Here is a 144,179-nt window from a genome sequence, read left to right on the forward strand (position 1 = left end):
CAAGTGGCCTCCACGTGTGCTTGCTGTAGGACCTGTGCGTTCAATGTTCATTCCCCATTGTTACAATTAACGCCTATTTTCAAGTGGCATCCACTTGTGCGTGCTGTAGGACCTGTGCGTTCAATGTTCATTCCCCATTGTTACAATTAACGCCTATTTTCAAGTGGCCTCCACTTGTGCTTGCTGTAGGACCTGTGCGTTCAATGTTCATTCCGCATTGTTACAATTAACGCCTATTTTCAAGTGGCCTCCACTTGTGCTTGCTGTAGGACCTGTGCGTTCAATGTTCATTCCGCATTGTTACAATTAACGCCTATTTTCAAGTGGCATCCACTTGTGCTTGCTGTAGGACCTGTGCGTTCAATGTTCATTCCCCATTGTTACAATTAACGCCTACTTTCAAGTGGCCTCCACTTGTGCTTGCTGTAGGACCTGTGCGTTCAATGTTCATTCCCCATTGTTACAATTAACGCCTATTTTCAAGTGGCCTCCACTTGTGCGTGCTGTAGGACCTGTGCGTTCAATGTTCATTCCGCATTGTTACAATTAACGCCTATTTTCAAGTGGCCTCCACTTGTGCGTGCTGTAGGACCTGTGCGTTCAATGTTCATTCCGCATTGTTACAATTAACGCCTATTTTCAAGTGGCCTCCACTTGTGCGTGCTGTAGGACCTGTGCGTTCAATGTTCATTCCGCATTGTTACAATTAACGCCTATTTTCAAGTGGCCTCCACTTGTGCGTGCTGTAGGACCTGTGCGTTCAATGTTCATTCCCCATTGTTACAATTAACGCCTATTTTCAAGTGGCCTCCACATGTGCTTGCTGTAGGACCTGTGCGTTCAATGTTCATTCCGCATTGTTACAGTTAACGCCTATTTTCAAGTGGCCTCCACTTGTGCGTGCTGTAGGACCTGTGCGTTCAATGTTCATTCCGCATTGTTACAATTAACGCCTATTTTCAAGTGGCCTCCACTTGTGCTTGCTGTAGGACCTGTGCGTTCAATGTTCATACCGCATTGTTACAATTAACGCCTATTTTCAAGTGGCCTCCACTTGTGCGTGCTGTAGGACCTGTGCGTTCAATGTTCATTCCGCATTGTTACAATTAACACCGTATTTTCAAGCGGCATCCACTTGTGCTTGCTGTAGGACCTGTGCGTTCAATGTTCATTCCGCATTGTTACAATTAACGCCTATTTTCAAGTGGCCTCCACTTGTGCGTGCTGTAGGACCTGTGCGTTCAATGTTCATTCCGCATTGTTACAATTAACGCCTATTTTCAGGTGGCCTCCACTTGTGCTTGCTGTAGGACCTGTGCGTTCAATGTTCATTCCGCATTGTTACAATTAACGCCTATTTTCAAGTGGCCTCCACTTGTGCGTGCTGTAGGTCCTGTGCGTTCAATGGTCATTCCGCATTAATACAATTATCACCGTATTTTCAAGCGGCATCCACTTGTGCTTGCTGTAGGACCTGTGCGTTCAATGTTCATTCCGCATTGTTACAATTAACGCCTATTTTCAAGCGGCCTCTACTTGTGCGTGCTGTAGGACCTGTGCGTTCAATGTTCATTCCGCATTGTTACAGTTAACACCGTATTTTCAAGTGGCCTCCACTTGTGCTTGCTGTAAAACCTGTGCGTTCAATGTTCATTCCGCATTGTTACAATTAACGCCTATTTTCAAGCGGCCTCCACTTGTGCGTGCTGTAGGACCTGTGCGTTCAATGTTCATTCCGCATTGTTACAATTAACGCCTATTTTCAAGCGGCATCCACTTGTGCTTGCTGTAGGACCTGTGCGTTCAATGTTCATTCCGCATTGTTACAATTAACGCCTATTTTCAAGCGGCCTCCACTTGTGCGTGCTGTAGAACCTGTGCGTTCAATGTTCATTCCGCATTGTTACCATTAACACCGTATTTTCAAGCGGCATCCACTTGTGCTTGCTGTAGGACCTGTGCGTTCAATGTTCATTCCGCATTGTTACAATTAACGCCTATTTTCAAGTGGCCTCCACTTGTGCGTGCTGTAGGACCTGTGCGTTCAATGTTCATTCCCCATTGTTACCATTAACACCGTATTTTCAAGCGGCATCCACTTGTGCTTGCTGTAGGACCTGTGCGTTCAATGTTCATTCCGCATTGTTACAATTAACGCCTATTTTCAAGTGGCCTCCACTTGTGCGTGCTGTAGGACCTGTGCGTTCAATGTTCATTCCCCATTGTTACCATTAACACCGTATTTTCAAGCGGCATCCACTTGTGCTTGCTGTAGGACCTGTGCGTTCAATGTTCATTCCCCATTGTTACAATTAACGCCTATTTTCAAGTGGCATCCACTTGTGCGTGCTGTAGGACCTGTGCGTTCAATGTTCATTCCGCATTGTTACCATTAACACCGTATTTTCAAGCGGCATCCACTTGTGCTTGCTGTAGGACCTGTGCGTTCAATGTTCATTCCGCATTGTTACCATTAACACCGTATTTTCAAGCGGCATCCACTTGTGCTTGCTGTATGACCTGTGCGTTCAATGTTCATTCCGCATTGTTACAATTAACGCCTATTTTCAAGCGGCCTCCACTTGTGCGTGCTGTAGAACCTGTGCGTTCAATGTTCTTTCCGCATTGTTACAATTAACGCCTATTTTCAAGTGGCCTCCACTTGTGCGTGCTGTAGGACCTGTGCGTTCAATGTTCATTCCGCATTGTTACAATTAACGCCTATTTTCAAGTGGCATCCACTTGTGCTTGCTGTAGGACCTGTGCGTTCAATGTTCATTCCGCATTGTTACAATTAACGCCTATTTTCAGGTGGCCTCCACTTGTGCTTGCTGTAGAACCTGTGCGTTCAATGTTCATTCCGCATTGTTACAATTAACGCCTATTTTCAGGTGGCCTCCACTTGTGCTTGCTGTAGGACCTGTGCGTTCAATGTTCATTCCGCATTGTTACAATTAACGCCTATTTTCAGGTGGCCTCCACTTGTGCTTGTTGTAGGACCTGTGCGTTCAATGTTCATTCCGCATTGTTACAATTAACGCCTATTTTCAAGTGGCCTCCACTTGTGCTTGCTGTAGGACCTGTGCGTTCAATGTTCATTCCGCATTGTTACAATTAACGCCTATTTTCAAGTGGCCTCCACTTGTGCTTGCTGTAGGACCTGTGCGTTCAATGTTCATTCCGCATTGTTACAATTAACGCCTATTTTCAAGTGGCCTCCACTTGTGCGTGCTGTAGGACCTGTGCGTTCAATGTTCATACCGCATTGTTACAGTTAACGCCTATTTTCAAGTGGCCTCCACTTGTGCGTGCTGTAGGACCTGTGCGTTCAATGTTCATTCCGCATTGTTACAATTAACACCTATTTTCAAGTGGCCTCCACGTGTGCTTGCTGTAGGACCTGTGCGTTCAATGTTCATTCCCCATTGTTACAATTAATGCCTATTTTCAAGTGGCATCCACTTGTGCGTGCTGTAGGACCTGCGCGTTCAATGTTCATTCCCCATTGTTACAATTAACGCCTATTTTCAAGTGGCCTCCACTTGTGCTTGCTGTAGGACCTGTGCGTTCAATGTTCATTCCCCATTGTTACAATTAATGCCTATTTTCAAGTGGCATCCACTTGTGCGTGCTGTAGGACCTGTGCGTTCAATGTTCATTCCCCATTGTTACAATTAATGCCTATTTTCAAGTGGCCTCCACTTGTGAGTGCTGTAGGACCTGTGCGTTCAATGTTCATTCCGCATTGTTACAATTAATGCCTATTTTCAAGTGGCCTCCACTTGTGCGTGCTGTAGGACCTGTGCGTTCAATGTTCATTCCCCATTGTTACAATTAATGCCTATTTTCAAGTGGCATCCACTTGTGCGTGCTGTAGGACCTGTGCGTTCAATGTTCATTCCCCATTGTTACAATTAATGCCTATTTTCAAGTGGCCTCCACTTGTGAGTGCTGTAGGACCTGTGCGTTCAATGTTCATTCCCCATTGTTACAATTAACGCCTATTTTCAAGTGGCCTCCACTTGTGCGTGCTGTAGAACCTGTGCGTTCAATGTTCATTCCGCATTGTTACAATTAACGCCTATTTTCAAGCGGCCTCCACTTGTGCGTGCTGTAGGACCTGTGCGTTCAATGTTCATTCCGCATTGTTACAATTAACGCCTATTTTCAAGTGGCCTCCACTTGTGCTTGCTGTAGGACCTGTGCGTTCAATGTTCATTCCCCATTGTTACAATTAACGCCTATTTTCAAGCGGCCTCCACTTGTGCGTTCTGTAGGACCTGTGCGTTCAATGTTCATTCCGCATTGTTACAATTAACGCCTATTTTCAAGTGGCCTCCACTTGTGCTTGCTGTAGGACCTGTGCGTTCAATGTTCATTCCCCATTGTTACAATTAACGCCTATTTTCAAGCGGCCTCCACTTGTGCGTGCTGTAGGACCTGTGCGTTCAATGTTCATTCCGCATTGTTACAATTAACGCCTATTTTCAAGTGGCCTCCACTTGTGCTTGCTGTAGGACCTGTGCGTTCAATGTTCATTCCCCATTGTTACAATTAACGCCTATTTTCAAGTGGCCTCCACTTGTGCGTGCTGTAGGACCTGTGCGTTCAATGTTCATTCCGCATTGTTACAATTAACGCCTATTTTCAAGTGGCCTCCACTTGTGCGTGCTGTAGGACCTGTGCGTTCAATGTTCATTCCGCATTGTTACAATTAACGCCTATTTTCAAGTGGCCTCCACTTGTGCGTGCTGTAGGACCTGTGCGTTCAATGTTCATTCCGCATTGTTACAATTAACACCTATTTTCAAGTGGCCTCCACTTGTGCGTGCTGTAGGACCTGTGCGTTCAATGTTCATTCCGCATTGTTACAATTAACGCCTATTTTCAAGTAGCCTCCACTTGTGCGTGCTGTAGGACCTGTGCGTTCAATGTTCATTCCGCATTGTTACAATTAACGCCTATTTTCAAGTGGCCTCCACTTGTGCGTGCTGTAGGACCTGTGCGTTCAATGTTCATTCCCCATTGTTACAATTAACGCCTATTTTCAAGTGGCCTCCACATGTGCTTGCTGTAGGACCTGTGCGTTCAATGTTCATTCCGCATTGTTACAGTTAACGCCTATTTTCAAGTGGCCTCCACTTGTGCGTGCTGTAGGACCTGTGCGTTCAATGTTCATTCCGCATTGTTACAATTAACGCCTATTTTCAAGTGGCCTCCACTTGTGCTTGCTGTAGGACCTGTGCGTTCAATGTTCATACCGCATTGTTACAATTAACGCCTATTTTCAAGTGGCCTCCACTTGTGCGTGCTGTAGGACCTGTGCGTTCAATGTTCATTCCGCATTGTTACAATTAACGCCTATTTTCAAGTGGCCTCCACTTGTGCGTGCTGTAGGACCTGTGCGTTCAATGTTCATTCCGCATTGTTACAATAAACGCCTATTTTCAGGTGGCCTCCACTTGTGCATGCTGTAGGACCTGTGCGTTCAATGTTCATTCCGCATTGTTACAATTAACGCCGTATTTTCAAGTTGCCTCCACTTGTGCGTGCTGTAGGACCTGTGCGTTCAATGTTCATTCCGATTTGTTACAATTAACGCCTATTTTCAAGTGGCCTCCACTTGTGCGTGCTGTAGGTCCTGTGCGTTCAATGTTCATTCCGCATTGTTACAATTAACGCCTATTTTCAAGTTGCCTCCACTTGTGCGTGCTGTAGGACCTGTGCGTTCAATGTTCATTCCGCATTGTTACAATTAACGCCTATTTTCAAGCGGCCTCTACTTGTGCGTGCTGTAGGACCTGTGCGTTCAATGTTCATTCCGCATTGTTACAGTTAACACCGTATTTTCAAGTGGCCTCCACTTGTGCTTGCTGTAGAACCTGTGCGTTCAATGTTCATTCCGCATTGTTACAATTAACGCCTATTTTCAAGCGGCCTCCACTTGTGCGTGCTGTAGGACCTGTGCGTTCAATGTTCATTCCGCATTGTTACAATTAACGCCTATTTTCAAGTGGCCTCCACGTGTGCTTGCTGTAGGACCTGTGCGTTCAATGTTCATTCCCCATTGTTACAATTAACGCCTATTTTCAAGTGGCATCCACTTGTGCGTGCTGTAGGACCTGTGCGTTCAATGTTCATTCCCCATTGTTACAATTAACGCCTATTTTCAAGTGGCCTCCACTTGTGCTTGCTGTAGGACCTGTGCGTTCAATGTTCATTCCGCATTGTTACAATTAACGCCTATTTTCAAGTGGCCTCCACTTGTGCTTGCTGTAGGACCTGTGCGTTCAATGTTCATTCCGCATTGTTACAATTAACGCCTATTTTCAAGTGGCATCCACTTGTGCTTGCTGTAGGACCTGTGCGTTCAATGTTCATTCCCCATTGTTACAATTAACGCCTACTTTCAAGTGGCCTCCACTTGTGCTTGCTGTAGGACCTGTGCGTTCAATGTTCATTCCCCATTGTTACAATTAACGCCTATTTTCAAGTGGCCTCCACTTGTGCGTGCTGTAGGACCTGTGCGTTCAATGTTCATTCCGCATTGTTACAATTAACGCCTATTTTCAAGTGGCCTCCACTTGTGCGTGCTGTAGGACCTGTGCGTTCAATGTTCATTCCGCATTGTTACAATTAACGCCTATTTTCAAGTGGCCTCCACTTGTGCGTGCTGTAGGACCTGTGCGTTCAATGTTCATTCCGCATTGTTACAATTAACGCCTATTTTCAAGTGGCCTCCACTTGTGCGTGCTGTAGGACCTGTGCGTTCAATGTTCATTCCCCATTGTTACAATTAACGCCTATTTTCAAGTGGCCTCCACATGTGCTTGCTGTAGGACCTGTGCGTTCAATGTTCATTCCGCATTGTTACAGTTAACGCCTATTTTCAAGTGGCCTCCACTTGTGCGTGCTGTAGGACCTGTGCGTTCAATGTTCATTCCGCATTGTTACAATTAACGCCTATTTTCAAGTGGCCTCCACTTGTGCTTGCTGTAGGACCTGTGCGTTCAATGTTCATACCGCATTGTTACAATTAACGCCTATTTTCAAGTGGCCTCCACTTGTGCGTGCTGTAGGACCTGTGCGTTCAATGTTCATTCCGCATTGTTACAATTAACACCGTATTTTCAAGCGGCATCCACTTGTGCTTGCTGTAGGACCTGTGCGTTCAATGTTCATTCCGCATTGTTACAATTAACGCCTATTTTCAAGTGGCCTCCACTTGTGCGTGCTGTAGGACCTGTGCGTTCAATGTTCATTCCGCATTGTTACAATTAACGCCTATTTTCAGGTGGCCTCCACTTGTGCTTGCTGTAGGACCTGTGCGTTCAATGTTCATTCCGCATTGTTACAATTAACGCCTATTTTCAAGTGGCCTCCACTTGTGCGTGCTGTAGGTCCTGTGCGTTCAATGGTCATTCCGCATTAATACAATTATCACCGTATTTTCAAGCGGCATCCACTTGTGCTTGCTGTAGGACCTGTGCGTTCAATGTTCATTCCGCATTGTTACAATTAACGCCTATTTTCAAGCGGCCTCTACTTGTGCGTGCTGTAGGACCTGTGCGTTCAATGTTCATTCCGCATTGTTACAGTTAACACCGTATTTTCAAGTGGCCTCCACTTGTGCTTGCTGTAAAACCTGTGCGTTCAATGTTCATTCCGCATTGTTACAATTAACGCCTATTTTCAAGCGGCCTCCACTTGTGCGTGCTGTAGGACCTGTGCGTTCAATGTTCATTCCGCATTGTTACAATTAACGCCTATTTTCAAGCGGCATCCACTTGTGCTTGCTGTAGGACCTGTGCGTTCAATGTTCATTCCGCATTGTTACAATTAACGCCTATTTTCAAGCGGCCTCCACTTGTGCGTGCTGTAGAACCTGTGCGTTCAATGTTCATTCCGCATTGTTACCATTAACACCGTATTTTCAAGCGGCATCCACTTGTGCTTGCTGTAGGACCTGTGCGTTCAATGTTCATTCCGCATTGTTACAATTAACGCCTATTTTCAAGTGGCCTCCACTTGTGCGTGCTGTAGGACCTGTGCGTTCAATGTTCATTCCCCATTGTTACCATTAACACCGTATTTTCAAGCGGCATCCACTTGTGCTTGCTGTAGGACCTGTGCGTTCAATGTTCATTCCGCATTGTTACAATTAACGCCTATTTTCAAGTGGCCTCCACTTGTGCGTGCTGTAGGACCTGTGCGTTCAATGTTCATTCCCCATTGTTACCATTAACACCGTATTTTCAAGCGGCATCCACTTGTGCTTGCTGTAGGACCTGTGCGTTCAATGTTCATTCCCCATTGTTACAATTAACGCCTATTTTCAAGTGGCATCCACTTGTGCGTGCTGTAGGACCTGTGCGTTCAATGTTCATTCCGCATTGTTACCATTAACACCGTATTTTCAAGCGGCATCCACTTGTGCTTGCTGTAGGACCTGTGCGTTCAATGTTCATTCCGCATTGTTACCATTAACACCGTATTTTCAAGCGGCATCCACTTGTGCTTGCTGTATGACCTGTGCGTTCAATGTTCATTCCGCATTGTTACAATTAACGCCTATTTTCAAGCGGCCTCCACTTGTGCGTGCTGTAGAACCTGTGCGTTCAATGTTCTTTCCGCATTGTTACAATTAACGCCTATTTTCAAGTGGCCTCCACTTGTGCGTGCTGTAGGACCTGTGCGTTCAATGTTCATTCCGCATTGTTACAATTAACGCCTATTTTCAAGTGGCATCCACTTGTGCTTGCTGTAGGACCTGTGCGTTCAATGTTCATTCCGCATTGTTACAATTAACGCCTATTTTCAGGTGGCCTCCACTTGTGCTTGCTGTAGAACCTGTGCGTTCAATGTTCATTCCGCATTGTTACAATTAACGCCTATTTTCAGGTGGCCTCCACTTGTGCTTGCTGTAGGACCTGTGCGTTCAATGTTCATTCCGCATTGTTACAATTAACGCCTATTTTCAGGTGGCCTCCACTTGTGCTTGTTGTAGGACCTGTGCGTTCAATGTTCATTCCGCATTGTTACAATTAACGCCTATTTTCAAGTGGCCTCCACTTGTGCTTGCTGTAGGACCTGTGCGTTCAATGTTCATTCCGCATTGTTACAATTAACGCCTATTTTCAAGTGGCCTCCACTTGTGCTTGCTGTAGGACCTGTGCGTTCAATGTTCATTCCGCATTGTTACAATTAACGCCTATTTTCAAGTGGCCTCCACTTGTGCGTGCTGTAGGACCTGTGCGTTCAATGTTCATACCGCATTGTTACAGTTAACGCCTATTTTCAAGTGGCCTCCACTTGTGCGTGCTGTAGGACCTGTGCGTTCAATGTTCATTCCGCATTGTTACAATTAACACCTATTTTCAAGTGGCCTCCACTTGTGCGTGCTGTAGGACCTGTGCGTTCAATGTTCATACCGCATTGTTACAGTTAACGCCTATTTTCAAGTGGCCTCCACTTGTGCGTGCTGTAGGACCTGTGCGTTCAATGTTCATTCCGCATTGTTACAATTAACGCATATTTTCAAGTGGCCTCCACTTGTGCGTGCTGTAGGACCTGTGCGTTCAATGTTCATTCCGCATTGTTACAATTAACGCCTATTTTCAAGTGGCCTTTACTTGTGCGGGCTGTAGGACCTGTGCGTTCAATGTTCATTCCGCATTGTTACAATTAACGCCTATTTTCAAGCGGCCTCCACGTTTGCGTTCTGTAGGACCTGTGCGTTCAATGTTCATTCCGCATTGTTACAATTAACGCCTATTTTCAAGTGGCCTCCACTTGTGCTTGCTGTAGGACCTGTGCGTTCAATGTTCATTCCGCATTGTTACAATTAACGCCTATTTTCAAGTGGCCTTTACTTGTGCGTGCTGTAGGACCTGTGCGTTCAATGTTCATTCCGCATTGTTACAATTAACGCCTATTTTCAAGTGGCCTCCACTTGTGCGTGCTGTAGGACCTGTGCGTTCAATGTTCATTCCGCATTGTTACAATTAACGCCTATTTTCAAGTGGCATCCACTTGTGCGTGCTGTAGGACCTGTGCGTTCAATGTTCATTCCGCATTGTTACAATTAACGCCTATTTTCAAGCGGCCTCAACTTGTGCGTGCTGTAGGACCTGTGCGTTCAATGTTCATTCCGCAGTGTTACAATTAACGCCTATTTTCAAGCGGCCTCCACTTGTGCGTGCTGTAGGACCTGTGCGTTCAATGTTCATTCCGCATTGTTACAATTAACGCCTATTTTCAAGCGGCCTCCACTTGTGCGTGCTGTAGGACCTTTGCGTTCAATGTTCATTCCCCATTGTTACAATTAACGCCTATTTTCAAGTGGCCTCCACTTGTGCGTGCTGTAGGACCTGTGCGTTCAATGTTCATTCCCCATTGTTACAATTAACGCCTATTTTCAAGTGGCCTCCACTTGTGCGTGCTGTAGGACCTTTGCGTTCAATGTTCATTCCGCATTGTTACAATTAACGCCTATTTTCAAGTGGCCTCCACGTGTGCGTGCTGTAGGACCTGTGCGTTCAATGTTCATACCGCATTGTTACAATTAACGCCTATTTTCAAGCGGCATCCACTTGTGCTTGCTGTAGGACCTTTGCGTTCAATGTTCATTCCGCATTGTTACAATTAACGCCTATTTTCAAGCGGCCTCCACTTGTGCTTGCTGTAGAACCTGTGCGTTCAATGTTCATTCCGCATTGTTACAATTAACGCCTATTTTCAAGCGGCCTCCACTTGTGCTTGCTGTAGAACCTTTGCGTTCAATGTTCATTCCGCATTGTTACAATTAACGCCTATTTTCAAGCGGCATCCACTTGTGCGTGCTGTAAGACCTGTGCGTTCAATGTTCATTCCGCATTGTTACAATTAACGCATATTTTCAAGTGGCCTCCACTTGTGCGTGCTGTAGTTCTGCATTGGTTCTCACAAGCGGCCTTCACATGTGCGTGTTGTAGGGCCTGTTTTTTAATCTTTGTTACGGGTTAAAACATTTAACACCGTCTTCACAAGTACATTCGTACACAAGCGACAACACTTTATCACATTGTGCATTTGTACTCCAAGGCCAAAACTTCATCTTGTTGTACATTGGTGTAGTACATTTGTACACCAACGACAACTATTCATCTTGTAGTACATTTGTACACCATCGACAACTATTCATCTTGTAGTACATTTGTACACCATCGACAACTATTCATCTTACAGTACATTTGTACACCATCGACAACTATTCATCTTGTAGTACATTTGTACACCATCGACAACTATTCATCTTGCAGTACATTTGTACACCATCGACAACTATTCATCTTGTAGTACATTTGTACACCATCGACAACTATTCATCTTGTAGTACATTTGTACACCATCGACAACTATTCATCTTGTAGTACATTTGTACACCATCGACAACTATTCATCTTGTAGTACATTTGTACACCATCGACAACTATTCATCTTGTAGTACATTTGTACACCAACCACAATACTTTATCTTGTATTTCATTGGTACACCATCGACAACTATTCATCTTGTAGTACATGTGTACACCAACGACAACTATTCATCTTGAAGTACATTTGTACACCAACGACCACATCTTACTACGAAGTATTTTCGCGCACCAACGACAACACTTCGTCTTGTAGTACATTTGTATACCAACGACAACACTTCATCTCGTAGTACATTCGTACACCAACGACAACACTTTATCTCGTAGTACATTCGTACACCAACGACAACACTTCATCTTGTAGTACATTCGTACACCAACGACAACACTTTATCTCGTAGTACATTCTTACACCATCGACAACACTTTATCTCGTAGTACATTCGTACACCAACGACAACACTTTATCTCGTAGTACATTCGTACACCAACGACAACACTTTATCTCGTAGTACATTCGTACATCATCGACAACACTTTATCTCGTAGTACATTCGTACGCCAACGACAACAATTTATCTCGTAGTACATTCGTACACCAACGACAACACTCCTCTGTTTTTACACACCTTCTTGAGTTGTGTAAGTAAGCTTTGTTATGCTTAACCGATTGTTTGCATACCGGGGATAAAATTTGGTCAAGTTTGCCTAAGTGTTTGGCAAGGTCCTGGTGCAACTGCCTACTTTTAAATCACACAATAATTAACTTTGCTATAAAAATGCATTTTTAATATGTGTATACGAAATATTTACTTAAATTTGATTCGTGTATTTTTAAATATATTTGCTATACCCTCAGCAATTTCCTGTTTAGCGTTGCTTATTCCATCATCGGCTTTGTAGGAAAAACCCAACGTTGTGGCTTTTTGATCGAAACAGCAGTTTGCTTTGATTCCCTTATAGAAATCGTTTGACCAGATTATGGCATCCACTAACGTTTCGGCGTCCCCTAAAATCGTCCAAGTTAACTTCTTATTTCGAAGTAGGAAAAATAGTTATAATATACGCATAAAATGCACCATTTCGGACGAGAAATTCTTAAAAAAATACTACATACTCTTTAAACCAAATATGATTCGGTTCTGAGGGAGGGGCGTACTAAGTCAAAAGATAACGCCCCTAAGTTACCCCCCCCCCCCCTCTAACCCCAAGTTCTAGAACCGCCCCTGGTATCTATTAATTTAAAGCATAATTTAGACAGTAAAATAAGGCCTAAAAAAAATATGTCCGTTTCGGGAAACCCAACCCTACCTATAAAAATGCGCCGACCCTTACTATTTTTTTCCGTTTCTGAGCAAAAAGAATATTCGTTAGCGAATAGAGAGTTACGAAGAGCGGATAAATGCAGATTATAAACAGAATTATTGTTAATATGATAAAACAAAGTCAGGCAATGACAGTAATGTAGGAAATACTGTCATGTGCAAGAAAACACTCTGAACTTACGACAGATTTTAAAAAATCAAAAATCCCTACCTACCCTACCTAGAAATTTTGGGAAGGTTACCCTAAACAAACAATTATTTTTGGGGGGCCTAAGCAATCAGTTTTAATTTACATACGGAATTAGATTTTTAATTACATAATATAATGTGACTGCAATGTCTAAACATATTTGCCGATAGTAAATCATGGTTTTAACATCATGCATAACGTAAACATAAAAAGTGTCTTAAATATTGAATCAACCAAATTCAGTCAAGGCTAAATGCACATATTGACGACCCTAATTTGGGAAAATAATATCCCGGTGTGATAGCTAGCGTGTTTTGTGTTTTTTCCATATTTGTCAATGTGCGTGCGAAAAATACTTGGGCTAGTTTCTAAGTATCATGCCATAACAATTGAGGTTGATTGTTTTTCATAATATATATAATATATTTCTATACCTACTCTATTGATACATGTATAACAAAACTTCAAAAAAGACATAACCCAGGTACATCAGACAGATGTATAGTAATACCACGTGATAAATTACGTCTCATATGCTGCGTCGGAAGGCAACATTTTGCTTAAAATGAAGATAACTTTTCTTCCATGCCGCTTAAAAAGCCCCAACTTCTATTATTACCGGAGTTTGATAAGTTTATTAGTTTCATCAAACTCTTCGACAAATCTGTTTCCAAAATAATGTTTTGAAATTTCTACATCAGACGGCCGTATTTGAAAATGGTTGACGAAGTGTTTTAAGAAAGTAACTTCCCAATCAAACTCTGGTAAAAAAAACGAAGAATTAGGGGATCCGTATGCTGCGTAGACTGTGCTATGATACATTAATCAAAGCGCTGATAGCGCTACATGAACAGGGTTTTATACGGGTTTTCATCAGTTTATGATTCACGATCATGTGTGTATTAATAAGGTGCTAATATGTAGCACATTGAATCTAAGAGTCCCCGTGTAAAACAACCACAGGGGCCGCCCCAGGTTTATTGAAGCATGATGGTAAATGACAAATTAATATTTAATTGACAATAAAGTTAATGTCGCTGTGTAAGCAGGCAAACCAGGATGGAGAATGTAAACAATCCCAGTAAAAGACTCCATCCTATGGTGTTACAATATGAGTTAGGCTTGCCAAGGATTTATTAACCAGAGAAATAAAATAGAAATTGGTTGATCATCCTGGGTGAATTTATAAGATACACTAAAACCGTTTCCGGTTGGTAATTAGATGTTGGCATAAACATAAAGACTATACCAAAATTATTAAATTGAAAACGATCCTTTTCAGGGCCACTTTTAAATTTTTAAATAGTATTTTAAAATGATATATACATTATTTACATAAAAAATGGATTCTAACCCGGGAGGAACGATAAATAGATAATATGCGACGGATGGTGAATTATTGAAACAGCATAGAAACACACTCCACGAAGCCTTCCTCCCCGCACATGTGTGGGGTTTAATAATAGAAAATGAAAATATAAAAATGGGTGAATGTTTGTGCTATTCCCAACCAAGAAAATGAAATATATACTAATCAAACTTTACTCATTAGCAAGAGTTTGCTTATGTTTGCCTTGTTATTAAAAAAACAACAGATTAAAGAAAAATAGTTTCTTAATTAAATGATCAAAATTAAAATAATTGCTTTCAAACAATTGTAAATGAAACACACCTAGCTCGGTTATTGGAACCATAGCTTGCAATTTATATAGTCCGCACTTTCTCAAACTATATTTTTGGTGGTAAAGAGGCAGAAGACACTTGTAATTATTAATAGGCATTTAATGTTGTGAGTGTCGAGTTTGTGGCTACACTGAAAAGAGTTGAAAACAACCCTGTTCAAAAATGACGAAGAAACAGTGAAGTCATCTTTGTTTATTCTTTAAAGACTTCATTCGAAGCAAAATGTTCCGACGTAGCATTAGTGATGCAATTTATCACGTGGTATATACACACTGCTTTATAGTTAACCGTGCCGTACATCGAATTTCTTATTGTCGATTTGTATCTTCTTTCTCTTTAACACTCCAAGCTATTCACTGAGCTGAAACATCTTTCCGGTATTTCCTAGTTCTCAATGTCATTGGCCCACACATATGTGCGGACACCAAATATAAGGTATTGCCAATGTGTTTCCGATAAACTAAAATCATTCCAAGGATGCCACAACGACTGCTTGAATACCTAATTCAATTTGTGATAAATGAACTGTAATCGACTTGATCGTGGAAACTCAGACTTTAAAGCTGCACTCTCATAGATTGAACGTTTTGACATTTTTTTTAATTTTTGGCTTGAAACGAGCCAATTCTTACGAACATCCATGGAAAACAGTGATATAAGACTGCAGACAAAAAATCAGATCGCAGATATTTATATTTAGGTTCAAAAATTAATGTTTCATGTATTTTTTTCCATAAAACATTAATTTTCGAACGGAAATATGCAAATCTGTGATCTGATTTCTTGTCAGCAATCTTTTATCATTGGTTTGCAGATATCTACGCAAAAAAATGCTCTTTTTAAGACAAACAATAAAACAGTTGTAAAAATGGTATATCTGTGAGAGTCTAGCTTTGTAACGCCGCATAACACCATCGCCGCATAAACGAAATCGACCACGTTTATGCGGTGATTTTCAACGCATAAACAGTACTTTCTTATGTGGCAAAAAGGCACACTTTCGCCGCATAAAAAACACACAATTAAAACACATACCAGTATACTAGTGGTTGATCAAGTTTCATCAAGATCGGACTAAGGTTTTTGTGTCCACTTAACCAAGCTTTGAACTAGACTTTTTGAGACGTAAATTCTGACAGAGATTTAGTAAGATCGGTTTAAATGTGAACCAAACCAATTACTCTTTCTGTGAAAACGTTTGAAATGACGTTCGGTGCGACTAATGGCGACGATATATTTTACGACAACGCAAAACACCGTCAATTTCGACAATCAGAAAATTGAATCGTTGTATGATGTAACATAATTATATTCTCGCCTTTTTGTCAGACTGACGGGCATGTACCCTTGACAATGCGCACTTTTAACGTCATTTCAAACGTTTCTAGAAAAGTCAATTGTTAACGACGGACAAACAAAAGAAATCCAACAATCCTCACAGCTCAACATGTCCTCAGATGAGCTAAGAATTATTTCAATGTCAAGAACCACTGGTAATTGTGCGATTGTGAAATTTAATCACGTCTGGGTGATTAGCGTATATTTCTGGTTACCAGGGCAACAAAAGAAAAACTTTTGAAAATGATATTTTTTCCAAAATTTTCAACACAACATTAGTTTTGGGCACTTGAACAAGAGGACTCAGATGACTGATATAGGGTCATCATGGACGTCTTTCTTTCATTGATTGTGTTTTTATGCACTAGTCTTTTGTAACCAAGAAATTGTAGATTTGAATAATAATTTATTTCAACTTTCAATTTTGGCATAACTTTTAAAATATTACCTTAAATTTGACCATCGTTTTTGTTGAAATATTAGAACTCTATTTTTTAGCTTTATAATAAATGGTTTGAATGATGGTGGTGGTGGTTGCGATTGTGGAGATGATGGTGATGATTGAGATGATGTTGTTGAAAAGTTGTCATTTGGCCCCATGCGTTGAAAATCACCGCATAAACGAAAAACAACACGTTTATGCGGCGATACATAGCTTTAAACGTAGGAAAGTCAAATTCAAATATATTGCCACGACCAATTAAATCGGCAAAACATTCCAAAACTGAGTTAACTTACAGATTAAATGTCGCGAATATCGCCATCGTGATTTTGCAATAAGGTGATGAAAAGTTTGGCATACGTTTACAATGCTATTTGTAACACAAATATGAAAAGTTCGCGTGGTCGTACTTTTCGAAGATATTGGGGAAAATATATCGACGGACATATAATTGTTTTAGGTTCACGGACGCTAGCTTTTAATTTTCGATCAAAACGTGTATCTTATTCTGCCCACAATGGTTAATAAACAGTAAAAGTATATTCCTATTCTAGAATTCGGACGTGTCACCTTAAGCGTTTGGCGTATACTTTCTGACGTCTGGACGCGGAAGGCGTAGCGTCATCGTCACCATCAACGCTCTCCGCCTTCTGGACGAGGACCAAGACATAATCGTCGTTCCTCTCCGTCTGAACGTTTTATAATACATTAGGCCGTGTGACTAACTGGAATGAGCTGTGCCAAAGTACATGGATTTATAACAAAAGATTATTCTTAAAATTCTGTACTGAACATTGCAATTTCTATTGGTAAAACATTATTTACCTGAAGCAGCGCCCAAATGCCTCGTATGTCTTTAGCCGCATGAAGAAGGCCACAATCCTTCACCTGTAGCATGTTAGACATTAATGTCTGACAATTATTATACCTTAGTCTTAGTATCCATATCAGCGGCAAGCGTGCCACGGTCCTACAAGATACAACACATAGCGTTTGGTATTTGGAAAAACTGATTTGTTACCAGGAAAAGGTCAATGTCACAACAATATGAGCCTATCGTAGTACTGTAGTTTTCATAGAAGTTCGAATGTTGCGTTTACTTGTTTGCTGCGAGAAATGTGTTCAATTCGTCCGCACGTGCCGACCAGCGATTCTTTAACAGAGACCGGAGCCGCGTCCGCAACGCCATGCTTTCCTTGCAAGCGATTCTTGGAAGTTCAGCAGTAAGCGTCATTTTGATTGTGTAATAGTTTAGTAATAGTAATAGTAGTCGGAGCAATTTATTTTAGAGCATCAACTCAACATTACAAGGATACCAATTATTGTTGCAAACCATTAGGATTAAAATAAGCTTATCGGACTCGCTCATGTTTTGGCACCTTTTTTCCGGTAATACATCTGAAAACACTTAATATATTATAACTCTTTTATACCGATATTGCAGAAAAAATGCACTTAAATCATCATCATTATCATCATTACCACTGCCACGAAGACAAATACCCTAGCCCTTATTATAAAAGTGTTACGAAATTATACCGCCACTGCAAATACCTATCATCTCATTCTGAGTCTTATACGACGTGTATCAGATTCAAAGGTCAACATTTACTAAATTAACTTTTAATAAAGGGGCTGTCTCACGTATGATAAAATAAGAAAATTGTCGAAAACTGACATAGACTTGGCATCAATGTGTAAAATGCATTGAAACTTACTAACTGAAGTACCACATAGTTTACAATTTATTTAAGTTTAGAAGTTATTTCGTATTTTTCCATTTAAAAGAATTACTGGGTATGTCTACCAGGTAGAATTCATTCCTTATGCGTGATTGGCTAGTCGGTTTTATTACGTGATATTACCGAGGTAGGTGTATAGCTTAATTATGTCAAGACGCCGGACTTCAATTTTGGCGACGCGGGTTCGAACCCGGTCTCCGACACATTTTTTTTTACATTTTGGTACTTTTTAAAAAAATTATGATATCAAAGCGTAACACATTCTAATAGATAATTGTCCTGAGATTCGTTACAGAAAAAAACTTTTTTTGGTGGCAATCTGTGACACAGTCCCTTTAATACGTTCGTTGTGTTTGCTTGGAAAACGTTTGGAAGTTGCTCGATGACTCAGAGCAATGTTTTTGCTGATTTAAAATAGCATTGTCTCAACTAGTGCACCTATATCTGGCACCGTGCAGAAAACACACCATCGGTGATTCGGTAATGCTTCAGTCCTGAGCCAGCTGGGGTCATATTACAGAAGCATCTTAAGCTAAAGTTTTACCTTTTCCTTAAATTCAACAGTTTCCTTAACTGTTTTATTCCACAGGTAGAAAGTACTAATCTTAGTGTATATTAGGCATATAAAGTTTGGACACTCAAGTTTTTAGAAATGAAAACTCCATTTTAAAGATTTTTTTAAGAAATATAACAATTCCAAATTGTACACTTAAGTTAAAATATTTTATATATATATTAAGATGCTTCTGCAATACAGACCCTGGTACTTTGATATTTTGCCGTTTTCCACCACTGGGTCTCTGTCTATATGATGAAGTGTTTTGATGCTATTTATAGAAATGCATCCTGGCTTAATTAATATAATTGTGGTAATCAAAGCAAATTATTGAAAGTTATTCGAAATAAGTATTTATCAGAATGTTAAATCATGTTTAAAATCATAGTCATCATACTCAGGCGATTTTAGCTACGCTATTGGCTTACGCCAAGGGGAGGTAATGTCGCCGATATTATTTTCGTTAAATGTTGACCTAGACCTACTGGTTATGATGCATTAAACCAAGACAGTTTAGCAGATAAGGCATCTGAAGGCTTTAAATGAATTAATGAATAGAATATGATTTATAACCTCATATATTTTGCCAGTTGTCTGATGTCTTTGAACAGTCTATATTGAATTAAATGTGATTATACTAAATCAAATGAAATATTTAACGCTTTCATTAGAAATTTTGCAAGAGTATTACAAGTTGAGATTGCCACGCGTACTGCTAGTGTATATGGAGAACTTGGTAGATGTCTTTTATATATCCGAAGGTATGTAAGGATAATTAAATACAGGACCAGGTTGAAATTGGCATATACAAATAATATATATTGTTAAGAGCTGTATCATGTGTTGTATTTAGAAATACTAGCTGATAGTAATCAAGGATATTCTTACTGATAAAACTCTTGGTTTTCATAAATATGTATTTGACGATGTGCAGAATATATATATATATACATAATATGCAACAATTTTAAGACATAGCATATTATACGATAAATTCATTTGATTACCGTATGGTTTACTCAAATGAAAGACAAAGGTTTCTTAAAAAGATAATAAGAAGATGAACTGTAATTATTTTCAGGCATAGCAATCAAAAAACCGTTATCCGGGCGCATGCTGAAATAAACCTTATTCAGAAATCGAGGGGTCTCGGAATGCGAAAAGGTTCTAAGTGACATTGAATAAAGAAGAAGATGGAACCTTTTCGCTTTTACCCCTCGAAATGCACCTTGATGATACTGTAAATCAATATAATGCGCATCGTCCCATGACGTTGGCAACAGTTCGACCTTCGAAAGGTCATAGGTTCAATCCCCGGCCGTCTCTAGTCCAAATAATTGTACGTTGACGGATTTTTTTTACGATTTTTGATATGGCAAATCCTTCATTAGAAGAATCCCGTTTAACACGTCTATTATTTTAGACTACGACCGTCTCGTATTGATGTGTTTATATATATTTTTTCTTTTTCTTTTTAATTTTCATGATAAACAAATGAGTTTAATTTAAACATAAAATTAAACATTATTTATAATTTATTTCAACTACGGTACAGTGGGAGTAAACATTCCGTTTTCATAAATATGTTTCTTATAATCCCGGTGTAGCCAGAATCCGGACTCCGGTCAGTGAACTGTACTCTCATTTACGTTTTCCACACAAGGAATTTTTTTACCCCTCGGAGCGGAAAACAAATACAGAAAATAGGTATCTATATATTTCAATTAAGTCTTTTCCTCATTTGTCTTTGGTGATAACGGATTTAAATGTATGCAACACTTAAAGCAAGGCCGTTAGAACTGCAGACAGTCTAAAACGCTTCGTTTGACTGCGTGATTTGTAGTTGTTAGGGACGCCACTTTTTGGAATGGATGGCAGACTTGGCTAAATAAAAAAAAAAGCCGCTTTAAATTGTCACTTGGTATTCTGACATTCAAAGCAGGCCCATGATGTGTACTGTCATGATTTATGTGTGCAATCTGCATTTTTTTTTTTTTTTTTTTTTTTTAAGTAAACCTAGAAGGAAAAGTGTCTGGGATGTAATGAAGCACACTCCAAAAAATTGTACGTTGTGGACAGATGATTTTTTTATTTGGAAAATCCTTTATGTACAAATCTGAACACTTTTTGAGGTTTTTCACAATTATCTTGGAGAGTTTTTGTTGTAGCAAGTTAATATTGCGTATGAAACATCTTTGGTTAATGTGACAAAATCTGTTAAAGTACAAATTCACGATCTCATCAATTTTATGTCGAAAACCATTCATTTTATGGACACTTAATCACCCTTAAATTTATTCTATGAAGGGCACAGATACCGAACACTTGCAAAGCAAAAATATATGGTCATACAATTATAATTAATAAGTATGCTATATTAAATAATCACTAAGCTGCAAAGTTATTGATTGTTTCCGATGTTTTTCAAAACATGCAATTCAAATGATTTCTATTTATAAATATCTTTAATGTAGGTCAACATAACTGCAAAACCTTAAGATGCGCGTGGACATGGGAAATATGTGGTGATTGGTGGAGTATTGGAACAGACGGCATTTATTGTAAAGCGATGAAAAACTGAAGAAAATAGGACTATGATCTACTTTTCACCATTTTCCACCTTTTTTTCACCAAATGTCACCCAAACATGGCCGTTGTTGGATTACTGGAATGTTTTCCACAAATGCCATGTGGCAATCATTTACCCCAAATGGCACCCAAACATGGCAGTTGATGGAGTATTTGAATGTTTTTCACCAAATACACCGTGGCATTTGGTGGCATTTAATTTATCAAAATTGCACAAATATCTCTATTTACTCACTATTTAAAGTTCCACAAATGCTAGTAATTTTCGGTACAATACATTAACATATTTTGAGCAAATTTTCCAGTAGGGATCGAGATCATTCTGAGTTTAAATCAAATATTAATGGGATCCCTTCAACTTAAGGGAAATAGCAACAAAGCATGTACACAGAATGCTTCGTTTAACTCATAGTCATCATTGTCATCGTCATCATCTTCATCATCATCATCATAATCATCATCATCATCATCATCATGACATCATTGTTGTTATTGTTATCACCACCACCATCATTATCATCATCACCACCACCAACATCACCATCATTATCATTATCATCATTACCACCTCCATCACCACCACCAAATATCTTTTATTAAGAAGAGCTGGTTTGCTATGCTCACTCCGCCCCATTCTTAATCAACAAGATCTTACTTCATGTTGTCTAACTATTACATAGTGTTGCAAGTTAATTTTAATAGTAGTATATGAAATGATGCTGAAGCAACAGCATGAACTGCAACTGAATGCTTATTTAATTCCATGACGATTGTGCTGTTAATTAATGACGATTGTGCTGTTAATTAATGAGTTCCATCTTTTAGTACTCTTTTTTACAGTACATTCCTTTTAAAACTGAATTCATGTCAATTATTTTGGAAAAAATATAACCAGTGCTTTACAACACATGCATAAAGCTTATCTCTAAGACAAATGTTAAACAAATACAAAGAGCCTAATGTGTGTAAAAAAGATAAAAAAAATGATAAGTCACGAGTTTTTGGTTGTTTATATGATAAAAACAGTTACCTTTTAATCAATCCATTTAATTTATCAAAACTGCACAAAAATCTCTATTTACTCACTATTGTAAGTTCAACAAATCCTAGTTACTGTCAGAAGATTAAAATATTTTGAGCAAATTTTCAAGTAGATGATGATGACAATGAAATGGTAAATCAGTATCGTGAAATACATGTTCACTTGGATAAACTTCCCATACCGGTAATATTGTATGACTTGTCACCTAAGGTATTTAATGTTTTAGTATTCTGCTTGCTTTGCAAACTGTCATTGTATCAAGCTAAAAAACACTTCACACAATGACTATCAAAAGTCATATACTGGTAAATCAGTTGTTAAAGGGACTAGACACCAGATAATACAATTGCAAGAAAAAAGAACATTGTCAAAAACTTTCATGTCAGAAATTGACACCGTTGTGTTATTTATACATTGAATCTTACTTTAACATATACTAGTAAATCCGTTGTTAAAGGGACTAGACACCAGATAATACCATTGCAAGAAAAAACTTTCATGTCAGAAATTGACACCATTGTGTTATTTATACAACATATTGGATCTTACTTACTAATGTCTGTCACATCGCTTACGACACATGCATCTTTCCCAGTTAGTTTAAAAGTAGCATAGTATTTATTTGTACTCATAAACCAATATGATTTTAACTGGGAAACCAATATGGGCTATTTTTAAACAGGGAAACTCAGATGAGACAGCAACTTGAGAGTTGATTCTTTCAATCATGTAAAATGATGTATTTTTGGCCTCCTACTTGCCTGCATTGACAATGCTAGGCTTGTTTTTGGGAAATGATACTGTATTAGCAGATTTTTTAACCATCTGGTGTCTAGTCCCTTTAATCGTAGTATATATATTTTCCTTAATATGCAATATATTTGTATTCTTTTCAATTTTCCATCAGATGATCTAAACCTAAACCAACAGGTTGTTTCAAAACTATGTACCTTTTAAAGAAATAATGTATTTTTGAAAATGTGTATAACTTGCAAATCCATGATAATGTAGCCTTTCAAGAATTTGAGAATTTTTTTAACCTAGGTCTTATTAAATAGTTAACTATAAGTTGAGTCAAACATATATATTACTACATGTGCATGTCAATTTCAGACCTGAGTTTAAAACTTTTAGAATCTGTGAGTTGATCATAAAATTTGGCTAGAAATGCATTTTATCATTGACATGAAAAGTAATGGATTAGGATCTAAAGTATGTATACTTACAATTTTTTTATAAATAGTTTGATTGGACACCATTGCATAAACACTAAAGAACATGCTTACAATATTAAAGGATGTTTAAGTGCTCTACATTATATCATGTAAACTACAAACTAATGGGCCTGCCACTGTTTATTTCTACTGCTTCACTTTATTAAAATCATTAAATGATAACTGCTGATTAACTGAAATAAATGTATTGGAAGTTTTGAATCTGTCGTCTCATTGGCCAAAATATAGTGTTGAGCACTAACATTTATAATAACATGACCATTTACTGCTTATTTTTATCATTTGGGAGTTGTTGAGGCATTTTGCCTATTGTGTTTACAAAATTTGATCTACGGCATATGCCAGTATATGCATTTGTAGTTCAGACTATGTTGGACAAATTTTTATTGAAAGGGAAATCAATGCTGCTTGCCTTTTCATTTAGTTTGTAGGGTTTCTTTTTCTCTCCTCATTGGATATACTGTAAACAAATGTCCTATAAGACGAAAATGCCCTTATCGACATGTATGGGGTCTTTTTGTGGGTTTATTATTTTCGGATTCCTTTGACTTAATAAATTAAAAATGCTTACTTTATATCCAAGTTTTTAAGGAAATACAATTTGTTCGCATGAAAAGCATCACATTGGCGCCATCTTCTGAGATGATAGGAAATTGTGAAAAGAGAAGTCGTCATTTAATATTTATGATCCTTTACATGACTGATTATCAAATTTAATGCATTTTTAAGCAGTTTGCTGAATAAATAAAATTGATAAGAGAGCAGGGTTCTTTAAAAAGACAGGCGCCTTGGACACTAAATGTCTTACAGCGAGTGTTTCTGAATGAGAAGTAGAAAGCAGAATGATCTAGGGAAAGTTGTTATATAGATTGATCATTGGTAATTATTAAAAAGTATTTGTTCAATTATCTAGTGTTTTGCTCATGCTATTTTATTCACATATTGTGAATATAATTTTCTAGCGCACTGGATAATTAACGGGTCAGATTTTTCTGTCCGGAATGAAAAAGCATGACAGAAAAAGCATGACAGATATTATTAATCTGAGACCTTTGAAGTTGTTGAAAATCTCATGGATAATATGTCTTTGCATTGCAAGATGTGTTTCGTTGTACTGTGGTCACAAGCCCACAAGCCCTGCACTGGTATAATGCTTTCCTGGCTTGCTCAAATTCTGGATTTTATATAGCTGGGCTATATATAGTTAAGAATGTTGATGCCAAGCACTAGTGTTGGAATTCAGGCTTGTTCATCCAAAGTTTAATTTCAATGACTGGTTGTGCATGTGATATTGTTTGAAAACATTTTTAGAAAGATTTTTTTCACCTGGAAATGGTGTGACAAAATGTTCTTTTAATGTGACTGTAATATGTTTAATTAGCATCCAGAGTATTCATCATGTATTCTGATGAATTCCTTGATCATGTCTGTTATGGGAATTTAAGTGTTGTTTTAAGTGTCTTTTAATACCACAAACATCCTCCGCAAAGCTCTCATTAGTAAACCACTAATTGTTTCTTAATTAAAATCAATACGAAAAGACTGCTCCGACATTCAATTTAGTAATTTTACAGAAATCATTGTTAACTACACAGGGTAAGTCAACAAGCAAGTGATTTTAATTTTTAATGAAGGCCACAAACAGGATTTCTTGATTGTACTAATTATTTAATTGTCTTAGAAGATACCAATCTGTTTTGTTTAATTCCAGATATGTTAAAATAAAAAAGCTTGAACGGCTGACCACAATTGACTTTATCATGCTCCGAACTGGATTAAGGCCAAAAAAAATAATACCTGTGTTTCTGGTAAGATGGCGAAAAAAAATAGGGTCGGTAGGTCGGGATTTTTTTTTTTTTTTACACTTTCCATATCATGCAATTATCTGTTGCATCAGATCAATTATGTTATATCTACGCGTTTCCTTATTTACAAAAAGTCTGATAAAACAGCATTGTTTACTGTCTGAAATAATTTCCTTACCTTCGACTACCGTATTTTCCCGCCAATTTTGCCCATGAAATCTGGTGTTTTTTGTATACAATACTCGTCGTGATCGGTTTTTAGGAAAACCCAGCACTTCAATTTCAACAAATCTGTGATAATCTTCTAGCCAAACAGTCAATTTTCAACTAAATATTTGATTTGCTTGAGGAAAATCGCCGATTTTTCTTGTCAACTGTGAGCTCCTTAAACTAGGCCTTCAAGTGGAGGTAGGTTAATAAAAGAACGAGTAAACGCAGATATGGATTTATTTTTGGTATCTTATTTTCGTACATTACTACAATCACAGTTTCATTCATATTTTTAGTGAATCCAAACCTTTCGGTCATTGTTTTAAGATTCCCAGACAAAGATTATTGATTATTATTTTTTCGATCATATGGTATTTTCATACCAGCCTAAGCGAAACCCAGGCAATCAAATGGGATCATACGGTATCTGACTGACCAAATTAGATACAAACCATAGCCACGCACCTTTGATCTTATCACTGCTCATGCTCTGACGTCACAAATTGTACCGTTTGATCTGCAGCCGACACATTCCAATAAATGTAAAAGTGTTATTAACTTTCGCAGGTTTTTGTTTGGATTTCAGTTGATGGGAGTTAAATAATGCGAAATAAATAACCATTTGATAATTGTGGATAAATTAATATTACGATTAATGAAATGTGTATTGGAACCTGGCAGTTAGCCTGCATCAGTTTGCAAAGCCTTATCGTAGGAAGCCTGCATAATATACGCAAAGCCTAATCGTAAAAAAAGTAAGTTTTATTTTGGACATGGATATGGATATTAAAATAACACCGCGAACTATAATTCAAAATATTTTCATTATAAAGACAGCAAAATATGTCTCCAGGGATCAACCACGTGTTTGGACCGTAAACATGCGTTTGCCAATTTTAAGATATTGGACAGGGATTGCCGCCCTCCGCCATTTTGTTTTCCCGTCTCGGTAATACATAATCAGGAATGAAAGTATATTCTCCGGGGACATTGAAAGACAAACAACGAAAATAATAACGATATATTTAAAGAAATATATTTTTTTTAGGATAGAATTAAAAAAAAAATTTTTTTTACTTTTACCTAAAAAAAAGATTAGGGTCGGCGAGGAAAAAATAGGGTCGGTTGGGTTACTGGAAACACAGGTATTTTTTTTTTGGGGCCTAAGACCTCTCTCGATTTTCACCTACTTTGTAAAAGAATATAGTGAATCCATTAATTAAGTCCTAGTGCATTAATTTTGTTTGTCCAAGGTTAACCGATCCCACCATTGGTTAAAAAGTGAATTATTTATTTCAAAGTGGTTCGGCATGATGACGTGTCATTTACAATACAGATCATAATTGCATTCTGTCAGGTGGCACATTTTTATGTCCGGACAATGACATAGGTATGCTTTGAAATTTAGTTTCCTTATTGTCTTTAGTATTAAGACATGCATCTTTTAATAGTTGCCCAAGGTTTTGGGTATCTTGTCAGGTTTTGGGACTTGAATTGAAAGCTTGCAACTTGAAGCAATATAAATCTGCTGTATAAGCATTGAATTAGCTGCCAATTGGTTTTCAACTGCCTGTTGATGTCTGTAATATAATGCACTACCCCTTTGTAGTATAGTACTCACACTGCCTGGGTCACAAACCTTATATTATAAAGACCAAAATTTTGGGTCATTATAATTTGCATGATAAAGACTAAGCACCATTGTCAATGTTTATTTCGTGGTTGCAGCTGATAACAAACATTATATTGGGTGAAAATTCACATTCACCTAATGCTGGTCTGAAATAGGTCACATACTTTTTTTTGCAATTGATTAAATGAAGTGCAAACTTCTTGATTTCATTTTGTTTTTCGACAGTACTTTATCCCATCTTCCTCTGCTCCCCTTCTAAAAATGATTTCCAAAAAAACATACTTCATTCTATGATGTAACAGGAGGCATGTTTACCCAAGTCTTTGTTGTCTGGCTTAAATTTAAAGCCTTTTGATGAAAGATTAGGCCGCTATTGTTTTATTGATGTATTGTTATTTCCTTGTACTAGTCTGATATTCCAGAAAATGTAATCAGTACCTCTGCATACAGAAGAATTGAACTGATTGACGGCAAAAATCTGCATATTGCTGATTGTCATGCAGATATTGGCCTTATTAGTATGATTAATATGTCTATGATAATTGGAAGTTGTACAAATTAGGTTTAATCAAGCTATGTATCGGCAGATATTTGTTATAAATATAGAAGAGTAATACGAAGCAGGTTATTTATTTGTCCTTAATGTTATATCATTTTGCTTTGTAATGGCGTACCGTAATGTGTTTATTTTACTGTAAATATGTTACAGTTTTTGACTTTGTAAAATATGATACAAAGGATATAAAAACATGTGAGTAAACCAATTGATTGATTTTGAAGAACTAGTTAAAGAAAGAAATGCAACAGGCTTCACAGGCATATCAAGGGTTTTGATATTACATTTTTTATCTATATCTGATTAGCTAAAATCTCAAAGTCATTTTAATAGTAAAAAAAATGAGGCTGTGCCTGAAAAACATATTTTCCCTCAAATTTTCTTTTATTGTCTTATTCTCTTATTAAGTCTTCCCTACAATTAAAGGGACTCACTTATGGTTTGTAAAATGATTTTTCTTATTTAACAACAGTTGAACCCTGTTGGCCCGAGCTCGCTTGGCTCTAATTCCCCATTGGCTTGTACTGGATGTAAAGGACTGATTTCTTTATTCTGAAGGTAAACATAATCCTGCTTGGCTCAAATTTCCGAGGCTTGAGGTAGTATCGCTGGTCCCTGGGAGAAATTGTGGCAAATCATTAGGAGTGTCAAAACTAAGATACTGACAGCTGCATCGAACCCTTCAACAAATGTTGATATTCTCTCAAATGTTGTCTTTGAAGATCACAATTTTAAATACCATTAGTAATATTCACTCAGATGGATGGACTTTTTTTATGCCCCCAAAGGTGGGCATATTAAAATCGCACTGTCCGTCTGTCCGTCCAACCGTGTGTCCGGCTCAATAACTCGTGTCTGGGCTGTAACTTTCCCTTGTATGGACAGATTTTAAAATAACTTGCCACATGTGTTCGGCATACCAAGACGACGTGTCGCGTGCAAGAACCGTGTCCCTACCTCTTAGGTCAAGGTCACACTTAGTGTTTATTCACAATGGAATGCTGCATATAAGGACATAGAGTATAGGTTGTCGTGTCCGGGCTGTTACTTTCCCTTGTATGGACAGATTTTAAAATAACTTGCCACATGTGTTCGACATACCAAGACGACATGTTGCGTGCAAGAAACGCGTCCATACCTCTAAGGTCAAGGTCACACTTAGTGTTTATTCACAATGGAATGCTGCATATAACGACATAGAGTATAGATTATCGTGTCCGGGCTGTAACTTTCCCTTGTATGGACAGATTTTAAAATAAGTTGCCACATGTGTTCTGAATACCAAGATGACGTGTCAGGTGCAAGACCAGTGTCCCTATTTCTTAGGTCAAGGTCACACTTAGTGTTTATTCACAATGGAATGCTGCATATAACGACATAGAGTATAGGTTGTCGTGTCTGGGCTGTAACTTTCCCTTGTATAGACAGATAATAAAATAACTTGCCACATGTGCTTGACATACCAAGACGACGTGTCGGGTGCAAGACCCGTGTCCCTACCTCTTAGGTCAAGGTCACACTTAGTGTGTATTCACAATGGAATGCTGCATATAAGGACATAGAGTATAGGTTGTCGTGTCCGGGCTGTAACTTTCCCTTGTATGGACAGAATTTAAAATCACTTGCTACATGTGTTTGACATACCAAGACGACGTGTCGTGTGCAAGAACCGTGTCCCTACCTCTAAGGTCAAGGTCACACTTAGGTGTTTATTCACAATGGAGTGCTGCACATAAGGATACAGAGTATTGGTTGTTATGTCCGGGCTGTAACTTTTTCTTGTATGGACAGATTTGAAAATAACCTGCCACATGTGTTTGACATACCAAGACGGCGTGTCACGTGCAAGACCCATGTCCCTACCTCTAAGGTGAAAGATACACTTAGTGTTTATTCACAATGGAATGCTCAATATAAGGACATAAGAATGTAGGTTGTCAAGTATGGGTGGTATTTTTTTATGTTCAGAGGCAATTTAAAATAACTTGCCATATGTATTTGTTTGATCTTTAACTTTTCATGTACTGACCTTGTTCATAGGTCAATGTCACATTGGGGGCATTCGTCACATACTGTGACAGCTCTTGTTTTTCATGTGATGTTTCCATTGTATTCAATAAAGGTTAAAATATATATATCAGCTATTGTATAAGTCCTTGTGGCGGAATTGTGAAGGCATAAGTTTTATTTTATTTTCTTGACTGTTCTGGCATGGGTTCACTCCCCACTACAACCAGAATATTTTTATATCCCCCTTCGAAGAAGAGGGGGTATGTTGCTTTGTACATGTTGGTCGGTCAGTCGGTCAGTAGACCAAAGCTTCTCCGAGTGAGAAGTTGTCAATTCCTGGACATAATGGTCATCAAACTTGACATGAAGGTTGGGCCTGACCAGAAGATGATCCCTTTTGAATATGGGGCTTATCGGGTCAAAGGTGGAGGTCAAAGTGACCTTTTAAGGGTAAAAGGTTTTGAAAGCTTGTCCGAGTGATAACTCAACAATACCTATTATTAGACCTTACGATTTCCATCAAATTTAAGATGGATGCTTGGCCTGCCAGTAGATGACCCTATTGATCTTATTGGTCTTTAGGTCATGGTCACAGTGACCTTGAATGATAAAAGGTTGTCTGAGTGTTAACTCAGTAATGGCTGCACCCATGGCCCTCAAATTTGACTTGGAGGTTTGTCCTGATCAGTAGATGACCCTCAAATTTGACTTGGAGGTTGGTCCTGATCAGTAGATGACCCCTATTGTTTTAAGGGGTCATCGGGTCAAAGGTCAAAGTCACAGTGACCTTGAGTGCTAAAAGGATGTCAGAGTGATAACTCAACAATGCCTGCACCTATGGCCCTCAAATTTAATTTGGAGTTTGGGCCTGACCAGTAGATGACCTCTATTGATTTAAGGGGTCATTGGGTCAAAGGTCAAGGTAACAGTGACCTTGAATGTAAACTTGACAATTCCTGGGCCTACGGTCATCAAACTTGACAAGCAGGTTTGGCATGACCAGTAGATGACCCCTATTGATTTAGGGGTCAAAGTCACTGTGACCTCAAATGGGAAAAGGTTGTCAAAGCTTATCAGAGTGATAACTCAACAATGCCAGGGCCTATTGTCATCAAACATTACATGGGGACTGGGCCTGACCAGTAGATGACCCCTACTGATTTTAGGGGTCATAGAGTTCAAGGTCAAGGTCACAGTTACCTTGAATTTGAAAATGTTGTCTGAGTGTTAACTCAACAATGCCTGCATCCATGACCCTCAGACTTGACTTGGTGGTTGGGCCTGAGCAGTTGATGACCCATATTGATTTAATGGATCATCAGGTCAAAGGTCAACGCAAAAATCTTGTCTGTGTGCTAACTTGACAATGCCTGCACCCATGGCCCTAAAACTTTGAATTTTGGTTTGGGGGGGGGGGACAAGTAGATGACCACTAAGGACCCCAAGCGTAAAGGTCAAGGCCACTCATAGTTATTAAAATTACCTCATATTTACTTATTCCTTGCTACTAAGAGGATACATGTTTATCTGCAAATATCTGTCATCATCTGAAAGTGATTAAAAACTGTACCTACTATCCTCATACTTTGAATGGTCATAATCTTTAAACTGCCTCTAAGGCCTCTTTGCTGTCATTATTCAGTCCATGCATATTTCATTCAATTGTCCAAATAATCTTGACAACATGGCACTTTTTTTATAAAAAAATTGTTTTTAGATGCCTTTATATGAAGGAAAAATGGTCACAAAACATGAGCGAGCTCCTTTAAAAGGACGCATCTTGATGATGATCTCAAGTTGGTATGAAAAGTTATAATGTATACGCTGTTTTATTATATATAGAAGCAATTCCAATCTCAGTAAGATGTCCCTTTAAAGATGTTCAAAGGTAATGATTTTATAGATCACCGGAGTCCTGGTATCAAATTATATTCGTAATTTAATTTTTGTTTGTCACGAGAATAGTAAATGGCTTATTGTCTGTTAAAATCTCTACTGACCATTATTACTGTCATATTATTTATCAACTTCGTTTGGCATTAAGTTACGAGAGACATATTGTCATACGGCAGCTTTGCCATGTATTGATGACAACAGCAAGCGATAGCATTTTCAGTGTGACCAGAAAACATGGTGTGATTGTTAACCAATTCTTGTGAAAATTTCCTTAAGTAACAATTTGAGGCAGGAAGAGGAGTGAAATTATTGAATTTTTTGTTGTCTGTGCTTTTCAAATGTCAAATTATCTATGTTTAATACTTATCAGTGAAATTACGAGTTTGGCAACAGTATTGAAAACTGGATTATACTTGGGACCTTGTATTTTACTTCTCTTTAAAAAATCTCTGATGTGCTATTGATTATATGTTTAATTAATAACATCTTTGGATTTATTCTGAAAATGACTTGAAATATGGATGCTATTTGAAGATCAAAATTCATGTCTACAATAAAGTAAGTTTGTGTAATTTATCTCTTATTGAAAGTTTTGTTTCAATGAAATTGACAGTTTCGATTTAATGGGGTTTTGCTGAGAATCAAACCTGTGACCCAATATTTTTTGCAGTCCTTAGTCAAGAACATAACTGTAATTCGCGACTATTCTACAGTATATTACATTGATTACCTTCATAAAAGTTGCTTTGGGAGATCCTGATATTTGGAATACAAGATTTTGCCAGGTAATTGTCTTTTGATACATGATGAAGCCGTTAAACAGACCTCAAGTGTTGGAGTATATCTTATGTTGTCTTTGGGTGCACCCACAGTCATTGGGAAATCAAAAGTGAAACTCATGTTATATGCCCATGCACTGATTAAACTAGAATTGTGAACTATAGTCTCAGGTTCAAAAGCTGATGCCTATTTTGGCATGTCTTGTTGATATTACCAGTGTGCTTTATTATAAACCACTGAGGAAACCAGACATTGCTAACCTCTTGCATAAGAGCTAGACTCAAATATGCCATTAAATGTTGCCATTAATTGTTATAGCAATGACATATTAAGTGATAGAAGTGCTGCAGCGGAGATTTAATGTGAGGAAACTTATAATGGTCTGGTCTTTTTTATGAAGAATTTGTAAGTGGGCGTTTTGTCTTTTATTATATCGATGAGGCCATATTGGAGCCCTTGTCTAGGTAACTTGATTACTTTCGGCATTTGAACTTGAATTTTTTTTACGATATTTTAATTTATATTTATAATGAAGCTTATACCATATTTTGTCCGATCCCATTGGTTATGAGATTTGGGTATTTCTGCAGGCTGCTGTATGGCCAGGTGGACGTCCTTTTGGGCATCAACAGTTCATGTCTGAGCTGTAAATTTGTCATCTCATAGGGGATTGTATTATGACTTAACACAAATGGTTCACCATATCAAGCCAGTGTGTGGCGTGCACTGTCCTGGACCCATCAGTAGGTCCAAAGGTCAAGGTCACACGTAGTCAGGTCACAGGCTGTATATTGGCCAAGCATTATGGGATTTAAAAATAACTTGACACGTACAGCTGTTTACCATTATAAGCTGAAGATACCCATGTCATAAGGTTGAAAGGTCACATATAAGTGTCATTGGTCAAAATGTATTTTGGCTTAATCTGTGCTGTAACAGTGTGTGTACGTATATATCACATGATAAATTGCTTCATAAATGCTACATTAACATGTATGTTGAATATGTGCAATAATTGGCTTCAATGAAGACTTTACACAAAGATAAAATTAACTTTTATTTTTAATTATTTTGGAAACAGGTTTGTCGAAGTGTTTGATGAAACTAATCACCTTATCAAACTCCGGTAATAAAACGAAGGCATGTCTCTTTAAATGGCTTAGACTGTTTTGTTTCATTTTAAATTGTGAAGTAAAAGAAAAGTTATCATTGATTTAAGTTTTCATTTAAAGGAAAATGTTGCCTTCTAAATTTGTAGCATATATGAGGTAATTTATCAAGTGGTATACACACACTAGCTGTGGAACAATGGCCATGCATTGAGGGATTGCAAAATAACAAATGTTCTTCACCATAAGAAGTTGGCAATTTAAGACTCATGCATGTCAGTAAAACAAAAGTCCAACTAGAGGGTCATCAGTCAAAATTTATTGTATTATGGGTTGTCAGGGTTGCAACTAATATCATGTGTTAACTGCCATTGGGAAATTCAAAACATTTCTGGGGAAGCCAAAATTATAGACCATACTTTTAATAGAGTTATCTTTATCCATCTGTCATTTTCCCAAACCTTCTGATATCACAAATGGAAGAGCTGGTTTCCGTCACATTTGCATTTATACATTGATTCTCATATTAGAACAGTAACCATGCAGTACCTGTAGTATTATTAATACAAGCTTTATATACTGTTCAACATTATTGTGTCTGGTATATATGGAAATATTGTTATGATATATCTGCCTACCATGTATTGTTCAGTAGCAATTGTCAACTAGTTTTATTTTTAAATTCCTTTATTTCTAAGAATATTTAAAAAACTTCAAGAAGGGTAACTCAAAATGGTAAACTATGGATTTTTCTCAAGACTCATATTTAAACTAAAATTATACGAGTTAGAGGAATGTAAATGCTTAGTTGTATCACAGTTTAATGCCCCTCTAAGTAATAGCCAATGAAATCGCTGTTTTGCATTTGAAAATCATTTTTCATAAAATATGCCCAGACGTCTTGATATGTAGAAAATAAGAGTAAGAGTTTTTTCTGGTATGCAGTCTACATGATCAAACGCAGTGAATGTGACAATATAGGTCAAATTGTAAATTTGTTATCATTCATATTTTGAATTTTATGGAACAAATTTTTTTATATTGCTGCTGATGCTTCACTCGCTAATGTGATGTATTCCATTAAATTCAAAATGAAAAATGATTTTTCGAACAATCACTTTGGAACAGGTCTAAGACATATAAATTTAACATATACACTAGTTGTACTGGTATATGTACTAGTTCCTGATATATGGCACAGCGCACCCCAGTTAAGTCGTGCAGCGTCGGGAACGGGCCAGTATATACACTCCGGTATAGTAGGGGTGGTCACCGAGCCCGAGCCACACTGTCTAAGGGGCACGTGCAGTTGGCCATTAATTTGGGGAATTAGCTGGCACAACTGCGTCAGTTACCGTTTAAGTTCAGATCACGTTTAATGGTTCACTTTGATTAACAACTCGAGTCCAATTAAGATATTTAAAAGTTGGTTCTTTATTAATTCCACATTTATGTTGAATAGTTAACAAAGATAAATCCAAAGACTTATTCAACAAGAAACATTCAATAGTCCATGTGATATATTAAGTTATGAAAGTAAGTGAATTAATTATATAGTCACAAAAAAAGTAGTTCAAAGATATTTCCTTAGTAAAAGAAGAAGTACAAAGTTCCTAGTCTATAAGTATATCTAATGTATATATTTCTCCTCCTCCCTAAATGAAAAATATACATACTTATATACTAACTTAAAGAGTAGAAGTTACCAATCAGAATTAAGTGATAAAAAGATAATGTTCAAAGATTTTAGAAAGTGTCACTCAAAAATAATTATTGTCAAAAATAACGGTGACATATAGTTGTTTATGTACTAGTTTCGTTGTTTGGCAATATCTTAGTCGTATACGTACTAGTTACATTTGATTGGCAATACCTTGAATTTGGTACGAAAAGGTTAATTACCACACCTACTACGCTCTTAACTCAGATAATAGTGGTTGCAGTAACTATTACTTTGTAAGTGTAACAGCTTGTACCCTTGAACGGCAATACACATGACTGACTGTAGCATTGTCTTTTTATTCCAATCATTTGCCTCTATTTAAACAATTGTTATTGAGCCTATATATGCACTAAGACTTGGTCAAATGTCATCATGAAGGTGATCTCGACAAGTTTTATAAATCTGTCACATGATCGTCTGTAACAGCTATAGCTTTAAGACAGTGTCCTTTTTATTTAAGCTCATTATTTTAAAGAAAAAGAGAAGGAAATATCATAATTTTATATATATATATATATAATATAAGACTTGTACTTGTCATTGTCACTGTTAGTGTGTTGATCAGAATAATAAAAAAAATGTTCAAATGAATCTTGGTCAATAGTCCGCTGTTATCAGAGATGATATATATGCATTAGTTAGCAAGGCCCTTAACTCCGGATTGATTTATTGTTAAAATTGTACATTCTTTTCCTTTACAATGACTAACCTTATAAAGTCAATGAGTTTGACAAGACGTTCCCTTGTGGTTCAAGTTGTCATTCAAAATTGATGCTTATTCATATACTGCCCACATGCAAACATTTTAAATCACTTCAGAGACGTAAATATTCAATTTGTATTTGATGGCTGGAAACAACTTGGCCCTGTTTACCCATTTGGTGCCATTTTGACATCTGCGCATGACACATTTGAATTCCATGATGCCACATTATGGGAATGATATGGCACACTTGAGGAACTTTAATGGCTATTTAATGGAAATTCAATGTGTTTTCAAAGTTTGCTATTAAAATCATTGAGAAGGGAGATTTGTCGAAATTCCTGGATAAATTCCATTTCAAGAATAAACAAAATTATATCTTATAGTATATATATATTGTATATATTATTGTTCAATTTTGGCAATTTTACAGAAAATGGAGCGCCAGAGTGTCAGATTTCAGATCAAGCAAGACTGTCCCCATTGTCTGTAAAAATCCAAAACTGAATGATAATTTATTTGGTGTTAATATGTTCCACCTTGTATTTTTTGACGAAATTCCAACCACCCAGACTACTGCATGCTGGCTTCATTCAATCAGGGTTGGAGAATGTAAATAGTTTAGGTATTGTTAATACCTGCCATCCACTAATTAGGCCCCAGAAGGGTTCCCAGAGGGGGATTCGCAAAATAGGGATGTTTGGGCATGTCTTTGTGATGTTTTGGAACCTTTCCATGTCCTTCCATAACACTTCTGGAAATCTTCTCGGCACATCAGGCCAAATCAGGATCGAAAAAACTTTGGCATCCAAATTTTAAAAGTTAGGCCAAAAAAAAAAATAGGTCTGTTTCCGGTCGCCCGACCGACCCTCTTATTTCCGCGCCGACCCTATACTTTTTATTGGTGTAAAAGTTAACTGCGCGCATATTTAGTACTTTTCGGTACTTTCTTTCCGTTAATTTTCTTATCTTTGGTCTCATTTCGAATTCGGTAATTTGATAAGCAGTCTATTAAAATGGCGGCACCCATGTCGAGTTCGTCAGTGTTGGGACTGAAATTGAAACGTTGCTCCCACAATAAAACCGATAAAAATATTTTAGTAAGCCTGCCAAACAATAAAAATATTGAAGATGTTTGGCATATCTACCATGATACGAACGTTGGTAAATCGAGCGTGACGATAAAATGCTCTACGGAAATGTCTGGTGCAACAAACTTTGATGTTGAAGGTATAGTGTTTGTATTTTGGCAAACCATATATTTTTCGTTCAAATTTCAAAATAATGGCCATGTTTTTAAGATATCACCTGCAATGAATTACTGTGTCTTATCAACTAAACTTGTATTTGTCTTTTTGTCACTGTCATATTCTGCTATTAATGTTAATTCTGCAAAGCTTGTGAAAATAAGTTTGTTCTGGTACTTCGTTGGAATGAGCTTCGGTAGGAAATTATTAATTCTTGATTTTATAGTTTGTGATTTCATTTTTACATGAAATAATTCTAAGGCTTGGTATAGTTCCTATGTTTTATAGGAGTTTATATGCTCTCTGTTTTCATTGCCGCCCATGTACTCATTCAAAAACAAAACATTTTGCCACGGGTGTAACTGAACTTTAGCTTGGGAATTTCGTTGCATCTGGCAACCTTGCCATTGTTTAACTATTTGTTCAACATATGTCTCTGGTCTCTTTTTTACTTAAATTTGCAAAATGTTGTTAAATATATTAAATTCCATTGATTTGTTATGAATTTCATGTTTTGAATTATAAATATAAAAACACCATTTTCACTTAGTAGTCTTCTGTGAGAACTTGAAGTGATATAGTATTACTATATTCTGTCATATCACAGCAGGTCATACCATTCCATGAACATTTTTTGAGAAAAATGTTGATTTTTCTCAGCATAAAGTGAAGTAGCCAGCTTGTGGATGTGTAATTAGAACTGGCATGTGTTCACAAAACATTTATGGATCTCAATTGAGTTTGAGTATGAAATTTTGACATCAGTGTTACCAAACCTCAGGTTTAAACTCCAAATAAGTCAGATAACCAGTACCTAATTATCACTTTCAAATAGTTAGTGTCTTAAATTTAGTACTAAACATATTTTTGAGATTTAAATAAGAAATTAAGTTTCATACTCTTAATTCAGTTGAGAATGGAAACGCTTTGTGAACACGGGTCAGGTGTACTTCGGAGATCATTGAAGTGACAAAAACAGCTTCTGGCAATGTTTGGAATTTTAATATTCTATCAAATATAAGAATAGCATTATAGCACAAATGTGAAATTGGTAAATATGAAAAATTGACAAATCTGAGGCACTCTTTTTCAACATCTGTCATACAGACAAACATGTTCAACAATACATGCATTTATATTCTAGAAAATGTATATCTATACATTATAATTAATACACATTATACAGTTCTTAATAAATGAATGGACTTGTATTTACATTTTATGCTTTAGTACCTTTTAAAATTGTCTCATACGCAGTTAATATGGTTGTTTTTGAATAAAAGTCAGCCGCCTTCTATTCTAGATCACTCCCCCCCCCCCCCAAAAAAAAAAAAAAAAAAAAAAAAAATGCCTACCTACCTACCCTCTTTTTTTTGGGAAGGAGACCGGAAACGAACCTATTTTTTTTTTTGGCCTTAAAGGTTTAATTAGGGACGGCTTCGGGGTCTTCTGATAAACATCAGGAACCATTCGCGACGTTCGGGGACCCATCACCATTAACTCGGCATCTTCGGAAAGCCTTTTGCGAGGCTTCAAAATCTTTTAGCCATTCTGAGCAGTCTCTGAAGGAAGCTAAATTGATACCGAAAGCTCCTGAAAGACGACAAGTGGAAGAGTTCCCACTCACGTAAAATATTACATAAATCATGCCCAAAAAATAAAAATCACAAATACATTTTTCACCTGGTACAAGATTGCGCACATCTGAAAATCATGCGGGCGAATATTAATTTCGTTGGAATCCTACACCACGTTCTAAAAATAGACCTGACAAATATTATATAGTCCCATTGATTGGCTTAACCACAGATTCTGCTCGCTGACGTCATTACAATGTAGATGGGTTATAACTAGCAGTGAAACATTGTAGCCAATCTACACACAGGTCTGCATCCAAAATGTTGATGCAATCAAAGCTGACAGCATTTGGTTTTAGAGAAAACAAATCCAAATCAAGTTACTAATAAATCCGAACAATGAACCTGTGCAAACTTCAGGCAACGAAACAACATGGGACAGACGTGGATGAAGTCATCCAAAAGGCAGTTCAGAAATGTAACCTGTAGACAATAAACTTTGATTGACAGGGATTGAAATAGTTGTGAAGTTGTAACTTCAATACAAAACTAACAATTTGTTATTATGCAACTTTTTAATAATTTTTTTTTAAGTATTTATTTATTTCATAACTCCAATAATTGCATTTTACCCCCAATTTTTGTACCGAGGGGATAAGTTTACCCTTGAAAAAAATAGTAAGTGGGAACTGAGACTGCATGGAGCAGGAGCCGTATTTCCCGAACTATAAAAGAGCGACAGCAGAAGCGTCTGTTTGTCGGATGCCGTCAGTTTGCCGATATTTTCAAATTGACAACATCGACATTTTAATGTTTTTGGTGCGAGTTGAACTCGTTAAAAAAAATATAGTCATGGTAAGAGAGAAGGGCAAGCTACCTAAAAAGAGATTTGGGGTGAAATATACTAAGACAGCCAGCCCTTGAACACTGAAGTTCAGCATAACCTATTATCTGCCGGCCCAAGCTGAGAAGAAAAAATCTCAAAAGAAAAAGTCTCATTGTAAGGGATGCCCCCAGCACATCCCACTCTTCTTCTGCTGTAAAAGGCAGCAAAGACCAGAGCAAGCTGAATCAGAACTTGAAAGAGACTACAAAAAATAGTAAGTATTATTTTCTTATTAAAGGTATTTGTTACTGAACATTCAGGTCACACCAGATAAACCTATAGTTTGCATCGACTAATGCCAGAAGGACTATGCTAAAGAAGCCCTTGTAATTGTGATACAAACTATCTGAACCCGGTGGCTTCTAAATTTCCACATGTTTGCCATCGAGGGAAACAAGAGTAAGAGGCATGTTCAACCTTCTCTCGAATTGGGTAGCCTGTGACTTCACGCCTGGCCTCTGGAGTTTTGGGAATGCCCAGAGGGTTTCTCCTGAAGCAAAGCAGTACACACCTCTGGGACAAATGGGTAAACACTTTCCGCAGCATCACGGAAGTCATGTGCCAAGAAGGCGTACGTGTCCCCAGATTCTATGTACCTCAGTGTCATCGCAAGCTTTAGGCCAGCAGGAAAGACATTACGGACCCTGGTGTTCTTTTTCTGAATGCGAGGTGTTAGACGCTGGAGTATGTCGTCAAACATTGTTGGGGTGATCCTCCAATACCTTTTGAAGGAGGAGGCTGGAGGCATCTTCATCTCTGAGTTCTTGCATCAATGTATTGTACTGTCCATACTGAAGCCTCCTGTCGTCTGTGAGCCAGGGGCAGACCCACCATTGATGATGTTTTCTTCTTCTCGGTCTCAAATACAATGTCCATGCAAGCATGGCACCATTTCAGCTTGGATTTGAAACTCACTCTGAAGTGCAATGTGAAGGCCTGTAACATCCATGGTGTCCCAATAGCAATTGATAACAAAATAGTTTATATGTACCCCGACTCTCAACATTTAAGCATTTTATCACCAAGTATTCTGCAACTCGCCCATTTATTGATTAATGATACCGAAAGGTTCCCGAAACTAACAAATTTTATTGGCAACCCTTCTGCAAAGCATCGGGGCTGTAGTGGAAGGCAGCTGTAAAAGAATGTGATTTACTATGGTTTTAGTTGGAATGCATTTATAATGAGCATGATTTACTATGATTTCAATTGGAATGCCTTTATAACAAGCATGTCATTTACTATATTCAATTGGAATGCATTTATAAGGTGCGTGATTTACCATGGTTTCAATTGGAATGCATTTATAACATGCATGATTTACCATGGTTTCAATTGGAATGCATTTATAACATGCATGATTTACCATGGTTTCAATTGGAATGCATTTATAACATGCATGATTTACCATGGTTTCAATTGGAATGCATTTATAACATGCATGATTTACCATGGTTTCAATTGGAATGCATTTATTACACGCGTGATTTACTAAGTTTTCAATTGATATGCATTTATATACTCTTCTACAAAAAGAAGAGAAAGCTAAAAAGCACCTAAATGGCTTCCATTCTTATTTTTCAATAGCAACAAATTGTTGACATTTGAATTATTAATATTATTCATGTTTATTTTTATGAGGGTTGATCGCGAAGTTCATGTACTGTAATTTGTGTTCTTTTGCAAATAAATAAACAAAACATATACCACAATAATGTTTAATGAATAACAATACTCCATGATAAATATTATATAAATCCATTAAAAAGTTTGATAGCTACATCAATTACAACACAGTGACTATGCGTCACTTTCGCACGCCAAAAACGTAAACAACGTCAATTAACGTCACACGTCATCCATATTCAATGAACAGTGCACTTTTTCTACGTAGTCACCCCGCAAGGCTTCACATTTCTGACGTCTCGCAATCCACTTGGTAAATGACTCCCGGTACCTGTCTGTGTCAAGTTGTGAAACTCTTCGACGGGTTGCCAATGTCAAATCAGCAACGTCTTGGAAGCGTTGTCCACAGAGGGAAGTCTTTATCTCGGGAAATGTCCTGAAATCCATAGGGGCTAATTCAGGGCTGTAGGGAGGGTGTTCTATTGAGACTTCAAATCCCAGAAATGTAATCTCTGACGGTGTAGAGTTTGCCCTATGTGCAGGAGCATGATCCTGGTGCAGGATGATCCGATCAAGGTCCAAAGCCGGCTGTTTCCTCTTAAGAGCATTGACAAGAGCCCTTTTCAATACCTGAAAATCAACATGTTTCAGTTAGCAATGCAAGCGGTGATGTTTTAATGCAAGAAAGTATTGTAATATAAAATTAATCAATTGCTACATTTCTATATAAATATTTAAATTTTATATCATTGTAGTTTATTGATTTATTTATCCGTGGGTTGCATTGATATTTACCATTGAGTTATTATAAGTCAGCATTCACCATTCTTCCCTCTTTGACTCTGTGCATCACGATCATCCCGCAGCGATCCATGAAGAAGATGAACATCTCTTTTTCGCAGCTTCTTTGCACCCGATTTTTTTTCGGTGGGTGTATTCTTGGTGTTTTCCACACCGACAATTGCGCCTTCGTCTCTGTATCATAGTGATGATGCAAAGTTTAGTTTGTTGTTACTATCCTGTCAAGGAATTTGTCACCTTCTGCTGCGTACTGATCCAAGAATGCAGCTGAACACCTTGCTCGCGTCTGCTTTTCTTTCGTCCGACAGCAACTTCGTGACCCAGCGCGCATTGAGAATGCCATGCACAATTGAAGGAGATATGTCAAGTTCACTGGCAATCTGTCTCAATGTTTTTCGTCTATCTTCCCGGATGATACTTCTCACTTTTTCTCGAACACTAGGAATCACCATCGAAGGCCTACCTTAATTCTCTCTTATTGTCTTCAAGTGGTTTTCTGCCATTCTTAATTTTTTTGTGCCATTTGTAGACGAATGCTGGGCCAAACCTCTTTAAAGTATCGCATCTTTTTGTCATTGCAACTGTTTCAGCTGGTGTCATTCCGATCCTGACAAAATTTTTAATGAAGCTCCGTAATTAATTCAACATCTCCAGTTGAAGTCATGACGCAGGTTTGGTTTCCTTGACTGTTCAAATAAACTGCTATTTTCAAACCGGATGTAGTAAACAATGTTGAATTTTAAGGAAATGGCGTCATGACAATGATATTGAACGTGCAAGATTTACGCGGATTTTTGACAATAAGAACCAGTGTACAAATTGCATTTCTTAAGGTGAATGAATGGTAACATGTATACACATTTCGGCGTGCGCTGACTCTGGCCTTTTGCGTTGCCAAGGATACGTTAATTATTGTTATTGTTAGCCGATCGTTATTTCACCTAATATTTAATCTCTAAATAAATTGATCTTGTGGATAATACCGTGTCAGATTGTATTGGAATAAAAATAAAAATGTTATGAACATTTTACACGAACTTTGCGATCACCCCTCGTATAGTTATGCAACATGATGGCATTTATAAGTAATTTTGTTAAAATTGTAATCTTGCCTAATCTTAAATTTACTGTAATGTAATATTGTGTAACACATTTTGCGCTGAATTTGATCAAACCCATCAGCTTTCAATTTTAAAACTACGGACATATATTATGTTCTTGGCAGATGTTTTAGTCTATTCCAAGCTAGTTATAATAACAGCTATTATGTCAAATTTTAGGTATGAATTATTTGGGTCAGGCTGATTTAAGTCTATAATCCAAGCTAGGTTGTAAACTTTTAGGCATAACATTATTTGGGTCAGCGGGGCTGATTATTTCCGATGGGTAGTCATGGGAGGGGAAAGATTTAATGTTTTATCTTCAAGGCCCAGTCATTCTAGTGTCAAAATTACTAGGCCATTTGAAAAACAATGGTACTTAGATTTAAACTTCCAAAGTGTTGGCATTCCCAATTTAAGTAGACATATTTCATTTGGGAAATTGAACTTATGCTTGTATCAGTTGATTTGGAGGTTTTGAAGCACAGCCGGCCAAAATGGACAGCTCAAATGGCAATTTGCCGCTTCACATTTAGAAAATTAAATGAATTTTAAGTAAAATAAGTAGTAGCTGGTATCGGTTACAATATACTATTTGATTAAAAACCCCGAATGAATATAAGCAGTGTAAAGTTTACCCTATTCACGATTGTCTGCTGAATGATTGAATTTGCGGAAACATCAGAAGACTGTCAGTATGGTGAATATAAGCGACATGACAAAACCACTAAATTTGAACTACTTGACTACACTTGATGTATAAATGACAGACCGAAACAGGCACATTAAAGATCAATGTCAACGCTACACGGTAACACAAACACGACTTCAAAACTGGTGGAAAAATCTAGTGACTGTTTTTGTTTTGGCGGTATTTTGTGACAATTCTTCATCATCATCGGTGCAAAATTACAATGGTTTAGTGCATTTTTTGCAAACAGTAGTATAGTCTTGTTGATAAGGTGTATATAAGATGGTGACAGCATTTTTTTGTTCGATAACTGTAGCCTTGGTCATTAAACTATAAAACTGTTCAAAGTATTGACATAAACTTTGAAAACAATTATTGCGAGCGACATTTCGCTCGTTTGTTAAGTGGCAGAGGCCCATAATTCTTGTTTGAATGGTAAGCTGAGTTTTATATTGCCCCTTTTTATTAATGGAAAGAAATGCAGAAGAGCATTGACATTTAATCCACGGTGCTCTAGTTTAAATATAAAGATTTACTGGTCCGAATAATTCATTATCTTAATAATCAGATTTTTTTGTACATAATTATCTGATATACAATGTATTTGTTGTCTTTTGGTAATGTCTGTCTGGTAAAAAATCAGATTTGACAAGTAACCAGACAAGTGAAAGTGATTTTAGTTACCATAATGTTTCCCTGACGTAATTAATGTCTGGACATTGCGCCTAATTGTCACTTCAACACCATAAAGCCTGATTTCTTAAGAGCAGGAAAATAAAAAACCCAAATCAGTGTCTGGCAATGAATCGTGGTAGCTCAACATCAAATATTTATGGTTTTAATTTCATGTGGAACGTAAAGTGTAATTTTCCACTCAATAAATTATTCAAATGAAATTATTTTCACTCTATGTGGGCTGTGTTGTCACTCAATTCATTAAGACTTATAGTGATGACTTTAGGATAATTGTATCAATGTTTACTTCTGTACAAAAATAAAGCGACACAAACTACTTTCATGTGTAAAAGTCATGATTGTTTCCTTCATACAACAATCATGTGCAAAGTATATTTTATCAGGAAGTGAAATACATGTTTTATGAAATTGTATATAAGAAAAACTGGCATTTTACTGTGAGGACTTGGTGTGGCAGAATCGGGGCATGTCGATTCACCACTGTTTAGCCTTGCCACACCCCTGCATATTTACCTCAGCTAAAATAAAAATAAAACATTAGGAATATTTGTTTTATTCATTCCTGATTTATTGATCTGATTAAAAACAGATATAAAAAAGTTCAATTGTTAATTAATGCCATATGCCCCTTACGAGTAATTTCAGTCAAACTTTTGCAAAATCAAAAATGTCTGTTACTCCCTGACATCATTGACTCTTGCTAGCATCTACACATTTTTTAACTCAAATAGAGAACACAGGAACTCTGTTATGATGTTTCACCAAGCTACAGAGATTGCACCAAGCTGGTAGCCGAGTGCAGCTCTCAGAAGAGCTTGCACTCAGTGAGCATGAGGCATCGCACGTTGTCTGTGGAGATTTGGACCACAGTTGCGAGGCCTGTAAGAGCTTGAAGTTTGTTGCTGGCATAACTATTGCATGGGAGTTGGACGGTCAATGTATGTTGTCTGTACAATACTACAGTCAGGGCGGGGAACTTGAAATGTCCCCACGTTCTGTCTAGGATGTTGGTACAGATAATCTACAATATTGCATCCTCCAAAAAAAAAGGTAAAACGTATTGGCCTCTTGGGTTTGGATCAGTAGCTACGATTGTACGGAAACCGTACAGATCCAGTTTAAAAATTGCTTGAATAATTTGTACAATTTTATCATTCCTACTGACATCATATAGATATGTGACCTTGAAGACAATTATTAGCTATAAATCTTTTGCATGTGTTGAATATTATTAATTAATCTTATAAATTCATATATTTTTTGCATTTATAATAAATTTGAAACGACATATGAAATGAAGTTGTTAACGTTGGCCATAAACAATTTTGCTCTTACTGAAATAATGGTTATATTGATTTTATTGTCAGCTTGTTTAGCAAGAAACATTTAATGTGGAATGTGACATGCCAGTAAATTTATACAGGGATGTGGGATGTGGCATCTGTCATATAAATATGTAGCTTAATCTCATGCATCTAGAATAAATTGTATGCCTTGTAATTAAATGACTGGCATCATATACCAGTGATATAGGGGATATTGTTAAAATATAGGAACTGACATAATGGAAGAAAAGAATGGAGATGGAATAAAGTGACTTCAGTCAAGTATATAATATGTATTGATATGTTTTTTGCTTCATCTGTTGAAAGAATGAATTTGTGATTGGTTGTATAAAACCTTGGAAAAACTGTGGGGGAAATTCTTGGCAAAACCAGGCAACGATACATGTGCATGAATTAAACTTAAATGGTATAATACTGTAGCATTATGCATATATATATATTTATACAGTCGAAACTCGTTGGCTCGATATTCCAGGGACCAGCCAAATTACTTCGAGCCTCGAGAATATCAAGCCAAGCGGTATTGCTTACTGAATGTGTATTTCTCTTTGAACGTTTTGTTAACCTCATTTGTTATTTGATACATTACCTCCCCATGCCAAGAGTAGGCATTGGATATTATAAGTTATCATACAGTTTGCAACATGACGCATTCGATACTATGAAAATATAATTTGATTTTTTTTATTTATTTATATAATAACATTCAGCGCAATATTTTTTTTGTGAATGAAGTTTTATCAAAGTGCATTAAGATTTACACATGTGATTACATAATTTTGAAGTTTGTACTCGTGCCAATATAAGACAGAAATTAAAATGATGGCTATATTGCTTGCTCAAACTGTTAAACCATTTAAATATGATAATAATTATGATACTTAAATCAAGCAATTCTAATCGATATCGCCTTTTGCTAAATGAAGTCACACAAACAAATCAAAGTGTGAAATTCTTACGCCATTTTCACTATAAATGTCACGGGGATGTTGCACTTTTCTGAAAAATGAAAAAAAATTCTACTATTTACTATGAACAGATTGACATATTATCTGAGCATAATTTTCTGAAGTTCTATGTTTGTGACTCAAATCATTCAAAAGTTATGTACCTAAGACCCACGAAATTGACATCGAGCAAAGCAATCGAAACAAAGTGTGAAATTCTTACAAGGGACCTAAAAAATGACATCGAGCGTGGAGAAATATTGACCCTCAAGATATCAAGCCATCTGATCAAATTTTGTAGGAACATATAGTTAAAAAAAAATTTGGTCGTTTTAATCCGGTTCGAGCAATTGAAGATATCGAGCCATGCGATATTGAGCTAACGAGTTTCGACTGTATATGTGTCAAATATCAAATAATGTTATTCTTTCTGATACACTTCTTCAGTTATGAACTTAATAGCTGTTATGTCATTATAACTGAACTATGGCATCGGTAACCAGTCATTAATCAAGGTAAACATGAGTGCAGAAAAATGGTATAGTATCAATCACGAGAGTTTAGGGTGAAGTAAGTGTTTTTGAACCATGTTGTCGAGGACAACATTCAATAAAAACTGTACGGTATTAGTGAATAGCAAAATAATTTATCCGCACTGTTGCATAACAAAATTGCTACGCCCATTCTAGAGTTTATGTTCTGATATGGAAGTTAAAGTGTAGACGAAAAGAATGAAAACACTCTTAGATATGGTAAATGATCAATCGAGAATAATCGACACAGTTTTTATGCACCGGCCTTCGAAGAAGAAGGTGTATATTGGTTTGCATATGTCGGTTGGTTGTTCTTTTCGTCAGTAGACCAAAGTTTGTCCGAGTGAAGATTCCTGGAGCAAACTTGACATGAGGGTTGGGCCTGACAAGTAGATGACCCCTTTTGATTTTAGGGTTAAAGGTCAAGGTCACAGTGACCTTAAATTGGAAAAGTTGACATAGAGGATGGGCCTGGCCAGTAGATAATCACTATTGTTTCAGGGGACATCAGGTCAAAGGTCAAGGTCACAGTGACCTTGAACACAAACTCAACAATCCTATGGTCATCAAACTTGACATGAAGGTTGGGCTGGACATGTCGATGACCCCTGTTGATTTTAGGGGTCATTGGGTCAAAGGTCAAGGTGACCTTGAATGGAAAAAGGTTGTCCTAGTGATAATTTGACAATGCCTGCACTCATGGCCCTCAAACTTTACTTGGAGGTTGGGCCTGACAAGTAGATGATCCTATTGATTTAAGGGGTCATCGGGTCAAAGGTCAAGGTCACAGTGTCCTTGAATGTAAAAATCTTGTCTGTGTTATAGCGCGACAAAGCCTGCATCCATGGCTTCAAAAATTGACATTTAGGTTGGAGGTAACAAGTAGATGCATGACCCCTATGGATTTTGAGGTCATAGAGTGAAAGGTCAAGGTCACAACTCATTGAGCATTAAAATACATCATATTTACTTATTCCCTGCTGCTAAGAGGATACATGATTGTTTATCTGCAAAAATCAGTCATCCTCTGAACATGATTAAAAACTGTTCCTACCATTCATAATTTTACTTTGAATGGTCATAATCTTAAAACTGCCTTAAAGGCATCCAACATCAATGACAAAATCAGCTGTCATTTTGGTCCTTGCATATTTCATTCAATTGTCCAAATAGTCATAACAACATGGCGCTCATGGGGCGCATAATGTTTGACAAACATCTCTAGTTTATTGTGGCTACAATGCTTCTGGTGCTTTCTCTCTTGTGTTTGGATAAATTGGGTGCCACAAAAAGAGATTACTTTTGATACAATATATATCTTTTACTTCTAATTTTGTAGTTTTAAGTTTTTGTTCAATATCTAATTAAAACTGGAAATCAGCGGGTCCAGATTGAACAATTGTATTACATCTTACAACAGCACACTTTTTCAAATTTTGGTATGAGTTGAGTAATATTTATGCCCCCTTTTGAAAAAAGTGGGGTATATTGTTTTGCACATGTCGGTCGGTCTGTCTGTCAGTCGGTCGGAATACCAAATGGTTTCCGATCAATAACTTGAGAACGCTTTGACCGAGGGACCTCATACTTGGTATGTGTATTGGTCATCACCAGCAGATGAACCCTATTGATTTTGAGGTCAGTGGGTCAAAGGTCAAGGTCAGTGTGACCTTTACATGAAAAACGGTTTCCGATCAATAACTTGAGAACGCTTTGACCCAGGGACCTCATACTTGGTAGGTGTATTGGTCATGACCAGCAGATGAACCCTATTGATTTTGAGGTCAGTGGGTCAAAGGTCAAGGTCAGTGTGACCTTAACATGAAAAACGGTTTCCGATCAATAACTTGAGAACGCTTTGACCCAGGGACCTCATACTAGGTAGGCTTATTGGTCATGACCAGCAGATGAACCCTATTGATTTTGAGGTCAGTGGGTCAAAGGTCAAGGTCAGTGTGACTGTAAGCTGAAAAAAGGTTTTCTGATTGTCCATATTTTATTTAAGTGTCCAAATCCTACTAACAATTTGGCTCCCAAGGGGGCATAAATGTTTCACTAACATCTCTTGTTATTCTCATTTTAAAGCTTTTCTGAAATTTAAAGGCAATAATCTTAAGTGATAATAATGATGAAAATATATTTTGGGGAAGTAAAGTTTAAGTAAGTAATTTGGCTAAATTTGAAACAAAATGTAAATAGTCTGTTATGCTTAAAATAATATTCATTTTTTGAGAAATTTGGAAAATCTTGAAAAAATCCACAAAGAAATTAAACCTTATGGTTAATTTATGGTATTAAATATCTTATTTTTCTTCAGCATAAGTAGAGCATTTCAATTGCCTTATGTTGTCTATAAATTGTGTCCAATTTTCTTTCCAGGAAGTAGGGAACGGTAGCAACATCAGCCATGGGGACAAATACAAATCAAGGGATGGAGATTAAACATTTACAAGACCACTTCTCCTCAAAATTCCAGCAAGATGCCTTGTCTTCGTTCGAGAAACCGCCTGAAACCGAAAAGCTGATTTCCGAACAATATAGGATGAAAATTCGGACATCGGTGAAGTCAACGATCCAGGGGAAGGTTTATAATTTCCTCGAACGACCAACGGGATGGAAATGCTTTATATATCATTTTACTGTGTAAGAATGGTACATTTCGCTTTATTTATCCTCAGACCTGAAATTATTATTTTGCCATCCATTTTATTTTGTGTAATGTTTTAATGACAGTAGATTTTTTAAATTTTAATAGCATTTTTCAGTAACTCCATCAGAAATAGTATTTAAAATCTAGTAAAATATCAATTGATTTATTATCTTAAGAAGCATAATGGCATTGCATATTTTCAACCTGCAGAAATTGGACTTCTATAAAAAAAACTTCAAAACTAAAAAGATCTCGTTAATATAAGGAATGTCTTGTATAACGACCACCGCAGTTGATGCTAATTTAATTACATTTAAGGCCACATATAGCTAGCTAGTTTATTAAGTGTTTCCCTACCCTCACTTTTGGGTGTGGGTAGACTGGTAGATTTTCTACTTGACCACATCCCTAAATTATGAAAAAACAAAAATATACAAATGAAGCCATAAAAAAATTGGAGCGCGGAAATAATTCTGAGTCAGTCGGAAAACGCCAAAGAAACTATTATATGAAGCCTTACAAGGTTGCTACTATTAATTCAATGCTAAATTCCGATTATGACAGCCCTCGAAAACTACTGACTTTGTTAAACAAACAATATATTTACTCAAAGTATGCATTAATGTTGTTTGCCTTATGGCTATCATGATAAAGTAAAATCCTTCCTTGGTTTATATTTATAACATGAATATTTATAACAGGGTTGACCAGCATCATGTCAATTGACGTAGATCTAGCATTATGATTAGATGGTAATTTGTATGAAATTAATTGTTATGACAGCAGATGTCTCATAAGTTATCAGATGGTAAATGCCATATTAACATTGATCAAGGCACTCGTATATTTATATGCACTTGGATGTTCGATTGATGCTGGAGAAAAAGTTATTGCATAATTTTTCAAAAAATGATGTCAAGATGTACGTGACACTTGTGCCATCAAAGTACCATGGTGTTACTCTGTAGAAATTATAATAACCTTTTTTGTAAATGTTGAGATAATTTTGACTTGCGTCAAGTACCCATATGTGTGTTGTCAAGGATACCAGACATCTAGATGTAGCATTTGATGAAAAACGTAATATTTCTACCTTCAATGATGATTGCATTGAGCTTTATTTGTACCAAATTTCGAACATTTTCAACACATTTGTTCAATTGATGTAAAATTTCCACGAACATCCCAGACACTACCCTCATACATTGAAGCAATCACATGAATCTTTACTTACAGAAAAAACAACTAAATTGTAACTGCTGGCAAAGAAATTTTTTCTTAGGTTTTTAAACGTATGTAATATAAATGGGCTAGTTTAGAAAAAATAAGTGAAAGACATTAGGTTTAAACCCTTTCAAGGAATCTTAAAGGTCATGCGCATCTTATATATGTTATGCTGATAACATGGCTATTGCAAAATAAGATTCACATGTGTGTTGGCGTCTGTTGGCTCATAATGCTCTTGGTGAAAGATTATTATGATTCTGAAAGCAAGTTTTATTTTTAGCTTGTTTGTTTTACGAACACAAGAAGTTGAGGTATTGTCATAACCTTGGTGTTGACAGCATGACAGCATGCAAAATCATCAACCTTGGCCATTACTCAAAATCCATTATATATATTCAAATAAAACTTGGTATACATATTGAGTTATATCCCTTTTTAACTGAAAAACAGCCAATGGCACTCTTGTTAGCTCATATCCTACTTCTATGTTGCAGGTTCATGATGGTTTTAGTGTGTCTCATCTTCAGTGTATTGTCCACCATTGACCAGTATGCCGACTTCGCCAATGAAACCCTCTTCTGGATGGTAAGAGATTAGCTAGTGTTTGTGAACCACATCATAGGTCAGTGGTAGAGCATCTGCTTCTGGGGCTGGAGATCCTGGGTTAAATACCCAACCACGTTATACCAAAGACAATTATGAAAACTGTACCAGTGGCTTGCTTCATGACCCTTGCCTGGCACTTGGCTTTGAGGGTTGTCTTGGAAACTTGAAGTACTCAGTACTTATAATATAAGTTATATCCGGGAAATTTGTCTCCAATGTATCATGCTTTACACTGTGCATCTTAGTTTAACTTTAAACACTATATTTTACAACGTAGTTATGATAACATGTACTTAGTCACTCTCGTTGGCAAGAGTGTGGTCTTGTGTTGTGGGAGAAACAGGAGTGCCTGGAGAAAATCCACTTCTCTGGCTTGCTGACCACTAACCAAACTCACATTAACTGGAAGGCCAGGAATTGAACCGGGGTCACTTTGGTGAGAAGCGAGTGTGATAACCAATAAGCTAACCAGACAACCAATGCAAGTGATACAACCAGAGGGGGTCTGTTCTAAACTAAGAGATAGGGGGATTCACCCGGAAGTCCCATTACAAATAAGGATATGGTACTCCAATAGGCTATCTAATGGTATCCTGAATGGCCTTGGCTTCATCACTTTTTTGTGCGTTATTGTTCACCAATAATTATAATTTCAAACATTATTTATGGGAAATGGGGGTTTAAAAAATGCAAGGTTGACTTTTGAATGAATACCAAATCTTTATATATTGCTTATTATCCAGTGAAACTTCTGATATTGTAATATGTGTAAATTAAACTTTTATTTTGCTGTAATGTGCTGATCGACACAGAAATAGCATTTGCATCCTTGTATTTTATGTAAAAGCCTTACAAAAGCACTTCATGAGACACACGTCTCAAACTTTTCTGTCATAATAAAGCACGAAGCCATGTTGCACAGTGTATGGCATGCAATTTCTGTCTTTTACAGGAGATAGAAAACGATGGTCATTTTGCAGATTGCTTTGCATTGATTTCCTAAAGAAAATGCGATGTCATTTTGTTATTTACCTACAGTAACTTTGCAGATTAAGTTATGATATTGTTTTATATCAAAGGATAAAAATAAACAATGTATAAGATGGATGCTGTCAACAGGATTCATCCATTTTTTGCAATTAGTCTGTAAAATGTTCAAAGATTTTTGGCTTTTTAATTTTTGCTTAAATCTGTCTGACTTTCTTCCTAATGTAAAATATTTGCTGACATCCATTGGCATCGTCACTCTTCAACAGTTGTTTACTTGGTGTAAATGGACATCACAGATGCATGAGAAAACGATTGCTGGCTAAATGGAGTTTTCAGCCAGCATACTTGAGCCTTAACGATTAGCAAACAATAGTGTTTTTTTTTTATGTTTGAGAATCATGCAGGTTCATAAACAATAAGGCTTGGTACCTCATTTCTTGGGCTACTGTCAATTTCAATATAAAAATGCAAATGGTCATGTATAATAATTTTAGCTTGGCTCTATAGTTATGAAAAACCAAATGAAAAAAATGAAAACCACTATATTTAAAATGGAGTTAAAAAAAGATTTACAATTGTTCTTGACATTCAGATATAATAATGGTTTCGTTATATTCTTATCAATTTGTTTGCTTGTCTGTTGGTCTTCTTAAGAAATTATGTTCCTCAATTTTTGTTAAGCAAGTCCACAGTATCACTCTGACTGAAGTTCAAGACGAGTTAGTGACTAATTTAGGGTACAAAATTCAGTCCCATTTCTTATCCCAAAATATAATTTATACTCTTATCCCCAATATGAAGATTCACTTTTTGACTTCTAAAGAGAAGAGTTTTGTTGATAAGAAACTTCAGCAAAACAAATCAACCCCCTCCCCTCAAAAAAAGGTACAGCCGTATAACTGGCTTTCACTTTTCTATTCATAGCTTGTATAAAAACTTATATGTTAACTTTTTGTATTTTTTGCAAAGCCGAAATTCCCAAATTTAGTCAAAATTTAATGCATTTTTCCCCAATCAGAGAGGCCCTGGTAAAACAAGAGTTTTTTGACCGGAGCTATGCCCCTTTATTAAATGTTAAATGAGAAAATGGATGAGTATTTGCATCTGCTTCCAGTTCACCTCATTGTCAGTTTAAGATAATAGCCAAAATAAAGTTGTGGCATTGTTGTCGTCATCATCATGCAAACAATTTAATCTTGGACATAATTCTAAAATGAAACTTGGTACACATGTTGCCAGAGAAAATACACACATGTCTTAAATATCACTTTAATAAATGCTGAGTTATGTACCTTGTTTGTAATAGAAAACCTCCCATAAGCATTATAAGAGTTTGCTCATTATGGCCATCTCCTACTTGATTTATATGTCAATGAAAAAGATGCCTCCAAGCATATTGGTCTATCTTCATTTTGTCTAAAATGAGAAGACATTGATGTTAGATATGTTGCAGTAAAGGTTGTAATGCTGATAAAATTGCAGTTATGCAGTCTTGTATTTCAATGGTAAACAATATAAGCTACACACTCACAGATTTACGGTTTTGACAACCTTTTTTTTTTGTCTTGGAATGAGCCAATTTTTGCGTAAATATCCGCAAACCAGTGATATAAGACTACTGACAAAAGATAAGATCGCAGATTTTAATATTTCCGGTCGAAAAGTAATGTTTTATGGCTATGTTGAAAAGTAATGTTTTATGGCTATAAAAGTGTTACTGACGGTTTAAGAAATATGCATATATATATATATATAATATATAAAAAAAAATAACTTCAATGTGAAAATCTGCAATCTGATTCTGAGTCTTGCGTATATAACTGGCTTCCATGCATTTTCGCATAAATTCGTTCCAAGGCAAAAAATAATAAAAATGTCAAAATGTTCTAGCTGTGAGAGAGCAGCTTTAAAGCTGCATTAGACACAGATCAGCAAAATTTGGGGAAAAAAACAACAAATAGTCCTTTTCCAGCAATAATGTTTCATGGTTGATTGGATTCCAATGAAACCGCAACCCAAAATTGTTTTAATGAATTATATTGTAGAGATTTATAATTATGTGAGGAAAACTAATGCTAAGAATGGATGGCTGTTGCCAAACGGAATGAACTGCCACTTTAAATCCTATGCTTAAATATTGCATTAAAGCTTGGCAGTTACATTGTAGCAGTGGAGGTAACCATTATTTGTCACCAAAGAGATCTTTGAATCAGTTCCTTATGGACATGTTTCTTATAAATGCCAACTGTATGGATTTTTGCTTCAGAAACATATTTGGGAAGGGGGAGTGATGCTTTGTCCATGTTTTGTAATATTTCTTTTTATTATTTTCAGGAGATAGTTCTGGTTGTATTTTTTGGCCTCGAGTACTCAGTTCGACTTTGGTCAGCTGGATGTCGCAGCAAATACATTGGCATACGAGGGCGATTCCGCTTCGCCAGAAAACCAATCTCCATCATAGGTTTGTACCCTGGTTCCATCAGATAGAGAGAGGATTTCCCTGGTGTTTTTAGAGAGTAATACGTTCATCATTTTTTTTTTAAAGCAAAACAAAATTCAACAATCTGGCTTTTCAATTGATAAATTTACCGACAACAATATACCCATACATATAATCTTCTTGCTGATGCCATTTATAAGCTTGTCTGCTTTTGCAAAGAAGATGTTGAGGTATTGTTATTGCCTCAGTGTCATTGTTAACAATGGCTAATTCAACACACAGTCGGCATGGTCATTGTACAAAAACTTTAATGTTGGTCAGTACTCAAAAACTGGTCAAGATATTTAAACAATCTTGATACAAATGTCCGCAAAGACATTTATTATACACATGATACATATCAACGCTTTAACAATAATGTTCCCCTTGTTGGACAGAAAAATAGACAACAGACCAGCAATGGCATTCCATATCTGCGCTCTTTATAATTGTAGATTTTAAATTACACACAATTTTTTTCTTCTTGTATCAGAATTCCAATTCGACTTGAAATGCAGAGATTCTATTTCTAATAAATATCAAATGTTATAGAGTGCTTTCTGCAATGTAATGAAAAGAATGAATAATATATTTGTTGAAGATTGGGAAGATGCACGTCCGTTATATGGTTATTTTCCAGGAAAAGTGCAAATATTAGATTCTCTAAAAATCAATGCCTTAAACAAAGCTTTTACATTAATTTTGTTAAAGAGTTTTAGAGAAGTTTTAAATAATTAACAATTGTCTGCCGCAATTTGTTCATTTGTTTAATAAATTGTCTGAATAAAAGATATGGACATTTCGTTATCGTATGTAAACACTAAAATTGAAACCTTTAATTGATAGAACATGAAAAATGATTAAATATATTGTTATTTGTATCGTGCAAACAAATTATACTGGACAAAACTTCAAAAACATTACAAAGATCACTTTCAAATTTTAGCAAGCTAGGCCATTAATTGCTATGGTAGAAAGGTACAAGGTTACTAGAGTTAAAAAATGCAAGGCAGCAATGATAATCATTATAGTTAAAAGGATGAGTTTAATCAAGTTAAAGGATAAAGCAATGCAGAATCTAATGTACAGGAGCCTAATGAGGGAAGGAGAGTGTATGAGGCTTGGACTGCTATACAATGTATGCATGCTTAACAACAAGAAAGACAACTTGGGATTATGAAACACATTAGTATGCAAGTTGAAAGAATACCCAATGCAAATGATGGGGGGGGGGGGGGGGGTATCATGGATTTGACGTTAGAGGGGGCATAACTTAAGTGGGTTAGTATTTGACTTACACCCCTCCCTCAGAACCGAAGTGTTTTTGGTTTAAAGTTTTGGCAGGGGGGTTTGGTGGTACTGAAATAATGCATTTTGAGCGTTTAAAATTTCTCGTAATAAATAAAAAGTAAATATGGATGATTTTAGGGGGGACTATGCCAGGTGCCCCCCACCACCCATTCCCCTGGATTTGCTAGTGAGCACAAAATATATTAACCTGGTGTAAAATGTGCACAATGTGCATAATAGTGATTGGAGCACTTAAATAGAATAGATAGAACAATGGGTCGTGTTGATTAAACTTTTCCTACCAGTTTGCATAATGATTAAAAAAATATGATTAAATTTCTCGCAAATGTGATCAAAGTTAATTATTCGGAAATTTCCGGGCTCTCACATTGCCCATTGGTTTCCCAGGGGGAGTATCAGGAGGATTTCATTGTTATCAACATTGATTTTGATGTTATGATTTATATTTGATTATCGTTTTCTACATTCTGTTACTAGGAAGGGTAAAATCTAATGGTAGATTGATTGGAATTGTAATGAGTTGGTATTCGATGATAAATAAAGCAGATGATTTTCTGTGAAGTTATATAAATTAAATTTAATTAAAGTCTAGGCTTAGCTTTAGAAGACTTTGATTTTTTGCCTCAAACTTGGTATAGAAAAATGGCATATGAAGCAGGATTTAGGGTTAGTTTGTAACATTCAGGTTGTATGTATTTATTGTAAAGGTTGTTAATATAATGAGTATCACTCTCAAGATTAAACATTTTAAGCTTGCCTGGAAATATGTAGAGGTTTAAATTGTCACAAAGAAATGGTTCAAGGTATGTACTTAAAAAATAAATGGTTTGATGAGACACAGTCGCATAATCACTTTTTTACGTACTAACAACCTTTACTTTTTTAGTGGTCTACATACTGTGGTGTAGACTACCTACTAAGAAGGCCAGCCATTGTTTATATTTACCGAATAACCTGAATAAAATCAATAACGGCTGATCACTGCTGATTTACTGAAATAAATGATTTGGCAAATTTGAAGTATACCCACTTCTCATTGGTCAGAAAAATATGTTGGCCACTAAAACCAACATAAAAATTGTCAATGTTTGTAGCATAAATGAATCTGAAAATACTTTTGTTGAGTCTACATCATGAATTTGAAGCATAAAACATTGTTTTTAATTACCATGGTAAAGACAGATTATACGCATTAGTATATTAATTATTACTCTGGCTTAAATATGTATTAGAAATGTATGTCTCATATAGCATTTATAGTAAACAAACCAGAAAAAAACATACATCTTAAGCCTGAAATAATTGGCATCAGCTGGTAATATATTAGCACAAAATTGCCAGTCCAGTATTCAATCATTTTAATGAACTTTTTCTTCTTCAGGAACATCTGTATGAGAACATTGACCATATAATTGCTCAGAACTTTTTGTCTCTGGCTCAGTTCAGAACTCCAGACTAGAAATTGCCTTGCTAATCACATCCTGCAAATTAATGGATAAAAAGTATTGCTTGAAAATAAAACTGCCACCAATGGTCTCCTATATATGTTTCACGACTCTGCTCTTTCCTTCTTGACGATGGCTAGCAATGATTTGAAGCCATAAACTTTCATGATGTTTTCCTTATATGACATTGTCTTTATGTGTGTCTTTGCATGGGGTGAATATTAAATATCACAGGATTGCATGTAAGGAAAAAAAAAAATACCCAATGTAAAATTTGCACCAGGAGTGCCAAATATCTACTTATGGGGAGTACAAATAATTTTTGAACTTATTAGAAAAACCTAATGAGAAATAAATGTCCAGATTATTTATATTCTATTTTTTTAAAAGGAATGTTCTGGATTCTGTAAATGTTAGAAGGTTTTTGAAATGTAAATAAAAGCTGTGGGTAGGGGGCGTGGTGGGCAGGCATGAAGCATCAACAATTGGTGTTCAGGTTGTAACTTTGTCATGAACGGAAGGATCTAAATAGCTGGGCACAAATATTCTCCATAACACCGTGTGTCACGTATAAGACCCATGTCTACAGATCGAAGGTCAAGGTCACACTTAAGGGTCGGTCATTTGTTAAAAGGCCTTGGACTTTGTGCTAAAGTTTAATTAATGTACATGTTTAGAAAGATTTTGAAATAACTTGACGCAAACATTTTCCATGACAAGACCATAATGTGATGCTTAAAATTGCGCTGTATGTCAAGGATCAATATCACACTTAAAGCTGCACTCTCACAGATTGAACGTTTTGACAAATTTTTTATTTTTTGTCTTCAGGAACGAGCAAATTTTTGCGAAAATCCATGGAAACCAGTTATATAAGACTGCTGACAAAAATTAGATCACATATTTTTATATTTAAGTTAAAAAATTGATGTTTTATGCATTTTCAAAACATTAAATTTTGAACAGAAATATGAAAATATACGATCTGATCTTTTGTCAGCAATCTTTTTATCATTTGTTTGCAGATATTTAGCCAAAAATTTGCTCCAAGACAAAAAATAAAAAAAGTTGTAAAAATGGTATATCTGTGAGAGTGCAGCTTTAAAGGTCGTTGGTCCAAATGCTTTGAGTTTTGGTTAATCTAAGCTGTAACTTGATTGGCCCAGCAGCATGCATGAATTTGAAAATAATTTGGCACAAATGCTTGCCATGAGTACTCAGGCTAAAGGTCAAAGTCACACTTAAAGGTAATGGTTTAAAATTAAAGGTTTTTCAGTCAAGAATCAACAGTTACTTAATTGGTCATGCATTTGAGGAACTTAAAATAAATATACCGTAAATGACTGGGTTTTAGACACACTTTTTTCCCTCAGATTTTGATGTTAAAAAAATGCCTGCGTCTAATAACCGGTAACAAGGTTTTGAACTTTTTTTCTGAGGTCGATTTCAGGTCGAGCGTTTGTTTAGATTTATGTAGAAAGGGATGTTACTCGCGTCATATCGATCGAGTATATACGAGTTAAAACTGCAGTTGAAGATCGGGGTACGGTATATCATAGGACGTTTATAATTTAAATAAAATATTGTACGATTAAAATTATTAACATTATTCAATATTATTTTGAATATAACAATAATTAAACATGCATATAAAGAAGCAAAGTTGTGCACTGTCAACATATTTTTTTTCAGTTGTATGATAAGGTGTGAAAAACTCGCACTGCCTTTAAACCTGTTTAACATATACCAACACTACAAACTGTTGCGATAATGGTCTTGTTTTTTCGCACTTTGCCACCACGTTCTTTATTCTTTTCTGTAGGTGTTGACATTTTGAGAACAAACCCGTACAATATAAGGTTTTTGCATAACTTCACTTTTCATTCTCGACAGGTTATCGTTTACAAAATACTGTCAGAAAGAAATCTTACAAATTGACATAAAAGGTACTTTTCAGTGCCATCGAGCAAAAAATTGTCACACACAGTCCTTTTCAGTGCCTATCTTACTGCTTCCCATCATGGGAAAAGTGCGTACATCGTACACAGCACGAGAAAAGCTAGCTGTCATCAGCTGTGCTGAAGAGCACAGCAATTGTGCAGTGGTTCGCCAGTACACCATGAATGAAGTCAACGCACAAATTAATGGCCATGACGAAGACGAGAAAAGCCAATCGGGGCATGGTGGCGCTCTATCCCACTATTGAGACGGCTATTCTACAATACGTCAAAGAGCGAAGAGAGGGGGTGTGGCCGTATCAACGATTGATATCCATCTTGAGGCTATGAAGTTGGCCAAGACACATCAAGTTCAATCATCCTTCAACGCATCGACAACATGGGTCCACACCTTCATGAAACATCAACAGCTGTCCATCCGAAGACGTACTCACATCAGCCAGAAGCTGCTAGAAGATTTTGAGACTTAAATCACAGAGTTTCAGCGATTTATTATCCGCCAAAGGAAAACCACCGGCTTCCCACTCAGCCAAATAGGCAACGCTGACTAGACTCCACTGACGTTCGACATGCCTGCATCAACAAAGTTGAATGCCCTTGGTTCTAAGACTGTAACCATACATACAACGGGAAACGAGAAAAACAGATTTACTTTGATATTAGCTTGTACAGCTGATGGAGGCAAGCTCCCACCATACGTTATATTTATGAGGAAAACTATGCTGAAGAATATCGAGTGGCCAGCAGGGATCCATGTTTGTGTGCAGGAAAAAGGCTGGATCGACCAGGCTCTTTGCTACATCTGGATGAAAACTGTTTGGACCTGCATCGCTCTCTTCTGGTCCTGGATTCCTTCAGGGCACACACAACCCCCGGAATGAAAGAGTTGATGAAAGAGTCGAGGACATCTCCTGCTGTCATTCCTGGAAGGGTGACATCCATACGTAACAGCCCCTAGATGTCTCCATTAATAAGCCGATGAAAGTGGCACTTCGATATAAATGGAACTACTGGATGGCCGGTGAAAAACACTCGTACACAAAGACCGGATGGAGAAAGAAACCTGAACTAGATCAAATCTGCGCTTGGATCGTGGACACATGGAAAGAGCTGGATCCAAAGATCAATGTATATGCGTTTAAGAAATGTTTCATTTCATACGCTATGGAAGGGACCAAAGATGACACCATAATGGGAGAAGTTTGTTAAGAAACCAGTGCATCAACCGACAGACGAGGCAGCCGACAAAGAAGAAGACGATAATGGTTGCGGTTACTACACTGACAGGACGACCAAAGACATGACTGAGGTTGAAATGGAGCATTCCTTCCAGAGCGACAACAATGACGAGGAATTTGAGGGCTTTGAGGAAAGTGACTTAAGGTTAAGCGAATTACATTTTGTGTGCTTTTTGTACAGTTTGTTTATGTGCTGGTTGAATGTATTTCATTTTTAATAATTTGTTATGTTTTATATAATATGAATCGAAATAAAATGAAACATATTTTGCTTTGTATTATCATGGTATGGTTTTAAAGATAACCATCGCCATTTTCCTGATTTGTTTTTTTTCCCTCACTGTTAACAAACATGGTGGCTGTAATTGGCAGTTGATTTTTACATTTTTCTCTATGCGTTCTTTATCCCAAAACATAGATTAAAAGTTTTTTTTCTCAGATTATCATGGATTTTTTTGCCTGCGTCTTATACCCCCTTAATCGTCTTATACCCAGTCATTTACGGTAACAAATAAAATATCACTAATTTAAAGGTCAAGGTTACACCTAAAGGTCATAGTTTAAAATTGATAATATTTTTTTTCAAACAAGACTCAACAGTAACTTATAATTGGCCATGTGTTTGAAGAATTCAAAATAATTTTTTCAGACAAGACTCTACAGTAATACTTATAATTGGCCATGTGTTTGAAGAATTCAAAATAACTTTTTCAGACAAGACTCAACAGTTACTTATAATTGGCCATGTGTTTGAAGAATTCAAAATAACTTTTTCAGACAAGACTCAACAGTTACTTATAATTGGCCATGTGTTTGAAGAATTCAAAATAACTTTTTCAGACAAGACTCAACAGTTACTTATAATTGGCCATGTGTTTGAAGAATTCAAAATAACTTTTTCAAACAAGACTCAACAGTCTTTGGTAAAATAACAGGCCACACTCAAAGCTTGCATTAAGGTTCTCTTGTTTTAACTTAAAGAAGTTTATAAACATTTTGGAGTTTCCCTTTTCCATCTGTATATGCTTATTTAATTTGGCAACAACCATTCTTTGCACAAAGGTTGAAAACCTTGTCTTCTTAAGTTTTCAAAATAGCCAAAAATTGTGTCCACTGTCTGAAAAATGAAAAAAATACATACCGGTAATATTTTAAAAAAATTTGCATATATTGACTTTGATTTATGTTTTCACATCTGGCTTATATAATTGTGTACCCTTGTGATGCAGTGCTATGTTAGATTAAAGAAACAACCTGAAACATTAAATATCACATGTTACAATTTTTAGCTGGACTATTTGAAGAATACGTGATGGCACCTTGTTAAAGTTTTAGGGCAAGTCGGCATTTTCACTTATAACTCCAATACCCTTCATTCAATTCTCTTAACACTTCCCACAGTTATTCAGGACCATCACATAATGCTCAGGTTACATGACTCCATATTATCCTTAATTCAAATTATAGCCCCAGATTGACTTAGGAACTTAGGTTAAGATTTAGGGCACACGCACTGTGTCAGGTCAAAGTTTTAGGGCAAGATGGGATTTTAAATAATGACTTCTAAAGCCTTCATTCAATTGCATTTATACTTCACACAATCATTGACAACTATCTTACAATGAGGTAACATAACTCCATATCAACCCTAAATACAAATTATGGCCCTTGATTGTCAAACTCACCTATCGTTTAAAATATTTTTAGTTAGGTTTGACATATAGTGACCAGACTTGGTATAGGAACAGTTTAGGAAGATCTTTCATGGGTACTGAATAAGTTAGGTTTGGGTCGATAATTATTGTGACCAAACTTGGTATATAGGAAGTGTTTACAGCTCTACGGGCCTTACATGGGTTTGTGCTTGGGGCCCCTAGGGTCAAGGTCACCTTTACTAAAAAGAGATATCCGTTTGGTACTGGATAACTTAAGTTAGGGTTGTCATATTGTGACCAAACTTGGTAGTATTTAAAAGAGGTTAAGGAGAACTTCCATGGGATCGTGTTTTCGGCCCCTCTGGGCCAAGGTCACCGTTACTAAAAATAGGAAAAACAGTTGAAATTGAATCTCACAACAAAGGATGAAGTTCTTCTTTCAATCAGGTTTTCAAACCTGGTTTCGATGCACTTCAGCATTCTTGTTTACCTTTTAATTTGACTATTTTTATTGCTTTTGACAAGCACATATTACGGTATTCATTTCTAAAACAAAGCAGCTTATAAATAGTTGAGGGCACTGTCGTATGACAGCTGTTGTTAGTGACACTTGACACAAGGGAGAAATAAGAGCATTATAAAATTGGATGTGGCATTACTTCTTGTGAATAATTTATATTGTGTTCATATCATATCAGGACCTTCTCTTGGTCTAATGAGAACAGCCAAGAAAATAGACTCTTAAATCAATGGATAGTCTCAATATCATGAAGAAGCATTGTTGGATAACCCCTGTGCACTTGAACTATGATCAAGCTGCTATTGTCACGTGCCACCATGATGTATTATCATTTGCCATAATGTTTTATGTGCCTTAATGATGTATTATAATGTGGTGTGGGATACTGAATCATGATTATGGTTCTTGCAAACATCTGGTTTTGTGTTTTATGTGGAGGATACCCAGTTCTGAGATAATAATTGGCTTATTTTTCAGAAGCTTTTTTACCAATTGTTGTCAAATTCTGTAAACCTAGCATGCATTGTAGCTGTTGGTAACCTCAACTGGACCACAAGACAAAGAATTAATGAGTTAATTCTTACTGTTTGCTAAAATATGAAGAAGAGCCACAACTTGCAATGCCTTTATAGCTGCCGTCCACTACAGCCCCGATGCTTTGCAGAAGGGTTGTCGATAAAATTTTGCTAGTTTCGGAAACCTTTCAGGATCATTTATCAATAAATGAGCGGAGCTTTGCCATCGGGTCCGTTCGTCATGTATTCGCATGCATTTGCTGAGCGAAAGGTTGGGGTTTAAACGCTGAAACCTATCCGAAGTAGCCAAATGCTACGCAGAAGAATACCGACATGTCCGGAATCGGCTCCCAAATGTTTCCCGATCGTGGGGAATGGTTGCAGTAACATTGCATGCTGAAGAGTTAGTTGAAAGTCGGGGTATATAAACGGTGCCAAACTACTATTTTGTTATCAGTCGCTAGTGGGACACCATGGGGCTTGGATGTTTGAGGCCTTCACCTTGTACTTCAGTTTTAAATCCAAGCTGAAATGGATGCCATGCTTGCATTGTTTTTGAGACAGAGAAAAAGAAGACGTCATCGATGATGGGTCCGCCCCCTGGCTCACAGACGACAGGAGGCTTCACTATAGACAGTAGTACAATACATTGATGTAAGAACTCCGAGATGAAGATCCTTCAAACGGTATTTCAGGATCAGGCCAACAATGTTTGACGACATACTCCAGCGTCTAAGGCCTCGCATTCAGAAAAGGACACCAGGTTTCGTAATGCCCTTCCTGCTGGCCTAAAGCTTGTGATGACGCTGAGGTACAATGCCTCTGGGGACACGTACGCTGTCTTGGCATATGACTTCCGTGTTGCTGCGGAAAGTTTATGCCATTTCATCCCAGAAGTGTGTACTGCTCTGCTTCAGGAGTATAAGGATGATGTTCTGGCCATTCCCAATACTCCAGAGGCCTGGCGTGAGTGGCCACCTAATTTAAGAGAAGGTGGAACATGCCCCATACTCATTGTGCCCTCGATGGCAAACATGTGGAAATCAAGAAGTTTGTATCACACTAAGAAGGGCTTTTTTAGCATAGTCCTTCTGGTGTTAGTCGATGCAAACTAAAAGTTATCTGGTATGACTGGGGGCATTGGCTTCATGTCAGACTTCCAGATCTTTAAAGATTCTGAATTGAAGGAATGTATGGCTAAATGATTACGAAGCCTCGCAGAAGGCTTTCCAAAGATGCCGAGTTAATGGGGATGGGTTTCCAAATGTCCCCAATGGTTCCCGATGGTTTTCCGAAGATCCCAAAGCCGTCCCGAATAAAACCTTCGGCTTCCAAATTTTAAAACTTCTAAAATTTGGATGCAGATTTTTTTTCAATCCCGATTTGGCCTGAAGGTTTCCAGAAGTGTTAAGGAAGGACACAGAAGGGTTCCAGATCATCGCGAAGACATGCAGAATCATCCAGGTTTTGCTTTTGGGAACATACGGGGCCTAGTGGACGGCAGATATTATATATGTCATCTTCAGGAGTAAATTCAGTTGTCAACCTTCTGTTGTTAGACCTAGGTTTTATGATGGGAGGCTTAATTAATGTTTTCTCCAGGATTGATAAAATTAAGGCATGGTATTTTTCTCCTAAAAAGGGCATAAAGAAGCAGGTCAACTTTTATAATTTATCCAAGAGGACACCCTGGTTTAATCATGCATAATATAAGTACTGCTATGATATAAATATTGATTATTTTAGTATATGGCTTATAAGCATCTGTATGAACCATTTAGAATGCAATATTTTTTTTAAACCAGTTCACTATATAAAAGCCCATACTGGTTGTAAAAGAAGAAAAAAGCAACTCCTGATACAAATTCTTGCTATACCACAAGCCTCAATTAATATTCACAATCACCATCTTAATTGCATTTCCTAGATGGAATATTCATAAATAAATCATGTCTAAATCTTAGGTGTAACAAAAGTGAATTTTGCAATGTCAAATTATTTCTTTCTAAATTGTATCTGAAATGAACAAAAAATTTAAGACAACTAAGTACTGAAAACAATCAGAATTGCCTAAATGTACTTTTAAAAAATAATCAAGTGTAAGGCAAATCTTATTAAGATATGATGGGATTATAAGGGTATGATCAAGCTTAAATGTCACATTTAGCTCTGTTGTTTATCACTAGACTTAAAATATTAATTGCTGACATTTTAAAACAAAATGGCATTTAAGATCACTGCCCTTATGAGAACGTTGATGAAAAAAATAATCAGAAAATCTTTCTGATAAAACAGTGGCCTCCCCGAATCTTCCATTTTCTGACATCACAGACATTAAGGAAATTGCTGATACTGTGGAACCAGTCCTACTCTAAGTTGATAGTTAACTTTACATAAACCCAACCAAGATCATTCCACATCTGAGCAGCAATCAACTGGTGAAAAATTATTTAGATTGCGAAATTCAAAGTAACCTCTAAAAAAGATTTGGAAAAACAAATTCCAGTCTCCTGATTTACTGATACCAGTACATGGATCAGGCTAAACACTGGTAGTACAAATGGCAGACCAAATATTTATTTCTGATATGTTTTCTTTCATAAATTCAACGTTGCTTTTTTCATGCATTTGTATTTCCCAAAAAGTAAAAGCTCCAAAACATGAGATCCTACAGGAATGCATGTCTTGCCTTTAAGTAGGAGTCCCCCCCTCAATATTTGGGATCCTCTGAATCCCGCGATCCCATTAATGCTGAACACTGGTATTAACACCACCCTGATCCTTATAGTCGTACAGTCGTAGTTTCAGAATTTTCCTGCCCACATATAAATAACTGCCAGATTCCACGCGTTAATTTGATACTCCTTCCACTTTCCTGCCAAATTAATTCATACGGGAAATATGTCGTGCGACTCGATCTGACCAAAATCCATCGTTAATAAAACAAGTTGAACCATAAGGTTTGTTTAACATTGGGGCTCCGATGTTAACCTGATGTTGGATAAAGGTAGCCGACATTGTGATGTAAATCCAAGGTTGGTGCAACTTTAGTCTTACATCTGGTGTTTGCTGGGATGGGTTCACTCATAGTATTAATCGCTCCAATGAACTTTCCTAATTTGAACAACACTCGAACATGTGCTGGGGTTCGTGGCTGCATGGTTGGTGGCATCTGCTGGGATTGATATCAGATTCACAACAAAACTGTCAGATTGTGCTGAACTTACAATTTACGATATTATGCTTGTGCCACTAAGGCCATTGACAGTCGACCGTGAACAGGGATATCTTCAAATAAGAACTTAGTGCCGTAATTTCAGACTTCTTTGAAATGTTCGATGAGTTCAAGTCTGGCTGTATAACATGACCATGCTGAATCACAATGAGAACCTGCCTTGTTCAACTGTTTAAGGAGCAATTGTCTTGTTTTTTTTACAAATATTGGTAGAGGTTTGAGTCCCACCAAATATTTAACATTTTGTCAACTCCATTTCCGTTTTAGGAAAAGTTTTTAATAACAAGATTGAAGATTGACATCTGAATTAAAGGTGTTCTTGTGTCTCATGCTGATGATGTAACTTTCTTTTTCAGATTTCCTTGTGGTAACAGCTTCAGCAGTTGTTTTAGCTGTTGGTTCCAATGGCCAGGTTTTTGCCACCTCAGCAATCAGGTAGTCAATTATTAATGATTTAAATTAGATTATTTATTTTTAAGAGAAAATGTTGTTCAACTGTCGTCAACAACAACAAACTGTTTTTGTAGAAAAGAGATGTTAAATCGTAACAACCAAGGAGACATTATTACATATATTGTAAAGAAAGTATAAGAGATTTAAATTCACCATTATCTTGCAAATAATGAGTAAATCAGCCTTGGTGTTGTTGTCAGTACCTTGTGGTGCTGTTTGCAGCTATTTAAATGTTGAGGATAACTCTGGAACTATTAAAGACATTCCACAGTATGATACACAAGCAGATAGTTGTTAAAAATGGTAACTCAACACTTACTTGTATGAGTGACCTCACTGAAATGAAAAGATGATGATGTCATTCGAATGTTAAGCCTATCTTAGCTCGACTATTCTAGAATAAGGAGAGCTATACTATGCTACTCACCCTGGCTTCAACATCATTTTCACACGTTGGTTTTAAAGTTTTGCATAAGGCACGCATAGGTAAATTAATCTCTGCAAAATCTTGATGTATTGCGTTCAGACTTTATACAACGGTACCCACCAATTCAGCCTTCATACATAAACAAGTTAGATAACTCTTTATTGCATATAATATAAATTATGGCACTTTATTATTCTACATAGAAATTCTGGTTAAGGTTTTGCCCTTAATCTGATTTTACAATGATCCATGAATGATTCACCAAATCTTTACAATTTGAACTTAAAGCAGCTGATAAAAGTCGAGCGCGCTGTCTATGACAGCTCTTGTGTATGCTTGTGTTACATTTTCACGTCTATTTTGCATGACAATTGATAACTCTATTTAAAACTGTTTCATAACGAAGCAGTTCCAATTATAAGGAAATGTCATACTTGTTTTTTTTATGTAATATAATGGTGTTGTTATCTAGAACACCTATAAAATTCTCCATTAAACGTGTGATGGGTTACCTTTGGCATTTACCTTCTGTTAAACTGTTAATTATTGCCAGGAGTTTGACTGTCAATATATTTATATACATTGCTAGTGAATTTTATCAACAGATAAATATGTCAAAAGTTTTAATAAACACCATTAAACAAAGATCAGCCTTTCTTTCGGCTTATGCAGAATTTGTTCCCAACAAAAGTAATATTGATTTCACAGTATTTCTAAAAAACACTTTATTTCAGAGGTGTCCGATTTCTCCAGATACTTCGCATGTTACATGTTGATCGTCAAGGAGGAACTTGGCGACTTCTCGGCTCTGTTGTATACATTCACAGACAGGTAACACAATATTACCATCTTCACAAGTTATATTAGATCAGATCATGTATGATTGTATCTTAACCTAATTCATGGAATAACAACATTTGTGATATAGGGCTTAGCTTTGTTTGAAGGTCAAGGTCATAAAGTAGTAGGAGCACAGTTGGGTGAGCTTTGTATGAAGGTCATGGTCATATAGTAGTAGGAGCACAGTTGGGTGAGCTTTGTTTGAAGGTCAAGGTCATATAGTAGTAGGAGCACAGTTGTGTGAGCTTTGTTTGAAGGTCAAGGTAATATAGTAGTAGGAGCACAGTTGGGTGAGCTTTGTATGAAGGTCATGGTCATATAGTAGTAGGAGCACAGGTGGATGAGCTTTGTTTGTAGGTCATGGTCATATAGTAGTAGGAGCACAGGTGGGTGAGCTTTGTTTGTAGGTCATGGTCATATAGTAGTAGGAGCACAGGTGGGTGAGCATTGTATGAAGGTCATGGTCATATAGTATTAGGAGCACAGGTGGGTGAGCTTTGTATGAAGGTCATGGTCATATAGTAGTAGGAGCACAGGTGGGTGAGCTTTGTTTGTAGGTCATGGTCATATAGTAGTAGGAGCACAGGTGGGTGAGCTTTGTTTGTAGGTCATGGTCATATAGTAGTAGGAGCACAGGTGGGTGAGCATTGTATGAAGGTCATGGTCATATAGTAGTAGGAGCACAGGTGGGTGAGCTTTGTATGAAGGTCATGGTCATATAGTAGTAGGAGCACAGGTGGGTGAGCTTTGTTTGTAGGTCATGGTCATATAGTAGTAGGAGCACAGGTGGGTGAGCTTTGTTTGTAGGTCATGGTCATATAGTAGTAGGAGCACAGGTGGGTGAGCTTTGTATGAAGGTCATGGTCATATAGTATTAGGAGCACAGGTGGGTGAGCTTTGTTTGTAGGTCACGGTCATTGAAGTTTGAGGAGTGCAGTGAGCTTAGTTTGAAGGTCAAGGTCATTGTAGTTTGAGCATTATGGTGAGCTTAGTATGAAGGTCAAGGTCATTGTTGTTGAAGAACTCTGGTGGCTTGCAGTATAAAAGTCAGTGTTGTTTTAGTTTAAGTGTGTGGGTGATCTCCATATAAAGGTCAAGGTTATTGAAGTTTGAGCAATGGGGTGAGCTTAGTATTGAAAGTCAAGATCATTGTAGTTTGAAGTTTTGGTGGGCTTATATGGTTTGAAGGTCAAGGACATTGATGCTTGAGCAGTGGGTTGAACTTAATATGAAGGTCAAGGTCATTGTAGTTTGAGTGGATGAGTGAGTTAAGTATAACAGTCAAGGTCATTGAAGTTTTGAGTGGTTGAGTGAGCTTAGTATGAATGTCAAGGTCATTGTAGTTTGGGCAGTGAGTCAACAAGCTTTATGTGATTGTCAAGGTCATTATAGTTTGAGCATACTGATGAGCTTAGAATGAAAGTCAAGGTCAGTTATTGTAGTTTGAGCTATGTAGGGGTGAGCTTTGTATAAAGGACAGGGTCATTGTAGTTTGAGCAGTTATAGGAAAGAGGCTTTATCCGTTTCTTTACTTAATATCACGAACATCATAACTTTTAACCATTTTTTCGGTGGATTTTTTTTTTGTCATATTGCATATGAGCTATCTGACTAATTGAACTTTATAAGGAAAAGATCTCGAGGATGGCAAATCTCCCTTTAACACCATCAAAATAATTGTATTCATGATGACCTGATAATATTCATAGGCATAATCATCCAGAAGCATCTGTTCCATACGACTGCTCCTTAAGCAGAATTTAGCCTCCTATGTCATGATTGCTCATATGTTACCTTAAGCACACCAAAACTATGGTGGATTTCTGTAACTGTTTGGCCAGAAAACAACAATGTTAACAACATTGAAGTTTTGAGTGTTTTCTTTTTATTATCAGTGAAAATAGGTCATCTTTAGTACTTAAAGATGCCTGCTACTATATTGTCATGTTATGTAACTGCTTCATTGCAGTTTGAAATAGATCTGTAACTGAATCTCAATTGACTTCAAAAAAACATCAGTTCTGGTTTCAACCCAGATAATTGGCTCAGCAGTAGTTAATGTCAACTTGAAGTACATGCATGGAACATAAGACACAGATCCTGGTCTTAGTATAATTGCCAACAATGTCCTGTTTTAAGCCAATGTATCTTTTCTAGTCAATAAATAATAATAGGCTTTTATGTCCAACAGTAATACTTTGTTCCATTCACTGAGAAAGAGATCTGTCGTGGTATTTTCGTGACATTATTTAAAATCTGTCTGCTCAAGGCCATATTAATGTGTCTTTATGATGTCAAGTGCTTTTAGAGCAATAAATAGAGGAAAATAATCCCAACTGTCTGGTAAAGATTTCAAAACTTAACATTCCTCGAAACATTTTATTGCTAAATAGACTATTTACTGAAATTCTGTTGAAAACGTTAGTGCTTATTTATTGACAGTCTAGCTCACTTGCCCACAAACTGTTCTGAGAATAACACCTGGGATATGCATATCTTGGGGCTTTACTTATGAAACTTCACACAAAGGTTCATGACAAACATGTAATTACTCCTAGGCCATCACATCACTCTCAGTCAAATAATGGAAAGTAATGCCCCTTGTTGAAATTTGAAACAAAATCCTTCCTTTCTTTTATTTTCATTACTTTTCATTTAACAATTGTTACAGGAGGTTTGTTGAAATTCTATCAAACTTAGTAGATAGGTTCATAACAGAAAGTTAATTTTTGTATGCAAGGCACATCAATTTGACTGAGCGATTTTGGGAGTTATGCCTCTTAGTGATATTTGAGAACACGATGAACAAAATATTTGTTTAATTTATTATTTAGTCGCAATTCTAAGGGCCGATAGTTCATAACTTTCTTAAGGTGAACAATGCGTGATTAACAAAATCATTGTAAACAATTTAAAGGTGAAATATTTAGGGATGGTATTGAGTAGTGAAAAAAGTACTTGAGTACTCAGATAGTCTTCTGATCGGGTACCCATGTGCTCATAAAAACTTGGAAGAGACATGTTCATATACCCTAGTAGTACCCAGTATGTACACACATTTAGCACCAAAACAAAGGTGGTTTTCCAGGTGGTTTTCCACACTTTTTTTAATTAACTCTCAATGTCAATGATTGTTGCCGAACTGGCTTTGAGAATGAAATTGATGTGTGATGTTTTGTTCTACTTGTCAAATTGATGTGGGATGTTTTGTGGGATGTTTTGTCCACTTTGTCAAAATGATCTGGGATGTTTTGTCCACTTTGTCAAATTGATGTGGGATGTTTTGTCCACTTTGTCAAAATGATCTGGGATGTTTTGTCCACTTTGTCAAATTGATCTGGGATGTTTTGTCCACTTTGTCAAATTGATCTGGGATGTTTTGTCCACTTTGTCAAATTGATCTGGGATGTTTTGTCCACTTTGTCAAATTGATCTGGGATGTTTTGTCCACTTTGTCAAAATGATCTGGGATGTTTTGTCCACTTTGTCAAAATGATCTGGGATGTTTTGTCCACTTTGTCAAAATGATCTGGGATGTTTTGTCCACTTTGTCAAAATGATCTGGGATGTTTTGTCCACTTTGTCAAATTGATCTGGGATGTTTTGTCCACTTTGTCAAATTGATCTGGGATGTTTTGTCCACTTTGTCAAAATGATCTGGGATGTTTTGTCCACTTTGTCAAATTGATCTGGGATGTTTTGTCCACTTTGTCAAATTGATCTGGGATGTTTTGTCCACTTTGTCAAATTGATCTGGGATGTTTTGTCCACTTTGTCAAAATGGTCTGGGATGTTTTGTCCACCTTGTCAAATTGATGTGGGATGTTTTGTCCACCTTGTCAAAATGATCTGGGATGTTTTGTCCACTTTGTCAAAATGATGTAGGAGGTTTTTTAAAACCTAGAAAAAAATGACATGGGAGGTTTTGTCCATGGGATGTTTTGTCTGGCTCCCATTTACCATATATTCTTCACAGTTAAGCTATTAGATGAATATAAGTATAATTCTTTCTGTTTTTGTTGCTGTTTCCAGGAGCTCATCACTACACTGTATATAGGTTTCCTGGGGCTCATTTTTTCATCATACTTTGTCTACTTGGCGGAGAAAGATGCAGATCCGTCCTCCGGGTCCAACTTCAACAGCTACGCCGATGCCCTCTGGTGGGGTGTGGTACGTATTTTAGGTCACATATTATTTTCAAGAAAAATATTAAGGTAATGGTATAAAGTTTGGCTATGGCGTTGTTAGAATTGTGGCTATTAGCATAGTGCAAAGTTTTTTTGTTGGCCACATATAATTTGAAAACAATAAGCATAATTTTACAATTTGGATATGTATATTCAATGCAATTAAGTCCCATCATTTATTCTAAAATATTTGATGAGAAAATGTGCATCAACATTTTTAAGAAGCAATCAAGAATTTTGCTCCGAAAGTATTGAACCAGTACAGGGCTTGCAGACTTATGCGAAAACTGTTAGAGCTTGTGTCATTGTTTCTAGATCACAGTAACAACGATAGGATACGGAGACACAGTACCACAGACTTGGATGGGCAGAATTGTGGCCTCTTGTTTCTCTGTGTTTGCAATATCATTCTTCGCGCTTCCAGCAGTAAGTGACAAGAGCTTTGCATTTAGAAAGTGTGTTCCTTTGTTTTTGTTAAGGTAATCAATCCATCATTCATTAAAAAAAAAATCATGCTAAAGTATCATTTTAAGGTTACAAAATGTTTAGTTTGATTTTTTTTAAAGTTTTCACTGTACTGACAATTGTTATATAATCATAGTATTTTTTTGTGTTATTACCTCCCTTAAAAAGTTCAGTAAATTTCATTTAAATAGATGTGTACTTATGGTGTAATTCAAAAATGTAATCCATGTAAAAATAATAAAATGGTTAATCAATATAAATTAAACATACTAGATATATTTCATATACACCTCTACTTTCATTCCTGAATTAAACTGCCTAAATTCTGCAATTGCAAACATTTTCTGATGAACCCAACATCTTGGGATATGTTCGGATCGCTAATCATTGCTTAATTATATACATCTAAATTGAAAATTGATTTGAAGTGATATAGTTTTTTCCCGTGTTATTGCAACATAATATGATTAACTGTTTCCAGTTACAGTCGGATCATTCCATTTACAGAATGGATAAGAAAGAAATACTATAAGGTTTTCTTAAATGAAATGAAGTGTTATTTTAACAATCCATGAAAGAAATGATAAATTATTGGTGTAAATATAAGTAATGAATTGTGCAATTGATTCCATTATCGAGGATATGAACACAGTTGGGCTGGTAAAAGTAGTCTGAAGGACTCCACACACTTTACCAGCCCAACTGTGTTCACACCCCAATAATGACATCAATCCCATGATTCGAATCATTCCTAAAATAATCTTGATTTCAATATGTAAAATGCACGAAAACATCTTTGCATCTATTGATTTGATGGAGGGCTTACCTTAAAAGGAATATTTTCTGTGTAACATTATAGCCCTGATGTTGTCTTCATCCTCAACTTTGATATAGCTGATATATGCCCGTAAAAGAAGACAAACACATTAACTTTCATTTTCCCTTGAAATAACAATGATTAGCCTTCTAGTAAAGATTTAATAGTGTTTTCTTCTCATTGTTTTACCATTAAAAATTCAAAAGTATCCATGGGAACTTCTAATTGACTTGATTACAAAGATTGCATGCAGTAAAAGACCTTCAAGGTGATATTGAATGAAGCTAGAAATAAAGATAATTGAACAGGACTCATTCCTATATAAAGTTGGTTTTGAAAAGTAAGTAAGCAAAATGCTGTCAAAAATAAAGTAGCATATATTCACTATTTGGAAGCTTGTCAATATTGGATTTAAAAGAGTCTTTTGCTTTATGGTAACAATTGTGATTTTCAGTTGAAAACCTGACTGCTTTACAGTAGCCAGGGCATAAACAACTGAGCTAATTTTCTGACGTTATTTCTATATTTAAATATAGTTGTATCTATCTGTAGATAATAATGCATGTTGTTTGATTTTTCAGGGTATTTTGGGGTCTGGTTTTGCCTTAAAGGTTCAGCAGAAGCAGCGACAAAAACATTTCAACAGACAGATACCAACTGCAGCATCTCTTATACAGGTTTCATTTTAGCTCATCTATTATTTGAAGAAAATAAAGTGAAGATATTTGATAGCCTTGGAGTCGTCCTTTACAGCAAAATATTAACATTGCCAATAACTCTTACTCAGAAACCACACTATGTATTCGAATGAATCTTGGTATGCATGTTGAAAAGGTTGAGTTATGCCCCTTAGTTGACTGAAAGAAGAGAAGAGAGTCTGGGTCTGGTTTACTGCTCTTCTTTATCATAAATGTAATCAATATGATGCTGATATTTTAACATGAACCCAAATTGTTTTATGATTACTTTTAATTATATATAATACCAGAATATTCAAAGATTATTAGTTTCTGCAAAATAATATACCTTGTTTAATGTTATTGGTGAAAGTAACTCATGAACTCTGGCATTCATTTGACAAGCAGAATTGCTTTTCGTGCATTGATCAATACAACAACATGATATTTAAGCTTCTCTGAGCATTATGAATTTGAAATATTATTCTAAAAAGAATGTGTCCCAATATCATATCCTCTCTTTCTAACATCTACAAATTTCTTCTACTATTTAAAAAACATGGCGGCAATAATACTTGGCATAATATCTCAACTAGGTTGGATGACCAGTCAGATCACACTCTTCAAAAAACATGGCAGCAATGCTAGTTGGCATAATATCTCAACTGGATTGGATGACCGGTCAGATCACACTCTTTAAAAAACATGGCATTAATGCTTAAGTTGGCATAATAACTCAACTAGGTTGTATGACCGGTCAGATCACACTCTTTAAAAAACATGGCATTAAATGCTTAAGTTGGCATAATAACTCAACTAGGTTTGATGACCGGTCAGATCACACTCTTTAAAAAACATGGCATTAATGCTTAAGTTGGTATAATAACTCAACTAGGTTGGATGACCGGTCAGATCACACTCTTTAAAAAACATGGCATTAATGCTTAAGTTGGCATAATAGCTCAACTAGGTTTGATGACCGGTCAGATCACACTCTTTAAAAAACATGGCATTAAATGCTTAAGTTGGCATAATAACTCAACTAGGTTTGATGACCGGTCAGATCACACTCTTTAAAAAACATGGCATTAAATGCTTAAGTTGGCATAATAACTCAACTAGGTTGGATGACCGGTCAGATCACACTCTTTAAAAAACATGGCATTAAATGCTTAAGTTGGCATAATAACTCAACTAGGTTGGATGACCGGTCAGATCACACTCTTTAAAAAACATGGCATTAATGCTTAAGTTGGCATAATATCTCAACTAGATTGGATGACCGGTCAGATCACACTCTTTAAAAAACATGGCATTAAATGCTTAAGTTGGCATAATAACTCAACTAGGTTTGATGACCGGTCAGATCACACTCTTTAAAAAACATGGCATTAAATGCTTAAGTTGGCATAATAACTCAACTAGGTTGGATGACCAGTCAGATCACACTCTTTAAAAAACATGGCATTAAATGCTTAAGTTGGCATAATAACTCAACTAGGTTGGATGACCGGTCAGATCACACTCTTTAAAAAACATGGCATTAAATGCTTAAGTTGGCATAATATCTCAACAAGATTGGATGACCAATCAGATCACACTCTTTAAAAAACATGGCAGCAATGCTATTGGCATAATATCTCAACTAGGTTTGATGACCGGTCAGATCACACTCTAAAAAACATGGCATTAAATGCTTAAGTTGGCATAATAACTCAACTAGGTTGGATGACCGGTCAGATCACACTCTTTAAAAAACATGGCATTAAAATGCTTAAGTTGTCATGATAACTCAACTAGGTTTGATGACCGGTCAGATCACACTCTTTAAAAAACATGGCATTAAATGCTTAAGTTGGCATAATAACTCAACTAGGTTGGATGACCGGTCAGATCACACTCTTTAAAAAACATGGCATTAATGCTTAAGTTGGCATAATGTCTCAACCGGATTTGATGACCAGTCATAGTGTTGTAGGCAATCTTTGAGTAATGGTCAGTGAGTTGATGAAATCTTACCAGTGATGTGTGCTTCTGATAGATAACACAATAAATTTCACTGTTTTCCTTAATTTTGTCCAATGTTTTGCAGAGTATATGGCGATGTCACGCAGCCGACTCACATTTTCATTCAGAAGCTACATGGCGTGTACACATGAGTCACCATCACAGCCACCATAATCACATGTTCGGCTCATCTGGTACATCAAGTAATGCCATATCTCGCATGGCGCGGCGCGCCAGTTTGCTCACTCGACGTCTGTCTGCTCAGAAACTCACTTTGAAAGATATGCACCCTTCCACAAAACAAGACGGTAGGTCTACAAGTATATTTATGGATGGGACTTTTTCATATGCTTTAATAATACCTGTAGAAAATGACTTTCAGAATACTTTAAAAGAAAAGGAGAGGTATTGTCAAAGACCTTAATTCCACTGTTGTTGTCATTTATTTAATAGTTAATGCTTAGTTTAGATTAAGTCTAATAACTTGCAGAATCACTTGTCTGGGAAGAAGCCAGTACTGGCCCCAATACAATATGAATACTTCAGTCAAATATCAATCTCAGTCTCAGCTTGATTTACCACAAAGAATAAAAAGATATTGAAAATAATATGTTTTACATCTTTTAAAACTGGATTTTATCACTGAATATGTTGATTAAAATCTTTTGTCTAGATTCCAAAGGAAAATATTCTTAGGCAAAAAAAGTACTTCAGTTACAATTCATTGTTTTTTTAACAATTACTGAAGTACATTATTTGCTCTAGAACTAGTTTTCTTTGAAATATTGACAAAATAAACACATTCTACGAGAAAATACGTTATTAGAAAGGATAAAATAATGCAAGATTTTTAATCATACTTTGCTTTAATCATGGTAAAATGAGTTGAGATTGAGATTTGACTTGAGTATATTTGTGATATTTGGGCCTGGTGTACATTCTGACATGTATGAGAAAGTACTCTTGGTGGGGATGGAGCCCACACTTTGTTGGGTGAGAGGCAGATATCTAAGGCACTAGACCACTCTAACATTCTTGTTCTTGGCCTTAACTTAAAAACAGTTCAGATATTGACAAGAAAATTGGTACTCATGGCTCCAATTTCTCAAACAAGTCCTAACAATCTATCTATGATCACTATTTATATTCTTGTATAATTTGTGTAATATTCTCATTATAAAGAGTTCGGAGACTTTTAGAAAGAATGATCTGAAGGGATATCATGATGAATCATTTATTATCTTGTAAAGTCATGTTTAAATTACCGTAAATGACTGGGTATAAGACGATAGGGGGTATTAGACGCAGGGAAAAAAATCTGTGAAAAATCCGAGGAAAAAACTTTTAATCTATGTTTTTGGTTAAAAGACGCATAGAAAAAATGTTAAAATCGTCCGGCATTTTCAGCCACCATGTTTGTTGACAGTGACAAAAAAAATTTTTTCGTGAAAATGGCGATGGTTATCTTTAAAACCATACTGTCGAGAATGAAAAGTTATGTTAAGCAAAAAATATTTTGACAGTGCCCAACTTTGCTTTTTTATATGTAAGTTTGATTATTGTTTAATTCAATTTATTATTCAAAATAATATTGAATACCGTAATTCACAAGAGTTCGGACACCATAAATTAATTATTTTTTTCGCTCTCCGAATACATAGAAAATTATCATTTTTACATTTTATTTACATGTTTGTTTAACCTGCCTTTTTCCTTCATGTTTGCTTTTTACCACTTATTAATTTATTCGTAGTAATCAATGGTCATAAACTTATTTATTACGCCTATAAGTGTAAATCCTTCATCAAGTTAATTAAAACACCATTTTATACATGCACTGAACTGAATAAACACATTCTATCGGCTTCAGATCAAAGAGTCACACTGTGTGACGTCACATAACTTACAGTTATGCCCACGAGGATCTCGTGGAGAGCATGGACATTGCTATGCAGGATTAATGTATAACTGTACGATTATTGCTTCATAGTCTATAAGTGTGGTACAAGTTTGAAAGCTTATTGGCAGATCGTTTTACAAACATGCCATGTCGATGTTTTCTTAATCCCTTGATTGCCCTTGTTGTTTGTTTAATCCTCAAATAAATATATCACACTTTCTTTTCAACAGGCAATAAATCGTTTAGGATGGGTAGTAACTAATTAAATTGTCACAGTGGTGTGTACGGTTAGGTAATCTAGCCAGGCAGTGTAAAGATAAAAATCAATATTCTTCGTCTGTGAAACTTGTTAACTATGAAAGTTATGATTGATGTCCTTTGGGTGTCCGAAAATTACGTACGCAAAATAAATTATTTTGGGAAATAATTATGGGTGTCCAAATATAAAATATTTTTGTTGAAATTATAAACGTCTTACGATATACCGTATCCCGATCTTCAACTGCCGTTTTAACCCGTATATACTCGATCAATATGACGCGAGTAACATCCCTTTCTACATAAATCTAAACAAACTCTCGGCTTGAAATTGACATCAGAAAAAAAGTTCAAAATATTGTTACTGGGTATTATACGCAGGCATTTTTTTGCATCAAAATCTGAGGGAAAAAAGTGCGTCTAATACCCAGTCATTTACGGTAAGTAATATGGCTTAATGAAATATGATATTAAAGCTTGTTATACTTAAAACTGTTCAAGAAACTGGGGCCTGTTGACTATGGAATATGCATTGTGTAGCAAATCACATACAGTAAAACTGCGATCGCTCGAAGACGCCAGGGACAAGCCAAAACCTTGAGGGAACCGATGTTTCCAATGAGCCGAATTTCAATTTTCCAGTCTGTTATGAAATATCTTTCAGTGTTTTTTAAGTTTGAAGTCGTCAAACAGACTGTTTACTATGACACCGATTATGTGTTGCTCTGTGGAAATCGCTCATATGTTCAAAGGCTGTCGTATACTAAATGTATACTAAATGTAAAATGTAAAAGAAATATCAATAAATGAATAAATAAGGTTTGTTTTAACAAAATTGCCATATTGCAAAGCAAAGTGACAAGAAGGAATTCTTTTCAGAGATATCAATGTTGAATCGATATGGTAGTGTTTATTCATATTTTTATTACTCATTTACGTTTCTAACAATTATCTTTTCATCATTAACTTCTCATAATTATTTTCTCAAATGCCCTTATCAACTACTATTGGTCATGCATAAATAGTGATAAACAGTTTTTCACACCAAATTGCCTTTTAACTGTCATTGCAATTTTCTTGCGAAAATTTTAACACCTAGCAATTGTTTGCTTATTTTGGAACACGTGTTGGGGGAAAAAGTGTGAAATTATGACCTTGAGGGAGCCATAAGGTTTTGTGCATTATTTGTGTACTTGGGACCGACTATATTGATCGACTCCTTGACATATTAAGGTTTTGATGCAGCGTAGGTATATTTTATATTAAAAAAAAGGAAAAATGTTCGGGACCAAGCTCCGACCTCTAGGTACCCCTGGTTCTCAAACGACCGCTTGTTCAACTACCACAGTTTTACTGTAATTCTGACCTTAATAATTGTTAGGTTATGCCCCTTCACAAACCCAGACAGGCATTGGCATCCATTAACAGCGCTCTTGTCATTCATTTATTGTTCTGTTCCTTTCAGGTCAGATTGGCTCAGATGATGAAGATGCAGAGTATCACCCTGTCTCAAAGCCAGACCAGTATGTTATCTCAGCAACTAGATATATCAATAGGACCAGACTAGAAAGTAGTCTCAACATTTAGATTTATCAGTACGTCCAGATACGTAGGTAGTCTCATAAGTACAATATATCAGTAGAGGTTTTTTCGAAAATTATCTCATTCAGTAGAAGAAGTCTCAACGGGCTAGATCTATTAGTAGTGCCTGACTAGTTAGTAATCTTAACAATTAGAGTTAACAGTAGGCAGTCCAACTACTTGATCTATCAGTAGGCAGTCCAACAACTTGATCTATCAGTAGGAAGTTCAACAGCTTGATCTATCAATTGGAAGTCCATCAACTTGATAAATCAGTAGGAAGTCCCCAGCTTGATCTATCAGTAGAAAGTTCAACAGCTTGATCTATCAATAGGAAGACCATCAACTTGATCAATCAGTAGGAAGTCCCCAGCTTGATCTATCAATAGAAAGTCCAACAACTTGATCTATCAATAGGAAGTCCATCAACTTGATCTATCAGTAGGAAGTTCAACAGCTTGATCTAAAAGTAGGAAGTCCACAGCTTGATCTATCAGTAGGAAGTTCAACAGCTTGATCTAAAAGTAGGAAGTCCAACAGCTTGATCTATCAGTAGGAACTTCAACAGCTTGATCTATCAGTAGGAACTTCAACAGCTTGATCTAAAAGTAGGAGGTCCGCAGCTTGATCTATCAGTAGGAAGTTGAACAGCTTGATCTATCAGTAGGAAGTTCAACAGCTTGATCTATCAGTAGGAAGTCATCCAACAGCTTGATCTATCAGTAGGAAGTTCAACACCTTGATCTATCAATAGGAAGTTCATCAACTTGATCAATCAGTAGGAAGTCCCCAGCTTGATCTATCAATAGAAAGTCCAACAACTTGATCTATCAGTAGGAAGTCCAACAGCTCGATCTATCAGTATGGAGTTCAACACCTTGATCTAAAAATAGGAAGTCTGCAGCTTGATCTATCAGTAGGAAGTTCAACAGCTGGATCTAAAAGTAGGAAGTCAAACAGCTTGTACTATCAATAGGAAGTCCATCAACTTGATCTATCAATAGGAAGTCCCAAACTTGATCTATCAGAAGGAAGCAACCCCCCCCCCCCCGGCTTGATCTATCAGTAGGAAGTCCGCAGCTTGATCTATCAGTAGGAAGTCCCCAGCTTGATCTATCAGTAGAAAGCCCCCCCCCCCCCCCCGGCTTGATCTATCAGTAGGAAGTCCGCGGCTTGATCTATCAATAGGAAGTCAATCAACTTGATCTAAAAGTAGGAAGTCCACAACTTGACCTATCAGTAGGAAGCTCCCTGGCTTGATCTATCAGTAGAAAGTCCCCAGCTTGATCTACCAATAGAAAGTCCAACAGCTTGACCTAAAGTAGGAAGTCTGCAGCTTGATCTATCAGTAAGAAGCCCCCAGCTTGATCTATCAATAGGAAGTCCAAAAACCTTGATCTATCAGTAGGAAGTCCCCCCAGCTTGATCTATCAGTAGGAAGCCCCCCAGCTTGATCTTTAAGAAGGAAGTCCCCAGCTTGATCTATTAATAGGAAGTCCAACAGCTTGATATATCACTAAGAAGTCCAACAGCTTGATTCATCAGTAGGAAGTCCAAAAGCTTGATCTATCAGTAGGAAGTTCAACAGCTTGATCTAAAAGTAGGAAGTCCGCAGCTTGATCTATCAGTATGAAGTTCAGCAGCTTAATCTAAAAGTAGGAAGTCCAACAGCTTGATCTATCAGTAGAAACTTCAACAGCTTGATCTATCAGTAGGAACTTCAATAGCTTGATCTAAAAGTAGGAAGTCCGCAGCTTGATCTATCAGTAGGAAGTTCAACGCGCTTGATCTATCAGTAGGAAGTTCAACAGCTTGATCTATCAGTAGGAAGTCCAACAGCTTGATCTATCAGTAGGAAGTTCAACACCTTGATCTATCAATAGGAAGTTCATCAACTTGATCAATCAGTAGGAAGTCCCCAGCTTGATCTATCAATAGAAAGTCCAACAACTTGATCTATCAGTAGGAAGTCCAACAGCTCGATCTATCAGTATGGAGTTCAACAACTTGATCTAAAAGTAGGAGGTCTGCAGCTTGATCTATCAGTAGGAAGTTCAACAGCTTGATCTAAAAGTAGGAAGTCAAACAGCTTGATCTATCAATAGGAAGTCCATCAACTTGATCTATCAATAGGAAGTCCCAAACTTGATCTATCAGAAGGAAGCACCCCCCCTCCCTGGCTTGATCTATCAGTAGGAAGTTCAACAGCTTGATCTAAAAGTATGAAGTCCACAGCTTGATCTATCAGTAGGAATTCAGCAGCTTAATCTAAAAGTAGGAAGTCCAACAGCTTAATCTATCAGTAGAAACTTCAACAGCTTGATCTATCAGTAGGAACTTCAATAGCTTGATCAAAAGTAGGAAGTCCGCAGCTTGATCTATCAGTAGGAAGTTCAACGCGCTTGATCTATCAGTAGGAAGTTCAACAGCTTGATCTATCAGTAGGAAGTCCAACAGCTTGATCTATCAGTAGGAAGTTCAACACCTTGATCTATCAATAGGAAGTTCATCAACTTGATCAATCAGTAGGAAGTCCCCAGCTTGATCTATGAATAGAAAGTCCAACAACTTGATCTATCAGTAGGAAGTCCAACAGCTCGATCTATCAGTATGGAGTTCAACAACTTGATCTAAAAGTAGGAGGTCTGCAGCTTGATCTATCAGTAGGAAGTTCAACAGCTTGATCTAAAAGTAGGAAGTCAAACAGCTTGATCTATCAATAGGAAGTCCATTAACTTGATCTATCAATAGGAAGTCCCAAACTTGATCTATCAGAAGGAAGCACCCCCCCCCCCCTCCCTGGCTTGATCTATCAGTAGGAAGTCCGCAGCTTGATCTATCAGTAGGAAGTTCAACAGCTTGATCTAAAATTGGGAAGTCAAACAGCTTGATCTATTAATAGGAAGTCCATCAACTTGACCTATCAATAGGAAGTCCCAAACTTGATCTATCAGAAGGAAGCACCCCCCCCCCTCCTCCCTGGCTTGATCTATCAGTAGGAAGTCCGCAGCTTGATCTATCAGTAGGAAGTCCCCAGCTTGATCTATCAGTAGAAAGCCCCCACTCCTGGCTTGATCTATCAGTAGGAAGTCCGCAGCTTGATCTATCAATAGGAAGTCAATCAACTTGATCTAAAAGTAGGAAGTCCACAACTTGACCTATCAGTAGGAAGCTCCCTGGCTTGATCTATCAGTAGAAAGTCCCCAGCTTGATCTGCCAATAGAAAGTCCAACAGCTTGACCTAAAGTAGGAAGTCTGCAGCTTGATCTATCAGTAGGAAGTCCCCCAGCTTGATCTATCAATAGGAAATCCAAAAACCTTGATCTATCAGTAGGAAGTCCCTCCCCCCAGCTTGATCTATCAGTAGGAAGCCCCCAGCTTGATCTTTAAGTAGGAAGTCCCCAGCTTGATCTATTAATAGGAAATCCAACAGCTTGATATATCACTAAGAAGTCCAACAGCTTGATATATCAGTAGGAAGTCCCCCAGCTTGATCTATCAGTAGGAAGTCCAACAACTTGATCTATCAGTAGGAATTCCAACAACTTGATCTGTCAGTAGGAAGCCCCCCAACAGCTTGATCTGTCAGTAGGAAGCCCCCCAGCCTGATCTATCAGTAGGAAGTCTAACAACTTGATCGATCAGTAGGAAGTCCAACAACTTGATCTATTAGTAGGCAGTCCAACAGCTTGATATATCAGTAGGAAGTCCCCAGCTTAATCTATCAATAGAAAGTCCAACAACTTGATCTATCAGTAGGAATTCTCCAGTCTGATCTATCAGTAGGAAGTCCAACAACTTGATCTATCATTAGGAAGTCCCCCCGACTTGATCTATCAGTAGGAAGTCCAACAGTTTGATCTATCAGTAGGAAGTCTAAAAACTTGATCTATCAGTAGGAAGTCCCCCAGCTTGATCTATCAGCAGGAAGTCCCCCAACTTGATCTATCAGTAGGAAGTGGCCAGACCAGTAGGTAGTCTCAACAGCTGGATCCATAAGTAAGGCCAGACCAGTTGGTAGTCTCATCAGCTTGATTTATCAATTGGGCCAGACCAGTAGGTAGTCTCAACAGCTTGACTTATCAATAGGGCCAGACCAGTAGGTAGTCTCAACAGCTAGATCTATTAGTAAGGCCAGACCAGTTGGTATCCTCGACAAATAGATCTATAAATAAGGCCGGACCAGTAGGTAGTCTCAACAGCTTGATTTATCAATAGGGCCAGACCAGTAGGTAGTCTCAACAGCTAGATCCATAAGTAAGGCCAGACCAGTACGTAGTCTCAACAGCTAGATTAATCAGTAGGGCCAGACCAGTAGGTAGCTTCAAACAGCTAGATTTATAAGTTAGGCCAGACCAGTAGGTAGTGTCAACAGCTTGATCTTTTATTAAGGCTAGACTAGTAGGTCTGGACAGCTTGATTTATCAATAGGACAAGACCAGTAGGTAGTCTCAACAACTGAATCTTTTATTGAGGCCAGACCAGTAGACAGTCTCGACAGCTTGATTTATAAATAGGGCCAGACCGGTAGGTAGTCTCAACAGCTAGATCTTTTAGTAAGGCCAGACCAGTAGGTAGTCTCAACAGCATAATCTATCATTGATTTATCAATAGGGCCAGACCAGTAGGTAGTCTTGACAAGTATATTTATCTATAGGGCCTGACAGGTAGAAAGCTTTTGATGATATCGACCAGGGGGCCAGAGAAAAAAATAAATAGTTTAATCTACTATATTTTTTGGTAGGATAAATTTCTTCAAACTCTTTTTATTTAGATGGAAATAACATTTCTTCTTTTTCTTTGAAATCCACCATCAAGCTGCAACTGTAGCGTACATCATCATACTATATATCTCATGTCTTAAATTGGTAATGTGCATAACATCTCACAATAGTTTTGTACATTTTTCAGGCTTACAGAATCACACAAAGTGATGATACGTGTCATAAGAAAAATCAAATTCTTCGTAGCAAGAAGAAAGTTTCAGGTAAATGCAAGCAGCAGTTGATAAAAAGCTAAATGAACAGATACTGGAAGACAATTGAATAACATAAAAAATGATGAGGCACTAATGTTTAGTTGTTGAAAAAAGAAAACAGTTTGTGATTGGGATAGTTTTGATGTCATCTTTTTCAAAGTCATCATTGACAAAAAACCTTTACCTTGACTGTTCAAGATTTGAGACAGTATGCACATGTCTAGCAAAGCCCACAACCCAGGTTTAAATAATGGCCTTAACTGGAAAAAAAAAACGGCAGTCAAGTGTTGTCATTTGCTTCGCTGGCTTTTGTTGAGACTTTCCTGTTATTCAAAGTGATAAGTTTCATTCTGTTTGATTAATCTTGTCACTTAAGTTGTGAATAGTTGTCATTTCTTACATTCGTTCATGTATTTTAATAATGTTTATAATTTTTATCTTGTCTGTTTTTTAAAGAAAAGTTTGGGGTATTGTTTAAGCCTTGGTGTCATTGTCAGCAGCGTCAAGCAAAAAACTCGGCTATTACTCAAAATCTGTTCAAGAAACTTAAATGAAGCTTTAAACACATGTTGCCAAAGACAAATAAACACTTGAATAGCAAGGCCAATAACCCTGGTTTTAATTATTGTCACAAAATGCCCCCCTCATCGACTGAAAACAACTGCAGAAGAGCATTGGCATTCCCTCCATATGACACCATTGTTTCTGTCAATGGGTGCCTGAGTGACTCATTTAAAAGACTCAGAGACATGCAATCTTTATGTTATATCCACAAACTCCCTCAATTTCATGTAACAAAACAATCTTGTTCTATTTCAAAGATAGTAATAAACAATTGTTTTCTTTTGTTACAGTAATTATTCCCCGAAAGTGAGAAATTCAGCTGTTCATGTCGAGAACTTATTGCCATGGGGTTTCTAGATTAAAATAAAGTAGCACCCTTTGATGTGAACATCCGTGAACATTCCTTTGTTTGGTCGTTTTTCATTTCTTGGAGGATTATTAAGGAAAACATGTCTGATTATGCAAAGAATCGTAAAACAAATGTATGCTGTGATGTAATTAGTTCCTTGTTTCTGGTTATTTTTTCAACTTTAAAGAGTTTTAAGGTTAAGTCTTTCAGAGAACAAAGAAAAAAATGTTGAGTTTTTGTTTATGTAATAGCCTCTGCCTGTTTTGTAGGCGGCTTCTGCATTGACTTTAAGAATCATGGCTAAGACATTAATGATATTGACATGAAACTTTGTACCCTTGTAACTATTGACGATATGCACATGTGTAGCAAGGCCCATAACTCTGGCTTCAATAATTATTACATTATGCTCCTTGATAGTTGGAAAAGTCTGTCACGAAGTTAAAATCATAATTTACTATGAAAGAATCTTGGGAAGTATCTTTCATAATCATAAATACCTGAAAATAGTGGTAAAATTCATCTGTTATTATCAAAGCTTTGGATGCTGTTTTCATCAAAGAGTAATATTTTGTTTAAAATAGTTTTTTTGTGCTGTTATTGTAGGTGTTTTTACAGTGTAATTAGCTGGCATGCATGCCGGAAAAGTGTGCTTCATAATTCTTCAAAGATAAAACAGCCATGTATCTTGTGTTTCAGCAAGCACGAAAGCCATATGATGTTCGTGACGTGATAGAACAGTATTCTCAGGGACATCTCAACATGATGGTTCGCATCAAAGAACTGCAGCGAAGGTATACTATTACCACTCTGGGCAATCATGCCCTTTATAAGGCCTGAAATTATCTTCTGAAATTCATTCTTGCATAATCCGATTTGAAACCTCTTGCCTTGGTGAAAAATCAGGGAAACACTGCTGAAATGTAAACATCCTTCATACTTTACATTTTAAAATAAAAAATAAAATCCTTTATGGCCACCAGCACCATTTATTTCCTCAAAATGCGCATTTAAATCATACAATTATTATGTTTCCGGAGACATATTGTTTTTGCCCTGTCCGTCACTACGTCACACTTCATTTCCGCTCAATAACTATAGAACGCTTAGACCAAGGAACTTCATACTTGGTATGCTAGTTGGTCATGACTAGTAGATGACCCCTATTGATTTTGGGGTCAAAGGTCAAGGTCACTCTGACCTTGAGGTGAAGAAATGGTTTCCGCTCACTTACTAAAGATCCTTTGGGTCCAGGAACTCCATACTTGGTATGCTTGTTGTTCATGACTAGTAGATGAGCCCTATTGATTTTGAGATCAAAAGGTCAAAGGTCATGGTTACCTTCAGGTAAAAACGATATGTTGGCAGTGACCTTTAGCTTAAAAATGGTTTTTGCTCAATTACTTAAGAATGCTTGTACCCAGGACTTTATACTTGGTATGCTAGTTGGTCATGACTAGGTCACTGTGACCTTGAAGAAACGGTTTTATGCTCAGTAACTAAAGAACGCTTGCACCCAGGAACTTCATAGTTGGACCCAGGAACAGGTTGGTCATGACCAGTAGATGACCCCTATGTTTGTTCATCTTCAGTCCAAAAGTACAAACTTCATGTCCATCATTGATTATTTCTCACCTACAACCACACAATGGGGGTGACAAGCGCTTTTTCAAAAAAGCAATCTCTAGTTTTTCTCTGGCCTTGTATTAAGATTAACTGTTGTATGAAAATTGTGCTTTAAAAGTACATTATAGGGTTTAATTTATTAGTAAGTAGTTATTTTACCCATCTTTGAAGAACAGTGGATATATTGCTTTGCACATGTCGGCGGTTGGTCAGTCGGTAGGTCAGTCTGTCTGTAGACCAAAGCCTGTCTGAGAGAAAACTAGACAGTTCCTGGACCAACAAAGTTTCTCAGAGTGAAAACTAAACAATGCCTGGACCTTACTTATTTCCTGCTACTAAGAGGTTACATGTTTATCTGCAAATATCAGTCATCATCTAACCATCATTAAAAACTGTACCTACTATCTTCACACTTTGAATGGTCATAATCTTAACACTGCCTCAAAGGCATACAATGAATGTCAATGACAAATCAGCTGTCATTTCAGTCCATGCATACTTCAATCAATTTTCAAATATTCCTGACAACATGGCGCTCAGGGGAGGGGGTGAAGGGGGGCTACTGTTTGACAAACATATCTTGTTAGATAACAAAACAGTTTCATTTTGGCAAAGTTCCAATGGCTTGAAGTATGTATATTCTTAAAAGATATGTGGCCATGATTATGAACAGGATCAAGACCAAGTCTAGACTCAGAATCAGAAAGGCATTTTTATTAAATTACAAAGAATTGTTTGTTCCATTTGTTTTACAAAAACATATGTGAATAATTGTACAATTTACTCATCAAAACCCACCAAGAAAGAAAGTAAGAATGAGATGAGGACTTGCCACTTGAGTCTGAAAGATGTTAAAGGGGTATAACGAGTATTGCAAACTAAAGGAGAAACTGAAGTTACTTCCCATATTAGCTTCCCAAATGCTGATAAAACAAAGTTGGCATTCGTTTGCACCATATTTTAGTTTTAATTTTATACTTAGTGCTTAAGGCATATGTCTCTCATTCAAGAGGTTGTAAGTTTAAACTTCCCCAGGGTTAGAGTGGTATAGTGATATAGGCATCTTTCCCTCATCCAAGAGGTTGGGATTTCAAGCCCCCTGGTGAGGCACATTTACCTGGCCTCTAAAACTTACACTATAACATATAAAATAACAAGGAAATTGACTCAAACAGGGTTGGTACCAGGTAAAAAAACTGCCTTCAAAAATGATATTTATTGCAATATGTTAATTTTAAAGTTAATTCACTGTTTCCAGGTTGGATCAGACTCTCGGAAAACCCAGCTATGTTGGAAACGTTCGGGACAAGGATAAAGTCACCATAAGTTCTCGACTCGAATTCATCGAACATCAGGTTGGTTTTATGATGAATTCAATTTGTACCAAACGATGGATAGGGTCTGATGCCTTTTAATAAAGAAGTTTTATAGTACTGTACCAAATGACATGTCTTTAAAAGGCTGTAATCTCTCGCTAATTTTTTTGAAAAAAACTTCATTTTTAACCTTACATCTAGTCGTACAGAGATTACACAGAGTCAGTGCATTAATGATTGCAACATGCTGAAAGGGATTCCCACGTATGATCTGATAAAACATGAAACATTCTAAGTAAATGTATAATTATTTACAAATTAAACAGCGTTTAAATTAACAGTGGTAAGCCAAATAATGTAAGAGTTCTTTGTTCATAAATATTTGGATTAATGAAGAAAATTATTTTATTTTGCTTAAGAGCATAATAAGCTCTATAGAAAATTGGTCTAATTTGGGTTTAAATTTAAAAAATCTGTTAATATCTATTAACTACTGTTCAGTGGTCATTGATAATAATTAATATAATTTGAACAGATTGTGGCGTTTAAATGTTCTATATATTTATCTGAAAATGTTTTTGCGAATGGTCAGTGTATTATTGTTGCTCATAATGTAAACTATAAATTCATTTTTACAGGTGCATAAAATGGACAGAAAACTAGACCAGACTCTAGTATTGTTGAACACAATAACTAAATCATTCCAATCAACATCAAAACAAAAGTCCCGAAATCGATCTCTTACTTCTCAGACTGACAGTTTATGTGATAACCAAGAAAGTGGTAAAGGAAATATGGAGAATAAATCCACAGATACAGTAATTGAAGAGGAGTCAGAGTTATAACCATACATAGATGAAGATGGTGTTAACGAAGATTGTGCCAAGAACAGATATTCTTAATTTTTATTTATAAATTATGAAGGATTATTGATTTTTTTTCAGGGAATAAGCTTGTATGTTTTTTACAATAATATGTCGAGGTATTGTCATAGCCATTGTGTCGTTGTGATTCTCGGCGTTGTTGTAAAACAGAAACTTTTCACTTGTTACCAAAGAAAATAAGCACATTTGTGGCAAGACCCATAACTCTTGCTTTAATAATCGTTGAGTTATCCTCCTATTTAAGTTCAGTTTAAACTATTTTATTTAAGCTCAATTAATTAATTAATTAAATAATTAATTAAGTTTAAAATCAATCTCGAGTCTGTTTTAGGGGCAGAGACAAATATTGTGTCCTCTTTGAGAAGCCATAAGAAAGTACCCCCGGTGGGGATGGGACCCTGGCAACCTCTTGGGTCAAAAGTGGACGCCATATAATACCACTAAAACATTCTGACCCCCATATTGACAGCAGACGTGCATTGGTGTTCCTTGCAGTGCATTGGTGTTCCTTGCGCTGCGCTCTTGTTTTATCATTAGTACAAAAACACCATGTCATTATTACTCACGTTTTGACATCATGTTCATGGGTAAACATAATGGGTATTTCAGTCATTTCTTCAGCTGGACAACAGTTTTCTTCACTTCTAATTTGATTTTTTTAAGTTTACAATGCTACGAAACTAAGCAACGGATGACAGCATAACAAAGCATTTTCACTTTTGTTGTAAAACAAAAACTTTTTATGTGTTATCAAAGACAAAATGTGCATCATGTATAGCAAGATCTATAACTCTGACTTAAATAAGTGTTGAGTTATCCCCCTTTTCATAGTTACATTACGTAAAAGCTCTTCAAGAACTTTTCAATGTTGTTAATGGATCAGCAAATGATTTGCCTTTTCTAAGTCCCACTTACAGGCCTCATACCTACACAATGGTTTTTAGTAAGGTTGTGCACATGTTTACCGAATCCCTTTTAACTTTGGTCAAATGCACAACATCCAAGACAGTAAATTAGTGCAAATGCATTTTGTCTGGTTGAAAACCGTCCAGAATACCAGTGAAGTTTCTGTTCAATATGATGTTGAAACCATGTGATTGTACATGGTAGAAAATCTCTCCAGAGAAAACAATGACCATCACCGGTAGTTCGGGGACGTAACAGTGTGTTTATTTTACGAAGACACCAGACTGTCCATGGGTGTCAACCCAATTGAGTATATTAGTGTTGTTAGATTGTGAGGCATTACTTAATGCGTGTAACACTGACACACTGGACCACGTTTAAGGTACTTTCCAGAAGACACCAAACGTAATCGGTGGTTAAACTTAATTTATCATTATGCATTCCATGGTTGTTCTAAGTCATAAACATCTCTGTAGCTTCAATAATGCCCAGGGGTTATAAGTTTGCATTCTTATGAAGATATAATTATGCTTTTAGCAATAAAACTTATTCATTTTCATGTATTTCTTTAGGAGATGACTTTTTTACCTTTTAAGGCATGTTTTAAATTGTTTTACGACAGATATACTACAAAATATTGTTGTTTCGTATAGAAATTTTTATAAGCAGCTTGAATACTTTGCAAAGAAACATGGCTTTGATACTTTGTAATATTATGTATTTTCATATCATGTTGTATTTTAGTGTAGTCAGAGTAATAATTTAATGCTCAAATTCTTAATATGTGAAATACTCATTTTATATTGTATATCAATTCAATGTTTATATAATGTAGAAGTGTGAGCTTGATGGTCATCCATAATTCACACATGTAGCTCATGTACAATCAATCAACATCAACTCTATAATCATGTATAATACAAAATTGCAAACACTGAGCTCATAATCCTCACATATACCTTCTGAAATTTGAACTTTAAGAAAACTAGAAATGTTTTTTACAGTTAAAATATGAAATAAGTATAAGAATGATAACATGATAAAAAGCAGGTATGATTTTTTTTTTTTATTTCGTTTTGAAAAAACTATAAAATTTTCCATGTTAAATTTTGGCATTTAACAGTATGATTAATGTTTGTGCTCAGAAACTCGGTAAATAACGGCCATTATTACATTATCTATAAATAAACATACATATCTGGACGAAAAGCAATTTTTGTAGACGAAATAAAACACAATATTGTCCTGTCTTTTTATGGACAGGAAACAGTTTTTCATATGACGTCATATTAGCGCTAAAAAAATCACTTCAAAAACACCATATTGACCTGTCTGTTTAAAGACAGAAAATAGTCTAGCATATGATGTCATAATATATCATGCGGTCATAAATAATGCAGTTCATATTGACCACAAAATAATTTTTGACCTCGGCTATTGCCTCAGTCAATAAGATTTTTTTTGGTCAATAATGACAGCATATTTCTTAGTTAATAATTGTTTACCGTATAAACGACTACAGTTGTAGGATGTAGCGACTGGTCTCATTATAAAAACAATGAGACCAAAAAATTCTTAAAAGTAAAGTTATTTTTACATGTAATAAATAGGTTTTTGCTATATATTATTTCATTTGATTTAGATTTATAGTTTTTATAATATTGTGTGCACAGAATTGAAGTTCTATATCAACTAGATGTACAAATGTAAAAAAGTTTTTTTAATTCATTGTTGTTTATTTTGATCTATGAAACGCACTTATCTTTAATTAGATTTCAAACTGGCACAATTTCCATTTATCAACATTCAGCAAATTGTTCACAAGTTGTTTAAAGTTGTTAACCTTGTTAACATAATTTTTTTTTTTACTTTAAAATATTTTTCTACTCTAAAAGTTTAATGAATACAAGACACTTGTGATCTGCAGTATTTCTAGTAAGATTTGAGGCAACTGTTTCAGCTGTACTTGTTTTATTCAAAAGATATATATGAGCACACCATAAACTAATTCACCTTTAAAAGTTAACAATGATGCTTTTAACAACATTGTTAATTTTAATCAAAGATCTAAACAATTTGCTCAATGTGTATCAAGGGTAATGTGCAAGATTCTAGTAAGTCCTTTTATAAATTCGGGTAGTTACAGCTTTCTTGCATGATAGTATGACAATATGCTATAACTAGGCTGCGTAGTCTTTACTTTATGAGTACAAGTTTTCCTTCATCCTCCTACATAAATATTACAAAAGTTGAATACTTAAAACGGAATAACCCCATTCTTCTTAAGGTAAGCCATCCATCATTAATACAAAAAAATATTGCTCCTGGAAAAAGTTCATTTTAAAGTAACACAATGACATTTGAAGATTTCACTGAGTGCTTTTTTATGCCCCCGAAGGTGAGCATATTAAAATCGCACCGTCCGTCCGTCCGTCCGTCCGTCCGGCTCTGTAACTTTCCCTTGTATGGACAGATTTTAGAATAACTTGCCACATGTGTTCCACATACCAAGACGACGTGTGGCGTGCAAGACCCGTGTCCCTACCTCAAAGGTCACGGTCACACTTAGTGTTTATTCACAATGGAGTGCTGCATATAAGGACATAGAGTATAGGTTGTCGTGTCCGGGCTGTAACTTTCTCTTGTATGGACAGATTTAAAAATAACTTGCCACATATGTACCACATACCAAGACGACGTGTCATGTGCAAGACCCGTGTCCCTACCTCAAAGGTCAAGGTCACACTAAGTGTTTATTCACAATGGAGTGCTGCATATAAGGACATAGAGTATAGGTTGTCGTGTCCGGGCTGTAACTTTCTCTTGTATGGACAGATTTTAAAATAACTGGCCATATGTGTTCCACATACGAAGATGACGTGTCGCCTGCAAGACCTGTGTCCCTACCTCAAAGGTCAAGGTCACACTTAGTGTTTATTCACAATAGAGTGCTGCATATAAGGACATAGAGTATAGGTTGTCGTGTCTGGGCTGTAAATTTCCCTTGTATGGACAGATTTTAAAATAACTTGCCAAATGTGTTCCACATACCAAGACGACGTGTCGCGTGCAAAACCCGTGTCCCTACTTCAAAGGTCAAGGTCACACTTAGTGTTTATTCACAATGGAGTGCTGCATATAAGGACATAGAGTATAGGTTGTCGTGTCCGGGCTGTAACTTTCTCTTGTATGGAAAGATTTTAAAATAAGTTGCCACATGTGTTCCACATACCAAGACGACGTGTCGCGTGCAAGACCCGTGTCCCTACCTCAAAGGTCAAGGTCACACTTAGTGTTTATTTACAATGGAGTGCTGCATATAAGGACATAGAGTATAGGTTGTCATGTCTGGGCTGTAACTTTCCCTTGTATGGACAGATTTTAAAATAACTTGCCACATGTGTTCCACATACCAAGACAACGTGTCGCGTGCAAGACCCGTGTCCCTGCCTCAAAGGTCAAGGTCACACTTAGTGTTTATTCACAATGGAGTGCTGCATATAAGGACATAGAGTATAGGTTGTTGTGTCAGGGCTGTTACTTTCCCTTGTATGGACAGATTTTAAAATCACTTGCTACATGTGTTCCACATACGAAGACGACGTGTCGTGTGCAAGACCCATGTCCCTACCTATAAGGTGAAAGATACACTTAGTGTTTATTCACAAGGGAATTCTGAATTTAAGGACATAACAGTGTAGGTTGTCAAGTATGGGTGGTATTTTTTTATGTTCAGAGGCAATTTAAAATAACTTGCCATATGTATTTGACACGTAAAGGCAAGATCAACTTTTCATGTACTGACCTTGTTCGTAGGTCAATGTCACATTCGGGGGCATTCGTCACATACTGTGACAGCTCTTGTTTCTTTATATAGACATTAAGTGTTGCAAGAAACGAATTGATAAAATTGTTATATACCGTAATTGTTGTAAAAACTTGTTTTATTACCTCCCTTATATATATTATATTAAATTTTCATTAAAAAATGTAATCCGTTCAAAAAAAAAATAAAAAAATGGTTAAACAATATAAATTAGACATTGAAATAATCTCGGTGATAATATGTGAAGCGCTGCAACTAGCACATCTTTGCATTCTAATGATGGATGCCTTACCTTAAAATAAACCTATAAATATAAGTATGAATAAGTTAATAAGAATAAGTTGTAAGCGAAAATTCAGACAAGATTGCTCTTATCCATTGTCATAGTTTCAATTGTTTAGCAGATTTTCAGGTCATGAGTAAGTTCAAATTTGATAGTTTATCTGTTTTTCAAAGATGAAAAACTCATTCAACTGAGATAGCCTAAGTGTTGGCATTGACGTCATTGTAGTGCAAAATTAGTTTTATCTTGGATAAAACTCAAACAGAAATGTTATGAATTGAAATTATACTTGGTACACCTGTTGCCAGATACAATACACACATGTACATCACTGCCCCTTAGATTAATAATGGCTATATTAATTATGATGTTATGCTCCTTGTTCGACTTAAAACCCAGAACATTGGCAATTGCTCAGCAGCATTCTTGTTTTTGATAGCTTTGATTTTTGTCATTAAATAAGAAAACTATAAGCAACATTTTGCACTATTTTCATTTTATTATGGCATCAATTTGATGATGTTTAAGTGTAATTTAGAATTGTGTTAAATAAAAAAAAATTAACTGGTGTGATGCAGAATGTGTTTGCCAGCAAACTATAATGACATCTTCCCTGAGTTTACATATATATTGACTTAGCAGAGTATTTTAATATTTATTATATGACTTAGAATTTATACAATTCTCATAATTTGTTTTAAAACAATAATGTTTAAAATGCAATCACTTGTAATCATGAATTAAGTGGTGGTTTTAAATTGTATGCTTGTATTTGGCAATACTGTATTATTTCCTTGACAGTTTTGTCTACTTTTAAAAATTAATAGTATTCTATTAGTGTGTTGTGTTTTTTATCAGCACTTGTGTGTGATTCAAATAATTTTCTATGCAACCATTTGTTTATTATTGACAACATTGTTGTAAATTAAAATTAATCAAGAAAATAAGTATTGATTTTGCAATAGATAAGCTATTGATGTATCAAATTTTGATGTATTTCACATAAAAACAATTAATTATTTTTTGATTATGATGATCATTTGACTAGGTCTCTAGTCTTATAGTCTTCCCTGTGGGAATTTGTTCTATTTATTTATTTTGTTGTAGTTTTTCTTTAAATCTACTTCAAACAATAGTATGCGGCATACGGACCACCTCGGCCGTTTTCCCATTGAAAACAACCTCGGATGTATGCAGGTACATCAGTAGAAGTAGTTTGCAAAAATTTCAATAATAGTTTTTTTTTATCAATTGTATCGTTTTAATGTGTAATTTGTATTACTTAGTTCAAACTGATTACCATAGAAGTGGATAATTGCATAAATAATTAAGATTCCCATAGGTCATTAAGTTTAACTGCTAAAATGAAATTACTACGCAATCTACTTGCAGCCTAGTGTATTGTAAAGTTTTATAGTATTGTAAACCGTCCATATACATTCGAGGTCGTTTTCGAAGGACAATGGCCAAGGTGTTCCAAATGTAATCACGGTACATCTTCAGCAAATTGTTAATTTCTGGCTACCTCAAATTTTCAAAGGTTTTGGTCAGTTTATAACCTGTAATTAATTAACAATCTTTTAATATTGGATTAAAAAAATAACCATATTGAAAGTTAAGGAGATGATATTGTGTGCTGTGTAAAACTTAGGGTATAGATGTGCAATGGTCAGTATACTTTGTGAAATTGAGAATAGTTGATATTGGATCGATATGATATATTAATATATTTTAATGATATTCCACTGTTTTACAGTATTTCTCTGGTTTTAGGGACCACACCACTTATATTATTGTGATACTTTTGTTTATTACATGGTTGTTTAATAAAATTTGCAACTCTTAAATTTTGTTGTAAAATCTTTTATTGAAAATGAATACCTAGAGTCTGTTTCTTGAATGATGCAAAGGGAAGTAAACGTAGAATTTTCACAATCAAGCTTGTAATCCGACTAGAGGAAATCGGCTGACAGTGTGTGTATAGCACATGCTATGTTACTTCATAAATGCTACGTTGTAAAGCAACATTTTGCTTCGAATAATGACTAAAAACAAAGATGACCATTTTAATTGAAACAAAGGGCAGTTGATCTATGCCGCTTAAAGAGCACAACCTTCGTTATATAACCGGAGTTTGATTAGGTGAGCAGTTTCCTCAAACAACTGTTTCCAAACTCATGTTTTTGATTAAAGTCTTCATTTGAAGCAAAATGTTGCCTTCCGACGTAGCATTTATGACGAAATTAATCACGTGGTATACACACTGGTCGAGTTTCACCGAATATTACGGGACGCACCTAACTGTCGGGAGGGGCTGAAACCTCTCCGGGACATTCCCGATCCGTAGGAATCTTGTTACCAACGTATACGACTGCACTCAGACAATGGTAGGAGTGTCCAGGTCAATGAGGATAGTAATCCGACTTGTGTACTTTTCGTGTCGTAGCGCTATCTGATCAAAAACGGCCGCGATCTCAGCCATATTCGGCTTTGTGTGTCCGCCGTATTAACTATGAACTGTCTTACTTTTTCTTTTCTGTGTAAGTGTCTGTATTGACGTGTTTAAAGATAAAAATTACAAAGTAAAACAAGTAAATTGTGAAGTTAAAACAGTTTTGAAAACAGCAATATATTATATTGTGAGGATTTTGAAGAAATTATTAATAACATGTTCTTCAGCTCAAAAGAACGGTATCTCTTTCAATTATGAACTTATTCAATACTATTTTAAAAGTATAATACATATAATGTAGCACTCATAAAACAGAAATGACTAAACATTTTAACGTTTCATATATTCATATTAGAATTTCATCTATCTCAATTTAATCTTTTTGAATGGCAAATTCAATTTGCTTAATCTCTCAAAAGTGCCTCAATTGATAAATAGCATACAATGTAAATAAAAACAGCGGCAAGGTCGTCTCAAATATTACCTGGTTAACATATTTAAAATCGAATCACTTGTAATAGCTTCTAGCTTGTAAACCTTTGTTGAACATATAGTAAAACGGCTTACATATTTTTTAGTTATATCCCGGACGACTGGATGAAACAACAGACCAGCGTTGGCATTAATTAGTGGCCCCTTGTTCTCCTTTTATTTTCAAAAGAATTGTGCTTTTGTTTTGTTCCTCAACTTTTATTTGAACAAGAAGCGTGTTGTTTTTTATTTCAATATTTATTTATTTTTCATGTTTGTACACTACATATATTCCTGCTCTAGTCAAAAGATCCGCTGCAAATCTGACGCGAAGTATAAATGCCTATTTTATCTCAGATAGATATGGAGTGAATGTTTTCATACCGAATAAAAGGATAAATAATGAATTCCAAATACACGAGTGTTTAACCCTGCTATACCCAAGTACGATAATTATTTATCCAAACAGCACAGTCAATATCATTCATTAAATACAGCTATTGAAACGACAGCATTTGATCAGTAATTCATATCGGTCATAAAATATTGAATGGTTAAAAAGAAAGTTGAGCCTACATCTTTCTCAATGTCGAACATTTTCCTCGATAAAACAAGGAAAATGGTGACTGCTCTTTATAAAAGTTGATAACATTTGATATATGCGAAGCAATTATAATCAGATGTGTGTTTTTATATTTCGATAAGGTAGGAAATTTCTCACCACATTGGAGTGATTAATACCAATGTTGAGTTTGTAACTGATTATTGTGGATTTACGTGTTATTGAAAGGAAAACATGAAAGAAGGCTAGGTTTAGAGTTCTTTAAAATAGACTGTATCAGTTCACTGCGTCTGTATTATAAATACAGTCTACTGTTACGCTGCTGGATGAGAGAGTAACCTTTGTTAACTCAAGATATATATACTTCTATAATATATTATATATTTATACTTAACGGTGGACAGTTACATGTATATCGACTTTTCGCCGTGACTAGGCTTAAACATGTTTACAACCGGAAATAAACGAATTCATACTCGAAAGTTAGGACAGTATGTGCCAGAAAGTCGGATTGAACTGCATGCTGAAAAGGTGTTGTTCCGGAACCAGTCGTCACTGCTTCGAGAATTATGTGATAAGCAAACTCGCCATAAGAGACGTCAGCAGTTTCAGTTTTCTGACGACTATAGAGAAAACCCCACCATTCAATCGTTATTTCAACGTACTTCCGTTTCACAGCATGCGCATGCTCAGCAAAGTCACGTGACAGGTAGTACAATTTCACCGGAAGTAAGATGGCTGCTTACACGAAGCGCACGATTACAACGAATAAACAACGCGGGATATTCTTCATTTCATAATCGAATCAAAGATAAAGTTGTATCAGCGGATGGGCGAAACAGGGAAATAAGTCTTGTACGACAAAGATCAATGTGCTACCGAAATGAAAGAGCAGAAACACCAAGGCAACAGCGCTTACAATGCGATGTGCTGGGGCCACAGTTTTGCACAGATTGCACAGAAATTGGCGAAAAGGTGCACATTATGAAAAAGGAGCAAGAAAAATTCCCAAGAATTGAAGTTCACACAAGGTCACTTGTTGCACCGGAAAAGGTGGAGAAGATGTATCTATCGAACCCAAAAGAACTATTCCACCAAAAGAAACGTTATGCATGTGGATGTACTTATGACCCCAAATTGGAAATAACCACTCCTCTCGTTTACACTCCGCATGAAGTATTCCAAAGAATAAGGAGACGCAACCAAAAGAATCAATACAGCGAAAAGGGAGGTACAGTGGATCACACACATGCTGTAGATACTCCTAAAACTAAAAAGGACAAACAGATTGTGGTAAACGTACAAGATGAACATGTTAAAGCTATTGAAGCCAGGCCATCGTTTGTGCAAGAAAAAACCGAACCACCGATGGATATGAAAGTGTCGGTGAAATTTGTCAATGAAGGCTAATAGAATTCTCAATGTGAAAAAATAAGTAAATATCTACGAGCGATTCATGACCTCGAATCTGGGCCAAAATTACTTTCTGCAAAGTTGTTACTGGATTGTGAGCAGAACAATTTTGTGACATACATCAACGATCATCCCATTAAGTCCTATTAATACCCCTCGTCATGTATTTAGTATTTCTACGAGGAATACGTTTTTATGCTTGTGAGATGAATATTTTGCCAAACGTAACGCATTTTGCTTATGTAAAAAGGTATCGCGATCAACCGACGTTGGTGTAAATGTACATTAATTTTGTTTTGTCACAAAAAAATTGAGCTGATTTAAAGTTGTAAATAAATTTTGTCATAGCCAAGGTTTCATATGCTCTGCGGTGACGTCGACGTTGTGCAAAATAATAAAAATATTCATATATAGAGACTGGAAGATGGGCTAGACCTGTATCAATACCCGTACATAAGAGAAAATGTATCGAATGCAATATTTTAGATGATGAATACCATTTTGTTATTGAATGTCCATTGTATAATGATATTCGAAACTCTTTATTGCCATCCTACCATTTACGACATCCTAGTATGCACAAATTTATAGAGTTAATTAAGGAAGGAACATTGAAGAATTTGAGTGTATTTGTTTACAAAGCTTTTCACATTATGTCAAATAGACATTTTGTAACAGTCTAGTATTATAGCCATTGTCATAAAATTTATTAGTTAATGTGTTACCGCACAAGTACATATTATTTGTATTTGTCACCATTGTGCATTTTATGCCTCATGGGTCTACGACCTTCTGGTGTATTATAAATAAAACTTGAAAACTTGAATCTCGTAAAAATATGTACGCATGCTACTACTGGCAATATATACCTGTGTAGCAAAGCGATAGCTCTTTGCTTAAATTACTTTTGATGGATTAGAAAAATGCACATTTTAAAAGAGTAAAACACATTATGCATCATGTTTATTTAGCTCTCCGCATTACATTTTTAATAAAGCGGAGAACAGCTGTTTCAGAATAGCCCTGCACACTGGTTTGGTCAATTTCAAAGGGGGCCCTGTTGACGCAGTTAGACGGGTTTTAATGGGCGCTGATCATTTCTTCCAAGACTGCTGTACGGGCAACATCATAGTGCAGTGGGCGTCTGTAATTCAGGATATATAACACCTGTAGAAGAACAGGACAATTCATGATTTATCTTAAATTCTTTGCAAAAATATATACTTGAAAAATTGTCATTTTCAAAAATAGTACAACAATGTGAACATCTGGATCTATTACATTTAGTAAAAAACCCGTTAGTGACAACATTTGTAAGTTTAGAATTCACAAGTATATCTTGAATATTTTTAAGGCCGCTTATATGCAACAATTGGTTTGTAGTTAATGAGATCTTGGACAGTTTTACTTTTTGAAAATCTGAGTAGTCCCCAATATTGGTTTATAATTTTACCAATGTTTGGTAATGATGGATTAAAAGTACACACAAAAAGAGTAATGTCTTTCTTTCCGATGATTTAACATTTGGCTGCAAGGCGTCCTCTGCACTGATGGAAAATGTTTTCGAAACAGCTTCATCTATAACAGAAATTGGATAGTTTCGTTCTTCAAAATAGGTTTTTAGTTTAGTTCACATTCCTCCTGGAAACGGTCATCACTTGATGTTATCCTTCTTATAATGCTATCGAAGTTGTGTTGTGTAACGGTATGTCGTCAGACTATGGAATCACACGTACATATTGAAGCTTATAATTTAGACAACACACTATACTGTAAACACGCTATCAGGGCGAAATGTTTAACAAGAAAACCCCCAAAAAAGCTGACAAAAAAAAACATGTTTTCGACGAACGCATTCTGCAGAGGATGTAAACTTTACGTATAGAATGACAGATCAAGGTGAATAAAACGTACGAACGTTCAATTAACTCCTTTGACTGATAACATTTTAATAACTACCTTTGACCATTAAATGTTTTACCCCACCATGTTTTACCCCACCAATCAATATGTCCCTATAATTATTTATTTAGTACAAAACTACTCTTTTAGGATTTCTAATAAAACGAAATACAAGCCTGCTGATGCAACAGTGAATCGTTTTCCTTACATAATTTTCAGCATTGTTTATTCCACATCTCACCTTGTCGAAAAGCTATATGTGTAACGAGTCTTGGGATATTGAATAGAGAAATTCTAAGAAATCAATCTTCATCACATTATGTAAATAGTCGGACTGTCCCTATTGTTACCATATTATAAAAAGAAAATGCTTTTGAAGACTTGAGGTGATTTCAAACTCATCATTTATGTTATTTCTCTTTCATAATATTGAAAACATATCTAGAAAGCACTACCGAATTAATGTTATCCAGGCTTCTTTAAGCTAAATATGTGTCGCAAATATTAATACCTTCTCAAAATGACCACGTATGTACATGTCTACGCCATTGTTGTCCTTGATCTGTATGTAAGCAAACACATTTTCGTACAGTGATGTGTTCACATGTAGTTTGTGCAAAAACCTTTCCTGATGAACATTCGTTGGAGTAGGTAGTGTATATGTAACCATTTTGATTAAAACTTAATATTAAATATTGAGCTTGAATGTACTTTCGCAGACATTTATTTTATTTTAATTAACCTATGGATCTGTGATATATCTATTGTCAATGGCATTTTACCCTCACTGTTGTTGAGCATGCTCTGCTTCTTCAGGACTGTCAAATCTATATTTTCTATGTATTTTCTTACTACATCGTCAAATTACGTGAAATACAACTCCTTTATATGCTGTTATGTAGTAAAAGTAGTTGGGATTAAAATTGAGAAGTGACTTAAGTATTTTTGAAAAAAAATGGGACTGCTATAAGTTGCTTTGATGTATATTTTTTTCTATATGAAATATCACATGAATCGCACGTGAGCCCAGATCTGGGATAAAAAGAAAGGACGCCTTGTGACCGAGCATTTATGGGTTTGCATTGCCTTCTTGAATATATTTTCTTTTATAAGTTTAAAAACATCTTGTTTGAATTGACTGGGTGATCGTTAAATCAAGGTATTTAATAGCTGAAAACGCAAAAGTATAAAATGAGTGTTTTCTGCACTGTCGTTTTCTGATTCCGTATCATGCGAGTACCGTGTGTAATCTCGGAACTACTTTTTAAATACATTAAATTAACTAACTTTACTCACGCCCCAGAAGCATGTTAATATTCAGGAACATGGTTTTCATGTTCTTCAAAGAACCACGAGGATAGGCACGAGATAGAGAACACTTCCAATCTATCAAGACAGCTACTTCACACATGCTTCAGTGAACTAGTTGTTTGCCATTTCGAACTTCATAAAATTGTTGCATTATCCATGTTTATTATTATAAATATGAGTAGCTCGCAAATACAAAGAAAAAGGAGAATTCGCGTCAACGATAGAAATAGCGATTGACTCACGAACTTCCCTTAATTCTGCATATTACGATCGTCTAAAAATCCCACGAATATTTATTTACTTTGTTTAAAATGGCCGCGTTACGTCTACAGGAAATGACGATTAGTGTATACTCGTAAAATATGTACCGCTTTTTTGTTGTTCTTTTGTGCTGTGACGTTTAATAATTGTATTCGTATAAACAATTTGTTAATTTTGCTAAAACATAAAATATTTTGTTCTTATTTTGGTCAATCAAGTGAATTCTGTAACTTCTGACTTCGTTTCGCTGTAGTAGCCTCCCTTGACTTCATTACACAAAACTACGTAACACATTCCAATTCATACGCGCATTTGACAGATGGTGGTAAAATTAAATCAAATGTAAACCGAAAAATAAAAAGGAATAATTAAATAGGCATGTATATTATAAATTGAATATTACGATAAAACGATTTTCTGGTGACCTGCATCACGTCTTCTTCGGTAAGTAAACATGTATCCGTCTCGACCTGCGGTCTCGACGGATACGTGTTTACAAACCGAACTCGACTTGATACATGTCACCAAAAAAGCGTCCTATCATAGTATCCCCTATATATCCCCTTATCAAACATATACATGCAGAGGTCTTAAAGCATACACTCATTTGTTATATTCTACATTATACATTGTACTGGTGTACACTAAACTATGTCATTGTTCAGAGCTGAAATGACATATCAATATTGTTTATTACATTTTGATCACACACCAGTATCCCATTGTCAGACAATTGTTTTTCGTTACAGTATAGTATACAAACATATGTTTGTTACAGGGCATAGAAACTTTATAAAATGGCCAGCAACCACGAAACCTACTTATAACCCTGTCTTGCATATTGTGCAAAAATGGGCCTTTATTATTCGACTTAGAAGTTTTGGTTAATATCGACGAAATAGTCGAGCGCCTTGTCTTTTTGACAGCTCTTGTTTGGGACATTGTTGGTTTGAAATGCACTTTAAGAATAAAACAGTGTGGGGAAACAATTATGACACTTGAAACACAAATGAGTACGTACACACAGGAAGTAGGGTAAATGAGCACCAATCAGATAAGCTGGTTGCATATGACTACGTTATTAACTCGCTCCTAAATTCATGACCTAGCCTACTGTACAAATTCATAAGCTTTCTGGAAATATGCGGATTGTCTTTCAGCACGTTTTACTTTTTGAGAACATTCAAACAATAGTTTCCAAACACGGCATGCCAACGCACACTATTTTTTTACTGATTTGTTATGAAACCGTTTCAAAAGACCGGAGATATTCGTTGCAAATGTTCCGAAGTGGCCTTCTCAATAAAAATGAGATTTTACTATTCTTAGATGCTTTTAGTTGCAATATTTTAAAAGAAAACATCTAAACAAGGGGTACGGTAGAAATGTCAACATGCACACTCGTAAGATATTTTGCAATGTTATGTCAATGTACACACTTTTAACGTTTTATGTTGTTATTCTGAACTTGACACAATGATATTGGCATTTAACGTATTTTTATCGTCTGAAATATATGATATCATTGTTTGATTTATTTTATAACAGGCATAGACACTGCAGAAAAGACATTTACTATAAACTTTTCAACGGTGTTTTTTTACAGCTAAATTAACTTTTGCATTCGTTTCCCAAAGGTGCACAGGTCATTCTCCCATCAGAAATGAAACGCGTAGTGTCCCTAACCCTAATAATCGAGTATACACACCTTACCTTAAGGGTATGGCCATGGTATAGCACTTGGGTCGTTTTAATAAAGAATTTTTGTCGTAACTTAGTTTATCTTATAAACGTCACAAATGGTAGTATATCGATTTTCTATTCCTCAACTTCGTGTTCATGTTCAATTCACACACATATGTAGCATGATAATGAATCTTTGGCACTAATTTCATTTAAGGATTAATTCGACGAAGATCTTTGATGAAACGACTCCCTGCTCCGTAACGGAGATGATCTGGCCTGTTTTCAGAAGACTACAGTTGGTGATAGGTCCGTTTTGTGTATGTTACAAATAAGGCACTTATTCCTGAAAAAATGATTCTAAAGGAAAACATATTAATTAAGGTTTCTAATAAAAGTCCTAAAATATATATCAAAATGTTCCAACTATGGCTGTTATATATATACGTTAGATCCAAATAACAATATGATAATACCGGAACGTTTCCGTGACATTCCTTGCACGAATTTAAAGATATAACCAATATTGAATATCGTTGTGTGTTTTCTTTCTAAAATCACATAATGTAAAAAAAGTTTACCGTTTCTGTATAATAAACTTGAATTACTTTAACAGTGGTACATTGCATTCGGAGAACACATTTGAGATGTTAACTTATTGAACTTATTAAGTAGAGCCTTAATTACTGTGCTGGTATGTGGTAAAAGGAGTTGAGATGGAGGTTAAGAAACTAATGAAGTGTTTTGAAACATTTGGGATTGGTATATGTTTCTTTGAGTTGATGTCTGTCTGTAATATACCGCAAACTTGCTAAATAGTGTTCCTTAAACTTAAAAATAACTATTGAAAACATGAACAAATTAGTATATCCAACTATAAATAGAGATCTCAACTCCCTCGTTGTAGCATCAACGCCGCAATATTTGCAATGGAAACTTGTTTTTGCATTTGCTATCCTACTTCGTACGATATTCGATGTTTAAGGTAGCATACCCCGATAATGACATCAACCCCGCAATTCATTCCTTAATTGAACACATATTTGTATCAACAAAATGTATGAGAGTATGTGCTTCCCGAAGAGTATATAATCAAAACATTTGAATCATGCTATGCGTTTATGGTGTAAAATGACTTAAAATTTAATTGAGAATTGAATGAAGTGTTTTTGTGAGACTTGGGCCTGGCTGGGGGCATTGTGTTTGTCAAGAAACTATTGCAGTTTACGAATATGAATACTTTTGTCATGTCATTCTAAGAAACATCAATGGCAATGTTTATGTCATGATGTCATAATATGAACATGGTTTAATCATAGACACAATTTGAAGAGGGACAAGCACATCTGTTTAAAATATAGGTTATTCTACTAAAGGTATACAAAAAGCATGCAGAAAACCAAACGAACTATAAAAAAGGCGTGATCAAGTACATGTTGTAATATTAACTTCTAGCTAGCTATCTCTTCAATCCTTACAAAAATATAAGCATTATAGGAGTTGTTTCAATGTATTTTTATCAAAGAAATAATGTGTTAACTAAGTACATGAATCAAATTCGGAATATAACGTATATGTCTTTTAAAGAAGCATAAGTATCAACAGTGTTTCTTAGCAACATGTTTATATTTGTTTTCCAAATAATAAAATGTGAAGTCAAAGAGAAAAAAAGTTAACATTAACTAATCAAATGCAAATGTTCAAAACATTCAAAAGGCTCGACAGAAATGTATATGAAATTCCGCTGTGGCCTAGTTGTTGTTCTTGTTTTCGTCACTAGAGGTTACTCTTCTTGGTAAAACGATACGTCTGTGTACTCTTTTTAAGACGTTTCCTCGGAAACGATATATCTGAGTATTTTACCGTAACCTTATCGACACAATAGACATTACATTAGAATAAAAATATTCATAAAAAACGAGATAGGTAATACAAGAAAGTGAATAGTTTTTAGCAATTTACAATATACATCAAACAATGCATATGATAAACAAAAGTATTACTCATGAAAACGGTAATATCAAAAGGTTTTTGAGTATTATTGGATTGTATTCTTTGAGCAAACTGATCTGAAAGGTCAATAGTTTTTATTATTTTGAATGAAACAATTCCAATTCCTCAAATTATAATTTATTACTCACTATGTAAAGAATGGTGTAAAAATTTATCAGCTATTTATTTCCTTTAACTCTCCGAATAACATGAACCAACATAAAAAACCTTATTAATTTGGTCTGTTTTGCAGAAATCTGAGACACTACCTATCGGCTTTCGTGACACCAACTCATCATTCAACATTTTTCTTGTTGGAACCCCGTGCATATAAAAGGTAGTAAATGTCGATAAAATTGTTGTTTCCAGGTATTTTTGATACTTTAGTTAATATACTGGACTTTCAATATCGTTTAAACGATTATTTGTGGTTTATTACAGTATATTCATATTACTGGAAGTTTACTTTCTCTTTATTGTCTTTAATATTTTATAAAATCTGAAATAGGTCACTAATCTCGTTTGCCTATAACAACGTTGCAATGACACACGTGTAAACAATTACATTGTAAGCTATAAAATGAAATGACTTTGTTGCAGTTTTTAGCACGAGTATCAAAATAATGTGGAGAGCTATACCAGTGTGTGTACACCACGTGATAAATTGCGTCATAAATGCTACGTCGGAAGGAAATATTTTGCTTCGAATAAAGACTTTAAACAAAGATAACTTCACTATTTTTAAACCATTTAAAATGAAACAGTCTTCGCCGCTTATGGAGCCTAGCCTTTGGTTTTATACCAGAGTTTGATTGAGAGTTTAGTTTCTTAAAACACTTCGACAAACCTTTTCACAATACGGCCGTCTGACGTAGCACTGTCAAAACATTATTTTGGAAACAGGCTTTTGAAGTGTTTGAGGAAACTAATCCCCTTATCAATCTTCGGTAATAAAACGAAGGCGGGGCTCCTTAAGCGGCATAGACTGCCCTTTGTTTTATTTAGAATGGTGTAGTAAAAGAAAAGTTATCTTTGATTTAAGTATTTCTTTTAAGCAAAATAGAGCCTTATAACGTAGCATTTATGACTTAATTTATCACGTGGTATACGCGCTATGTATACTACAAATCCTGGCGTCGGCGTCGGTGCCGACGTTGGAGTAACACCTTGGTTTTTAAAGTAAGCACATTTTATTCAATATATCAGCAAGTTATTCAAGTATTGAATTTGAACTTCAGGCAACTGTTCCCACCAACCAACGACTACTTGATGCATGCAAACTTTTTATTAACTATTTATTAAACTCACAAGTATTCAAAAAATACATCCAACCTACTTAATAAGTCAGCTAAATTTACTCCACTTTTCATATTATACAAATTATGGCCCTTTATTTTATATGTCTTAGACATTCTAGGCACTCTGGACATATATCTGTAACAGCTCTTGTTTAAGACATTTTTGATTTGCAATGAACTAATTATTAAAAGATTTTACAAAATTCTGCACTTTCTTTGCAATAAAGGTTCATGTAACCACACACAAACTTTATATTAGAAAGCAACCCATTCGACAGATCTATACACCATGACCTAAGTATTGAAAATAAAAGTCGTTATTTATTAGTGTTTGTCATTTATTTCATATCTTATTGTATATGTTAAAATATGCGTATTTATAGTTGTTACGACATCCATTTTTGTCTTAGAACATAATTATGGATATTATAGTAATGCTCTAAATCAGATTATATAATTATATATAAATAAGTACAATCACTGACAACACTAGATGGCACAGAATAATACATACAGTCATCGGGGTTTTCTCATTTATCCAATTCTATAAAATATATTCTGGTGTAACGTGCGACGTCAACAAACACCAGCAGAGAAAAGCATGCTCGACCCTGAAGGGGTCCAATGGTCTTTATATACACTAACTTCTCTTTTCACACAGAGCCCTGGCTTTGCTAATTTGGATTTAAAGCATGAAACTTGGCATACATATAAAACATCCCCTACTGATTATTTTAAGATATGGGCCCAAGTCAGCAGCGCCCCCTGGTGACCGTGACCGAAATGGCAGACAATTTCTTCAAACGTTACACGCGATTAACAATGATTGCTTACAAAACCAAATGATTTTATTATATAATAAATTATTACTATGGTTTAAGAATCAATGTTTAATTATCCCATAACCAAGATCGCACAAACAGAAACGCTACAGCACCTATGTTTTATCTTCAAACAGGACCAGCATACAAAACGCTCATAAAGGTATCTCACAATATATCAATGAAACCCACAACCCAAATTGTATAACTTGTACGGGGAATCAAACCACTGGCCCTGTTCCGTCTGTATCGCAATGATCCACGCTTACTAAGAGGCCAAAAAGAAACGCCACTGATGTCCGAACCTGGAAACTAGAAGCTATTTCAAGTTACCTTCCGGTGCCCGAGCTGATAAGTTTAGGTGACCACTGATAACGCCTCAGTTGTTCATTGCACGCGCTTAGCTACAGCAGTGTTGTAAAAATCGTAGCTTGTATCGCATTTACTTTATTTCTGTAGACATCATGGAGTGTTTAATGTGTTGCAGTTATTAAGGGATGACCGTCATCGTGTACTCTACTTTTCCACGATGTTGTCACATGTTCATCAATGGCTGAATTGAAAATTCTTTTCCAAACGAATTTGTTTGGAAACACGGAAGTCTTAGAAAAGTCTGTTAAGTATGATGTGAGTTCGTATTTACCTAGAATACTATATATATCAGGGATAAATCCCTGAGCTTTTTATAGATTGTGATATAAACGATAAAAGTCTGTTGACAGACTTTTTTAAATTTCATATTTGGATCAGCGTGACATAAGAATGCTATTTTTTTCGAATCAATGATATTTTGAATTGGTTGGATTCCAAGACAACTAAGCACAAAGTGTGTGCGTGATTCTTTTGGGACCCCTTGGATCCACTTAATGCATTGCTGGTGGATTCTTTCAAAGGGGAGCAATTGGTTCGAAGTGACTCCGCTCCAGAGTTCGCTCCCGTATAGAGCGGCTGAGAGAACTTTCATTTCTTAGATGCGTTTTGAGGTGATTGGGTTTAGCCCGTTTTTACCGATTCCGCAGTTTGTCACGCTGAAAAAAGTTTTTCGAAGCGTATGGCAGCTTTCTGTTATGTTTTCATTGATATTTAATTGTTTATTACAAAGTATTCCAAGGTGTTTATATGAATCGGATTCTTCAATTAAATAATCGCCAAGTTTCCATGTCCTAGGGCTCTTTTTATTTTCATCAAATACTAAAACTTTACATTTTGATGGATTATAGTAATATCTTTCCTTTCCGGCATGGTGAAAACAGACATCTAGAAGATCGTCGGGACCCCTTTTTACATTGGAGATAATGACCATATCGTCAGCTGATGTAGGGCATGCGCAGACCATGTTATGTATCTTAAAGCTGCTGTTGCAGGCGTCAATCTTGTGTAGTAATTCATCAATAAAGAGGATATAAAATTGCGGCCACAGCATTGGCCTTGGCGAGTGCCTTGTAGGATCGGGAAAAATTCAGACGAAAATCCGTTGGTTTTGACACAACTGAAACTGTTTTCAAAGAACGATTTTAATATTCTAAATAGAGAAATATGAACTCCGGTTCTGCACAACTTCAGAAGCGAAGATAGCCAAGTATGATCGAAGGCCTGTTTGGCGTCAAGAAAACATGTATATAGTTTCGAGTTATTTTCTTTGGCATAGTAAATGCATTCACGTAACATAAATGACGTCATAGTACAATTTACGTTCTTTTGAAAGCCACCTTGAGAGGGGTTTAACTGTATAGAACCGTCTTTTTCAAGAAGGTTTAAAACGATCTTTTCGAAAAGTTTTAAAATAGTAGAACAAAGGGAGATAGCTCTATAACTTGACGGGTCAGATCTTATTTTGTTGCCTCCCTTGAACAGAACTGTAATCACGCCCTTCTTCATCTATGTTGGAGTGTGCGAGAATTGTATCATATGATTAAACAATTTCGTTATGCATTTAATTAAGTGATTTCCGCCGTGGGTGTAGTTTTACAAATTGTCGTATCCACAAGTTTTTCTTTTTTTTTGCATGATTTTAGCGCTGTTGTAACCATATCGATAGATATTCTTGGAAACTGTGTGCACCCTTGACGTGTATTATTTGTTAAGTCGTTCAGTTCCCTTTCAACATACGTTTTGTATTCGGTGTCAAAAGATTTGTCTCCGTTCACTGAGTATAACTTTAAGAAATATGTTTTCCAGCCATGGTTAATACGTTCGGGGTCTGAGACTTTATTGCCATCAAAATTCATTTCAAAGCCGGGTGTAAAGTCCTGTTTTGTTTTGTGTTTGTTAATTTATTTACAGAATTCATTGTTATCAAGATCAGCGGCACTATCAAACCGGTTTTCTTCTTTTTCTATAAATGCGAGAACTTCATGGCGGTGAGTTCGACGAAATATTGCTCTTAACTGTTTGTAATGTTTGTAGCTTCCGGAAGTGATGTCGCGGGGCTGTCCATCGGTAACCCAAGCTGCCCGCGCAACTTCCATCTTTTTGTGAAGTGTTTTAAGACTTACATTCCAATATGGTTTTATATGCGGTTTAAATTTTACTCTAGGGATAAACAAGTCGGTGGCTTGATTTATTATCACAGCGATACCCGAATAGAGATTGTCAATATCTGATGTGGAAACGATGGGTAGTTCTAGCACAAGACGTAGGACCTCGCTGTTTTCTAGAAAGTTCCTATAATTATCTATATTGTTTGGTTTGACGTTGTGTCAGTTGATAACGTCCCCAAGTTTAGTAGGAAGAGAGCACTCGTTACTTGGAATGCTAAGTTTACAAATTATTGGCCTATGGGTAGAAACATTTGTTGCATGATCCTCTAAAATTTCACAATATGTAAAACAATCAAGTGCCATTTTTGATACAAAAATATGGTCAATAAGCGTTTCTCTGTTAGTATTAAAAGGTACATTGCTAAACTTCGAACCCTGACAAAATTACATTGTATTGAAAGGTTTAAGATTATGGCGGTTTACTATATCTAGACTAACAGTTGTGCTCCCCTTGGTCCTAATATTGTGTTTATACATCTCTCTGAAAGGAGTTCAGTGTTAAAGTCTCCTAAAATAATCAGTGTTCCCTTATTATTATATTTACATGCAATGTTTTCTAACTCTTCAAGATAGCCATTATACACAGACATTGGATGGTTTTTACATGGTACATAGACCTGTATGACAAAGATATATGCCTCTGGGGCTGTCATAATTTGAATACCAATAATCCTTTCGGAATTAAGTTCCAAAGGCGATTTTATATGGTTTATGTCTTTTTTCCAGAGAAAAGCAAGACCGCCTTTTCCCACCTTCCTTCGGGACATAATATCTAGGTCGGGATCGGAAAAGGCATAACTCATATACTTGTTATTTATATAATCGAGAAATGACAAATTTGCTCTGTATAGCCAGTGCTCTGAAAGGCCACACACTTGAATGTTTTTCGTTTCCAGCAAGTGGCTTAAATAACTTGCGCTTGACATGATTCCACTGGCATTCCAAGTGGCTAAATTCAATGCTCTAGGAATGACCGTGAATGATTGTTCATTAGCGTGTTGACCTAGTCAACTTCGGAGTCGAGGACGGTAAACGGATTATAGTCCTCGTCATTATCGTAACCGCTTTGACTACCATAATTACTATACCCAGGATCGGACCTTAACTGTCTGATCGGACGTGTGTCCGTTTCAAATGGTTGGTCCTGTAAGTTTAAATTATGGTCTGATTTACGGTTTCTAAAGCTACCATTAGACATCCATGGACGGCAGGATTTCCGTCGTCCTCGACGTTAACTCGAACCACAGCGGTTGGCCTTTGTTTATTTCGGAATATTGTAACCTTTGTGGGTTTGGGGCCCTTCGTTCTTACGACAGTTGCAATTTTGTTTTCGGTAATATTTGGCCTAAATCCTCCGACGTAAAAGCGTTTTGTACGCTTGCATACATATTGACCAAAATCATCTTGAGTTTCGTCAAGTGGATCATGATGAGATTCATTTTGAAACTCATGCTCTACATAAGCATGAGGGCGAAAGAATTATCGCCGAATTCGGTATGTGTTTCACAGGCATGTAATAACATTTGGTATAACAGTGATGGATATTTTTTGATTTTCACAATCCTACGACGATATTGGTATATATGTAAATATATCACATATAGTAATGAACACACTTACTTACAAGTGTGTATTTAATTAACCTATAGTTGACAGAAATGTTATGTCAATTGGCCAATGTTTATTAAAGTTAACATTGGACTGGAAAGTGGACAGTATAAATAAAAATATTACATTATGTGATGTTGGTTTGGTATTTGCAGGACACATTTTAATCTTAAAGGAAGTGTATACTGTTAGGAAACTAGGATGCGCTTTACAAATGTTTGTTTCAAGAGGTCGCGCAAGGGATCGTACATGTTTTACCACAACCTCAGAGAGGAGCTTTCAATGGTCAAAGATTTGTCAGACCCTGGTCGCGAAGGGCAAGAACACCGAATAGACTGACTTGTTTTATGTGCCATATAATAGGGCATATGGTTAAGGACACAAAACAATTACTCCCTTTAGATAACCATTGGTTAAGTGGGGATATTTGGGTCGTTGAAAATACGGTTTATTAAATTTAGTTTAACTCGGACATTATGATAATTTCATAATTTCATTTGTTTCAGTAAAAAAGCAGTTGTGAATAAGTTAGGTGTGAGAGACTGGTCAATTAAAGTAAATGTAAATAGTGTATATACAGGCAATCCAGAGTGTTGCATTAGACTTTAGGTGTGCCTGCAAAATAATATGTGTATACGTTCGTATGATATTGATCTACGCGGGAAATAGATATATATATGTTTATGTGTAAATATGTTGATTGGAAGTTAGTGTTTTGTGATGATTGCTTTACATTTTGTTTGTTTAGTTTTGATTTAGAAGGAAGTTTTGTAAATTTTATATTTTGACTTTTAATGATAACATACGGTGTTTATAAAGTACTTAATTTATGAAAATTAGAGGGGAATTTGCAAAATCTACTATGAGTCCAAGAGGAAAAGAATACAAATTAGTGGCCGAGCTTATGTTTTATTATGATGGTGAGACTGAGCAAATTGTTTGTGTAATTTTCATACATTTCTTTCTTTGCAAACTTGGAGGAATCAATATTCTTGAGTAACGACCCTTTGGAACAGAAGAGCAGAACGCCTTCGTATACAACAGTTAATGGGAGACCGCACCAATTCCTGCGGAAAAGGCTTTTAATTTAGGGAAAATACCCAGCATTGATCATTTGTATTTTCCTTGTAATAAAAACTTCGTTTGTGGACAATAACATAATAAAGTTCAACGGTGTGAACAAATAATAAATGCTTCCACTCGGTCTGAGGAAGCCATGATGTGGACTGGATACGCGATGGCGTGGATATAGAAAAATACTTTGTGCCTTTCGATGGGATTTTTGGGGTAAACCATACGATTCCGCATATCCCTCCAGCTCGTGCATTTAACAACTCAAACAAATACGAAGCATTCACAACCTTTATTAACGACACTATAAGAACGTTTGCAAAATGACTTTGTCATGCATTTAGGGTGTGTAGGAGAATGTGACGCACCATACATAATTGCTCCGTTGACAGTCGAGGAGAGTAAACAAAGATTGTGCTTAGATTTGATGTATTTGAATTGTTGGATAAAAGACAGACATGTCAACCTTGATACCTTGAGAGATGTACTTCGAGCTACGAAACAGGGTGCATACTTTACTTCTATAGATGATAAATCTGCATTGACGGGGTTAAATTAAACCAATCCTCACAGAAATTGGTGGGTTTTCAGTGGGCAGGCCATACTGTTTTACAATTCTTCCTTTTGGATTTTAACTATCATCATACATATAACATACATTGAATTTACAACCAACTGTTTATATAAGGAGAACATTCAATATTCCTATGTGTTTATATATTGATAACTGATAAATTAAGGAAGTGAGAACAAATTTTGAGGAATCAGGTCAATGTGAGGGACACGGGAGGGAGCTTGAAATAATATACTGTAACGCAATGCTTCACTTTAATTCTCCTAGACTCCAATAGTTTGGAACCCGCCCTAAACAGTACAAAATGTTACTTCAAAGCTTCCTTATATATTAACGTGATGTTCTCCCATCGGCGTCGAGACACGATCTAACCTTCGGCGAGCAAACTTGTAACTATTTCTATGTCTTTCGCTGCTTTTACACCCTAACATCAGGTGACCAAAATGGAATGATCATTTTTAAAACTCTCTTGGGTGAGACCATTATATAAAACTTACATTACAGACTAGGGGTGTCAAGTTCATTAATCTTTAGAAAAAGTAGAAAACCATTAAAATATAATTTCTTTCGTATCAATATTATACTATAACCATGACTTTAATATTAAATACACAAATTATCTTAAAGAAGTAATAAGAAAAAAGCGGAACTCGTAAAAAATCAAATACTTTATAAATGTCACTAAAACAGAAATGTTTATTTTCCGGGCTCCGGACTACATGATTCCAGGAACATTACATAAGCGCTAATTACTACGCTGTAATGTGGTAATAGGATATGAGATGGAGATAAAGATTTATTAAGTGTTTTGAAATATCGGGGCTTGGTATATGTAATTTGTGTTTATGTTTATATCTTATATACAACAAACATCATTCCATCTATAAAGTTTATGAAATTAAAGATATTTCTTGCTAAAAGTATTTCTGAACCATTGTTTGAGCTGACCCCAGAATACAACTCGAAGCTTTTGCAGTTACTTTTTATTTCATTTTTATATCATCGAACGCACAGTATTAAGACGGAATGCACTATTTCCTTCTTCCAAAGACGCAGGAGACACCAGTGCAGCCAGTAGGAACGGTGCTGCCTTGCACGTAGTAGCACCCAACTTCCTCGTTATTGGAGTCGTCAATTATTCGCGCTTCCGCTTTGTAGTCGCCCTGAAATTGATATTAAGAATAAAATGTATGTATGTATGTATATGTTCATATCAAATTAGTAGTTATACAAGAAGCATTTTTTTAGAAACTGAAATAATAAAGTTAAAAACGAAGAATTTGTAAGATAAAGATTAGGGGACATTTAACACTGACATGAACACTTCAACGTGGTCATATCATGGAAAATGAGTTGACGACACAGTCACTAACTACTTAATTGTATACACTCCGTATACGGCCAAATCGCTCCATAAGGTATGATTTTTCCTTTTATCCACTTTCGAACGATGTATATATGGTTGAAAACAGAAATAAAAATATATTTATGAAAACGTGCTTTACCTGTGCTAGCCATTTCAACAATGCGGATAAGGGATGTATCTCAAATGCAGTAGGGTTGAGGTGATAGTCCCCAGGGGTGAACGGGCATGCGCAGTTGAAATCAGGAGAAGATGTTGCGACCTGAACCGGACAGTGGTGAGCGGATGGATAATGTGATCCGGACAGAAGATCGCATAGTTTATACGAGCTGCAAATTACAAAAGTCGAAACGTGATATACGTGTAATGATTGCGCAGCTTCAACGGTTACCGTTATAAATTACACAACTAAAGTCAGAGGTCCAGCTCACTTATCATGAATATGTTCAAACCAAAAAACAAAGCCTAACACAACAACGTTACAGAAAAACAAACACAAGTTATATTAACAATTCAAAATTAAAATCAAAATAAAGTCAAGCGACCTAGACATTGTTTCAATATCAGCTTTTTATCAAGGTATAACTTAAAACAACTCTATTACTTCGATATCATCGAAATAATAGTTTTCAAATGACTTTTGGTGTCAGCACTGAATCAATTATTGCGGTAAATATGCGACTCCAAGACGTACTCGTCTGTAATTGGTAGTTGTACAATTATAAACAAATTATGACATTGATAAATTTTCCATGCTATTAAACATAAGTGTATCCCTAAATTAATTTATTGAAGGAGTCATCTTCTTACCATGATCCCACGTCGTTTACACAGGGGACTTCAACAAATCCAAGAAACAGATGCCGCTGTACCCTGAGGTTAACAGTATAATTGCCCGTGATTTCGCGCAGAATGTGAACATCCAGGCTCACTGTCTCGTTGCCAGGAATCGGGACGGGATCATTGCTTAGCGTTATGTGGTCCGCATAGCCAAGCTTGTTTGCAGTCGGAGCACCTAAAGATTGATTGTACACTGGTTTAAAGGCAATATCAGGTTTTCGATTAGTTAAAAAACGACTTTGTTTATCAATTCTTGAAGGGTGATTATTATTAACTCCGAAAATACAAAATAGCGAATATATAAAGGGTAGGACAAGAGGGCAGTCTCGGTATAGTGAGATTCATTGTTGACAGGGACGGTAAATGCAACATTGGCAACAACCCACACAACCTGCTAAAACTTTATCTATTTTCTAACTAGATGGTCGACAGAGAAGAGGAAACGTAAGAAATTAGAGATAAATATAATTGTGCCATTTTTTTTATCGGACTTTGAAACAGATTAAAGAATGCTGTGAAGTTCTACCATTGTACTATCTATGAAAGACAATACGTTTATATATTTTTTTATGCCGTACATGCCGAAGCTTACTCAAATTGTGTCTTTCAGACAAGCATTCTACACTAAATAATGTTTAAACGTTAAAACTCGTGTCCACATAGACATGATAAAGTCAGCTCAAAAAAATCATTCACTAAATTTGTTATACTTTTAAGTATTATTAACGCTATAATTATATATACGTGAAATAGAAATATCCGTTTTATACGGCTAAATCCGCTCAGGGTTATTTCCAAATCTGAGGCGAAAATTGCGTGACAATGAGAAAGTATTTGATCATAAACGAAACATTAGTCATGAATACAGTTTTCTTTGCCATTGTTTCGTTAACAATTCGCCTTTGTAACTGTTTAAAAATATATTAAATTCATGAATTTAAGTAAAAACAATGAATAGATATAAATGCACTTAAAAGAAAAGAAAAAAATGAAATAATACGTCGTCTTCAATTCATTTAAAACGTGGCATGAGTTGGTCTGAAAACCCCTTACGTACGTTCGCGTTCTTAGTGATCATGATATCAACGCTATCAGCCAACGATAATAACATGACAAAATCAATACTTTATAGCTCTGTCAAAAAGGTGATCAAACCATGTATTACCGATGATACAAAAAACAAATATCCCCGAGGACGAAGAACATGTACGATCCCTTGCGCGACCTCTTGAAACAAAAATAATTTTGCGCTAGCACGAAATGCTTTAAAGAGGTCCACATTAGAAAAACCCAGTTAATTAGGAGTTGCTTAAAACTAAAAATGGAAACTTACTGCAGTCGCTGAATTTGAATGGCAATGTTGCCTTCGTCACAGAAATTAGAGCGAGAACTCCTACAAAAGACAACATTATCATCCGATGTCCAAAAGCAAAAGCTGGCAGAAAATGTCCTATCACTTAGTTAAGTCTTATCATGTTAGTATGATATAATGTGACCCAAGGAACAACCTCATAAAACCTGAACGTTTTAGTGGCGTCAGTGCACGACTTGTGATATACAATTGTGTGATGTGGTCATAGTGACGAACATCGTGTAATAAGCAGACTGTCATAAGAAATGGGTTGAGCATACATTGACGATGATGAATAATGAAACACAGTTGCAACACACGAAAGTAAAAGAGAAATATGTTCCGGTGTAAAAGCAACACAAAAAATCGCAATGAATGATTACTTACACCAATTAAACATAGTTGCAACACACGAAATTAACAGAGAAATATATTTCGAGATAAAAGCAACACAAAAAAATCGCAATGAAAGATTACTTGCACCAAAAATGAAACTGATCTGTTTCGATTAAAGAAATGATTAAAAATCAAAAACTGAAAATGACTTAAGTCAAGATCGGCTAAGCATATTATAATAAAGCCTAGCAGCCGCTTCCTTCAATATAATTCAAACAAGAACTTTCAAAATTCAGTATGAACCTTAACAAGCCAAAATGAAGGATGACCTGTGAAACACTTAATACACGTTTCTGAAACTGAAAACAGCGAAACCCTAAAGACCTCCTCATGGCATAAAATGAGATCTAATAAAATTGAAAAATAGATTAAACGGTGTTTTAGCATTAATCGCTAATTTTAACGTTTTAAATAGGTCTTTATAGCCTACCTACATCAGAGTCAATATGTATAGAATTACCTCGTAGAATATCGACCTTTAAAGTGAGGCAATTGACAAATGAAATATATCGTTCTCAGATGACTTCCATTTTCATGTTGTTATTCAAACTCAAATCTGTAAGAAAAAATAGTGATGTATTTTGAACAGGAACCAATCCCTGTATCAAGCTTGGTATACTTTTGTTCAATAGCACAACGAGCAAAGGTTGTGCGACAAACATACCAAAGAGTAACAATATTATAACAAGATTCTTACAACCGCGCTTACCATGTATGGCCTGAGTTTCAGGCTCAACTCTAAAAAGTTTAAATATCATAATTTCATTGTAGAATTGCAACTTTAAAAGCCATGATGGTGAAAATTACCGTTAATTCGATTCACGATTATGTGCAGGTCTGTTTTAGAAAGGAATCATATAAAAACATAGAAAAAATAATCTGAGTCCGAGTCGTAGGATGTGACTATGGGTCCAGACTGTTGTATACGCAGCTGACCTTTCAAAGATATGAGGACACGTTGGTAAGTAGAACAGTCTTATCATTAGTCCAAATTCGGATTTCTATTGTCATGACATTGACCCACTTATATGGAGGTTTCTATCTGACTATACTTTCTAAACATATGTTCGTCACCTATATTTCGTTCACCGCTTTTTGTCTGTAGAGGGAGATCGTTTATGAAGAATCTTTCAAGACCGACGGTAAATGTATGATTCCATGTTCTTTGTGATAATCATGTCTAAGAATACAAATATGCCTAATAACAGCAATGAATTAAACACATGAAGAACGACATACAGCTGTTAAATATTGTCAACACCACAACCCAAAACTACAATATACAAACTTCATGTAAGTTTCTCTTCGCACAGGCTGTATTCATACATGTTGTAAATATACATGTCAAGTACCTTAAATGAAAAAAAAACACATCGAAAGCTAATCATGTTTCGAACAATGGTGTAAACGTTGAAGACAAAAACCATGTTTTACAGCTATAAAAGATGCCCATTTTTCTTGTCGAACAATGACAAAGGCATGGAAAATGAAGTTATACCTGGTGTAAGGATGGCACCTATTACGTTTTTTGCTAGATATTTGATATTGAAGTACTTGGTGTCATCAGCGATATGCTTCTAACATAATTTGAAAGCAGAATGCTTGTGCCGCCAGTGAAATATGCCATCGCTATCTTCTTAATTAACAGAGAAGCACAAACTGAAGATTATTTATGCAGAGTGATATAATAAACGGTTTATGAATGATGGCGAACATTGAACATTTGATCGACGCTTCCACCACCGCCACTGACACAAGGCTGTGACAATACTGATGTGGTAAACATTTCGTCGGCAACAAACGCACCGCGTGCAAACTGGTTTTGGATTTAATCCACCTCCATAACATCGTTGCCAAATTTGATGGTCTTAGATGGACTGATACTAAAATTGATAATTGCATGACCACAACTCAAAAATGGAAAATATGATTTGTATTTTCACCAGTGTAAACGAACAGAGGCATGGTTGCCAAATAACATAACACTTCGGTACGAACCTTTCACGCAACAATGTAAAAACCGGGCGAGATCTAGGAAGATTTGAATAAAACGCTTAAATCGTTGAAAGCCTTTCGGCCTTCTACCTTTTGTGAGTAAAGTCATCTACAATGTAAAACAAATCGACTTAAACATCTAAAGATAGAATATGCACGCTAATGAATTCCTTCGCAATTACTTTAAGATTTTATGCTGATCTAAATGAAATCAAAACCATGGAGTAACAATCATTTGAAAAAAAAAACTCATGTGGAAAACCAAATAATTACAAAAGTGTGGAGTAATACTCAATTTCATATGGTACCTTATCTGCATTTTGGTTTCATAAAAATGCACTGCCGCGGATCAAGCATTTAGGCATTTTTTAGTAAAATTTACTCTACACTTCAAACATGACTGAGTCGTATTTAATTACATGCCACGGTATGACCGCTTAATCAAATGCATCTAGCAAAATGCATTGAAAATGCTAATTCAGTTTATGTTTGAGGTTTCTTTCTTCAATGACAGGATCCTCTCGCAAAATTCCTCTGGATCGAATCGCCCACATACTATTGATTCCCTGCATGTTTTCATGTATCTTAATATTGTCAACTATGCTTATTCTGTTTAAGTACATACTGACAATCTTAATAAAAATGTCATGTAAGAGCCGTTTAAAAATGTACTAATGAATAAAATTCAATTCCGGGTTACTTATCCTGTTCGAGTCCGATGACCAAGATTATATTTTTAAATCGATAGTATCTAGTTCCCCGGCCGCGGCCAAAATGTAAACGCAAATAAATGCATGTATTCATTTTGGTTTAATACGCGTTCATTTTGAAAATATTTGCGTATTCTGCTTGTTATTTTGCTTTTTGTAACTTGAAATTACAATTAGTGCATTATTAGCACTATACGAACCACATTCCATTTTTATGAATACCCATTTAAACGCTACTTTACGTAAGCTACTTTATATGCAGAACGCAGCTCCGAAGTGTTTAGAGCAGATTGGTATCTAGGAAATTTAGATGTTAGTGTAAATGTTAACTTAGTTGACCACTGAAGTTCTAAAAGCGCTGGGGTGGATACGCCCATGCGCGCATTAATTCGTCAAATGTTAAAAATGTTATGTCGATATGCCAATGGAAGATTCCGATTAACGGTTATTAAAGTATGCAGGTATAGCGGCCTTCAGCCTAAACACATAACTCCAGAGTGTAACTTGATAGTTTTGCTGGCTATTGACCTGGTTTGAAATATTATTTTCACATACGCTGTTATAATAATATATCAATATCAATATTATTGAGATTAATTTGGACAAGTTGAGTTAGCGGACATGAATTTGCTAAGGCGAGTACGTGGACGTTGGACAATATTGTCCGTTTATGTCTGCCATACTATGTAGGCGACCAAGCCTGAACTATGACACGAAACAGTTTTTTCGCTTATTCTTATCAGACAGGTCACATAATATATATGTATATGAGGTGACATTAGCGAACTATAAAGATTAAACTTGACAGTGTGTGTACTTCTTGTAAATGAACCTCTGTCTGTTCAGTATCTACTTGAATCTGAGCCAGCATGGAACTCGTCGTGTACTTCTCTGCGTTGCTGTCCGTAGCTGCAGCTATTCTACATTTCCAGCTCGAGGACTGCAGTAAATGCTCTTTCTGGATTATCAATATCAATTTAATTTAGATGTGTATAATTATATCGACTGATTAAAAGTTTATGGCACGCATTCAAATAACTTCCATATAAATACATTCTCAAAAATATATCGTATGTTGAGTGTTTCACTTAAAAAAAGTTAATTGAATTAACGTGCTTAAAAATGTGTTGACCATAACGCTTGTAACGTGATGCGATCAGGAAAGTTATCCAGTGGACGTTATTACGACGTCGTACAACTATTAAGTTATTGGGTTAGAATTTCAACACCATCTTAAATGTACTTGCTAACATCGATATGAATGCGTAACTATTGCATTAAAGACAGCAGAATGGCCTTATTATCTGTTTGAAGCAATTTCTCCGAACAGTATTAGACACTAATATGGTTTCATAATGCTAAATGTTGAGATAACACAACAATACTACATACATTTTCTTATCGAAATTGTCACAGTACAGTCTATTTCCTTTAATTTCTGATGTTGAGGTTCGCCGCATGTTTTGCACAGAAAAACGACGTGACGCATAAGAACAACTAGCGGAGGCAAACATTGGCAAATCAAACTTGAATATCTAATACACGTGCTAAAGCTAACTTATAAAAGTAGCATAGAAATAGTATTCACTATACCCATTCTTCAAAGGTTGGTTACACCATCGTCATTAACCTGCATTTACCTTAAGTTTGTTGTTGTATTTGGCAATGTCTGGGTAAGAAATACGTGTATCTTGTAAGAAGATAAACAAGTGAAAGTTGCTATATACACCATAAATTATATTGCTCACAGTAACAGCGAAGAGAAAGCTACAAATACACATTTCCAGATCATATAAAAGACCAAAAACATCTATTCACTTCTTTCAGACAACAGTCCGAACAAGATCGTGCACCTTGCTAATGCGCACCTGAGCAAAGACCCCGTGCACATCCCGGGACCGGAAACAGGGGACGTCGATCTTCAGATCCTACATCCAATTAACGGAAGTTACGCTCTAAACGTTCATGTTCAGCGCAAAGTGCTCTTCGCATTTATTGAAGTTCCCTGCCTATCAAACATCGGAAGCTGGTATGTATAATAAGTGTGTGTTATCTTTCTTTTAAACGTCAATACCGATTCTCCGTACGAAAAAGTTATCTTGCAGGAAAACAATGCTCACTTAAACTGCATATTAATCCATTGTGTTGTCAAGTATAAAAATTTATTTCAATGTGGAAAGACACGTATAAATACATACAGGCGGAACATGTTTTTCGCTGAATGGGTCTTTCCCAAATGGAAATTAAGCTTAACTCAAACTAGTGTTCCGCACGGTTTGTGTGTTCAAAAGTATGAAAAGAAAGCTTTGAACACTGTAAAGTTAAGACCTTTCTTCCCAAATGAGCAACACAATGAACCATGCGTTTCAGTACTTACGACCTTTGCGACCTTTTGAGCGGAAAATATTTCGACAATCCGCAGCACTGTCCCGTGGAGATCGTGTCCTCCACTCCCAACTTCCCGTGCACATGCCCCTTTGCAGCTGGCAACTACCACCTCAACCCAACAACCTTCCAGATCCCCGAGATCAGCGGGGTCCTCCAGTGGCTCGCAGAGGTAATCTAAGCGGGGCAAATTTATCAACGCACATGTCGCACGACCGCTTTTTACTCAATATTTATGAAAAGTTTATATACTCCTTTTCGAAACTAAGAGCTTTATTGATTAGTTCGGGCAATTAAATGATCATTAAAGCTTCTCAATAAGCTTTACTTTTTTGAAAGTAGGACATCCAATTTGATGTGTGAAACTGACTCAACATTAACCTGAAATGCCTGATTCTTAAGATAGGTTGCTGTACGCACGTTCATCAGATGGAGGATGACCTCAACATCTTTTTTATAATTTCTTTAAATAGTTCACAAAAGCGACGAAGAGTAAGTTTATGTGAGAAATCGTTGCGGTTAACGACGGCATCATTTACAAGACAAGTTTAAACCAATAAAAGTTTAAATCGATTATAGAATACATGCTGATATAAAACTAATAATAATACATAGTTTGTATTTAAATATCTCTTTCGAATATGGGACACGACACGTAAAAAGACACCAAGAGGAAGAAAAAAACTTAGAAGAAAATTATGCAACTGGACAGAACGATATCGGTTGATATACTAAAACAACTTTTGAAGCCCAACCAAGGAAGGAAATACAGAATATTTAGATTACAGATTATTTATATCTCATATTTCTGATATCTTCAGTATGTCAGAGACAGTCTCTCTATACTTACATTTCATTCTTTATTCAGGGTGACTACAAAGTGCATGTAACGGTCACCAATCGCCTCTCTGGGGAAGAAGTGGCTTGCTACAACTTCCAGATCTCCACAGAGGCTGACTGTTCTGGCTTAGGCTGCCTGTTCGGAAGAAAAAGATAATTCCTGCGTCCCCTCAGAGTCAGAGTCTGAGGAACTGTTAATTGTCAGTTTTGCAGTGACATGTTGTATAATAACTTGTTAAACAAATAGGTTAACTGCAATAAATATTTATCAAACCTGTTATGGCTACTTTTTTATCTTCAAGCAGATAAACGGTTATAATGTATTGTTATGTATTGTTAAAGGCTTGCGGGTAAAATGAAAGAACTTAAATATGACCTTATACATCTTTTAAACGCAGTAGGAATTTAGAAGAAAGGAAGATACATGTATGTGTATAAGCAGAATACCTTTCTTTGTAACAGTCGGATTGACAAAGGTTTCATGCAAAACACTATTTGCACTTGTACGTGTAGCTAGCCTTTACAAACTAAAGTTGAAACCAGCCAAAACGTGAGCCGACCCTCACATAAATCGGTTCCTCGTGACCGTGTCAACTTCAACCCGTTAAATCTTTGCCTACCCTAGCATGGATGACTTAGTTGACCACGAGGATACCCTTGCATGGATGACTTAAATGACCACGATTCTAACCCTGCATGTATGGCTTAGATAACCACGAGCCTATCCCTGCATGTATGCCTAAGATAACCACGAGCCTATCACTGCATGTTTGACTTAGATAACCACGAGCCTACCCCTGCATGTTTGACTTAGATAACCACGAGCCTACCCCTGCATGTATGACTTAGATAACCACGAGCTTATCCCTGCATGTATGACTTAGATAACCACGAGCCTATCCCTGCATGTATGACTTAGATAACCACGAGCCTACCCCAGCATGAATGACTTAGATGACCACGAGCCTACCCCAGCATGTATGACTTAGATAACCACGAGCCTATCACTGCATGTATGACTTAGATAACCACGAGCCTACCCCTGCATGTATGACTTAGATAACCACGAGCCTACCCCTGCATGTTTGACTTAGATAACCACGAGCCTACCCCTGCATGTATGACTTAGATAACCACGAGCCTACCCCTGCATGTATGACTTAGATAACCACGAGCTTATCCCTGCATGTATGACTTAGATAACCACGAGCCTATCCCTGCATGTTTGACTTAGATAACCACGAGCCTACCCCTGCATGGATGACTTAGATAACCACGAGCCTATCCCTGCATGTTTGACTTAGATAACCACGAGCCTATCCCTGCATGGATGACTTAGATGACCACGAGCCTACCCCTGCATGTATGACTTAGATAACCACGAGCCTATCCCTGCATGTTTGACTTAGATAACCACGAGCCTATCCCTGCATGTATGACTTAGATAACCACGAGCCTATCCCTGCATGTATGACTTAGATAACCACGAGCCTACCCCTGCATGTTTGACTTAGATAACCACGAGCCTATCCCTGCATGTATGACTTAGATAACCACGAGCCTACCCCAGCATGAATGACTTTAATGACCACGAGCCTACCCCAGCATGAATGACTTAGATGACCACGAGCCTATCCCTTGCATGTATGCCTAAGATGACCACGAGCTTATCCCTGCATGTATGCCTAAGATGACCAAGAGCCTACCCCTGCATGGATGACTTAGATGACCAAGAGCCTACCTCTGCATGGATGACTTAGATGACCAAGAGCCTACCTCTGCATAGATGACTTAGATGACCAAGAGCCTACCTCTGCATAGATGACTTAGATGACCAAGAGCCTACCTCTGCATGGATGACTTAGATGACCAAGAGCCTACCTCTGCATGGATGACTTAGATGACCAAGAGCCTACCTCTGCATAGATGACTTAGATGACCATGAGCGTATCCCTGCATGGGTGACTTAGGTGACCACGTGCCTACACCTGCATGGATGACTTAGATGACCACGAGCCTACCTCTGCATGTATGACATAGATGACTATGAGCATACCCCTGGATGTCTGACTTAGATGACCATGAGCATACCCCTGCATGTATGACGTAGATGACAACGAGCCTACCCCTGCATGGATGGCTTAGATAACTATATGCGTAGCCCTGCATGTATGACTTAGATGACCACGAGCTTACCTCTGCATGGATGACCACGAGCTTACCCCTGCATGTTTAACCACGCGCCTATATCTGCATGGTGGACATAGTTGACCACGAGCATACCCCTGTATGTATGACTAAGATGACCACGAGCATACCCCTGCACGGATGACTTAAGATGACCACGAGCCTACCTCTGCATCATAGAGGATTTAGATGACCACGAGCCTACCTCTGCATGGAGGATTTAGATGACCACGAGCTTACCCCTGCATGCATGACTTAGATGACCACGAGCATACTCTTGCATGGATGACTTAGATGGCCACGAGAATACCCTGCATTGATGACTTAGATGACCACGAGCATACCCTGCATGGATGACGTAGATGACTACGAGCCTAACCCTGCATGGATGACTTAGATAACCACGAGCATACCCCTGCATGGATGACATGGATGACCACGAGCCTACCCCTGCATGGATGACCACGAGCCTAACCCTGCATGGACGACTTTATTGACCACGAGCCTACCCCTGCATGTTTGACTTATACGACCACCAGCCTACCCCTGCATGGATGACTTATATGACCACGAGCCTACCCCTGCATGTTCGCCTTAGATGACCACGAGCCTACCCCTGCACGGATGACTTAGATGTCCACGAGCCTTCCCCTGCATGTTTGACTAAGATGACCACGAGCCTAACTCTGCATGTCTACTTAAGATGACCACGAGCCTACCCCTGGATGTCTGACTTAGATGACCACGAGCCTACCCCTGCACGGATGACTTAGATGTCCACGAGCCTTCCTCTGCATGTTTGACTTAGATGACCACGAGCCTAACTCTGCATGTCTACTTAAGATGACCACGAGCCTACCCCTGGATGTCTGACTTAGATGACCACGAGCCTACCCCTGCACGGATGACTTAGATTTCCACGAGCCTACCTCTGCATGTTTGACTTAGATGACCACGAGCCTACCCCTGCATAGATGACTTAGATTTCCACGAGCCTACCTCTGCATGTTCGCCTTAGATGACCACGAGCCTACCCCTGCACGGATGACTTAGATTTCCACGAGCCTACCTCTGCATGTTCGCCTTAGATGACCACGAGCCTACCCCTGCACGGATGACTTAGATTTCCACGAGCCTACCTCTGCATGTTTGACTTAGATGACCACGAGCCTACCCCTGCACGGATGACTTAGATGACCACTAGCCTACCCCTGCACGGATGACTTAGATGTCCACGAGCCTTCCCCTGCATGTTTGACTTAGATGACCACGAGCCTACCTCTGCATGTTTGACTTAGATGACCACTAGCCTACCCCTGCACGGATGACTTAGATGACCACTAGCCTACCCCTGCACGGATGACTTAGATTTCCACGAGCCTACCTCTGCATGTTCGCCTTAGATGACCACGAGCCTACCCCTGCACGGATGACTTAGATTTCCACGAGCCTACCTCTGCATGTTTGACTTAGATGACCACGAGCCTACCCCTGCACGGATGACTTAGATGACCACTAGCCTACCCCTGCACGGATGACTTAGATTTCCACGAGCCTACCTCTGCATGTTCGCCTTAGATGACCACGAGCCTACCCCTGCACGGATGACTTAGATTTCCACGAGCCTACCTCTGCATGTTTGACTTAGATGACCACGAGCCTACCCCTGCACGGATGACTTAGATGACCACTAGCCTACCCCTGCACGGATGACTTAGATTTCCACGAGCCTACCTCTGCATGTTTGACTTAGATGACCACGAGCCTACCTCTGCATGTTTGACTTAGATGACCACGAGCCTACCCCTGCACGGATGACTTAGATGACCACTAGCCTACCCCTGCACGGATGACTTAGATTTCCACGAGCCTACCTCTGCATGTTTGACTTAGATGACCACGAGCCTACCCCTGCACGGATGACTTAGATTTCCACGAGCCTACCTCTGCATGTTCGCCTAATATGACCACGAGCCTACCCCTGCACGGATGACTTAGATTTCCACGAGCCTACCTCTGCATGTTTGACTTAGATGACCACTAGCCTACCCCTGCACGGATGACTTAGATGACCACGAGCCTACCTCTGCATGTTCGCCTTAGATGACCACGAGCCTACCCCTGCACGGATGACTTAGATTTCCACGAGCCTACCTCTGCATGTTTGACTTAGATGACCACGAGCCTACCCCTGCACGGATGACTTAGATGACCACGAGCCTACCTCTGCATGTTCGCCTTAGATGACCACGAGCCTACCCCTGCACGGATGACTTAGATTTCCACGAGCCTACCTCTGCATGTTTGACTTAGATGACCACTAGCCTACCCCTGCACGGATGACTTATATGACCACGAGCCTACCTCTGCATGTTCGCCTTAGATGACCACGAGCCTACCCCTGCACGGATGACTTAGATTTCCACGAGCCTACCTCTGCATGTTTGACTTAGATGACCACTAGCCTACCCCTGCACGGATGACTTAGATTTCCACGAGCCTACCTCTGCATGTTTGACTTAGATGACCACGAGCCTACCCCTGCACGGATGACTTAGATGACCACGAGCCTACCCCTGCACGGATGACTTAGATGACCACGAGCCTACCCCTGCACGGATGACTTAGATGTCCACGAGCCTTCCCCTGCATGTTTGACTAAGATGACCACGAGCCTACCCCTGCATGTTTGACTTAGATGACCAGGAGCCTACCCCTGCATGGTTGACTGAGATGACCACGAGCCTACCCCTGCATGAATGACTTAGATGACCACGAGCCTACCCCTGCATGGTTGACTGAGATGACCACGAGCCTACCCCTGCATGTTTGACTTAGATGACCACGAGCCTACCCCTGCATGGTTGACTGAGATGACCACGAGCCTACCCCTGCATGAATGACTTAGATGACCACGAGCCTATCCCTGCATGGTTGACTGAGATGACCACGACCCTAATCCTGCATTTTTGATTTAGATGACCATGAGCCTACCCCTGCATGGATGACACAAATGAATAAGAGCATACCCCTGCATGAGTGTCTTAGATGACCACGAGCCTTCTCCTGTAATGGATGACTTAGATGACCACGAGCCTACCCCTGCATGGATGACTTCGATGACCACGAGCCTACCCCTGCATGGATGACTTCGATGACCACGATCCTACCCCTGCATGGATGACCATGAGCATACCCCTGCATGGCTGACTTAGATGACCATGGGCGGTCTCCTGCATGGATGACTTAGATGGCCATGAGCCTACCCCTGCATGGATGACTTAGATGACCACGAGACTACCCCTGCATGGATGACTTAGATGACCACGAGCCTATCCCTGCATGGAGGACTTAGATGACTATGGGCCGTCTCCTGCATGGATGACTTAGATGACCACGAGCCTATCCCTGCAGGGATGACTTAGATGACCACGAGCCTACCCCTGCATGGATGACTTAGATGACCACGAGCCTACCCCTGCATGAATGACTTAGATGACCACGAGCCTACCCCTGCATGGATGACTTAGATGACCATAGGCCTTCTCCTGTATTAAGAACAATGAGTCTATCCATTCCTTTTTGGCATAGATCTTGCTCAAAATTTAAATATGTACCCAATACAATCTTTTAACATTTACAAAGTACACAAACAAGTTATATCCAGAAGACAAAACACATACAAGTAGAGTTTCCCAACTGCCCTCATTTGTCGGACATAAACATGAAGAACACAGATGTGAACTGTCATTTGCCATTTTATTCAATATGCAGAATAGGATTACATTTTTCAGCCAAAACTTATTCACAAAAACATTAATAAACATTTATCACGTTATATTGCCATCACGTATTATTCTCTATTACACATGTGTAATATAACATTGCTCTTTGTCTATTGGTAAAAAAAAAATTCACTCCACATATTTGAAAAGCATACTAATAGGCAAAGATAATTGCTTAATTGGCAATATTCAAGCCAGTCATAACTTTATTTGTTATTTCTGTATTGATGATGACGATTTTTTGAATACAGAAGTACATTTTCAATCCAAATCTTAAAAGGAAAGCATAATATGTTGTGTTGATTTCATGAAACACATTTTTAAAGACGTTCGATCTATAATATTTTAAAACCCGAAAGGATGTCATGATCGAACATATAACAAATTATGACATCATCTTACCGGATATGACGTCACTAGTTAACAGTATAATGCTTGTAATTCTTATTGGATATCATCTTAGTCTGCATTCTTCTTAACATAATTATATCTATCGGTTGTATCTGTGGTTTTAAAATATTCCGGGAACCACAGTTATGCAATGCATGTAGCGCGGGAAACGGCATTGCTTTGTGGTATTCGGGTCATCAATTGAGCAGGTGAAACAGGTTTTGCTATTATTTACTGTTCAAGCATGTGATAAAATGAATCTGACTCTTGTCGTCATATATAATACGCAAATTAATTCAACTCTACCACCAGGAGACATGTTAGTAACCTCACCAAAGGCTTGCTTAATAGACTATTTCCTGAAGTCGTTAAAAAAATAAAGTTGTGTAGTAAATGACGACTCCTTCATGATTATATATATGTATATATATACAACATACAACAATTCCTCATACATTGACATCTCGTATATATAAAAGCAAAACTGCATATATGTTTAAAGAGCTGGCTAAAAATCAATCCTAGATGTTTGTTTAAAATAGTTGAAATAAAAGTTATGATACATTTCCAAGCCATTTCTAAAAATATGTATTTTAAAGAACATTGTATCCATGCAAGCATACACCAGAATATAAAATCTGAAAATAAAAGTAAACAAAATAAAAAATGGATATCACAGTTCAAAAACACTTATACACTACAAAAGGGACTGATATAATACAGGTATAGGAAAACACACACCCCATTTCTTTGAAGAAAATACTGGTGCCATGTCAACAGAATAACAGATATTATACTGGTGCAATGTCAACAGAATAACAGATATTATATACATACAACCAAAATGTATCCATTTATTTTAAAAGTAATCTTAATTTTAAAATCAGCTGAAAAAAGGCACAGCTGTGTAAAATACTATTTTTCACATGTTAAAGTATTTGAATGGATGTGTGCCAACAAGCATTTTCAGTGAAAAGATATCCCCCGCCAACGATGGCTTGTTTGTGCTTGAAGGTTAAAAAAAATCTCAGAAAGAATAAGATAAGCATATTGGTTTTACTGAGAAACGGCTGCAAACAATGATTTTTTAATAAATCAAGGGCAATAAAAAATTGACCAATCCAAAAGAAAAATAGACAGGCATCATCACAGTATGTTGGTTCTTATTTATTCCAAGTGTCATGAAATTCTACCAGCTAGTTGCATAGAAAAGCCTGCAAACATGGAGCTTTTAATAAATCAAGAGCAAATAACTCATATAGAAATTACACAATCCAAAATATAAATAAACAGGCATCATCGCAGTATGTTGGTTCATATATATTTCAAGTTTCAAGAATTTCTACCAACTAGTTACTGAGAAATGGCTGTAAATGAGAGTTTTTCAAAAAATCAAGGGCAATAACTCCAAGTACAATTGACCAATCCAAAAAAAATGAACAGGCAGCATCCCAGTATAGTAATTCATATTTATTTAAAAGTTCATGAAATTCTGCCAGCTAGTGACTGAGAAATGGCTGTGAATGTGCATTTTTCAAAAAATCAAGGGCAATAACTCCAAGGACAATTGACCAATCAAATTTTTTTTTGGACGGGCATCATTCCAGTATAGTGGTTCATATTTATTTTAAGTTTCATGAAATTATACCGGCAAGTTACTGAGAAAACGCAGGTGACGGACGGACGGACGGACGGAAGGAAGGAAGGACGGACGGACGGACGGACGGACGGACAGACGGACAACGCCATTTCAATATCCCCCTCCCTATTTCATAGGCGGGGGATAATAAATAAGTATGCTAGTATCATGTATTTCATGAACACAACATTGTTTACACATTGCAATGAATTAACTTGTAATCAGGGACTTCTTCCAAGGGTTCAAGCAATAATAAATGGAAGCTAACTCACATTTATTTACCTATAACAAAACTATAAGATACACCTTTAATTCAATGATATCATACAATTCAATTTTTATGTCAATGTCAGAGAAATAATTAAACATGCTCAAAATGCAACATTCCAGACAAGAAATTGGTTAAAATACTGTAGAGGTGTACCCCAAAAACCCTTGCCAACACTTTAGACCACTTAATATTCCGTTCTGAGGGAGGAACGAATGTCAAAAGGTTGTGTACCTAAGTTACGCCCCCTCTAACGTCAATCCGCCCATGGGTTAAAGTGTTTACACTACAAGGAAAATAACTACATGGCATCAAGGCCATGCCATTTCTATTCCAAGTTTTTTTCTCCAATGAACAGATGAGCTTAAAATGCAATATTAAAACAAGTAAAATGTTCTTGAGTATATTACTTGGAAGCCTTTAATACACCTACCTTTAATACAATTTTCCACAGGTATGAAAGAACATTTTGGAAGACAACATAATAATTATTGACAATCAATACAAAAAAACAACCTTTACCACTTAACACTGAACACTTCATATGGTCATGGTAATTATAAATACATGTACATTTGTATTAAAAGAATATTTATAGCACTTCACAAATCACAATAAAGTCATGGAAATTCTCCTATCAATGTTATAGAACATGTAGATATAGACTTAATATATATATAACATATAATATCTATGGCAGCATGTGTGACATTGGATATTGTCAATAGGGAGCAGAATGTCACTGAGGCGTTAAGCTGTGGGTGACATTCTGTTTCGAGGGTTGACAATATCAATGTCACACATGCTGCCATATGATATTTATATATTATACCGAACAAAATTAGTACATAAAAAAGTTTTATAATGTTTTTAATTCATTTAATAAAACAAGTTTAAGCAGTTATTTGCACTTATATGACATTCAAAATGTTATTGTGGTCACTTGACTTGACAGTGAATTTTCGCTGGGTCACATGTCAAAAATGTTGCAAATGTTTCTGACAGTCAAAATATCTCTTTATCGGGTAATGGACCATTGTGGACAGAGCGAGGTATAATAATAAGCAACTGAATGTACAGGTCAAACAAAGAAAACCATGTATGCAAAATCAGCAGATAAGGTCTTTAACTTATAAATTACATGTACATGCAAATAATTATGGGACTTGGTTTACTTGAAGAAATCGGTTCAAAACTAAAAGTTGTCATGGTAATCATGAGATATAAGATAAGTGCTTTAAGGTAAGCCACCCATCATTAGGATGCAGAGATGTGTTTGTGCATTTATAATAAATATTAACACCAAGATTATTTCTATGTTAAATTTATAAAGATTAATTATATTACCTCATTTTTGAAACACACCATAATGATGCTACTATAATGATATGATATATCTAAGGCAGGTAAATAAACAAAATTATACTATGATTAAATAACAATTTTATTAATTCTTTTCTTAAATAACATAACGTCTTTATAAAAAAGAAAAGCTGTCAGTAAAAACTTTAAAAATATTCAAACTGAACATATTGTGATCTTAAAATGAAACTTTACCAGGATCAATTTTTTGTATTTATGATGGATGGCTTACCTTTAATACAAAATGACAATTTATTTAAATGCTATCACAATTAGCTTAAGTTTTGTAAAATAAACCTTCGACCGGGAGGAATGAAACTGTGCCTTCTATCTGGTATATCTTTACATAGGTAAAATTCTAAATACCAAAGACAAAATACCAAAAAACGAACAGTAAAAGTTCAAGGCAATACTAACACTGTCACATGAGTACTTAATGCATGTTTATGTATAAGATTGTGCATCACGGTACATGTACATGCATTCATGTACGATTCTTCAAACAATTCACCGGGTCTATAACTACATTCATGTACAAATACATACATGTATGTTTGTGTGTGTTTCAAAGAAATATACAAAAGTTGTTTTTAAAGGATTTTGTATGAAACCGGCACCATTTTCATTTCATAATACATTGATAAATAATGTTCTCAAATAAGATTTCAACTGATGCTAAAATAAAAGTCATAATACACACTATACAGCAACAGCTATCACACAATGATAAATACCCCCCAAACAGCATCTTTGCACAGGAATGGTTCAAAGTTGTGTTTTGGAATTATTAACATAAGCAATAAAATTGAAAAACATTTGTCTATTTTCTATACCATTATTTACAATTCAAAGGCCATAACTATTATTATACCAAGTGAAATGCCACACAAATCGCAGGTGCATAATTGCCCATGGAGACCAACATTCCTACAAGGTTTCAGGAGTATAGGTGCAACACTTTTGGAGCTACATGTAAATGCTTCACAAATAAAATCAGTGATGTGACAAAATCAGACATGACTTTGTGATAGATGGTGTGTTTTAAAAAATGCATACCGTAATCTAATTGAATTATAATTTGTATATTTTTAATTGAAAATATTGATTTTAAATATCAACTGTTCCCTGAACACCTGGAGGTTACACCAGGCGAGCAACGTCAAAGAAAAGTTTCAAAAACTTACATAATGCTTCATTGTTTGTTTTGCAATGTCATTCGAACAATGAATCCAGGTTATTTCCTCATAATGTGTAATCATTATAATTAAATTGTTTCCCCATTTATTTCCTCATTACAATAAAGTGTATTAACAAAAACAAATATATTTGTTTCCGTATTATCAAAAAAAATGTCTTTTGAATGCATGTATACTAAATATTTTATCATTGAAGTGCACAGAAACTTTTCTTTGGTGATCTAGATGCAATGTTAAAATTAATGAAGAACTAAATTCATAAAATATATTATCTATTCCCTTGATACTAAAATGATGTTGCTGTATTTGTAGGAAGTCTCATTGAATTTGGCCTGATGGTTTCAAGAAAGATGTATTTCAAGCAATTATTTACAACCTAATGCCGGACAAAGACCGATTCTAATAAAAAAGCGATGAAATATGGTGAATATCGTCACATTGGTCCAACAGCAGTATTTTCAAAACAAAAGCAGGACAATGAAAGCAAGTTTCAAGGCAATCCCTTTCTTTTAAACAAATCACAATAACACAAAACACCAACATTCTGGTAGCTAACAAGGTAACAGTTAAGACAGTGCATATATGGAGTTTATAAAAGCATTATACAGCATAGTATTACGCCAGTAACCATATAGAATTTCAATCAACTCTTTCAATCCAAAGACAAAATTAAACTTGAATGAATAAGAATTTAAACCATTGCAGATTAACAGTTATGAAATAAACAAAATGGATGCAAAACATTTGAGCAACAGAGGAACTGTTAACACTAAACATCAGCCTCCAACTGAAATCCTGGGTACCCTTCTTTTGAGTCGACGCTATCGCAGAGAATTTCCCCGTCAGCCTCTAAGTCATCGTACGACTGTGAATCCAACCGTACACTTTCTCGATTAGTACCGTTTACTGTGGCACATTTAATATCACAGTCAATGTCTATACTCGAGCGCACACTACTTTCACTGTCACAAAAACGATCACTGGTAACTGATCTCGAAACTAATGCTGTCAATTCTTGTTTATCATTTTTAACACCCAAACCATCCACCTCTCTTTTATCTCTTCGATTCTTTTTATCGTTGTTTATTTGGTCCTTTCTGGATTCAACTTTAATGCTATTCTTTTGAGCATTTTCAAAAGCATTGGTGTATGCTGAGGCATGTTTCAGCTCCATTTTCGTTGGACTGGAATGCGGATTATTATGAACTGCAGTGGAAGTGTTTTCTGATTGGCTAATGCTTGTCCCAGAACATATTTCACCATCAGTTGATCTGTTCTGATTATGCCTTGGTTTTCTTTCATGAACTTGTCGCTAAAACAAAAAAGCCCTCAAAATTACTTGATAACAAACAAACATGTCAGAATGTCAATAATAATAAATGGAATGAAACATTAATAATGCTGGAATCAATCTATTTTAACTTAATTGTGATGAAAGCTAACTACAACATAAGTACTGATTATTATAAGAAGCACTGTTTTCTTGGTAGAACCAGTACTGGGACCATGATTCTGAACAGCTCAAGTCCGAGTTCAGACTCAAGTGGCAAAACTGCAAATCTTCGTTTTATTATAACTTTCTATTTGAGTTTTGATGATGAAATTTGGTGAACTTTATTACTAGTACAATTCGAAATTGCACAATTATTCACATTTCCTTTTGTAAAACAAATGGCATGAAATGGATAGTTTTTTGTAATTAAATAAAAGTACTCTTATGAGTCTAGATGTGGACTTGAGACTGTTAGTAATTATGAAGTTGGCCCTGGTGTCCCTTCATAAAAACTTGATGCATTTTTCAGACATTTTTAAGCTGGACTTGATCAATTAAAAAGACAATTTTCATTTTCTTTTCTTTCCCAACATGACAAAAGTAAATGCAAGATGACATTTATGTTAACAAGAGCTGTCACAGAGACAGCACGCTCGACTATTCCGCCGCTTTTCAGTGTAAGGATTGAAAAGTTTTGGCGAAACATGCATGGATCACTGTTAGATTAGATTTCAATGCAATTCATGATGTGCTGAGATATTAACATAAATGTGGTTACATGGAAAAATTTAACCAGAATTTTTAAGTCTAATAATAAAGGGCCATTATTTGCAAAATACAGTTATCTAACTTGGTTATTCAATTACGTTGAGTGGTTGAATACCATTGTATCAAGTCTCAATGCAATACATCAAGTAGTTGCTGAGATATTATCCTATGTGTGCTAACATGCAAGACCTTAACCAGAATTTCTAAGTTGCATAATAAAGGGGCAAAAAATATATAATATGAAAGATAGAGTTATCTTACTTGATTAAAGAAGAAGGTTAAATGGTTGGGAGCCTGTGTGTAAAGTTTCAATGCAATACATGATGTATTTGCTGAGGTATTGACTTAAAAGTGGTTACATGCAAAACCTTAACCAGAATTTCTATGTCAAAAAATGGGTCATTATTTGAATTTAATGCAAACTAGAGTTATCTAACTAGGTTAATTAAGTAGGTTGGATGGTTGAGTAGCATTGTATAAAGTCTTAATGCAATACCTCAAGTAGTTGCTGAGATATTAACCTATGTGTGCTAACACGCAAAACCTTAACCAGAATTTCTAAGTCAAATAATAAAGGGCAATTTTTTATACTAAATGCAAACTAGAGTTATCAAACTTGGTTAATTAAGTAGGTTGAGTACCATTGTATCGAGTCTCAATGCAATACCTCAAGCAGTTGCTGAGATATTAATTATATGTGTGCTTGCACGCAAAACCTTAACCAGAATTTCTAAGTCGAATAATTAAGGGCAATTATTTGGATTAAAAGCAAATAAAAGTTATCTAACTTGGTTAATTAAGTAGGTTGGATGGTTGAGTACCATTGTATCAAGTCTCAATGCAACACCTTACGTAGTTGCTGAGATATTAACCTATGTGTGCTTGCACGCAAAACCTTAACCAGAATTTCTAAGTCAAATAATAAAGGCCTATTATTTGCATTAAATGCAAACTAGAGTTATCTTACTTGGTTAATTAAGTAGGTTGGATGGTTGAGTACCATTGTATAAAGTCTCAATGCAATACCTCAAGTAGTTTCTGAGATATTGACATATGTGTGCTTGCATGCAAAACCTTAACCAAGGTGTTACGCCGACGTTTGGGTGAGTAGTATAGCTCTCCATATTCTTCGAATAGTCGAGCTTAAAATGACAATTTTTATCTGAATTTCTCACTTGAGTAACTCAAAAGTTCTTCATGGGCTTTTGCATATATACATACATAATTCTTATGTGCTCATCATGCACTTGGTTTTGTAGCAAAGGTCATTTTTTGGAACTATTGATACTTGAAGATCAATCCTGTCTGACTGAGAAATGACTTAAATATCCTTAAAAATTCTAGATACATACATGTATGATGTGAAACAAGCAGTATGTACACTGTTGGAACACGCTCCTGGTGGAGCTCGAACATTCACCTGAGGTGACCTCTTTGGTAAAAGTCTGAACTCAATACCACTCTGACCCTTATAAATCACAACAGCTTCAATAACATACCTTACTCTTCTTCCTCTTCATGTATTGACAGTACTCGCCGATACAAACAATCAACATGATTGTCATAAAGAACACAAATGTTGATGTGATTGTTATCAGAGCGATCAAACCTGGACTCAATGGTACCTTTCCTGAAACCAAATAAGGCAAACATAACTTGAGGTGTCTTTTTCAAGACTTGCAATCCATTATGGCTATTTCGGCATAATTGACTTGTATCTGTGCTTATTAAATAGGCCTTTATATTTATTTATTAAAAAAATTGCTTTCAAGCAATGAAATATCAATTTGACATTTTCACTGTTTTAAAGTTTTATCCTGCTTTCACCCCCAAATCAAGTTCGGGGTGTGCCACACAATTCGAACATCATTTCAGAAATAACGTAACGTTTTCATACAATTTGTTAAGCTTTTCTTAAACACAACACTAAAATGCCTTTTTTCCTTTTTAAAGCATAAAAAGAAATCATATTTGTTTATGTGTATGATCGCATTATAATTTTATTTCAACTCATTAACAACAAAAGTAAAAATTTCACTGGCTTTCCCACTCGTGAAATATATAGATTTTGGTGCTCACTAGGTGAAATATATTTATATTTCAATCTTACACTGAAACAAACAATTATCCTCCTTATCATTTATTTGCAATAAGTAGAAATGGATCTTTAAGTATTTGTTTTAATATTCACTTATGGCATCGTATGAAGTATGTTTTATTACAAGAAATGTAAATTACTTCAAAAGTACCGGACATTTAATATTCATCACACCATGGGAACCTCTATTTCCATTTAAAGTTAACTATGACATAATCTTGTTTGCTTTTGTCATAACTGAATAAGTCTTAGACAGTCATTTGAACAAATACATATTTAATCACATGTACTGGTAGGATAAATGAATCATTTTTTTAAGGTTTAACAAGAGGCACATCAGTGCCTGTGCTCCACTGGCCAAAAGGTTCAAGCAAAGACCACCTAACGAACATTTTCGTCAAGTTTCATAGAAATACAATCATCAATTTTTGAGGAGAAGTTATTTAAAAAATTTTTTTACTTTAATAGCTCTGGCTGCCATGTTGTGCAGTGGACCGAAATGATTTGGGCAATTTGAGTAAAGGAGCACCAAACAAACATTTCTGTCAAGTTTTATCGAAAAAAGGTCATCGGTTTCGACGACAAGTCGTATAAAGTTTTTTTTTTTTTTTAGCTCTGGCAGCCATGGTGTGCAGTGGACTGGAACCATTTAACAAATTTTGGTTAATGACCACCCAAGGAACATTTCTGTCAAGTTTCATCAAAATCTGATCATCGGTTAACATTTAATCTGAATAGATTATGAAGCAAATATCTAACCTGAACAAGAACTGACGAGATAGAATCGACTTGGTGTTTCACTTACACTTTTCGGCCATTTAAGTTACTAAAAATAGCTGTTTCATAAACTTTCAGAATGTCACTTAAACACAAATTAATGTTCAGTCTATATATACTTTCCTATGTATAAATGTAAGGTTTTTAAATTGATCTTTTTGTGAGAACTTTATGCTTATATGTTTACTCATAAATTATTATTGTTTAAAAATTATTTAAAGATGCTATAGGTGAAAAATTAAGACATTATTTTTTTTTCTATTAAAGGGAGGTAATTCAGTTGTAAAATGTAATCAAAGCTATTAAAGCATGGCATTTCTTTTCTAACCATGTTGATATTATTACAGTCTTTTCAAGCAAGATGCCTTTTGTTTTTACATAGTACCCATAGGTTCTGAAAAACAAGGAGCACTATTCCCAACAGAAGGATGTCACTCCCTATCACTGCATGAGCATCATAATAAAGAAATGTTTACTCAAACTGCAAGCTGCTCAATTGAAATAGGTATTTACCTCAAGCATACAGTTTTATAATGTGGCAAAATAGTCGGACTACTAGATTGTCATTCGGACTAGTAAAATATGCCATTATGCTAGTCCAACTGGCTAGTAGGTTAAAATGTTTTGCGTGAAGGCTGCGGACGAGAAGTCCTTAAAGGTTTTTCTATTTTTAACTCTCGCAGCCATGTTGTGCAGCGGACCAGAACCATTTGGGCAATTTTGGTTAAAGGGCATCCCGATGAACATTTATGTAAAGTTTCATCAAAATCTGATCATCGGTTTCTGAGAAGATGTAGTTTAACGTTTTTTTCTATTCTTAGCTCTGGTGCCCATGTTGTGCAGCAGACCAGAACTGTTTGGGCTATTTTGGTTAAGGACTACCCAAGTAACATCTCTGTCAAGTTTCATTGCAATACGATCATCGGTTTCTGAAGAGAAGTCGTTTAAAGGTTTTTCTATTTTTACCTCTGGGGGCCATCTTGTGCAGTGGACCGAAACCATTGAAGCAAATTTGATAAAGGACCATCCAAGGAACATTTCTGTTAAGTTTCATCAAAATCTGATCATCGGTTTCTGAGAAGATGTTCTTTAAAGGTTTTTCTATTTTTTTGCCCTGGCAGCCATGTTGTGCAGCGGACCGGAACCATTTGAGCAATTTTGGTTAAGGACCACCCAAGGAACAATTCTGTCAAGTTTCATCAAAATCTGCCTATCCGCTTTAGAGGAGATGTCGTTTAAAGATTTTGCTATTTTTAGCTGTGGCGGCCATATTGTGCAATGGACCAGAACCATTTGAGCAATTTTAATAAAGGACCACCCAAGGAACATTACTGTCAAGTTTCATCAAAATCTGCCGAACCGTTTCAGAGGAGATGTCGTTTAAAGATTTTGCTATTTTTAGCTCTGGCGGCCATATTGTGCAATGGACCGGAACCATTTGAGCAATTTTGGTAAAGGACCACCAAAGGAACATTCCTGTGAAGTTTTGTCAAAATCCGCTTATCAGTTTCAGAGGAGATGTCGTTTAAAGTAAAAGTTTACGCACGCACGCACGCACGCCCGCACGCACTCACAACGGACAATCTGTGACGACATAAGCTCCATGGCCTTCGGCCAGTGGAGCTAAAAATGAAAAAAGGAAACTTGACAAATATACTATTGTGATACAAACTTTACACAGGGCTTTTAACCTAAGAGTGTGACTGTGAGACCAAAAGAGCAATTTAAGGGAAAGCATTTGTCCAACTTTCTTTGTTATAACTGCATAACTTAGTCCAATATGAAAGTGTGAGTCAAGATACTGCCAAACGTGAGTAGACCGTATTACACGGAGTGCCCTCTCTTACCATTTTGGTCTTTAACTGTAGTGTTGACAGGTGCGGAGCTGAGTGGTATATCCATCGACATGAGTGAAAATGATGCAAGAAGAATCGGCAACAATGAACATTACTTCGGAGATCGAATCCCACTTTAGTATTCAAAGAACGTAACAGGTCAACAGTCTTAAATTGGAGAAGTGACTGTACACCACAACCTTTCATGTTAATGGTGAAATCTGAAAACAAAACAAAAATAAAGCATTTTAATACAAACTTAAAAACCTATTGGTCTTAAAAACAACAAAATTATCAGTCTGTTAATACTACTTTAACTTATTGAAGTGCACAACTCACACAATAACTTTATATATGGCATACATTTCTTTGCCTGCTCCACAATGATAAAAATCGCAACTGGAAAATCAGAGACCTTCTTGCTATAGCAAACTGTGCAAAATGGGTGAGAAAATCTTCAACTGAGGATGATAAGTAAGAATTTTTTAAAGGACTGCATTATGGATTGACCCCATTGCATCACCCATGCAGTTAAGAAGTAATCAGGATTAAATTTATCATCATATGTGCTGATGGGGTTAATTTAGCTCCCCAAAAGTGATAAAATAATTAATTATATCCATAGTCTCAAGTTTTACACAACTGAGAGAAGAAAATAAAGAGGGGTTTGCACTAGCTGAATGAGTGCTCGTGTTCACCTGGGTTTGGTCGCAATGAATACCCCCAAAGGATCAGAGCCTGGACTAAGACTATCATCCTTTCTGACGAAAACCAGAGCTGTCTTGTGAAGTGACCTTCAACTGCTTGTATTTCAAATTATAAAGCCTTTGTTATCAAGCTTCCTATGCTGTATATAAGTTTTTTTGAGTGGTACATTGTTAGTCTTCTGATACTATTTATTAACATAAAACATAACATAACATAAGCTGTCAAAAGACAGTGCGCTGGACTCAGAGGAACTTCAGCCTTCATTGTGAGATTCAGATTCAACTGTTTGTTCTTTTTTTAGTAACAGTGGTCTTGACCTTGACACCCTGGGCCCCATGGAATTCCAAGGAAGTCCTAAATAAACTCTTCCAAGGGCCATAATTTGTATTTAGGATAATATGGAGTTATGTAACCTAATTGTGTGATGGCTGTTAACAACTGGGTGAA

General features: G+C 36.5%; 5 protein-coding genes across 6 annotated transcripts in view; 3 read left to right on the forward strand and 2 right to left on the reverse strand.

Annotated features, from left to right (window-relative positions):
- The first annotated feature begins 20,369 nt into the window (after nucleotides 1–20,369).
- Nucleotides 20,370–97,439, forward strand: LOC128239065 (potassium voltage-gated channel subfamily KQT member 1-like). Of its 2 annotated transcripts, none has more exons than XM_052955508.1 (15): nucleotides 20,370–20,400; nucleotides 49,814–50,077; nucleotides 51,806–51,896; nucleotides 55,242–55,368; nucleotides 67,620–67,698; nucleotides 68,878–68,974; nucleotides 73,016–73,153; nucleotides 73,486–73,596; nucleotides 75,034–75,129; nucleotides 77,222–77,444; nucleotides 80,760–80,817; nucleotides 85,787–85,862; nucleotides 87,466–87,560; nucleotides 89,651–89,747; nucleotides 90,347–97,439. In XM_052955508.1, the coding sequence occupies exons 2-15, from the start codon at nucleotides 49,842–49,844 to the stop codon at nucleotides 90,551–90,553; spliced, it is 1,731 nt and encodes a 576-aa protein (XP_052811468.1). In that variant the 5' UTR covers nucleotides 20,370–20,400; nucleotides 49,814–49,841; the 3' UTR covers nucleotides 90,554–97,439. The 2 variants fall into 2 exon arrangements, with proteins under 2 accessions (XP_052811468.1, XP_052811466.1); XM_052955506.1 differs by lacking the exon at nucleotides 20,370–20,400 and adding an exon at nucleotides 27,790–27,831.
- A 1,685-nt stretch (nucleotides 97,440–99,124) lies between these two features.
- On the forward strand, nucleotides 99,125–101,331 carry LOC128239034 (uncharacterized). The gene has a single exon (XM_052955461.1). The coding sequence runs from the start codon at nucleotides 99,537–99,539 to the stop codon at nucleotides 100,500–100,502; it is 966 nt and encodes a 321-aa protein (XP_052811421.1). The 5' UTR covers nucleotides 99,125–99,536; the 3' UTR covers nucleotides 100,503–101,331.
- Nucleotides 101,332–116,534: 15,203 nt separating this feature from the next.
- On the reverse strand, nucleotides 116,535–119,226 carry LOC128236464 (ganglioside GM2 activator-like). Its single transcript, XM_052951332.1, has 4 exons — nucleotides 119,103–119,226; nucleotides 117,740–117,944; nucleotides 117,072–117,258; nucleotides 116,535–116,729 (listed from the first exon to the last, which is right to left on the reverse strand). The coding sequence occupies exons 1-4, from the start codon at nucleotides 119,182–119,184 to the stop codon at nucleotides 116,598–116,600; spliced, it is 606 nt and encodes a 201-aa protein (XP_052807292.1). The 5' UTR covers nucleotides 119,185–119,226; the 3' UTR covers nucleotides 116,535–116,597.
- A 3,864-nt stretch (nucleotides 119,227–123,090) lies between these two features.
- Nucleotides 123,091–125,603, forward strand: LOC128237855 (ganglioside GM2 activator-like). Its single transcript, XM_052953435.1, has 4 exons — nucleotides 123,091–123,166; nucleotides 124,049–124,250; nucleotides 124,592–124,778; nucleotides 125,475–125,603. Exons 1-4 carry the CDS (start codon nucleotides 123,091–123,093, stop codon nucleotides 125,601–125,603), a joined length of 594 nt encoding a protein of 197 aa, XP_052809395.1.
- Nucleotides 125,604–131,373: 5,770 nt separating this feature from the next.
- LOC128239192 (uncharacterized) overlaps nucleotides 131,374–144,179 on the reverse strand; it is a 15,335-nt gene continuing 2,529 nt past the window's right edge. Inside the window, exons 2-4 of the mRNA XM_052955707.1 lie at nucleotides 143,037–143,245; nucleotides 139,814–139,944; nucleotides 131,374–137,585 (exon numbers count right to left, since the gene is read on the reverse strand). Coding sequence (XP_052811667.1) covers nucleotides 137,043–137,585; nucleotides 139,814–139,944; nucleotides 143,037–143,097 — 735 coding nt within the window. The 5' untranslated portion in view covers nucleotides 143,098–143,245 and the 3' untranslated portion in view covers nucleotides 131,374–137,042. The remainder of the gene's footprint in view (nucleotides 137,586–139,813; nucleotides 139,945–143,036; nucleotides 143,246–144,179) is intronic.

The sequence above is a fragment of the Mya arenaria genome, chromosome 6 (genome assembly GCF_026914265.1).
Source record: "Mya arenaria isolate MELC-2E11 chromosome 6, ASM2691426v1".
NCBI lineage: Eukaryota > Metazoa > Mollusca > Bivalvia > Myida > Myidae > Mya > Mya arenaria.

Bases quoted from the DNA above. Each gene is read 5' to 3' on its own strand.
- LOC128237855 (XM_052953435.1), top strand. From the start codon at position 123,091: ATGGAACTCGTCGTGTACTTCTCTGCGTTGCTGTCCGTAGCTGCAGCT. The intron at 123,167-124,048 runs GTAAATGCTCTT...CACTTCTTTCAG, and splicing joins TTTCCAGCTCGAGGACTGCA to ACAACAGTCCGAACAAGATC. The intron at 124,779-125,474 runs GTAATCTAAGCG...TTCTTTATTCAG, and splicing joins TCCTCCAGTGGCTCGCAGAG to GGTGACTACAAAGTGCATGT.
- LOC128239065 (XM_052955508.1), top strand. From the start codon at position 49,842: ATGGGGACAAATACAAATCAAGGGATGGAGATTAAACATTTACAAGAC. The intron at 77,445-80,759 runs GTAGGTCTACAA...TGTTCCTTTCAG, and splicing joins CCCTTCCACAAAACAAGACG to GTCAGATTGGCTCAGATGAT. The intron at 80,818-85,786 runs GTATGTTATCTC...TACATTTTTCAG, and splicing joins CCTGTCTCAAAGCCAGACCA to GCTTACAGAATCACACAAAG.
- LOC128236464 (XM_052951332.1), bottom strand. From the start codon at position 119,184: ATGATAATGTTGTCTTTTGTAGGAGTTCTCGCTCTAATTTCTGTGACG. The intron at 117,945-119,102 runs GTAAGTTTCCAT...ATCAATCTTTAG, and splicing joins ATTCAAATTCAGCGACTGCA to GTGCTCCGACTGCAAACAAG. The intron at 117,259-117,739 runs GTAAGAAGATGA...TGTAATTTGCAG, and splicing joins GTAAACGACGTGGGATCATG to CTCGTATAAACTATGCGATC.
- LOC128239034 (XM_052955461.1), top strand. From the start codon at position 99,537: ATGTTTACAACCGGAAATAAACGAATTCATACTCGAAAGTTAGGACAG.